The following is a 144,179-nucleotide window of genomic DNA, read 5'->3' on the forward strand; positions in this document are numbered from 1 at the left end:
TATCCCGTAAGTTTGAACTTATTTACATAGATGGTATCCAAACAACACTAAACATTGGCTACAGTTTCGCCGGCACGGTTGATTGCCGTTATGAACCAGCACAAAAAAACAAAGCAAATTATGCGCCAGTGGCGGTACCACGGTCAAAGCATTCCCTGAATCACATTCGCCGAACCAGCTGGCGGAAGCATATGCATAAAGGTTACTAGGTTACTATTTTCAACGACAACTGTTTATTTATTATACTGCTTCAAATACCTTCGACGAAATCAAATGTAACCATACCAACGTAAGTAATAACATAAACAAATCCAAACTTTTCGTCTTGCCATTCCTCATACGTCTATTCTAAATAGTGTAAATTACGAGCCCCCTGTTAACTCCATCATCTTGGTCAAATGATACTCCCTGAATGTTTTTGTATATCGGAGTGCCATCTATAAGTCAATTTGCTTTAATTCGTGAATGGACGATAAAAACCTATCGTTCTGTCATTTAGAAGGGCAAATGCTTTCAGACGGGGCAGCTGCCGTCATTCTTATGTTGATCTGTCTTCTATCGCATTGTTTCGAGACCGAAAATTGACTAGACGCTTGCTGCCAGCAAACACAGAACACAGTGTTGAGTGATGCGCAGGAAGGTGCTAAGTAGCAAGTTGCTAAAAATATAAGCAGATGAAGTCATATGCGAACTCATACGCACACAGAAGAAGAGACAGCAAGCAATTTACGAAAAAATACAAAACGCCAGTCCACAAGTTTCGTTTTCAATAATTGAGTGCTAAGTGAAACTTATTGCTAAATATTCTTAAGAAAACAATCGTATTCGGGTTTTCCCTATTCCAAAGACGCACCAAGGACTCGAGAAATCGCCATTTAACGCTTGACGAGGATTTCCACACGTTGAAAACACAAACCCAAAGAACCACAGGTAAGCTGATGAATTTTGTTTCCACTGTTATGAAATTATTGGCTTTGCGTATGAGAGAAGCCTTCAGCATCCGGTTAAGATGACAACAGCATCAGAACGGAAGGATGGAGAGAAGACAAGAGCCCACGTATACGTGTGTTTATGCGTTTTGAAATGCGAATTACGTCAAACTCGATGGTGTGTAGGTTTGGTTTTGCTATCCGCTTTCCATGAAACCTAATGATTTATGCAAAAAGCTTCCTAGCTGAAGAGGTTTAGTTTGAATTGTTGCAGATAGGCTTTCTGCTTAGTTGTTGAATGTGTTTAAATGGTTTATTTGAAAATGATGAACTTTTTAAATGAAATGTTAATATGTATATCATTAGAATAATACAATTAACCCTTTGCGGTTGTCTACTCTCAGCCACCACAGTCTAGTGAACTTTTTCACGAATTTATACAGAGTTTCTATCAATAATAAGTAACGGTATTCGGCATAAACAAATTATTATTAGCGTGGAAAGATAGGAGATTCTCTTTCAACGGAAATTTATTCGACTCTCGAATGGCGTTAACATTCCCTGTGGAACTTCTGCTGTCTAAACGTATGCATTAACTAGCGTTATCCATTATTACTTAGTTCTTAGTAATAGATTTCTCAAGCCAAATAACACGCCTTGAATGTGGGGCAAGCTCTAGAATACGCGTGACCACAGATTATACCGATATTGCAACTTTTCGATACCATTTTTATAGTACTTTTTCGGTTTTTCCAAAATAGGCCTCAGTTTCGGTACTCACTTCATCATCGGTTTTAAATTTCTTGCTAGCGAGCATTGTCTTCAGGTCTGCAAACAGAAAGTAATCGCTAGGGCCCAGATCTGGAAAAACCGGTGGATGCGGAAGCAATTCGAAGCCTAATTCATGCAATTTTACAATCAATACACGAAAATTGGATTTTTCCATTTTTTTTTTTTTCACAATAACAAAAGTTGCTTCACTCTCGTCGCTGTAACTCACGAAGCAATAGACCGATTGCTTTCAAATTTTGACACGTATCCATTGAAAGATGGGGCTTTGTGATAGTCAAGAAGATTTTTGCAAGAGGCGCCATCTAGACGTCAGGCAGTTCGCGTAGAGCATCGAGAGCAATCGGTCGCTTTACTGAGTTTCTCTAAATCCAAGTGATATATCGTTCTTGGCTTAAAAATGGAACTACGCCACCCAGAACATCCAGTATAGTGTTCTGCCACCGGTCCTACTTTTTTTCCGCACGATTGTTACGTAGTTGCGGGTGAAGTCTTTAATCCCGTTTTCAAGCACGCATTGGTGTACTAGGGTACATGAAAGAGAAAGAGCTAAACCAGTTCCTAACGTCTAGGACTACGTCTTTCATTTCTATACTGGGGTGTAATTTCAAAGTTTCGAAAACGAAAGCGTTACGCCGGAGAACGAGATTTTGAGCGTTAATAGATCCTAAACAAGTGAATGAAATGGTATTATAAATACCTCATTCAAAAGATAAAATGTCTACGCTTTCTATGCTTGTTACCTTTTGATCCAAAAACATACAATTGCTTTACAAACACCTTACAATTGCCTTACAAAACAGGCTATTGAAATAACACCAATGTCGCGAGTGTCTCGGAAATCCACTCAGTTTATGATTGCGCAACGATTGAGGTACCATCGCAGGAATGAATGGATGCTTCCCCAACACAGACTTCAAAATCATGGAGCCAGGGGAAATCGGCATTGCAAAATAGATACAAGCAGCGGGTACTTTTGTATTCGTTTGCGCTTTTGCAAATCGGAATGTTTCGCTAACACAGATTTCAAAACCACAGAGTTTGGGGAAATCGGTATTGCAAAATAGATGCAAGTTGTGGGTTTATTTGTACTCGCTTGCATTTTTGTAAACCGGAATGCGTTTTCCCAACACAGATATCGAAACCAAGAAGTTGGGAAAATCGGCATTGCAGCTCTCGGCGTACTTTTATACCCCCATGCATTTTTACACTCCGGAATTCGTTTTGCTAACACGGTCTACAAAAGTGGTTACAAATGCAACGCTTTGGCTCGGTTATTCAAGACTGCATATCCCTTCATGTCGCCAGTTCACTGAACTTCTACGCATACCGTTTGATGATTAGGTAAAATGTTGATAACTATTTAGTATATTACTACCTTCATCCTTGAATTGATCTAAATTGGGATTTGTTTGCATTTGATTTCGTAAATTGTTTAATTCATTCACTAGTTTAATCAATACATACGAAAGATAGCTCTTCGTAGCGGCGATGTCGTATCCAATGAGAAACATCCGAGGTGCGATTGGTGAATGGTGAAAAAACACAAATGACTACAAAGCCAACGGCAGTCCTACGTCAACCTTGCGGTTATAGCATAGGTATAACCCATCCATAGCTTTTTGATCGGGAAAAGTCTTGAAGATTTTGCTGGGCCAATAGAGCATGCGAAAAGTGAAGCGAAGTGTACCCGGTACGTGTTAAAAACTCGAAAAGCCTCCCAGGTGGAGAAACTATTGGAAATGACTCAGCTGCACGATGGGACAGAGATATCTATTGAATTACATCCAGCGCTCGATGCGTGATATCCTCTTTTGGTTTGTTGGAACTGAGCGAAGAGGAGATCGAAAACCATTTAGTGCAACAAGGTGTTATGAAAGCAAGACGAATTCTGAAAAGCAATAAGGAGAAAACCTCAGCTATAGTGTCAACTTTCAACAAAAGCATATATCCGGAAACCGTCAAAGTCGGCGTTCTACGTGTAAGAACACGACCTTACTATCCAAATCCGATGTTGTGTTTCAAGTGTTACGAGTACGGTCACCCAAGAATAAACTGCCCAAACCCCAAACGATATTATAATTGTTCCAAAGAACACGAAGAAAGAGACGCGTGCGAGGAAGAACCATTTTGTCGTAATTGTAAAGGGAATCAGCAGTCGACAATGCGAAATCTACAAAACAGAAGTTGCTGTAATCCGCACAAAAATAGATTTCAATCTGTCATATGTAGACGCAAGGAAACGGGTCGCAATTGGAAGCGGTAGTTACGCACAGGTAGCTGCACAACCTCGTATTGATCATGTCAGGTTGACGGCATTATCAAATCAGGTTACGGAGAAAGATAATGAAATAACGAAACTCACAAAGGAAATCCAACAAAAACAAGCAATTGAACAGAAACTGAACATAATCAATGAGCAAAACAAACAGGAAGACGACAGAATTAACGAACTTTTAAAACTGATCCATGATTAAGACACGAGACTTACAAAGCTTGAGGCGCAAAACCCGAAAATGAAGAAATATATTGAAGCCACACAGATTAGAACACGATCGAATTCAATGACCAGCGAAACAGAACCGGAAACAAGTAGGAAAAAAACGAGGAACAGGCCACCAAACGCATTCTAATCAACCGTCAGATATGTCACCACCACCAAAAAAAATTCCAACGCAAGAAGCCCGATCAAAACTAGAAGAACCACAAACCAACCTTCATATGAAGAGCTAGGCCTAACAGACTCCGAACATGACTCAGATGTTTCCAAGCCGCCTAAAATAACCCACAATGAACCTGCAAGGCAATACTAACCGCACACCACAGTCCAATTCCCACCCTACCTACTACAACATAATGCCGAACAACAACACAAATCGTCGGTTTGAGGGGTGGGAAAGGGTAGTACCCCCCTCACTTCTAGAAGAAGCGCAGCAGGATGGTGAAGCAATCCGGGACGTCATATCCCAACCCGTTGATGGTGAAACCTCCTGTGCGGCCGACCGTCGATCGAACCGCGAATTACTCAAATTACACAATTTATTATTACTGTTTTCGCATGGATACCAGGCCACTGCGGCATCCTCGGAAACGAAAAAGCGGATCATTTAGGAACTTCTGGGATAAGAGGAAATCAGTATACAGACAAAGTCCCTGGTCATGATGTCAATTCGTGGCTGAATTTTCCGCAACTCTTGGTCAACTATTTGGTATAAGCAAACGGCATTATTTTTGGGCAAAATTAATAGTTGCATCAACAGATGGGAAGATTTTCCAAACTTTAAAGAGCAAAAAGTAATAACCCGTCTTCGCACTGGCCACACCAAGATTTCACACAACATGAGTGGCGGAACTTTCCATGTAGACTGCGATTTGTGTCAAGTCGGGCACTTTTTATGCGTTTGCCCCAAGTATGAGAACCTTCGAGACAAATACCGAATATCAAGCAGCATCCGCGATGTACTCCAAGATGACAAATCTTCATCAGCAACATTAATCTGCTTCCTCAAGGACGCAGGTCTCTTCCACCACATCTGAAATAGCTGGGAAAAGGAGTTAGAAGCATGAACAGACAACGTTACAAACAATCAATAGAACCAAAACTGTAAAAATAAAGAGATGAACCAGCCCACGGCTGAAAATCTCTATAATGAAGCATATATAAAAAAAATCTAGACGTCAACCTTATGAACTTTTCAGCCAAACTGTTATACATCTCTCCAATCAACTTCGCTGTTATTTCATATATTGTTCTGATTATTAGCTACAGCCAGTGGCGTAGCGTGACCGGGTGACACCCGGGGCGGGTTACTAAGCTGTAACCCCTTCACAATACTGAGTTTTTGTTTTCGAATGAAAACTCAAACTTATCTAAGCATACAAATGTTGGCGAACTGACAGTTACAAAATAAGAAAATAAATAATAAAATATGGTTTATTTGTGAATGTCGAAATGTGACTCAACTAAATCAGGGGGACCGCCCCTTTCGCCTCCCTAATTCCTCCCACCGATCCCTTCACTACGCCACTGGCTACAGCCATGAACCTCATGAACGTTTTCAGTAGTTACAATGCTGTGCGAAATACTTCCGAGGTCACATGGGAAGAGCGTTATCAATAATCATGACTATCATTTTCCGTTATTACCGTATTATGTTTACTCGAATTTAGCATCTGTTGATTAGAATGTATGTCTCATCATCTCTTCTCAAACAAAACTTTTCAACCATTTTTGGGAGATGACAATGTTATCAGTAGTTCGTCATCCCAAACTGGTTACTAGTGGATCACTTCATTAGGAGCGGAAGCAGCACACAATGAAACGAGCAAGAATGTTAGCTCAAAATGAACACATATTTTTCAAATTAAGATCATTCCCTGTTCAACTCGCAACTAAACAAACAACGCTGAACACCAAGGCGAGTATAAACAAAGAATTTTAATTTTCCTCTTCGCTTCAGAAATTCATTTGATGGTCGTCTATTAGTGCGTATGTGTGTGGGAGTACTTAATAATTAGTGGCTTAGGTCAGTTTTCCATGGTTTTCGTTCTTTCTATCCACGCGTTCGTTCGCATTGCAGCTGCATCTGAGGCGATCATGTGCTGGAAAAATTTTTCGCATAGTGGTAACGGTCGAGATAGCAATAGTATCATCCAACCCACAGTAAACTGGTGAATCATAGATTGAAACTTGTGGTTTTGGTTTTCTTTCTCAAAATGTGGTATATCTTTTGAAAGCAAAATATATATTGATAGAGATGAGCATTATGAAACAGTGAACAGCACAAGTTTCTATTAAATTTATTCACTAATTACTAACTACCATGAACAACTTGCTAAGGGGAAGTATAAATTCTGTTTACTACATATGAAACGACGTGCAATTTATGCACTTAAATAACAGGACAAATAAATGAATGAAAAAATATGATCCCCCCATGTTTGATGATGAAAATATCATTTATTACATCTACTGACTGAATGTTTCTGATTTCTTTTACAGCATGAGTAAGCAAGCGCCACCGGCTTATGGTTTCGTGCCGCCACCGTCGGCACCTCCCAGCTACGCACAAGCCGTGGGAGGAGTTCCACCGGCCAGCCCATTTATTCCAAATGTTCAACAGCCCACCGGTCCGCCCATCATTACCACAGTCGTTCCGGTCGGGCCACAGACAACGCACATGATCTGTCCCAGCTGCCAAGCCGAAATCAACACACAAACAACAACCTCACCCGGGTTGATCGCTTATGTATCTGGCTTTCTAATTGCATTATTTGGGTAAGTGTTTCCATAAGCTAGCAATTAGTTCTCGCTGCAATGATATTTGTATTGTTTTGTTTCAGTTGCTGGCTCGGATGCTGCCTGATTCCGTGCTGCATTGATGAATGTATGGATGTCCATCACAGTTGCCCCCATTGCAAGGCCTATCTCGGACGACATCGACGATAAGAAGCTGGAACTGAGCGCCAATGCTGTTGATATCACTGAACCGAATCTGCCATAGTTCCATCTCTAGGGTATCTCGAAATATAACATAACGAAAGGGTAACCTGCTAAGAAAAAAAAACGAATCCATTGATAAAACTGTTTGGTAGCACTCGTGACATACGTAACCAACAAATATTTTTAAATTGTTCGTGTCGTTGGTAAACCATACGCAAAGCGCACCACTCGCTGTTTTGTAACGGCAGATGAACAATTGACATCAGCATAATTATTGCAATAATTTCTGTGTAATCTACTAAAGCAAAACGAAGGCCGCTGTTACCAACGAGTACAGAGGGCAGTGATTATTTGAAACCGATTTCTCTGTCGTGAATGTGTAACTTGTTATATTCATTGTTTCTTTGATTCTTCTCGCGGACTTACACATTTTTATACGTCTCGTTCGTATTGGTAGTGTTGTGTTATTGTTATAACATTTGCAGCCGATAATATTGAATAAACCAAAAATGATTTTAATGTAACTAAATGTATGTGTTTTTGCTCTGTGTGAATATCATAAAAAGTCTTTTTCGGTTCTAGAACTGACTCATGATGTTTCTTGCAAGACTTGAAATTCGAAAATAAGATATACCAAATCGATATTCCAAAGGTAAGTGACAGTCTACAATAATCCTGGTGAGTTGATCTTAGAGGCAAAAACTAATAATTCTAGCATGGAGCTATTAATTTCTGCTCATTTTAATATTTTATTTCCATCCATGTTGAATTTCAAGACAACCTTTTGAATCTCGAAATAACTCAATTTTTGTTACAGATAGAGTAACGCTTTGTAATGGTTGGCGCATCAACTATTGAGCGTTCGAATAGGTTTGCATCTTAATCTCATAGATGGCGAAACAGTACTACACAATTTTTTTTGTGTTCACTACAGCGGCCCATCCGCGTTGGCGGCATTGAGCTTCGTTTACTAGTTTAGGGCTAAGGGTGCTCATACACTGTTTGACCGGAGCCAAATATTTGACTCTTTTTGACAGATAAAATTTGGTCAACGTGTACTGATCAAATATATTCTACACAAAACACGACAAGCAAATATTCAATTATTGGATGCCTAAAATATTATTTCAGTCTGTTCTTCGAACCTGTCGGTACATGGTTAGGTTACCTTGAATATTTCAGTTGATTTTTCCATGTTCGGTGTTTGATATTGTTTACTACTGTTGAAAATTGAAGAGTGGCAAACAAAATAGTGTTTGTACAAATATCAAATCAAACCTTATCTGTCAAAAAATATCAAATAATTGTCCTCCGGGCAAACAGTGTACGGCCACCTTAAGACCAAAGTACGTAGAATAAGAAGGTAGTCTACTCCCTGCTTTGTTCAAGTAGTGATAGGCAAAGAAAAAAAGCAAAAAATAGTTATTAACCATAGATCGAATCCACATAAATTCAAACATTTTTTAATTTTTTAAATTATAACACAAGAACTGTCTCGAAATAATGGAATAGTGGTATACTTAATTATTTTAAAATTGAAAACAGTAAAATTATCGCACCTGTACTATAGAAATAATGCGAAACCGATAAACAAATGTGTGGAGAGGTTATATCGAAGCAGTGTCGTTCTCGTTCCCGATCCAAGGAGCGAATGCATGGGATAACTGAAAACATCTCCGATTAGTTTATCTCTTTCGAAATTATTCTGTTCCGGCATCGCGGAACGTGGTATTTCAACATTTTTCTGAAGTAAACAAAAACTATTCAGTATGAAATCGACAGAAATTCACATAAAACGTTACTTGCAGTGAAAAACAAGTACACTATCGTGTTTACCGTCGACTCGACCGGCGATTTTGCCACTTTTTATGATGTTTAGAACTTTTAAAATCGAGAAATATTGAAAAAACTTCAGAACTTCGAACAAATTGAGGATTTTTTATTACTAACTTCGTTGTGTGTGTAATTCATGGGCTCTCCGTGTGTATACACAGGAAATATCCCTTACCTTCTATTCTATGTACATTGCCTTAAGACAAGACGTGACAACTGGCTTCTTACTCTTCTTTCTGCATTTTCGTCGATCAAGTGCTAGATAACAGTAAAGCGGGATGTGAAGGTTGCCAAATGTTATAAAATTTCGGAAGATTATTTCCCATGAAAAACATGTGTTCTTCGTACCATGTATTTTCTGAGCTGCACCATTTTTTTTGTATTGTAATTTTTCAACCGAATGTCACATATTTTAAGCAATAAGTACTTTCCTGTTATTTTGGTATGCAAAAAATTAAAGAAAACTTGAAAACGTTGATTTGATAGTAGGAGTATGTGTTGAAATACATGAATTAAATTTATAGTTCATTTTATTTATCAAGAGATTGTGGGCCTTGCCGTTTACGCTTCACGATGAAATCGAAATGAACTACACGCCATTAAATTTCGTTTCACGAGTTAAAGAAAATGATGGGTTTTCAGGTAGAATGAACCCTTTTCAAAAAGAAATTATGAATCAAAATTACCTTTTCCGTATCAAATTAGTGTTCAATGTGAATGGAAAACTTTGCTTTCTTCAATTGGTAAAATAATCTTGTACAAAAATTGTATCTGAAGATAATGTTATGTTATAATGATAAGTTTTAGTGAGAATATCGGAAAGTGTATAGAAAATAGGTCAAGTTAGGGCAAGAAAGGCGTGCTTCAAGTAAATAAATAACGCCAAGTAAAAATTTTCATTCAGATTTTAGCAATTAAAAAGAGCCTTCTGGCCGAGTAGTAAGACTTGTTAAAAACTAATTTCGTATCCAGATGACGACACCGTATCGTTGTCATCGCGGATACACTTCATTTCGTTTTCACCGTGAAGTGTATAAAGGAATAAGGCTTTATAATTCAACTTTGATATCGTTCAAATACTAATAGTACTGAAATACATTCCCAAAATATAACATAGCGTTTATTCAAGTTTTTTTTAGGTATGTGTGCTTTATTCAGGTTCCAACATGATTTTGAATACGTTCCATGCTGTCTTGGTTATTATTTGTTATTTGATCTTAATTTTATTGCTAACTGCTTTACGGTTGGAAAATAATTGAATGTTCTTCTCTGCTAGGCCGCTGCCATTATGCTATGCTAGATGACAAGAGAATCACAAAAAATGTAGGGTGGAAATTCCGATGCAATGTTTCCCTCTCTTCAGGAACTGAACACCGGACGTAATAGAAACGAAAACTTACAAAGAATCCATAATAGAATTTTTCGCTAAAATGAAATGTGAATACAACTATTATTCAATTTTGAATATATTTGGCAACACTGTAAAAATGTTGGAGATCCCATTTTTGTATATTTATCTTTGTCAATTATTTTCCTCATTAACCAATCAGAAGCCGAGTTGCAAGTGGTCCGAGTTTGACAGAAGAGGTGGTCCGGAATCGGCCCCCTATTGTCATGTCTCGTCTCAGGTTTAGGGTGGCGTTAAAAAATAATTGATTTTCAGGCGAAGTAAACACGTTTTTAAAATTAAAATTATGAATGAAAACTAACTCAGAAACAATTTTGGAAATGTATAGACAAGTAGTTCAATAAAGATCAGAAATACGTGTTTCAAGTAATTAAATAACATGATGTAAATATTATCATCCAACTTTTAACATTTGAAAACCGGCTTGGTGTCTTCTAATCTGATAGAGATTACACGAGTTTGGGGCAAAAATTATAGTCCCTAATTGGAAGTCGCCACCAGACGTCGATATTATTCCACAATCAACGCGAATACACGCTCAATTGGCGATCTAACGTACAAATCTACATCTAGGCGGCGCTGCGGTGAAAGTGATGATGGTTTTAAATTTTGCCATGTGAGCTTATGGAAGGTTTGTAGTTCTTTCCATAAATTACAATGTTATAATCATAAAAGATTATTTGATTGCGATGAATTTGTAAGAAATTTAATTCTGCGCAATTTTATATATATAACATGTTATTTATTTACCTCTTTCAGTAGTGAAAACTATAAAAATGTTGACAATGGTTGAATTAAAGAAGGAAATTCGAGAGCACAATCAAACACAAATAGAAAAATGCACGATTCCTGCATGTGAGAACTACCTTGGAAAGCCCGGAAGTAAAATATAGGTGATTTGTTTTTGAGTTTTAGGTTACATTAGCATCATTTTCTTAGTTCAAAAACAAAATCCAGATGTCTCACCGATCGTTTACGTTTTGCGTTAGATCGCCAATTGACGAATTTACGTTGGTATGAAATTCGTTTAAATTTTCTAGAAAAATCCGAATTTATCTTCAAATTTCACGGTTTCATTTATTATTTCCACGCTGAAAAGGTTAAAAAATCATCATTTTATAATGTGCTATGTACATTACAAGAAATGGCTTGTTATAAGTATTGTAACTTCATTTTTTTTCAACGAAGTAAACGATGAATAGGGTGTTTCGCGCTAAAAATACTGCAAATCCTTCTCGTATCGGCCCCTACATAATCAAAGATATCAGCCAATTTGATATGATATCGATTTCATCGCAATTATCCATAGTATCAATAAGCGGTATGCATTATCAAACTTAAAATTTTCGAAGATTATCTATGACTTTGGTCAAATCGCGTATATATACATCGTAAATATACAAAGCCCTAACTTTCTTACCATATACTGATGACATTCAATGGCTGAAATGAATCTACATTGAAATAAAATGAATAATCACGACCGAATCTTGCTTTTCAGTGCGTAAAATAAACAAACACCATCACTTTTGAGGTTCTGAGCTCTAATGTACATGTCGCATGAGCTGATTTAACTTTGCATAAAATCGTCATTTGGCGATCTAACGCTAGTTAGTTTAACATAACATATTATTTTATTCATTGTAATGAAATGTGATGGAGTGCTCAGATCGATTAATGCAAATAGCTAGTAAATCTATCAGGAAATAACTGACCAATAATTGTAAGTACATGAGCCGCCGTATGTGTCGTCAATTTAGACCAATCAGAAGTGGGTATTTCCGTTAGGATAAGGATTGAGATATTTCAATTGTTCGATAGTTAGTTTTATGACATATATTATTTTATTCAATGTAAAAAATGTTATGGAGTGCCGAAATTGATTGACGCAACAATCTCATCAATCCATTATGGAATGACTGAGCAAGAAGCGTTTGAAATTGGACAAATTTCACGATGTGCTCGATTTTCGATTTTCAATTTGTACCCCAATATGTTCCCGAAAGACGTAATACTACGTTAAAATCCGAATTTTCCTTCAAATTTCCCGGATTCAAGTATTTTTTCCACACTGAAAAGGTTAGAAAAACATCGTTTTACAATCTGGTATGTATTTTATGGAGAATGGCTTGGTATAAGTGTTGTAACTTTTTAATTTTTTCAACTAGGTAAAAGATGAGTAGCATGTGTTGCGCTAAAAATACTACAAATCCTTCTCGTGTTGGCTCCTACATAATCAGTTAAATCAGCGAACTTAATATGATATCGATTTCATCCTCATTATTCACAGTATTCATAACCTGTATGAATTATAAAACTTAAAATTTTCGTAGATTATCTATGACTTTGGTCAAACAGCGTGTTGAAACCATCTTAAATATACAAAACACTTATTATTATTATAATTTTGTAGACTTATCTCACTTCTTAACTAGGCGAACCTAGCCAGAATTTTCACCTGCCCCCGGGCTTCTGAATGCCAAAGGGGGACTAGGCTCTGCGGAATGCACGTATCTGCATGCTCGTGCTGTTTCAGTCCTGACCGAGAAATTGTCGGACAATCGCGCAGGTGCTAAGGATGACCGACTTTTGGATGCCGGCCAATTCCTTCTCCATATTCAACACCTTTAGCGCTTCCAGAAGTGTCTTCGGGACAATTCCAGTTCCAGAGAGAACGACTGGAACAATTCTTGGGACCTCCCTTAGCCCCCACAGTTCCTTGAGCTCCACGGCCAATGGTCGGTACTTGCAGATTTTGCGACCGTGGGTCTCCTCCAGATTCTGGTTCAGTGGAATAGCGACATCGATGATGGTGACTTTGCGGTCGCTCTTGTCGTAAACCATTATATCTGGGCGGTTGTGGTGGATCGAGAGGTCGGTCAGAACAGTGCGATCCCAGTACAGCTTGAAACGGTCATTTTCCAGGACAGGTGCAGGCAGGTACCGGTAGTTTGGTACGTTGTCTTCCAGTAGAGCACATTGGAGCGCCAGTTGTCGATGAACAATACGGGCCACGTTGTTGTGGCGCTCGGTGTAGGCTGCGTTGGCCAAAACGGGACAGCCTCCCATAATGTGCTCTATGTTTTCACCTGGTTGATGGCACATCCGGCAAATGTCATCAACGTCTTGATGCCAGACGTACCGCCTACAGTTTCTCGTCGGCATTATCCTGTCCTGGATGGCTATCATGTCGGCTTCTACTACTGAAGAGAGTTCACCACGCGTTAGCCACAGATTAGATGCGGCCTTGTCGACGTGTGGCCGGTCCAGTTGATGGGGGTGGGCACCATGCACTGCCTTCTGCTTCCAAGCTGCAATCTTCTCCTCCACTGTCTGCAGATTGCAGTTGAGTTGGTACTCCGCTTGCGCCAAGTGCAGAGCGCTGTATCCTCTGTCGGCGGCGCAGACAGCCCGGTATAGCGCGTTTTGGTTGGCGCGTTCTGCGAAGTACTCGCGCAGTTGTCGTACCTGGGCAACACACAGTGCAGATATGTCGACTATTCCAAGTCCCCCTTCTTTGCGTGGCAGTGAAACTCTCTCCAGTGCCGATTGAGGATGGTGCATTCCGGCCTCTTTAAATGCTTTCCTCATCCTCCTCTCAAGGTCCTCTAGGTCAGTTTTGCTCCATTTGACTACACCAAAACTGAAGGTCAGCAGGGGAACCGCGAATGTGTTGATCGCGCGTACCTTGTTCCCCGCGTTGAGGAAAGTCCTCAGGACACAGTTCACTCGACTCAAGAACTTGTCTCGCAGCTCCGTCTTGATGTCGGAGTGGCGAATCCCGGTGAGCTGTCGGAATCCAAGATATTTATAGGATTCGCCACGAACCATGTCTCTTATGAACTCGCCGTCATAGACCTCGTAACCTCCGGATTCGGTAAGCTGCCCTTTCAGCAGATGGACACAGCGGCACTTGTCGAGGCCGAACTCCATGCAGATGTCCCTGCTTATGTCTTCGACAACCCGGATAGCTACACCTAGACGCTGACGTGAATCAGCGTAGACCTTGAGATCATCCATGTAGAAGGTATGGGTCACTTCTTCGTGGGCGCCGTCGCCATACCTTATTTTATAGCCATGACCGTTTCTATTGAGCGTCCTACTGAGGGGGTTCAGTGCCAGACAAAACCAAAGCGGGCTGAAAGAGTCGCCTTGGAATATCCCCCTCTTTATCTGCAGCGTTCTAGACTGCAACACATTTTCCCCATCACTGAGGTGCAGAGACGTACTCCACTGCCTCATCGCATGCTGCAGGAACCTAACGACGACGGGATCAATTTTATAGAGCTCCAATACCCGGACGAGAAACGAGTGAGGTATGGAGTCATAAGCCTTCCTGTAATCGATGTAGGCCATACTTAGGTTCCGCTGGTTATATACCGCCTGGCCGACTATGGCTGCGTCGATGATGGCCTGGTCTTTGCAGCCATGCGTATTTTTCCTGCATCCTTTCTGCTCTTCTGCGATGATGTGATGCTGTTCGCAGTGAGCAGAAACTTTGGCGGTAATTATGCTGCTCAGTATTTTGTACAGACTCGATAGGCACGTTATCGGTCTGTACTTTGATGGGTTCAATGTGTTGCTGTCTTTCGGGAGGAGGAAGGTGACGCCACGGGTGGCGAATTCAGGAAGGTTGTGTGGGTCACGTAGCACCTTGTTGAAGCACTCAGCTGTCTTTGGATGTGCGACGGTCAGCTTCTTGTGCCAAAAGTTCTGGACACCATCGGGGCCCGGTGCTGCCCAGTTCCTCAGGCACCGCGAGGCTTCGCGGACATCGTTCTCTCCGACGATGATAGCTGGCATCTCTCCAATTTCACCACAACTCTCCTCCTCCCGTCTTAACCACATTTGCCCGTCGCGATGTTCTACTGGGGTCTCCCAAATACCAGCCCAGAAGTTCGTCACATCGCTAATATCTGGCAAACCTTCGCGGTAGTCGGGCTTCTCGTCGCTAATGTGGTCGTAGAACGCTTTCTCGTTATCTCTGAACATCCGATTTTGTTCCTGGCGCTTTGCAGAGTCAGAGTAACGTTTCAGCCGTTTTGTAAGGACGCTCAATTGCTGTACCAGTGTGTCGAGTTTTTCCGTCAGCTGGTGAGCTCCCAGCTGGCGAAGTTCAGTAGGCCGCACGATCACAGCAACTTGGCGACATAATTTCACCGATCTGCTGCCTCTTTTGTACGCCATCAGTCTTCCAATTGCGGCGCGCTTGTTTAGGATCCGTTTCTCCAATCTCCTTCGCCATGGAGGCTCACGCCTTTCACGGAGATGTTGGAGCAGTCCGCCTCTTGGCCTAATACGGTATCCTAAACTTTTGGCGGTCGCCACAGCAGCACAGTAAACTTTCAGTTGCAGCTCCTCCATGTTCTCAGCATCAACCAAGTGCAGCGGAAGAACGTGCTCGTTCATGAGCTTTACTGCACTTGTCAGCCTGCGGGAATGCTGCAACTTCGGGATCCTGGGGCGCGACAAAGGGTCCGTGTCGCGGAACTGTGAGATCGCCTCGTCGTAATGGAAGACCAGATCGCGTAGTAGTTGTTGATCTGACTGTGGATCTTCCGGCTCAGAGGGTTGTTGTACTGTGGCCTCCACTGGTGCTGATTCGCGTGCCCCACTCGCGAATGAATTGCTCAGCCGTACTGAACTTCGTCTCGACACATCGCTTGCTCTGCTTGTTCTGGAGCTTAGTTCTCTCTGCACCTGCTGCTTGATCTCGTCGACTTGCGTTTGGGAGAGCATATTGTTGCGTACAATCGCTCTACGCCTCGCGTTCATCGCGTTTTGGTCAAGCCTCCCGACGAACTCTGGATACGCTTCCTCGAACATTGCGAGTATTCGAGGGCGACCGCTCATGTCCGTCTCCAAAGCAGTGCAGATGTAATAGGCGCGGATCACGAATTCGTTCATTTCGTGTGTCCACATGATCCGTCGCCTAGTAGTACCCACAAGTGTGGACGACTGTCGTCTGACAGTCGCAACACGCCTCGTAGGCGCAGCGTTTCGTTGGTGATGTCGATGGCTGCTGTTTCCGTGTGGCGGTAGCTCTTCGGGTTGAACCCGGCTGGTGGCCCGCTCTTGCACATCGCCCTCCAGCCGCTGGCCGCTCGCTCTTACGCCCGTTCCAGGACCAGCTCCAGTTCGGGGACCCTCCTCGGGTGATCGCATTCGTAGTATTCGTCTTGACCTTAGCTCCATTGTCTGGGTGTATCTCCTTTGCCCGGGAGACAGCGGGTTGGCAAGGCCTCCATGACCCGGGAGGCCTTCCCCGGGAGAGATATAGCGCTCTGACTCGCTCGCACCCCCTCACTTAGCCACTTTCGACACCCGTTCTCGGAGCCAAGACCAGGTGTGTGTTTCCAGTTCACGCCCGATCTAAAAATGTCGTCATATGATCTTTTATTATTATTATATAGAGTTATGGCACTTCTCAGCATTGAGCTGGAATATTCACCTACCCCCGGGCTTCTTAAATGCCAAAGGGGGATTAGGCTCTGTGGTATCTTTTTTTTTTCTTTTTTTCTCTTTATAATAGTGTCTGCACAATCATCGTGTTCTAATTATGGTGATTCAGGAACCGTCGCACTATGTTACACGTTCCAAGAATCACCGCTTTCTGCATAACCGCAAGCTGCTCTGTTACTTGCAGCTCCTCCAATGACTGCGTGAGAGAGTGTGGAACTAAACCAGTAGCAGAGATCACTACTGGTATAATACGGATGCCTTTCAAATGCCACATTTGTTTTAGTTCTTCTGCCAAGTCGTGATACTTGGTTATCTTGGCAGCAAACGTAGATTGTAGATTGTGGTCTAACGGTACTGCAATGTCTATTATCAGCACTTCTTTCTTATTTTTATCGTAGACCACAATATCAGGGCGATTAGCTGGTATTCGGACATCCGTAATAATCTCGCGATCCCAGTACAACTTGTAGCAGCTATTTTCCAAAACCGGATCCGGAATATACTTGTAGTAGGGTACCAACTGATTTACCAAGTTGCGTTTTGATGCTAGCTGTTGATGAACAATCTTGGCAACCGAGTTGTGACGATTGAGATAAGCTGATTCGGCTAGCGCTCCACAGCCGGCTATGACGTGTTCTATCGTCTCTCCTACTTTATTGCACTTTCTGCAACAGTCAACAACGTTTTCGTGCAAGATGTACTTCCGGTAGTTTTTGGTCGCTATTATCCGGTCCTGGATGGCTACCATAAACCCTTCTGTTTCAGAAAAGAGTTCACCTCGCACCAGCCACGTGTTCGATAATACTTTGTCGATATGCGCTTGCTCTAAACGATGGGGGTGTGTCCCATGAAGTTCCTTTTGCTTCCATGATGTTGTTTTTTCTTCTATGGTCTGCAAATTGCAGCTAAGTTCGTACTGCTCCTGCGCCAGATGCAGGGCACTGAATCCACGGTCCGCTTCACAGACAGCGCGATAGATATCGTGACGGGTCTGACTTTCCACGAAGTAACTCCGCAACTGCTGGATCTGGGAACTGCAAAGCGCTCTAATGTCAGTGACACCTCTTCCTCCTTCAACACGTGGCAAGGTGAATCTTTCTATGGACGACTTTGGATGGTGCATACGGTGCTTTGTGAACGTCACTCTCATTGCTCTTTCTATTGTTTCTAAATCGGTTTTCGTCCACTTCAGCACCCCGAAACTGTACGTGAGTAAAGGAACGGCAAACGTATTGACGGCTTTGATTTTTTTGCCGCCGCAGAGGTTTGTTTTCAAAACCTGGTTGATTCTGATCAAGAATTGTTCCTGGAGTTCCTTCTTGATTTTTGTGTGACAAATCCCTTTCAATTGCAGAAATCCCAGGTACTTATAGGATTCGCCTTCCACCAAATCTTGAATCACTTCACTCTCGTTAATGCGGAATCCTTCAGTCTCCACCAATCGTCCACGGTGGAGCTGTACTGCCTTACACTTTTCGATTCCGAGTTCCATCCGCACATCGGAACTAAAGTCGCTAACACACTGTAGAAGACTATGTAGCGCTTCTGTTGATTCCGCAAACAGTTTCAAGTCGTCCATATAGAAGGTATGGTTTATTGTCGTTGTTCTGTTGATATGGTAGCCATGGCTGCTTCGGTTGAGTGCTCTGCTCAAGGGGTTCATCGCAAGGCAAAACCACAAAGGACTGAATGTGTCACCTTGGAATATTCCCCTGCGAATATTGAGAGTTCTGGATCTCAACATAGTTGTTCCGTCGGTGATACTAAGCGAGGTGCTCCAGTTTACCATTGCGTGTTCCATAAACCTGATGACGCCATCATGTATCTTGTACATTTTTAGTACCTTTATCAGGTACGTATGCGGTACTGAGTCGTATGCTTTTTTATAGTCAATGTACGCCATACTCAGGTTCCTTCTGTTTCGGCTTGCTTGTCCGACGATGACTGCATCGATAACGACTTGATCTTTGCAGCCCCGCGTGTTCTGTTTACAGCCTTTCTGTTCTTCTGTTAATATTTCGTTAACTTCGCAATGGTTTTGTATCTTTTTATTAATCACCGACGTAAGTAGCTTGTACAGGCTCGTTAGACATGTTATTGGCCTGTACTTCGCCGCATTCGCTGTGTCTTGATCCTTTGGCATCAGATGAGTAATTCCCCTGGTCACGAACTCCGGTGTTGCTTGGGGATTTTCTAATACCTTATTGAAGCACTCTGCCATTCGCCCATGAGTTGAAGAAAACTTTTTGTACCAGAAATTGTGCACGAAATCTGGTCCTGGCGCAGCCCAATTCCTGGAATATCGAATGGCTTCGTTGATATCATGGGCGGTTACCATAACGGCAGGCATTGCTTCAAGTCCGTTTCCATATTCCTCTTCTTCTGCCAGCCACATCCTGTTACTTCGGTGTTGAATAGGGTTCTCCCATAAGCCTGACCAAAACTGGGTAACTTCGTCAATCTCAGGAAGACCACCATCGTAATTATTGCGTTTCTTTTTGATGCGGCTGTAGAACTCCCTTTCGTTCATACTGAACATACGATTATCCGCATGCCTTTTCGTACATTCCGTATAACGTCTTAACCTTTTTGATAGAGCACTCAACCGTTGTACGTGGGTGTCGAGGATCTCAATGATGCGGTTTTCATTAAGATCAGAGAGCTCTGCCGGCTTCACAATTTCAGCAACTCCACGAATCAGCTTTCGCGATCGACTTCCCCTCTTGTACTGCGTTAGTCGACCGATTTTTACTCGGAGCGTTTGGATACAACCTTCCAGGCGTCTCATCCAAGCAGGTTTCGGTTTTTTGGAGAGTACGCGGTTCTGTCTATCGTCTTGGTGAAAGGTGCGCATTCCTAACGTCCGTACAACAGCTACAGTTCCACAATAAACGATAAATTGCAGCTCCTCTAGATTCTCTACCACTTCCAGGTACACAGGTAGTACTTCCTGGTCGAGTACTTGGACGGCACTCGTTAGTCGGTGGGAATACTGCAACTTCGGAATCTTGTGTCGGGTTAAGGGGTCCGTTCCGTAAAACTGGGTCACTGCTGCATCCATGTGGAAAGCCAATTCGTTCTTTAATTGACCTCGTTGTTGATCCTCTGCCGGCTCTTGTCCTCTAGGCTCATCCACTGGATCCGGTGGTGGTGCAATAGATTCGCGCCTTTCACTAGCGAACGATGCACTCAGCCTAGCAGAGCTCCTTCTCGACATATCGCTCGATCTTCCACTCTCTCTACGCAGTTCTCGTTGCACTTCCAACTTGATGGCCTCTATTTCAGCCGGGGACAGCATGTTGTGTGATAAAATCGCTCGTCTCCGTGTGTAGAGCTTATTCCGATCTAGTTGGCCGGCAAATCGTGGGAACTGCTCGTTGAACATTTCCAGCATTCTTGGTCTGCCGGACATGTCCGTCTCCAATCTTGTGCAGACATAATAGCAACGAATCACGAATTCATTCATCTCTCTCGTCCACATGATTCGTTGCCGTTGGCGGCCTGTCAATGTGAGCGACTGACGTCGTCCAATCGCAGCATCATTTGCAGGTGCAGCATTGCCATTGTGATTTCTTGTGCTGCGGGTTCTGTTTAGCGTTCGGTTTACGGGCTGAGCCCGATGACTAGGGGTCCGCTCTTGCACCAATTCCTCTAGCCGCTGGCCGCTCGCATGTACGCCCGTTCCAGGACCAGCTCCAGTCCGGGGGCCCTCCTCAGGCGATCGCATTACTATAATTCTCCGATTTCTCAATTGCATTATTGGTAGTTTTCCTTTTCCCGGGAAAACACGGGTTGGCACAGGTTGCTTCTTAGAGTCCTCAACCTGCCTGAAGGACGGTATCTCAGCCGTTCCTAACCTGGAATACAGACGCTGTTGTGGGCCGCTCCTAACATGGAGAACAGACGCTACACTAGTCCCCCTTCCCTGTTTGCATACGACCCAAGGTCCCACCGGGGTTGGTTACCCGATCTTTCCAAGGGTTGCTCGCATCTCAGCTAGTACCTCGTGAAGGTAGGGATCGGAGTTCCTGGGCAGAGGCTGAAGGTCGCAATGGGAACTACGAGACACGTGCACCAGGCTTAACTAACCTAGTTAACCCTAACGCCTAGTCGCACAGATCTTAAACTTAAACTACGTTCATTATTCGGTTTTTAAAATCATTTTTAGCCATATTAAAGTCGAAACTGCTACTAACATTGTTGAACGCCCTTAGGCAGCTGCTGAATGGGCTGTTGAACCCATAACTTGTTCTATGTCTAGGAACGATAATTAAAGGCAATTGTCTAAGTTGACGTTGAGGAACGTAAAACGAAACTTTTTCAAGTAGGTCTGGACAATCGATGTTGTTTTTCAAAAGGTCGAATATGAACAGCCGTTGTGTCTGGGTTCTTCGTGCTGATAGTGACTGAAGGTCTATAAGTTGGCAGCGAGCCGCATAATCAGGGAGATTAGCCGGGTCGTTCCAGGGAAGGTTACGGAGGGCGAAGCGCACGAATTGCCTCTGTACACGTTCAATGCTGATCACTTGAGCAACGTGATAGGGTGACCAGATCGGCGAGGCATATTCCAGAGTACTGCGCACTAACGTACAGAAAAGCGCTTTCAGGGCATAGATGTCGGTAAACTGCGATGCGTTTCGGCGGATGAATCCGAGAACAGAAAACGCTTTGGCTGTTATGGTGGCGATATGTTCGTTGAACGTCAGCTTGGAGTCACTGACAACGCCCAGATCGCGGATGGACTGAACACGTTCTAGAGGAGTTGTGTTAATTGAGTAGACGTGATTGATCGGCGACATACCACGGGTGAACGTGATTACCTCGCATTTAGTGATGTTCAAATGCATACCATTATCGGAGCACCATTGCGAAGTGATGTTAATATCCGTTTGTAGCGCAGTACAATCCAGTGTTGACTTGATTACTCTGAATATTTTTAGGTCGTCTGCATATAATAGCTTCCCGGATGACAATCGGGGGCATAGATCATTTATAAAGAGAACAAAGATAAGAGGACCCAGTACGCTTCCCTGTGGAACACCGGACGCTATTTCAAATAATTCCGATCGTGCAGAGTTGAGTTGTACGAACGCCTTCCGGCCTGTCAGATAAGATAGTAACCAGTCCGTGATCCAGTTTGGAAAGCCCATGTACTTCAGCTTCTCCACTGCGAAGGCATGCGGTACAGTGTCAAAGGCCTTCGAGAAGTCGACATAAATAGAATCGACTTGATTCCGACGTTCCATTTCCTGGAACAAGCTGCTTGTGTAGAACATCAAGTTGGATGTTGTGGAGCGACGAGGAACAAATCCATGCTGGTATTCAGAAATCGACGGTGTTGCTGCAGCCAGTAAAACTTTATGAATAAGGGATTCTAGAACTTTTCCTACGCAACAGAGTATCGAGATGCCGCGGTAGTTCTCGACTCGTTGCAAGCTTCCAGCTTTATGAATGGGGATCATAGAAGCAGTTTTCCACATAGCCGGAAACGTTTTCTCTTGCACGGATCGATTAAACAGTAGTGTCAAAGGCTCCACTAGAGATGTAACACAGTTTTTGAATAAAAGTGGTGGTAAACCATCGACTCCTGCTCCTTTTGACACGTCAAGATCTTCTAATACATTCCGCACTTCTGCCCTAGAGAAATCGATGAGGGGCAGATGAACATTATAGAAAGGCACATCTTGGAAACTACTTTGATGGATTTGAAGCGAGGTAGAGCTGAACACACTTTGAAAGTAGTTTGAAAACAGATTTGCTGCTTCTTCGGCAGAGGTAGCCGTAGATGAGTTGTAGCTTACGTTGTTGGGCACACGATTATTGGTTCGTTGTAGTTTTACAAATTTCCAAAATGTCGAAGGATTTTTCTTCAGTGATGACTGTGACCTGATCACATAATCGTAGTGGGCAGAGACAAGACGTTCCTTATAGCTGACTTCAGCTTGCCGTAGAAGATTTCTATTTGAATCTGTTTTAGATTCGAAGAAATGTTTGCGGGCTTTGCGGAGTCTGTTTCGCAGGTTACGCAGCTCGGCATTTCACCAAGACTTCCTGTAGGTAGAGCTGATAGCACGGCGACGACGGGGAACATTAGCGTGCAAGATTTCGAGTAATTTATCATAGAACAGCAGTACGTTCTCATCGACAGAGTCACCTTGGAAATAATTCTGCCAGTTTACTGACGAGAGTTCAACATTCAGAGATGAGAAATCACACCTCCGAAAGTCAAAATCGAAAGCTGCGGGATGCAAATCTACCTGATCGTAAATGCAGCAATGGGTATCTACTTGCGAGACGAATGGTACGTGATGAACGTCGATATTCAGGAGAGGAAGTGGAAGTGCGAAAATCTCGAGATCGTCCGGTGAATCAACGAACGCCAAATCAAGGAGCCTACCATTGCAATTTGTGAGAGAGTTCACTTGTACCAAACCACAAGAAAGAATGGATTCCGTAATTGTAACTTCATGTTCACTAGATGCGTTTACCGGCAAAAGTCCATTGATATCTTCGTCAAAATGCCAACGCAAAAAAGGGAGGTTATAGTCGCCCAATAGTAGAACGATATCATTTTCAGATGATCGATCACAAATGCTCTGAACGGCCGAAGCGTGAGTGGAATATAATCTTGGATCAGAGTTAGGTCGTAAGTAGATACCGACGACGTATATGGATCGATGTGGAAGCACTAAGCATATAGCAACTTGCTCTATTTGCTCACAATTCACCAAGGAGACTGCACTGCAGCAAATACTGGCTCTAACTGCGATAAGCACTCCACCGCCCCTCTGAAGATCGCTAGTGGACTCATTACGATCGCAACGAAACACTGAGTAATCTGACGTCAGCTCGACGTCGCATATATCCGGGCGAAGCCATGTTTCGGTGAGCACGACCACGTCATAGTCACAACTCGATAAAGCAAGTTTGAGATCGTTCGTTTTAGTGCGTAGTCCTCTAACATTCTGGTAGTAGATGGACAGGATGGAGACTCCGTTGCAGTTGCAGTGGTGGCTGCTGGCAGAAATCCAAGAGGCTAGGCGATAAGACTCTGGCGTTCCGCTCGCAGGTTCATTGGCGAGTGTGGAACTGTCGACGGAGGTGCAGCTGAAAACGGGTCGAGTATCAGGAAGCGATGATTGGGCGAACGATATGTACTTGCCTGGCATAGCAGGCTGGAAGCCCCGTTCTGTAGCCACAGACACAGGACCGGGACGACTGCGACGGCTGGAACTGGATTTATTTGGTTGCGACAAAGTGGTCGGTTGAACGGTCGCGACTGTTCTGGGCGTAGAAGGGGCTTCCGTAGTGCTTTTTGATATGCGTCCCGGCGAATGCTGAATTCCATTGAATTGTGTGCGTCGATGCCAGCGATCTTTTCGCAGTAAGTTGCTGGATGCCGAGGATTGGTCAGAAAGCGTCGAGTTCGTATTGTAAGTGTACTTGCCCGACTGAAAAGGTTGGGCAGCCCCCTCTCCGGAATCGAACACAGGACCGGGACGACTGCAGCTGGAACTGATGAGATTTGGCTCGACTGTGCCGAAAGGATAAGGGCTACCTATAGAACCTGTTCGCATGCGTCCCGGATTGCCCTCAGTGCAAGATGTTGATGAAGCTTGTTGACAAGGTTTCTAAGGCAAGTTCGGATGTGGCAGAGCAGAGCTGTTTTTTTTTATTGTGATTGAACACACGGACAGTAACTCCCTCGGGCCAATACCAAGGATCACCGACCACGTCGGACACGGCATTGCTGACGGTTACTTTGAATGAAACGAATGATAAATCCTCGAGGCTTTTTCCACGCGGAACCAGTTTTACTACATTCACGAACGAGGAGTCCACATTTGCGATGTTGTGAACATGCTGTTTTATATTTTCTTCTTTTTGGTCTGGAGTAAAGGGTGTCACGTAAAAAGCCACTGTGTCAGTTATAGTCTGGCCAACTTTGGCGATGTCAACGTTCCCGTACTTGGCCGGATACCATTACTACCGGAGTGGTTTTCATTATTAGGTACGATGGGCTGATTAGGGACTTTGCGTTCATTAACAAGTACCCGGGCGTGGGACGGAGACTTGTGGATAGATGACTGCCTCGAGTTATCGACTGGAGCAGCAGGCGTAGAGTGGGAAGTGGATCTAGTCTGTCGGTTTGGTAGGATTTGCACTCGTCGGTTTGCAACAACAAGTTTGTTAGGTTGGGTAACTAAGCTGTTCACTTCGTCCAAAACTTCGAAGAATGATGTTTCATCGCAAGATCTAGAGTGATTGATGGGGTCAATGTTGTCCACAGTGTCGTCGAGAGTGAGCTGATCAATGTTTTGATGAAAAGTCGACTGATTTAACGATTGATTGGTGAGTTTGGGTTTCCGTTTTGTTTCAAATAGCGTTTTGTTGATCGTTCGAAGATTTTCGCCATAGTTGCCCAAGCGTGTATCCATCGAGTCCGTACGTATAAGCAGTTCTCGTAGAGCTTTAATGATGGTATTCTCTTGATTGTGCACAGCAGGGTTGAAATTCAGCCGACAGGAGTCGCAGAACCACAGCAGCCCGACTCTAGCCGACCATGCTGAATAATGCAGTTTCGTTAGTCCGACACAAGTGTGGTGGAAAATAAAACCACATGATCCACTGCAAGAAATCGCTTTTCCAGAACTCAGGGATCGTGAACAGGCTTGGCACGTGTCCATATCGCCGAGGGATGGTGAATGATGGTCTCAGTTAAATGTCGAAGTCGCACTAAACGACGGTGATGTCAGAAATCTGTATGCGCCGTTGATTATGCAACCCAAGGATGGACGATGAGGTCAAGCTTCCTACGTTTGCGTCCAGATGGCGCTTCAGACGTGTAAGAGCGAGCGTGTAGGAGCGAGAGGTGGCGGTATCGGTACGACAGATATGTGCAAATTGAAAAGCACAGAAACACTAGTGCACAGAGCTCGAACACAAAAAAAAACACCACAATGCAAGATCGATTTGCTTTATTACATGTATTCGATCACAACCAGGAGATTCTAATGTATAGCATATTAAACAAATCTTAGGGAATTCCCGATTCGTTTACTATGTAAATTACCAAAATCCGTTCGCGGCAAAAATAGTTATTAACGTTAACTTTATTTCATAAAAACGTGACCTGTTTTCTGATTTGGCACCCTTAATGAAAGACGTAGTTCTACGTCAAAATGTCTTTGCAATAGTGTACAGGGAACAACTCGATTTCAACTATCTACCTATATTTTACTGCCGCGAAGATGATAGGTGAATGTTTTCCGTCTCACATTAAGTGAGGCATAAACGGAGAATAGAAGGGTGAGTTTTATCTGTGAATGAGTGTTGTTGAACGAATTTCGATGCGATTTTGCCCATACCTGGCCGTAATCAATTTATAAGGTGTTTAGGCTAAGCTCAATAAAACAATATTAGTTGTAAGATAAAACATATTAGTTGTAAGAGTGGATATTTCTTCGTTAAAGTTTCCGTTTAATTTTTTTTTCAGATTGTCCCTCTGCGGTCGGAATTATTTCTACTTGAAAAAGTCTAAAAGTCTTGAAATTTCTACGCTAAAAAAGTGTTTTAATATGTTGTTTTCATATAAAAAATATATGCTATAATACGTATAATATTATTCGAAACAGTCCCCAAAATGCAGTTCAGGTGTTCGCATGTATCACCAAGATAATTAGTCTTCCGCCTTTTATCCTTCTGTTTGAACATACAGAACATTTTTCTTTGCCGCAATACATGGAGTTTTCCATTCAGCCTTTCCTCACGCGAGAGAAAGCTGTCGGCATAATTTTTCGAGCTGTTTGGTTTGCTTATTGCATTCCTGATATTTTGCTTTGGCAACATTTCGACACCTTTTTTGAAAGTAAGCAATTTGCCGACGTTCGAGAAAGAACTCGATTCGATAAGATTCTATTGATTTACAAATTCGAAAATTTGTTCGGTGTGATAGCTGTAGGGATCGAATCGACTAATTGATTCAGTTTACCCAATACCGGGCAAATATTTCCGATAAATAGTTCTTATAACGGGTCTTTCGTTTGGGACTTGTTAACTTTTTTTTTCAATAAAACACAGGTCTTTTGAGATACTGAGTTCAAATTTATTCTGGTTGTTGTTCAACTCTTACATCTTAGAATGAAATTCGATAAGGTTTATCTTTTATTGGGTCCGTTTTACACCACTTGATTAGTAAATGAGAAAACTTCACCGCTGATTCGATAAACTGGTAGAGGAAGTGATGGTAAAACACTCACGTAACGAAACATACCCCAAAAATAATCGATAACAATGAGAACCTTATTTTCTTCAGACGAAAATTTACATCAAGCTGCTCTTTGTAGATTACTTTTTTGTTTTTATTTACAATTTTAACCGAAGGTCATCTAGGTGCACACAGTAAGTGTCAAAGGTATCACACAATGCATGCAACACAATGTATTGCATGTTTTTGTACATAATTAAAATTTAAAACAAAAATGTAATTTATTAATCATACATACAGGTGTCCGTTTTTCTTACGCTGTCAGTCTTTCCCAACTTTCCCCTACTGATTGAGCATTCGAATTGTAAATTTATATAGCGGAAGGTCGGGAAAGACGGACTCCTTTTTATTTTAAATTTTAATGATGTACAAACAAGCAATCACCAATCACCAAATATCAATACCTTTGACACTTACTGTGTACATCTAGCTGGCCTTCTGTTAAAATTGTAAATAAAAATAAAAAAGTAATCTACAGGGAGCAGTTCGATGTGAAATTTCGTCTGTATGTTTCACAACACATCCAGTAAAAATATAAGTGTTTGCTTAAATTGATGCATAAATAATAAACTATATTAATTCTATTGGACTATTAAACGAGCTGCTCTATAGTTATGAAAACAGTGTAGTTATATTTTACCATTTCAGAAAATCCTTCCGTCATGGCTTAAAATGGCAATTTTTATAAAAATAAGTATTTTAACATTAAAAGAAGTAACCACGGACAAGAAAATCAAAATAGGCAGTTAATATCTTCATAAATAGGAACGGCATGTTTTAAAACATGTTTTAATTGCTTACTATTAATTTCACTTTTTTAATTTTTTGAACCACTATCGTTTTCAACTCTTTTGTTGTACAATTATTGTACAAAAAGAGGTTACACAGCCGGGTAGATTAGCATGTCAACGTGCGTTGTTACATTCCAGCTTAATTCTATTGAAATTATTCCTGTCATTCACTTCTGAATGTTGTTGATCAAAATAACTAACGGATCGTTTACCTGAACATGAGTATTAATAATTGAGTATTTTGAATCGTCCATAAAACCGTCTGCGGATTGTCACTTCAGTCTCCTTTCGGCGACGAACAGTTGCCGGCAGTTCTCCGATAGTGTGCGGTTCCGAGCCAACAGTCGGTTACAAAATGAATTACCAGCTGAAGTTGGTTTTATTCGCCTCACTGTTGGTACTCGCTAGTAGCGTAGATTTTTCCGGTGAGACCAATAATGATTACGGCGAAATTGTTGCAAAATTGATATTCGAATTTATCACCTCGTATAAGCGCTTAAAATTTGGTGTCGTGTTCACGTGTTCGCTGGCCAATTCAGAACGATACTTAACATTTTACGATGTTATCAAGGGTCTAATGAATGATGGTAACATAACAGTTAGAGCCATTAACGTTGATGGTAATGGAAGTGATGAGGGGGACGACGAAGGTGTTTTGTATGCTTCTCGCATGTTGGAGGTTGTCGGTCATCAACAGTTTGTATTGCTCAGTTTGGAATGTCGAAATGCAGATGAAGTACTGCGACAGGTAAGGGTTTAGATATTTCATTCCTGGTTTATAACCATTTTAAAAGAATAAATAGATGGATCTGGTATTCGAATATGAATCTGCTCTATTTAATTGGTTCGCAGTGATGCTGCTTAATCCTTCTTTGCATGTTTTTTTCATTATTGGTGAAATAAATCAAGGTTCAGACACGAGCAACTTAAAGTGAACTTGTTCTTTTATATAATTTTATATTATACTAGCTGACCCGGCAAACTTCGTCTCGCCCAAAATTTATTTTTCGTTATCACATTCACGTTTTTTTTTACTAAGCGCAAGTTCACAGGTCCAATCGCGGTCTGTTCATTGATTGATTTGCTAATCTACCCTTGAAATTTCATTTTACTATAAAATTCCTATACTATTTACTATAAAATTCCTACCATACTCGTCATTATAATATCCGATAATTTTCAGACACAATTCTCGTTCAAGATTTTTCAACCACTTGCAAATAACATGTTTCTCCGTTACATGGGATAAATGTTTGATACAGAAAATATGATAGAATAAAGACAGCCCTAAATCGAGCAATTCCTTTCTTGAGTTTTGCTCATATCAACACATTCGGTGATCCATTTTTATTTATATAGATAGAAGATGATAAAGGAGTTTTGTCACATTAAAAAAACAATTGTCATGTTTGGTTGAAATATGTGTATTAGTTTTACGGGACCCCTTCTCCATTTCAGAGGAGAAAGGGGTGTCATACCATCATAGAAACATTTCTCATATTCAAAAACCTTCACATGCTAAGTTTGGCTCCATTTGATTGATTAGTTTTCGAGTTATGCATAAATTTGTGTTTCATTTGTATGGTAGCCTCCCCTTAGAGAGGAGGGAGGAGTGTCTATCTACCATAGATACGTTTCGTGCCTCCTAGAACCTTCACATGCCGAATTCGGCTCAATTTGCTCAATTAGTTTTCGAGTTCTGTAGAAATTTGTGTTTCATTTGTATGGCAGTCCCCCTTAGAGAGGGAGGAGAAGTGTCAATTCGCCATAGAAACGTGTCGTGCCCCTTGAAACCTTCACATGCCTAATTTGGTTCCATATGTTTGATTTATTCTTGAGTAATGCAGAAATTTGTGTTTCAATTGTATGGTAGACCCCCCTCCCCCCATAGAGAGGAGGGTGGAGTTTCTAACCACCATAGAATAATTTATTGCACCCTAAAACATCTATATGCCTAATTTGGTGTCATTTGCTTGATTAATTCCCGAGTAATGCAGAAATTTGTGTTACATTTGTAGGAACATGAAAAACATCCGAGAAATTTTGTAGAAGCTGATTCAAGAAATTATTGGCAGAAAATCGTAGCTAAACATAATAAGAATGTACAGAAATAATATATATTGATTGTCCAACAGATTTTTCATGTAATGAGAATTGCTCTAAATGCTAATAACTAAGTTCCACATGAAACATTTTCGAAATACAGAGAGATTGTAACAAGACTCGACAAAAAAAACTAGAAGATCGAAGCGCGGTATCGAATTTTTAAGCGATATTTCAAATACTGTAACTTTGCTAGACATAAATGTAATAAAATAACATTTAATCACTTCAAAATTACATGCTTCTAGTTCTGGGATTTAGTAATACTTTTTTTGTTTTATATACATACGAAACTATTCCGTACTAATCAGATAGAGTGGTTCTGAGATTTTGGTGAAAAGTGGCAATTTTTTTCCTTATCGCAAAATATTAGTCCCCATTTTTTTCATTAGGGTGCTCATTTCCATTTTAGGGTTTTTTTTTATCTGTATTATAGTGACTTTCAACTCATTTGGCTGGTTCGTCACTTTTACTTCCATTTTTGGAAGAATGTCGGGAGTGAGAATTGAACTCGTAACCTTTAGCGTGAGAAGCATGGATGTTACCACTACGCCAGATCGCCTCCGGGGCCATTTTAGGGTAGTCCGAAACATAATTTACCCCTCCTCCCTCTCTTTTTTTACAAAAATTTTTACAAAAATTATGAAAAATTAGTGCACCCGTGGCCGAGTGGTTAGCGTCTCACATTACCATGCCGGGTGTTCGGGTTCGATTCCCGTTCTGGCCGGGGGATTTTTTGTTAGAGAAATTTCCTTCGACTTGCACTGTGGTCACGCGTATTCTAGAGCTTGCCCCTCGGAATACATTTATGGCGTGTTATTTGGCTTAAGAAATTTCAACTAAGTAGTAATAAATTACGCTAGTTAATGCATACGTTGAGGCGGCAAAAGTTCCACAGGGAACGTTAACACCATTCGAGAAGAAGATGAAAAATTATGATTCAGATGATTGATATATCGAATTGAAGCCAATTAGCTAGTCTTTTTTTGAAAAAAATATTGTTCTTTCAGAAGAATTGTATTTTGTCCTCGTAATTATTGATTGTATTCGTTTTTATACACTCTACAAAAAAATTGAGGAACAGAGTGCGAAGTCGAAAATTTTTATTTAGTAGTATCTCTCGGAAGAATACTAGAACACTAGAATATTAATTAGAATAACTAGTTTGACAAAATTTCAAAATATTTCACCATAATATTCATAACATACATAATCAGAATAATATATAATATACATAATCAGAGAGACATAGGACTACTCCAAGAGTAGTCAATTGCAATTAAACCACTGGCGTCTTTGTGCTTTCGATGGTGTTGGTGGATTCGATTGAGATTCTGATGAATTTTTATTTTATTTCTACACAATTTCTCAATTTCTTCTCACTTTTTGACTTCCTTCTTCTCCTTTTTGGTTTGTTTTACTGAGGCTTTATACTTAAATGTTCATTCGAGCGGATTTTTTTGTGATGATGGTGATGATGATGATGATGACGATAATTGTACGACATTAAACTGGATTGTCTCGGTATTCGATTCGGTTTTGGAAAACTTAAATTTTATTTGCGGTGAAGAAGTGTTCTCTGAGGTGATCTTTTTTGGATTGAGGGTGAGCTGGCTATTGTATACGCGCAGAATTCGATCGCTAACCCGGACTCAATGGAAAGCCTGTTGAAAGTCTGTTGAGTGAGTAATAAGAGTAACGTATGATGATGATGATGTTTTGGATTATTGATATTGGGAAACAAACCTAAACTGTCATCTACCAGCCTTGCAAAAGGTCATTTAAATAATGTTTTGGCGAGTGAGTGAATGTTCGATTGAAGAGACTTAAAATTTTTGCAGGTAATTTATCTGTAGCCTTGAAAAAGTCCAATTTAGAAAACATTCTGAACCTAAGGCTTTGACCAAAAGACATTCTGGGCGTCCTCGCCGCCATCTGATCAGTTTTTAAGCGAAGAATACAGCGAAGAACAAAAAGAAGAAGAAGAAAAAGAAAAAGATAAAGAAAAAGAAGAAGCAAAAGGAGAAGAAGAATACTGGTTATAAAAAAAATATATATATATATTTTTTTTTTATTTATTCAGTCTTCGCCAAGAAATTGTCGGACAGACTAAAATTCAATTATTGAATCCTTATAACATACACATTTCTGGACATATCGAATTCAAACAAATAATACACTTCATTCAACCGTTGGCAACAAACATCCAAGGAATTGTTCTGTCCGTATAGAGTACGATGTGCTGCTTGCAGGAAGAAAACAAATTGTCTGGTTGTTCTACCTGGAGCATTGATTCGAAGCTTGCCCAAAACTTCAGCACAGTCAAGATTGTTGTTAAGAAGGTCGAAAATCAGCAGTTTCTGGAGAAATTCTCGTCGTTTTTGCAGTGTCGGTAAGTGAATCAGTGCGCAGCGTTCTTCATATGTGGTCAGATGTTGGTCGTTGCGCCAGGGGAGATGACGAAGAGCATATCGGATGAAACTTTTCTGAACACGTTCCAGACGAGCGATGTGAACAGCGTGGTATGGGGCCCAAACAGTAACACCATATTCCAATATACTGCGTACGAGAGACACATACAACGATTTGAGGCAATAGACATCTCTAAATGCCTGAGTGTGGCGTCTAATGAACCCGAGAACGGAGAAAGCCTTAGCGGTGACCGTTGCAATATGCTGCGTAAATTTTAGCTTATTGTCGAGCACGATTCCCAGGTCTTTGACGGCTGCAACTCTTTCCACTTCGGTCGACCCCATCGCATATTCAAATGTGATTGGTGAGCAAAGTCGCGAAAATGTTATCGCATGACATTTCCTAATATTCACCTCCATGCCATTTATTGAGCACCATCCCAGCAGAGTATCTACATCCATTTGAAGAGCACAGCAGTCCATACTTGATGTTACTACACGAAACAATTTCAGATCGTCTGCATACATCAATTGTGCAACGAGCGATCATGGAATACCTTTAAAAACGAAAAATGGGTTGAAGTGAACAGAAGATTCATCATTTGTTGAAATTATTTTCCTTCACGATAACGCATAGTCACATATTGGAAAACCTGTCAAGGAAACGTTGTCGTAGCTCGAAAGGAAAACCCTTCCTCATCCACCGTACTCATCAGACAAAGCCACTTCTGATTATCACTCGTTCTTATCGATGCAGCATGTATTTAGTGGTGATTCACTTGAGTGAATCAATAGATTGCTTCGAAATCGACATATCTTTTATGAACAAAAAAAAAATACTTTCATTGAAATAATTCGTGTTATTTTAAAGAAAAAAATTTCTCAGCTTTCTTCAGACGGAAACTAAGTTTAAGTCTTCGTGAACCTCTGCAGTTGAAGAAAAATACGAATGAGGACCAATCAAACTTTTGAAAAGGTTGTCTTTAACACTAGATTGTCCAAGGAAGTCATTTGGACTGCTTCAAAATTTTAGTTAGAAAAACAACTAGGTCAAGTTTTTTAGAATGTTGTGGCGTTTTGTACAACATATAAATGCGTTTATTAATAGTTGACGAATTACATGGCAACTTGTCTCAGGAGTTGACAGCACCACACCAGATAGCAGTGAAACATTGTGAGTTTGAAGAGATGGGTTACTTTGCATACTTGGAATCTTCAAAGAAGAATTCGACTAAATTTTGAACAGGGCCAAAATTTTTTTCCTTATTTTTTTACAATAATTTATGACTTAAAAACTATGATACCTACAAAATTCTGGTGAGATGAATTGTAGAAAATTGTTGAATTTTCATGAAAAATGCAAAAAAAAAATAAAAATTTCGAAAATTTCACTGAAAAAAAACATTACAATTAAAAATATTTTTTTTCAAAAATTTATTTTTTTTATAAATTCTCCAAAAATCATATGAATAGCTCTTATGATTCTCAACAAATCGTCAATACATCAGAAGATGGACACTTTCACAGGGAAAAAGATTTTCTTACAACAACTCTTTCATGTTTCCTTGAAAAAAAAAACGCAATCCTTATTTTGTTTAAAGTCAAGAAAGCGATATAGGGTATTCGACAAAGTTTTAGATCTTATTAAAATATGAATGTTTCTGTTGTATATGTTTCCGGAATATAAGGCATTTTCGTATTAAGTTTATTGAAAAACTAATGTAAAACGTTACATTTAAGTGTATAAATTTTTGGCGTTTGGCATGTTCTTGACATGTTTCTAAATAGAAAAAAGTTCAGCACATGTTAATAGCGATAATTTATACATAAAAATGTTACGAGTTAAACATTATTAGTAATTTTTCGAAGAAAACATGAAAAAAATTCTTATCAGAAAAACTTTCTCCTTGTAAAGGTGCCCATCTTCTTGTTGGAAATTGTAAGGGCTTTTTATATTTATTTTTTCAATTTAATTTTTTCATTTTGTCAAACAAATATTTCCGAGGGAAATGAATTGTAATTTTCAATATATATATTTTTGTAAACTTAAACTTAAACTTTTTTTCAAAAATTAATTTGTTTGATATTTTTTAATGATAGATTTCGTTCTTTAACCAACATTTTGTAGATCTTATAGTTTTTAAATTGAGATTTTTCGTTGAAAAACAACTCAAAATTTCAAGAAATTTCCCACACAAAATCTATCAGGCCTACAGCATTTTAGTGAAAGAATGAAATGCAGCGTATTCTTGATGTTTTCATAAAAAAATATGAAACAATTATTTGAAAAAAAAACAAATTTTGAAAATAAAAATTTATTTCTCTCGAAAACAAATAGCACATACAACAAGTCACCCATACATCGGAAGATGGGCACTTTTACAGGGAAAAAGTTTTACGAACAGCAGTCGTTATTTTTTTTCTTTGAAAAATTACTATTAATGTTTGTTTCGTAATATTTTTATGTATAAATTATCGCGATTTACATGCTCTGCTACCTTTTTTCTACTGATAAATATGTCAAGAACATGTCGAACGCGAGAATTTGCACACATTACGGGTAAAACATTATTTTTGATTAAGTCTCCATACAAAAATGCCTTATATGCCAGAAACTATGAAAGATAGAAAGTTGACTGCAGTGGCATTCATGAGACAAAAAAATGCCCAGTCCCAAGAACAGCAACAGAAGCAAAAAAATGCAGCAACTGCGGTGGCAACCATACTGCAAACTACAGGGGGTGCCCTGTATATACAACATTAAAGAAAAAACCGCAAGAATCTCGACAAAAAGCTGCAACTAGCAGGCCTGCAAACTATCAGCCAACCCTGCAACCAACGGTAAATTCAGCCACACACCCGAAACCCCAACCTCCTGGTTTCACGCCTACACCTAGCACATCGTATAGGGATGCTCTACTCTCCCAACCTTCAACACCAATAATTCCTCCCGCGGACCAATTACAAGTATTTATGGGTTCAATTATGCAACTCATGACATCAATGCAAGCAATGATGCAAGAAATGTTGCGCAGCCAGCAACTTCTCATCCAAAAATTGCAATGTTCAAAATAATTTTTTTGAAAATCTGCTATTGGAATGCAAACGGGATACATAACCATTTGAATGAAATTAAACTATTCTTGAACCAACACGACATTGACGTTTTTCTTATCAATGAAACTCATCTGACGGATTACTACAACATCAGAGTCACGGGATATGATTTCTATGGTACAAATCACCCGCGCGGATCAGCAAGAGGTGGGGCTGCGGTCCTCATCAAACGAGATATTCCACACTATTTATGGCACCGTCACAGTACTCTAAATATCCAAGCAGCGGCTGTGTGCATCGAGAATAAATCTGAGAAAATAGTACTAACAGCACTCTACTCTTCACCGAACCACCACCCTTCGGAAGAGGAACTGAAAGACTTCTTCTCACTCCAAGGGCACCGATTTATCGTCGCTGGTGACTTTAACGCAAAACATACCTTTTGGGGATCAAGGCTGATTACCACTCGTGGTCGCGTATTATACAACGTCATCACTGACTCTGGCTATGACATTGCATCATGCGGTGAACCGACACACTGGCCAGAGGACCTCGCACGACTTCCGGACCTGCTAGATTTCGCTGTCACAAAAAATATTAATAGTAAACGAATTCGATCGAAGCTTCTTCTGGATTTATCATCTGATCACTCACCAATACTCCTGGAATACTTCATAGAAAAGGAAGTGAAGCAGACGTCATCTAATCTCACTAACCTTTCCACGAATTGGACAAAATATAAGACATATATCTCCTCTAACATTCTCGATCTACCTCTGGATAACGAACATCATATCGAGGAAGCAGTTAACCAGCTCAGTATACTCATGAAGAACGCTGCGAAAATAGCTACCCCACCTATGAAGCCTCAGAAACACAAAAAAATTATTACTGCCTCCCACATAAAAGCAGCAGTTGCAGAAAAGCGACGACTAAGACGTATCTGGCAAAACAAACGATCGCCAGAATCTAAAAACCAATTCAATGTGGCACAACGTAAATTAAGAAAGCTATTACAAGACGAGAAAGATGAAAAATTCCATAATTGCTTAACTGAATTATCGCCAAATCAAAATAATAATTACTCACTATGGAAGGCAACTAAGAATCTAAAACGACCTCAGTTACAAGTCCCGCCGTTTAGAATGCCCTCTGGTAATTGGGCCAGAAGTGACGGTGAAGAAGCAGCAACTTTTGCAAACCATCTTTAAAAAGTTTTCACTCCGAATCTATCCGGACCTAATCAAGAAACGCTCGAATTTTCTGGTGCTATAAACCAAAACAAAATGAAAATCAAACATCGGCTGGTGAGACATGTTATCAATAATCATATCAATGTGAAAAAGTCACCCGGTATCGACCACATCAACGGATATATGATCAAGGAACTACCTGACCCAGCAATTAAACATCTCACGAGAATTTTCAACGCAATGACCCATAAAGGATATTTCCCACAAGCATGGAAAATTTCGACCATCATTATGATTCCTAAGCCAGGGAAAGACGCACAGAAAGTGGAATCTTATAGACCTATCAGCATCCTTCCAATCTTCTCAAAAGTGTTCGAAAAAATTATCCTGATAAATTCAGCGCCCGAGATTGAAAGATTAATCCCGAATCATCAATTCGGATTCCGAGCAAAACATGGCACTATTGAACAAGTGCACCGATTGATAGAAGAAATTCGTAAAGTATATGAAGACCGAGGATACTGCTCAGCGCTTTTTCTTGGTGTAGCTCAAGCTTTCGATAAAGTCTGGCACGAAGGACTGCTCTATAAAATTAAAAATATGCTACCACAAGTATATGAAATTATGCGTTCTTATCTACTGGGAAGAAAGTTTCATGTTCGGTATAACCAAACTCTATCACCAGAGCAAGAAATTTATGCTGGCGTTCCTCAGGGCAGTGTTCTTGGACCAGTTCTCTATCTCATCTACACAGCTGATCTCCCGACCGCGCGTAACTTAATGACTACAACATTCGCAGATGACACAGCTATTCTCAGCAGTCACAAAAACAGAACGATTGCTTCACGGGATCTCCAGGAACACATAACGGTCGTGGAAAAGTGGCTTCAAAAATGGAGAATTAAAGTAAATGAAACAAAATGTGTCCACGTTACGTTCATGCTTAATAAGAACACATGCCCACAAATTAAGTTCAATAGATCTGCAGTACCTCAATCGAATGAAATTAAATATCTTGGTGTACATCTAGATCGTCGTCTAACCTGGAAGAAACACATAGATGCGAAGAAAACGCAATTGAAGATGCGAAGAAAACGCAATTGAAGATGCGAGCAAAACAAATACATTGGCTAATCGGGAGGAAGTCGAAATTAAAACTAGAGTTCAAACTACTTCTATACAAATCCATGCTGAAACCTATTTGGCATTACGGCTGTCAACTATGGCAAACAGCTTCAGCAAGTAATATCGAAATCATCGAAAGAGTACAAAATAAACTGCTAAGACAAATTACTGGCGCCCCTTGGTACATCCGCAATTGTGTCATACATCGAGACTTAGGGATGGCGACGGTTAAAGAAGAACTTCATAAAACGAGGAGGAAATATGCGGAAAAGGTGAAGAATCATCCAAATCCACTAGCAAGGCGACTCGGTCAACACGTCTGAAGAAAAAAACCTTAATTATTTGAACGTGGTCAAACGTTAGTGTTGTGCTCCAGCACACATGTGAAATTTTAACTGTAAGAATTGACAACAAACGTAATACTTTATTATGTTAGAACTAAATGTATAACCAATTATTGTTATTTCCACATTATGGAAGATTCAATAAATGTATGTATGAAAAAAAAAGAAACTTGACATCTCCAACGAAAGTTCATATTTTAATAAGATCTAAATATACTATATCGCTATCTTGACTTTAAACAAAATTAAGATTAGTAGTTATTGTAATTAGAAAAATATTTTTTTTCATCTACTTTTTTTAAATTGGTATTTTTTATTATTAGGTGTACCGGTAAGTTTCTTCGGTTTAACAACAGATGGCGTAAATTGATTATTATTCCTGTGAATAAAATTTCCAGACATTCGTTGGAAAGCATTGGAAAGTGCGTCTTTTTAAGTACAGGTCGGACTCGATTATCCGGAGACTCGATTATCCGGAATTTTAGACTCGATTATCCGGAGTATTTTATTTTCGATTTTTGGAAATTTTGGAAATAATTCCATATTGAATAGCCAATATGAATATCAAATGAAAGGGTTTGTCTAGTAGAACACAGTTATTTATGAAAAAATCCAAGATGGCGGAAACTACAAAATGACGTATTACATATTTTCTAAGAACCCTATCAATATGAGTATCAAATGAAAGGGCTAGACTAGTAGAACACAGTCATTTATGAAAAATGTAAAGCCAAAATGGCCTCCACCACCAGATGGCGCCATATATATTTTTTTCACAACCCCATCAATATGGGTATCAAATGAAAGGGCTTGACTAGTAGAACACAATTATTTATGAAAATGCAAATCCAAGATGGTGGCCACTACAAAATGGCGGATTACATATTTTATCAGAACCACATCAATATGGATATTAAATGAAAGGGCTTGACTAGTAGAATACAGTTATTCATGAAAAATGTAAATCCAAAATGGCCTCCACCACCAGATGGCGCCATATATATTTTTTTCACACCCCCATCAATATGGGTATCAAATGAAAGAGCTTGACTAGTAGAACCCAGTTAATTATGAAATATACAAATCCAAAATGGCCCCCACCACAAACGGGCGCCATTTTTTCAAAGCCCCATCAATACGGGTATCAAATGAAAGTGCTCGACTGGTAGAACAAAGTAGATCATGAAAAATCCAAATCCAAGATGGCCGCAGTTCCCAAATAAACAATTACTTTTTAATGGTTTTATTCAGCTTACCCTGTTTGTATGTTTGTTTGAGTGTTTGTAGGGTTGTCCCACATTAATTGAAATTTGACCCCATTCCTGATCACTGATTGATCTGAAATTTGGAACACCCCTTTTATTCTACTGTCATTATAAAAATGCGTATTCCATGATCTTCGAAGATTCAATTTGGCCGCCTCTAAAAAATGGCTGAATGGCTTGACTTGGAGAATACACTACATTATGAACAACATTAATTCGAAAAGGTCACCGCCACAAAATGGTCGACTATGTATTTTTTGCAACCCCCCTCAATATTAGGTAGCAAATGAAATGATTCGACGAATAGAATACAGTACGTCATCCAAATATTATAGATAATTTACTAAAAACTAAAAAATAAAATAAGTGAATAAAAATTTAAGTTTAACGGTTTAATGTACTAAAAGCTAGAAAATAATTGGCAAGTAGCAGTTAGTAGTTAACACATCCGTTCCATCATTAATCTAGGGCGATGATGAGGCGAAAATAAAATCGTTAAACATGTTGAAACAACTAATTGTGGTTAATGGAAATCTAACGTTTATTTCTCACCTATTTTTCTTCGGAATATATTTATGATGTACTGCATTCTGTTAGTTTAATACATTTCATTTGATACCGATATTGAGGGAATTGCAAAAAATACATAGTCGGCCATTCAGTGGCGCGACCTTTTTGAATTTATGTTGTTTATCATGTGTTGTGTTCTCCAAGTCAAGCCATTCAGCGATTTTTTAGCGGCGGCCAAATTGAATTTTTCAAGATCATGGAATACGCAGTTTTATGATGACAGTAGAACTAAAGGTGTCTTCCAAATTTCAGATTAATCAGTTGACAGGAATGGGGTCAATTTTCTATTAATGTGGGACAATTCTACAAACATTCAAACATACATACAAACAGGTCAAGCGCCATTTCGTGGTGGCGGCCATTTTGGATTTGCATTTTAATAAATAAATGTGTTTTACTAGTTAAGCCCTTTCATTTGATACCCAAATTGTAGTGGTTCTGAGAAAATATGTTATCCACCATTTTGTAGCGGCCTCTTTCTTTGAATTACATTTTCCATAGATAACTATGTTCTACTGGGCAAGCCCTTTCATTCGATACCCATATTGATGGGGTTTTTGGAAAACCCATATTGATGGGATTTTGAGGAAATATGAACATAATCCGCCATTTTGTACCGGCCGCCATATTGGATTTTCAAGCTCATGAAATACGCAGTTTTATTATGACACCAGAGATAAAGATGTGTTCCAAATTCCAGATCAAACGGTCAGCAGGAAGGGGGTTAAATTTCTATTAATGTGATACAGCGCATACAAACAGGTCCAAGCTAGATAAAAACGTTTAATGAATAAGTGCAAATCATAATTATATTACGTTTAAAGAGAGATTTTTTTTCATGATTCGATTATCCGGAGTGAAAAAAAATCAATGCTCCGAATAATCGAGTTCGACCTGTATATATCAACATAGTTTTTTGCCACTTCGAACATGTCGAATTTCGTACCAACGAGAGTGTTTTTGCGGGGAGTGTTACTTAATTACTTCAATATGAAGAAAAAAGCTGCGGAAAGTCATCGCATTTTGGTGGAAGTTTGTGGTGATCATGCTCCAACTGAGCGAACGTGTCAGACGTGGTTTGCACGATTTAAAAATGGTAATTTTGATTTTGAAGACGAAGAACTTCCGGACCGCCAAAAAAGTTTGAAGATGAAGAATTCGAGGCTTTACTCGATCGAGATCCGTCACAAACACAACAAGAACTTGCAGATACACTTGAAGTAGCTCAGCGAACCATATCCAATCGTTTAAAAGCTAAAGGAATAATCCGAAAGATAGGACATTGGGTGCCGTATAAATTGAAGCCACGAGACGTCGAACGCCGTTTTTTCACGTGCGAACATCTGCTCCAACGGCATAAAAGAAAGGTTTTTTTGCATCGAATCGTTACTGGCGATAAAAAGTGAGTCTATTACGACAATCCTAAACGTCGGGCAACGTATGGATACCCCGGCCATGCATCAACATCGACGGCCGTGCGGAGTATTCACTGCCAGAAGGTTATGCTGTCTATTTGGTGGAACCAGCTGGGTGTGGTTTAGTATAAGCTGCTAAAACCGAATGAAACCATTACGGGGGACCTTTACCGACGATAATTGATGCGTTTGAGTAGTGCGCTGAAGGAAAAACGTCCACAATATGAGCAAAGACACGATAAAGTTATTTTGCAGTACGACAATGCTCAGCCGCATGTCGCGAAACCGGTCAATACATACTTGAAAACACTGAAATGGGAGGTCCTATCCCACCCGTCGTATTCTCCAGACATTGCTCCGTCCGATTACTACCTTTTTCGATCGATGCAACATGGCCTGGTTGACCAGCACTTCCCCAATTTTGATGAAGTCAAAAATTGGATCGATTCGTGGTTAACCGACAAACCGGCCGATTATTTCCGCAAACGGATCTGTGAATTGTCAGGAAGATGGGAAAATTTCGTGACTAGCGATGGGCAATACTTTGAATATTAAATTTGTAACCATTTTTGCAGAATAAAGCATTAATTTTTGAAAAAAAAAACAAAGGAACTTACCAGTACTCCTATTATATACAAAGTTTATTCAGCATTTTAGCATTTTATTCAGCTTTTTTATGATTATCATACCGATACCGTATTTTGATCGTCGATATATTGCACCGCAGAATTCTCATCCAGCAACCATTACTTTCAGGCCTCGCGATACGAGCTCTTCAACTCATCGTTCCATTGGTTGATAATTGATAAACAATCGAACAACAACAGCAACAGCAGCAGCCTTTCAACATCAGCAGCGAGCGTTTTGTTGGCTGCATCCAATCCTGAACGATGGACCCGGATGTATCGATTACGGACAGAACGTAGCTTCCGCTGCCGTGAACCAGTCAACCAGCAAGATAATTGCCTTTTGGCGAATTCAGGGAAAGCCGATTCTGCAGTTTTAGGACAGGACAGTAACATAACTTATGCATATTACAACGCCAACGATAGCGACCGTCGTGACGATGACGACGAGGATGAATTCCAACGTTTCGCCGAACTGAACATTAGTATCAATGCGGAAATAACTTTCGCGATTCCAACGACTGCGTCGCGTCAGACATTCGGGCTTTTTGATATCTGGTAAATTGGATGTGTTGTGACGAAAGTAGTTTTCAGTGTGTTACATCATAATTTGGGATGAACGGTGACGTTTACTGATAACAACAAACCCATTGTTATCAAGAATATTATAGCACGATTATCATCAGTTAGCACCATACGAGGATTGAATGGATTCTATCCTTAGCTATTTAGTATATAACGATCCACAGCATGATTTCTATTTGTTATCCACAGGAATCCCGGGTACATCAATGGAGGCCATCTGAATGTAACTGCTATGGGTAATTACACAGTGAAAAATTACGGCGGTAAACGATTGAATGTGCGTTTTCGCGAGAGAACTGTTGTTCGTCGGAGAAACATGAATGGGCTGAAGCTGAAGATAATGACCGTTGTAACGCAGAAACCGCGCGAATCTTTCGAAACGTACCTTTCGACGCCAAAAAATACACATATGGATTCGGTGCATCGATACAATTTTGGTTTGATGAGCTATTTGAAGGAATTTTACAACTTTAGGTCAGTCGCAAAAAAAGTAAACTACTAATGGCACAAGTTTGGTCGTGGCAAATCAAGTAATATGATACAACATTAACTTTCTCCTTTCTCGAATAAACTCATCAATAGCACCCCCACAATGTCTCACCATTGCGGCTTCATTCATCTTTCACACATGATTGATGATGATTATGACGATAATGATGACTTGAATTTAGGATCATCCCGACGTTTACAGCTGTGCTGGTTTCTTCTTTCATGGGAGAGTAAGGGATGAAAAAAAACTTCTGTCCCAATTTCACCCTGTTCGCAAACCGTCCATCGCCAACCCCCATCATCATCACACAGTCAAGCAGGAAAAATTGATACTAATAAAATACACCATATAAACCGATTTCATTTTCCCATTTTGCTTCATGTTTGCTCGCCTTTCGCTGGTCGGCCCTCTGACCGCACACACAGCTTCATTATGATGCGGACAAAGAGCTGGGGTTATCTGCGGAACGGGAAGTTTGATGGGATGATTGGTGCACTATCCAGACGGGAAGTCGATCTCGGTGGGTCGCCGATGTTCTTCCGACAGGAGCGCCATCGGGTAGTGAGCTATACTACCCGATCCTTTAAGGAGAGGTACGTCAAATATTCGCACCGTCGGATGAAAGTACGCGGATAGTTGATGTTTCGGTTATTTGATTGAGTAAGATTGCCTAAAATTTGGACTTTTCAAATATATTGTCCGTTCATTGAACTCTGTTGAATTTTTATAAGATCAGTTGAATTTTGCCAGCTATTTGTTACGTGAGACGGAGACGATTTCATAACTAGAAGTGTTCGTATTGGCGATAACCATTTAAAATATGTGTAAGCTCGCGTTGTAAACGAATGGTTACGCTTTTTTGCAGTATGTCGTTGCAGTGCGCACCAAAATCGACGACTTCTTCGCAGCTGTATCAGAATCATATTATGACATTATCATTCTTACGGAGACCTGGCTAGACGACCGTATTTTCTCTCCGCAACTGTTTGGAAACACGTTCACCGTTTATCGTAACGATCGTAATTCACGTAACAGCTCCAAATCACGCGGCGGTGGTGTTTTGATAGCCGTCTCATCCATGTTAGGCGGTTTCATTGATCCTACTCCAGTGTGTGATACTCTCGAACAGCTTTGGGTCAAAATCCGGATAGAAGGTTTGGTCGTTAGTATCGGTGTTATTTATTTACCACCCGATAAGAGAGGTGATCTCAGATGTATTGAGAAGCATATTGATTCCATCGGAGCCATCATTTCTCAGTTTGAAGCACAGGATGTTGCATTTGCGTTCGGCGACTACAATCAGTCTGGTTTAGTGTGGAATATCCCGTCGAATGCTCCACCTTCTGTTGACTGCTCACGATCACGTTTTTCGACTGCTTCCTCGGCCTTACTCGATGGATTCTGTTTCCATGGTCTAACGCAGATCAATCCAGTGCCGAACAGGAATGGCCGCTTGCTCGATCTAGTGCTGGCGAATGATGCTGCTTTATCGAGGTGCTCGATCACCGAGGCTGCCGATCCAGTTACTCCGCTCGACACCGATCATCCAGCACTAGAAGTTGACGTCAATCTACCGACGCCAACTGGATTTGAAGATGTACCAGATCTGACTTCCTTCAATTTCCAGAAAGCTGATTTCGCAGCATTACATCAAGCTATAGCTCAAGTCGACTGGGAATTTCTGGAGACCATCGAGGATGTGGATGCTGCCGTTGCCAGGTTTTCTGATGTCATGACCCGTATCATCGTTGATTGCGTTCCTGTGCGGAGGACTGCACGGAGACCAATCTGGGGCAATAGACGACTGGGAGAACTCAAAAGATTGCGATCCTCTGCTCTCCGGCGTTTCTGTAGGTTGCGCTGTCCGTTTGCTAAGCAAGAGCTGAACCGAACGAGCAACGAATACCGTTTGTACAATCGCTTCCTGTATAAACAGTATACGAGGCGTATGCAGGAAAATCTCCGTAGAAACCCGAAACTTTTCTGGTCCTTTGTCAACTCCAAGAGAATGGAAAAAGGCTTGCCCGTGAACATGTTTCTGGTGAACCACTCGGTTAACACTGCACTCGAGAAATGCAATCTTTTCGCTACTCACTTCAAGCGAGCATTCAATTACCGTTCGTCCTCCGAAATGCAAGTTGCTGCTGCCGTTAGAGACACTCAAACCAACGTATTGAATCTTGACATCTTCCGAGTCACCAACGATGTTGTGGAGGCTGCGATCCGCAAATTGAAGTATTCTTTGACTCCCGGTCCGGACGGTATCCCTTCTTGTGTACTCAAAAAATGTGCGCCAAGTCTTGCCTACCCTTTATCGGTTCTATTCGACACCTCTCTACAGCAGAGTATGTTTCCTTCGCTATGGAAGCAGTCAGTGATGTTTCCAGTACACAAGAAAGGAGACAAACGTAACATAGAAAACTACCGAGGAATCACATCACTTTGCGCCTGTTCAAAAGTTTTCGAAATCATTGTCAATGATGCTGTGTTTTCCTGTTGCAAGAACTATCTGTCAATGGATCAGCACGGTTTTTTCCCAAAAAGGTCTGTCGCAACCAATTTGGTCGACTTTGTTTCCATTTGTCTGCGCAATATGGAGCAAGGTACACAGGTGGACGCAGTGTATACGGACCTCAAGGCTGCTTTCGATCGCGTCGATCACAAAATCCTTCTTGCAAGGCTGAACAAACTCGGGATTTCATCAAAACTAACGACATGGTTGAACTCGTATCTGAAAGATAGACAGATGTGTGTCAAAATCGGACCTGCACAATCTGCGACATTCTCTAATCCTTCGGGAGTGCCTCAAGGAAGCAACCTAGGTCCATTGTTGTTCTCACTATACATCAACGAAGTATCCTTGATACTTCCAACTGGGTGCCGCTTATTCTATGCTGATGATGTGAAAATTTATATGGCAATCAGGAACGCACTAGATTGCCATAGGCTTCAGGATCTGGTCAACCGCTTTGAAGAATGGTGCTTGAGGAATATGATGTCGCTCAGTATCTCGAAATGCAGCACTATTTCGTTTCACCGGAAGCTCAAGCCAATAGTGTTTAACTACTCCATTTCTGGTCAAGTTCTGTCGCGAGTGAGCCACATCCGTGACCTTGGAGTGACCCTTGATAATGCGCTCAGTTTCCGACTGCACTTCAACGAAATTATTGCTAAAGCCAACCGGCAGTTGGGATTCGTTCATAAAATTACAAGTGAATTTCGTGATCCACACTGTCTTCGATCTCTATACTGCTCGCTAGTTCGATCTACACTGGAGTTTAGTGCAGTTGTCTGGTGCCCGTTTCAAACTAACTGGATTTGTAGGATTGAGTCTATTCAGCGGAAATTTGTGCGACATGCTCTCCGGAATCTTCCGTGGCGGGATCCACTAAACTTGCCACCGTACGAGGCTCGTTGCCAACTCTTGGGACTGGAGACGCTGGAAAGGAGACGTTTCAACGCTCAGGCTATGTTTGTCGCCAAACTTTTGACCGGAGAAATCGACTGCCCTGCACTGTTGGAGCAAATTAATATGTATGCGCCTGAACGTATTCTTCGTACCAGAAACTTTTTGTATCTTGAGGGACGCAGTGTGAACTATGCGTTGCACAATCCTGTTCGTTTTATGTCAGTCCGTTTCAATGATGTGTTCGACTTATTTGACTTTAATATCTCTTCGGACAGACGACTCACTCGTAGATGAAATCTTTGTATTGTTTTATTTTGTTGGACCATTGTATTTTGATTTAGTAGTGTCGTTTAGTTTTAAGAAAATCATTAAGACCAAGTGTGAGTCAGATGGTTTAAAGAAAAGAAATAAAGAAATAAAGAAATTCTAAGTTTTTTGACGTAGGACAACGTCTTTCATTCCTATACTGGAGTGTAAGTTCAAAGTTTCGAAAACGAAAGCGTTACACCGGAGAACAAGATTTTGAGCGTTGATAGCTCCTAAACAACTGAACGGAATGGTATGATAAGCACTTCATTCGAAGGATAAAATGTCTACGCGACTTAAAATAAACGGGTACGGGATTACTTTTTAAAAAATGATGTATTCCGTTTGACGGTCAAACTAAGACTAACTTTATTCTTCTCTTAATGCTAACATGCTAAACAGCTAAACCCTAAATATGACAACTCAGCACCATGCGGGCGGGCCTCGGATGATGTTTATTTTATGATCAAGCTTCCAATTCCTTCGCTAGCGGATCCGATGTTTTGTTTATCAGCCAAGCAGCATAATATTCGCCTGGTCTGCAAATTCCATGCGATGTTCGATCGTTAACTCCTCCCTCCTTAGTGAGGATGCTCCGTATCCATCACATCTTCAATGGTCGGCTCCCTGTATCTGCTGTTCTCAGTAATTGTGGGTTGATTTGTTTGGGTTGTGATTTTAATTTCAGATCTGTGAAAACGGAAGAACAGAATAATGATACCAAAAACTACAATAGGGAATGAACCCAGAATTGAAGTTGTTTTCCAGTGTAAGCCTTTATTCTCCAACTGTATATGGTCCAATATTTGCCTTGTTTCTAAATGCAGATTATGTAAATGTTCCAAACTGATGTTGACTATTTCGTGTTGTTGTTCGACAACGATATTGTCTAATGGTAGATAAATCGGGTTTCCACCTAGGTTTATCCTGTTTGCGTTGTAGGTTACATTATTGAGTATGGCGGTGCAATTGTGGAACGTGATCAAGAATGATCCGTTCAGGGTTTTGTTAGTTATTCCACACGTGGTTTCCACATGGATGTTATCAAAATATGTTGATTATCCAGATGTAGAGCCTCTGGAACCTCTGGAATGTAGGATGTGAAATTGCATTTGGCTTGATCACCGTTTAGTAGTTTTGGTACACATTCAGATACATCTCTTTTGATTTCATTTCTGTCGAAAATTGTTTGATTCAGATTCTTCGTAATGTAATTCCCACTGGAGTGTGCTAGAAATAGCCTGTTTGTAAGGAATATTTGCTTGTTATCCTGTATGGTTGAGTAAACATGGATTTTCCTGAAGATCCGGTTGTCGGGGGTTTTGATAAGAAGTACCATCTCTTTATCGTTGGTGGCCACGGATGTTTCGATGTAGTTCAGCGCCTCGAGATTAGTGTGAATTGTCAAATTCTGGCTTCTTAGATCCTGTATTATTACGTCTAATTCATCAGTGCTTAGAATTTTTCACTGATAAGTCCTAACTTTGCTAATATCATACTGTCTAATATATTTTCTAGTTTTTCAGAAAGATATTTTAAGTTTAATGGAATATTATTGGAATGAATTTCTAAAGCCTGTTTTTTTTTTGTTTTACATATGTATTCTTTCATTTGTGTTGTAATTTTTCTATTTATTTTGACCTGCTTATTATTTTCATCAATTATATTGTTGATAGTTGAATTAATCATTCTTAAATCATTTGCATCGGGACTGCTTGCAATGATTTTCCAAATTGATCCTAAAGTATCCCATCTTTTATGTCTTCTAGTGAAAGATAGTTTTTTCAATCCATCATTAATTTTATTGAATTTATCCTGGATGAGATGGCTGAACTGATTCGTTTTTAATTTATTATATTGTGATTGCAATATGTCGATATCAACTCGCAGAGATGTGATGTTGAAGTGGTGTATATAGTAGTGAAAATCATAGCGAATTCTTCCTATTCCTTGGTCATATACAAATAGCGGTTGTTGATTTAAGCTTCTTATTGAAAATTGTTTTTCGTTTGCGTCTATTGTGCAGTTATTTAGTAGAAGGCAAAACGTCAGTCTGAAAAGAAGAATGTCAAATGTCCAGTTAAATTTTCCTGATTTTTATGTCGTCTTTATGTATTTTTCGTCCCTTGTCAGTAGTAATCGTGCTTCTGTGAACTTGTGCTATTTTGATTTTTTTATATCTGTTTTTGTGTTTAAGTCTCGTATGCGTCTTGATTTTGTTCGATGTCTACAGGTTTTTATTATGGTATTGTATGTTCTTTTTCTGTTTTTTTCGCAGGTTTTTGTATGCAGTTTCAATTATTTCAGTAGTCCGAAGAGAAGGAAGTATTATTTGATAAGGTGTAAATTGTGTTGTACTGTGGATAGTCGCATTGTACTTTTGGACAGAAAGTTGGATTAATTCAAGGATAGATCTACCTGGATTTTCGGTTTTGTTGATTCGATAAAGTTCCAATATAGTCGAATGAAGACGTTCTTCTATACCGTTCATTTCACTTCGACCAGTTGCTGTGACGTATGGAGTTATTTTATGCAAATTGTAAAAGTTGACTAATTCACCAGTCATAAAGAGTTTTTCACCATCCATTACAAGAATTTCAGGCGTTTTATATTTTAAAAGTGTGTCTTTTATAATTGGCGTCAGATCAACTGCAGATCTGGATTCTATGTGTGTCACTTGAGTGAACTTTGAAAATTTATCGATATAGGTAAGGAAGTGATTATTTTCCAGGAAAAGTATATCTATATGTACGATTTGGAAAGGGCTTTTAGGTATAGGAGTTTCTTGAATCGGGAATTTGATAGGACGCCTGTCATATTTGCATGCATGGCAAATTTGACAGTTGGTTGCAAAATCTTTGCATTTTTGACGAAGTTTAGGGAAATAAAATTTGCGAAGAATTTGTAACACGTTTTCTTCAGCACACCTGTGAGCTCTATGGTGCTCATTCCGGACGACGTTCCATTGCTGGTCTTCTTCCTCGATGTCTTCCAATAGATTCTGGGTGTACCTAATTTTAAATAATCTCTGTTGACCGAAATGTTCTCGATAGATCTCTTGTAATTGTCCCATTATGTCTTCTGTGGTGAACAGTCCGTTCAGTTTTGTATAATCGAAATTATTCTTCAGAATCTGTAATAAAGACTGATTAGTTATTTCGTTTACAAATATTGTTATTCTAGTAAAATTTCCAAATTTTTTTTTTATTTCAATTTTATCAGGTCCTTTTTTGATTATTACCTGGTGGCGATATACATTCAATGGGGCTTCCGTAGATAATATGTAAAAGTCATCGGTATTTTCAGCCGAATGCTGAGTACCGGTCATTGAAAATACAACACGACTCAAAGCGTTCGCTACCACGTTCGATTTTCCAGGTGTATAGACGATTTGGTAGTCATGTTCTTCGAGATAAGCTTTCCAACGCTTTAACTTGGCATTGGTGTTTTTCGGGGACAAAGCAAATGTAAGCGGTTGGTGATCAGTTAAAATTTTGAATTTAGCACCATATAAGTAATTCCTAAACGTTTGAAGAGCCCAAAATATTGCTAGCATCTCTTTCTCCGGAACTGAATATTTTTCTTCTGTTCTGGATAAAGATCGCGAAGCAAAATGTATTGGCAAATCTTTTCCGACGTCACCTGCTCCTATGGCATAATCTGAGGCATTAGTCGTCAAAGTGAACGGTTTATTATAATCGGGGTAGATAAGAATATCATCTGAAGATAGTATTTTTTTTCATTTTCAAAAAACATTGCTTCTCAGGTTCAGTCATCGAAATTTTTTTGGCAGAGGCGGGATTTCTCTCCTCTCGAAGAAGGTTTGTGCTATTTTAGCAAAATCTTTCACAAATCTCCGGTAGTATCCGATCATACCTAAAAATCCGCGAAGTTCCTTCATTGTCTTAGGTTCGGGATATTTATTAAGAACTTCAATTTTTTTTGCTGTTATGTTTTATTCCATTGGATGAAATTATATAACCCAAAAATTCTGTTTCAGTCCGCAAAAACTCGGATTTATCAAGTTGAACTTTCAAATTGGCTTCATTCAAAAGCGTCAAAACTGTAATAAAATTTTTCAAATGTTCATCTAAATCTTTACCGAAAATTATTACGTCATCTATGTAGACGTAACAAATTTTCCCAATTTGATCCCTGAGCACATCGTCAATGGCTCAGTGGAAAATTTCTGGAGCATTTTTTAGCCCAAACGGCATTCTAGTAAATTCGAATTTCCCATTATTTATGGAGAAAGCTGTTTTATCAATATCGCTTTCTTTCATCCTGATCTGGTGAAAGCCAGATGCCAAATCAAGAGTAGAAAAATATTTTTGCCCTTTCAACTGGTCTATAACATATTTAATTTCCGGCATTGGATACTTGTCGGCAATTGTCTTTCCTTGATTTTTTCTATAATCAATGACCATCCTGAATTTTTTCTCACCAGACGCATCCGTTTTCTTTGGAACTATCCAAAGAAATACTGATTTGTTTGTTGACCTCTTCAGTATAGGCAGCCGGATATGGATAAACTCGCTGGTGTACCGGAATATCATCGGTTGTATTTATAGAACATTCAACTTTTGTTGAACATGTTAATTTTGAGTTGATTTCGTGGAAAACTAATTTATTGGCTTCAAGCACTTTATGCAGTTTGTCTTTTTCATTTGAAGATAAATGTGAAGTTCTGAATAGGCTGTTTCTGTTGGGCAATTTTCAAGAATTTTCTGTTGGGCAATATTGAAGAAGAGGAATTGTCAATGTTTCGAATTCCTTTTGTAAATACAAAATTTTGTTTCCAAGATCAATGTGTGCATTAAGGTGTTCTAAAATATCTGTACCTATTATTTCGTAGAAAAAATCGTGAAATTTGTGTAAAAGAAATCGTGCAGAATGATCAATTTTTGGATAGAAGAAATTTATGTCAATAGCAGAAGTTGCGTTGAATTTACCATTCGCACTTGAGATCGAATTTGCTGTAAAATTGTATGGTTTCGAAATTCTGTATGAATAAGCTAGCTTAGGGTCGATGATACTAATGTTTGCACCAGTATCAACTAGAAAAGGAATGGTTCCGATTGTGGTTCTCAGATTAATATATGGCAAGGCTGGTCTTACCATTGGGGGCACCACCCTAAGAAATTACTCTCAGGAGAAGTAGTTGTATCATTGATTGTTTCATTATTTTCGGAGACAACGTTATTATTTGAAGCACTAGGAGAATCTTCGATTTCTCCTTGTTGGTCGTAATATTGATCTTCTTGATCATAGTATTCGTCATAATTTTGGTAATACTCTTCTGGCGGTCCTTCTAAAGGATGTGCCTGTCTTGAAATTTTGAAATTGCCCTGACAGTTCCCTTGGTCTTTTGAAATTGAAATTTGGTCGATTGCCGTAATTAATATTTCTTGTCCTCAAACTTTGATCTACTTCCATCGGTTCGGGATGTGGTAAGTTTTGTGAAGGTCCTGGCCTAAAAACATTCGCTGGGGGAAAGCGAGGAGAATAAAAATTGTTTCCCCTGAATGGTTGCTGCTGTGGAATAAATGATTGTGGCCGAGGAATGAATGCTTGCTGCTGTTGAACAAATGGTTGCCTCCTTGGGGGAATTTGTGGTGGCTGTTTATGTGCAATTTTTAAATAATCAAGCTCTTTTGGTTTTGGAGGAAAGTGCGAATTACTTTCATTCCTGAAATTTGAATGCACGTCTAGATTATAATATTCTAAACAAAATTGATAAGCCTTGTTCAATGAACCAGGCTCTGCAGTTTTAAGAAGCATTGAAAGTGGACGTTCCAGACCACGGATAAAGGAGTCTAATGCATTTTCTCTAAAATATTGAATATGGACTGTCGCATTCCCTCTGTATTTTTCGTCAGTTTGTATTTGTGCAATAATCGATGATAGCAGTTCGTTCACTCTGCCGTAATAAATACTCAGAGTTTCATTAGGAAGCTTTTTCATGGTTGTAATTTCGTGATCAAGAGTTTTTTATTCCCTCTTATCACTATAATACATCAGGAGGGTGCTTTTGATATCTCTCCAATTGGAAGAAATATTATTGGCATTCAAAACATCGGCAGCCTCGCCGGAAAATTTCCTACGAATTGTTTTTTCAATAATTTTGTATTGAAGCGATGTTAGAGATAAATCTCTATACATCGCGAAAATACTCTCGACGTCCATAAGCCAGTTCATCAATTCATTGGCTTTCCCGGTAAAATTATTGAGTCCTTTTACAAAATCGGGAATTCTCCCTAATTCTGTGAAATTTTCCATCATCTCCACTTGTCCTGCTACTGGCAGTTGTGGCAGGAAGGCAGGATTCATTATCTTTGAAAAATAGAAATCTAACCTGAATTTTTTAACGTTCTTCAGTTTTATAAAGAAAATAAATTAAAATTTTCGCAAAAAAAATATATATATCTCACTTCACACGTTGTTCACACGCACGTTTCTAATCACACTGGTTTTTATTTCGATTCAAAAATTATTATTAATGAGGATAATTAACTTACATGAAGGACCGTGTTCTTAGTACGGCCAGCATTTGCAAATCTGGACTTGTAGTAGGTTGACCCTCGATGTGGAGGAGGCTGCAGCAGGTAGTTCCGGATGCTCCGTTTTGCTTTTAGCTACTACGGTCCGTAGTACCGATCGGGGAGTGTCCCTCGGTGTCTGCAATCTCGCTTAGTCGGGTGTGGTGCCGGCTCCTGGGACCGGATATGATGTTCCTATAGGATATTCACTTTTTTCGGATTGAGGAAATTTTCACAACACTCACGACGTTATCCGTTTTCCACTACAAGGGTTCCTATTCGGGCGCCACTTAAAATAAACGGGAACGGGATTACTTTTTAAAAAATGATGTATTCCATTTGACGGTCAAACTAAGACTAACTTTATTCTTCTCTTAATGCTAACATGATCGTTTATCAGCTAAATCCTAAATATGACAACTCAGCACCATGCGGGGGGGCCTCGGATGATGTTTATTTTATGATCACGCTTCCAATTCCTTCGCTAGCGGATCCGATGTTTTGTTTATCAGCCAAGCAGCATAATATTCGCCTGGTCTGCAAATCCCATGCGATGCTCGATCGTTAACTCGCGTCATATGCTTGTTTCTTTTTGATCAAAAACTTTTTTATATAGCCTCAAAATTGCTTTCAAATACGGCTATTGAAATCACTTGCTCATATACCGAAGCAAGTGCCGCTCGGAAATCCACTCAGTTATGATTGCGCAACGATTGAGGTACGATCGCTGGAATGAATGGATATTTCCCTAACACAGACTTCAAATCCATGGAGCCTGGGGAAATCGGCATGGCAAAATAGATACAAGCAGCGGGTACTTTTATCCTCGTTTGCGTTTTCCGTAACTCCGAATCCAAGAAGTTGGGAAAATCGGCATTACAGATACATGCAAGCAGGTATGGGCAAAAGCATCGAAATTCGTTCAAAAACACTCATCCACAGATAAAACTCACCCTTCTATTCTCCGTTTATGCCTCACTTTATTTGAGACAGAAAACATTCACCTATCCTCTTCGCAAAGCTCATTCTCATATAAATATAAAAGTTAGAGCAAAAAAACAATTTTTTCATACCCTAATGCAACTCAGATGGAAAGCGGTAAAAACAACTTTATGGGAGATATTTATTCTTACATATTGATAGAGCGCTTATTCTTATGTTATCGAAAATTGGGTGACCAAAATTTTCGATGAAATAAAAATTCTATCATTCTTATCTTTATAGATAGAGATAATAGTTCGACAACGTTGTAGCCCCAGTTTATTTTGAATGACTTAGTAGAACAAAGTTTTTTTTTCTATCTTTTAATATAATCGATTCAGCGCTTTTTTTCTAAGACCATGAAAAAAGGCGTTTTTCTGCTTTAACTTTTATATTTCAAATTTTACATCTAAACTGTGTTCATACGAGCTTTTAGAGCTCATCAATACCAACATTTTGCGATGCAGAATTTGTCAATATCTTAATCCTACTCAAAGTTATTGATGGTTTTTTACTCGAAAACTCATGCTTTCAATTTTTATTTACTCAAACACGAAAAATAACATAGTTTTGGAAATCACACATCATGTAGAGAGAGACATGCCCTTATAATTTCCAACAAGTCGTCCATACATCGGAAGATGGGCACCTTTTCAAGGAAAAATTTTTTCTAACAACATGTTTTCTTTGAAAAAAAAATACAACTAATCCTAATTTTGTTCAAAGTTAAGATAGCGATAAAGTGTATTCGACAAAGTTTGAGATCTTATAAAAATATGAACTTTCGTCAAAGACGTCAACTTTCTAACGTTTATAATTTCTGTGCGTAAATTCTCGCGTTAGACATGTTCTTGAAATGTTTCTATATAGAGAAAAGTTAGCAGAGCATGTAAATTGCGATAATTTATACATAAAAATTTTACGAATCAAACATTGAAAGTAATTTTTCAATGAAAAACATGAAAAGTTGTTGTTCGAAAAACTTTGGCCTGTAAAAGTGTCCGTCTTCCGATGTATGAATGACTCGTTGGAAATTGTAAGGGCTATTTATATTATTTTTTTTGAAAATTTTAAAATAACATGTTCTCGAGAGAATTTTTTTTTTAATAAAAACCTAAATAATTTCCTTCATTTCATTCTTTAACCACCATTTTGTAGGTCTTATAGGTTTAAAGTTAAAATTTTTCGAAAAAAAATCATAATTAAAAAAAAATCACAAGAAAGCTATCAGATCTACAAAATTTTAGTCAAAGAATGAAATAGAGGAAATTATTTAGGTTTTCATAAAAAAATATGAAACAAATTTTTGAAAAAAAACTCATTGGAAAAAAATATTTTGATAATTAAAGATTAATTTTTCTTGAAAACAATTTTTTTTAAATTCTGAAAAAATATTAGGTGTACCGGTAAATTTCTTCGGTTTTACAACAGATGGCGTTACTTGATTATTATTCCAGTGAATAAAATTTCCAGACATTCGCTGGAAAGCTATTGTCTTTGCGTGTCTTTTTCAGTATACGCCAAAAAGTTTAAGCGTGAACAACATAGTTTTTTGCTACCTCGAATATGTCGAATTTCGTACCAACGAGAGTGTTTTTGCGGGGAGTGTTACTTCATTACTTCAATATGAAGAAAAAAGCTGCAGAAAGTCATTGCAATTAGGTGGAAGTTTATGGTGACCATGCTCCAACTGAGCGAACGTGTCAGACGTGGTTTGCACGATTTAAAAGTGGTATTTTTGACTTAGAAGATGAAGAACTTTCCGGACCGCAAAAAAATTTTGAAGATGAAGAATTGGAGGCTTTTGATCACAAACGCAACAAGAACTTACAGATACACTAGGAGTAGTTCAGCAAACCATATCCGATCGCTTAAAAGCAATGGGAATGATTCGAAAGATAGGACATTGTGTGCCGTATGAATTGAACGCCGTTTTTTCACGTGCGAACAACTGTTTCAACGGCATAAAAGAAAGAGTTTCTTGCATCGAACCGTTACTGGCGATGAAAAGCGGGTCCATTAGGACAATTTTAAACGTCGGGCAACGTATGGATACCCCGGCCATGCATCAACATCGACGGCCGCGCGGAATATTCACGGCCAGAAGGTTATGCTGTCTATTTGGTGGAACCAGCTGGGCGTGGGTGTACCGACGATAATTGATGTGTTTGAGCAGTGCGCTGAAGGAAAAACGTCCACAATATGAGCAAAGACACGATAAAATTATTTTGCAGCACGACAATGCTTGACCACATGTCGCGAAACCGGTCAAAAGATATCTGGAAACACCGAAATGGGAGGTCCCATCTCACCCACCGTATTTTCCAGACATTGCTCCGTCCGAATACTACCTTTTTCGATCGATGCAACATGGCCTGGTTGACCAGCTTTGATGAAGGTTTTGATGAAGTCAAAAATTGGATCGATTCGTGGTTAACCGACATTTTGTGACTAGCGATGGGTAATTTAGTATTGTAACCAATAATAAATTAAGTTTGTAACCGTTTTTGCAGAATAATACATTAATTTTTGAAAAAAACCCAAGAAACTTATCGGTACTCCTATTAGATATGAATAGCCCTTACAATTTCCAACAAGTCATTCATACATCAGAAGATGGGTACTTTTACAGGGAAAAAGTTTTTCGAACTTCAACTTTTTCATGTTTTTGTTTTTTGAAAATTTTTTATTAATGTTTAATTCGTAACATTTTTATGTATACATTATCGCGATGTATATGCTCTGCTAACTTTTGTATATTTAGAAACATGTCAAGAACATTTCTAACGCGAAAATTTACACACAAAAATATCACGAGTAAAACACTATTTTTTCAGGAGTCTTCATACATAAATGCTTTATTTTCCAGAAACTATAAACTATAGAAAGTTGACGTATTCGACGAAAGTTCATATTTTAATAATATCTAAAACTTTGTCGAATACACTATATTGATATCTTGACAAAATTAGGATTAGATCTAATTTTTTCAAAGAAAACATGAAAAAGTTCTAGTTAGAAATTTTTTTCCCTGTAAAAGTGCCCATCTTCCGATGTATGAGCGACTGGTTGGAAATTGTAAGGGCTTTTAATATACCTTTTTTGAGAATTTAAAAAAATACGTTTTTCAGAAAAATTAATTTTAATATTTAAAATATTTTTTGCAGCAGGTAGTTCCGGATGCTCCGTTTTGCTTTTAGCTACTACGGTCCGTAGTACCGATCGGGGAGTGTCCCTCGGTGTCTGCAATCTCGCTTAGTCGGGTGTGGTGCCGGCTCCTGGGACCGGATATGATGTTCCTATAGGATATTCACTTTTTTCGGATTGAGGAAATTTTCACAACACTCACGACGTTATCCGTTTTCCACTACAAGGGTTCCTATTCGGGCGCCACTTAAAATAAACGGGAACGGGATTACTTTTTAAAAAATGATGTATTCCATTTGACGGTCAAACTAAGACTAACTTTATTCTTCTCTTAATGCTAACATGATCGTTTATCAGCTAAATCCTAAATATGACAACTCAGCACCATGCGGGGGGGCCTCGGATGATGTTTATTTTATGATCACGCTTCCAATTCCTTCGCTAGCGGATCCGATGTTTTGTTTATCAGCCAAGCAGCATAATATTCGCCTGGTCTGCAAATCCCATGCGATGCTCGATCGTTAACTCGCGTCATATGCTTGTTTCTTTTTGATCAAAAACTTTTTTATATAGCCTCAAAATTGCTTTCAAATACGGCTATTGAAATCACTTGCTCATATACCGAAGCAAGTGCCGCTCGGAAATCCACTCAGTTATGATTGCGCAACGATTGAGGTACGATCGCTGGAATGAATGGATATTTCCCTAACACAGACTTCAAATCCATGGAGCCTGGGGAAATCGGCATGGCAAAATAGATACAAGCAGCGGGTACTTTTATCCTCGTTTGCGTTTTCCGTAACTCCGAATCCAAGAAGTTGGGAAAATCGGCATTACAGATACATGCAAGCAGGTATGGGCAAAAGCATCGAAATTCGTTCAAAAACACTCATCCACAGATAAAACTCACCCTTCTATTCTCCGTTTATGCCTCACTTTATTTGAGACAGAAAACATTCACCTATCCTCTTCGCAAAGCTCATTCTCATATAAATATAAAAGTTAGAGCAAAAAAACAATTTTTTCATACCCTAATGCAACTCAGATGGAAAGCGGTAAAAACAACTTTATGGGAGATATTTATTCTTACATATTGATAGAGCGCTTATTCTTATGTTATCGAAAATTGGGTGACCAAAATTTTCGATGAAATAAAAATTCTATCATTCTTATCTTTATAGATAGAGATAATAGTTCGACAACGTTGTAGCCCCAGTTTATTTTGAATGACTTAGTAGAACAAAGTTTTTTTTTCTATCTTTTAATATAATCGATTCAGCGCTTTTTTTCTAAGACCATGAAAAAAGGCGTTTTTCTGCTTTAACTTTTATATTTCAAATTTTACATCTAAACTGTGTTCATACGAGCTTTTAGAGCTCATCAATACCAACATTTTGCGATGCAGAATTTGTCAATATCTTAATCCTACTCAAAGTTATTGATGGTTTTTTACTCGAAAACTCATGCTTTCAATTTTTATTTACTCAAACACGAAAAATAACATAGTTTTGGAAATCACACATCATGTAGAGAGAGACATGCCCTTATAATTTCCAACAAGTCGTCCATACATCGGAAGATGGGCACCTTTTCAAGGAAAAATTTTTTCTAACAACATGTTTTCTTTGAAAAAAAAATACAACTAATCCTAATTTTGTTCAAAGTTAAGATAGCGATAAAGTGTATTCGACAAAGTTTGAGATCTTATAAAAATATGAACTTTCGTCAAAGACGTCAACTTTCTAACGTTTATAATTTCTGTGCGTAAATTCTCGCGTTAGACATGTTCTTGAAATGTTTCTATATAGAGAAAAGTTAGCAGAGCATGTAAATTGCGATAATTTATACATAAAAATTTTACGAATCAAACATTGAAAGTAATTTTTCAATGAAAAACATGAAAAGTTGTTGTTCGAAAAACTTTGGCCTGTAAAAGTGTCCGTCTTCCGATGTATGAATGACTCGTTGGAAATTGTAAGGGCTATTTATATTATTTTTTTTGAAAATTTTAAAATAACATGTTCTCGAGAGAATTTTTTTTTTAATAAAAACCTAAATAATTTCCTTCATTTCATTCTTTAACCACCATTTTGTAGGTCTTATAGGTTTAAAGTTAAAATTTTTCGAAAAAAAATCATAATTAAAAAAAAATCACAAGAAAGCTATCAGATCTACAAAATTTTAGTCAAAGAATGAAATAGAGGAAATTATTTAGGTTTTCATAAAAAAATATGAAACAAATTTTTGAAAAAAAACTCATTGGAAAAAAATATTTTGATAATTAAAGATTAATTTTTCTTGAAAACAATTTTTTTTAAATTCTGAAAAAATATTAGGTGTACCGGTAAATTTCTTCGGTTTTACAACAGATGGCGTTACTTGATTATTATTCCAGTGAATAAAATTTCCAGACATTCGCTGGAAAGCTATTGTCTTTGCGTGTCTTTTTCAGTATACGCCAAAAAGTTTAAGCGTGAACAACATAGTTTTTTGCTACCTCGAATATGTCGAATTTCGTACCAACGAGAGTGTTTTTGCGGGGAGTGTTACTTCATTACTTCAATATGAAGAAAAAAGCTGCAGAAAGTCATTGCAATTAGGTGGAAGTTTATGGTGACCATGCTCCAACTGAGCGAACGTGTCAGACGTGGTTTGCACGATTTAAAAGTGGTATTTTTGACTTAGAAGATGAAGAACTTTCCGGACCGCAAAAAAATTTTGAAGATGAAGAATTGGAGGCTTTTGATCACAAACGCAACAAGAACTTACAGATACACTAGGAGTAGTTCAGCAAACCATATCCGATCGCTTAAAAGCAATGGGAATGATTCGAAAGATAGGACATTGTGTGCCGTATGAATTGAACGCCGTTTTTTCACGTGCGAACAACTGTTTCAACGGCATAAAAGAAAGAGTTTCTTGCATCGAACCGTTACTGGCGATGAAAAGCGGGTCCATTAGGACAATTTTAAACGTCGGGCAACGTATGGATACCCCGGCCATGCATCAACATCGACGGCCGCGCGGAATATTCACGGCCAGAAGGTTATGCTGTCTATTTGGTGGAACCAGCTGGGCGTGGGTGTACCGACGATAATTGATGTGTTTGAGCAGTGCGCTGAAGGAAAAACGTCCACAATATGAGCAAAGACACGATAAAATTATTTTGCAGCACGACAATGCTTGACCACATGTCGCGAAACCGGTCAAAAGATATCTGGAAACACCGAAATGGGAGGTCCCATCTCACCCACCGTATTTTCCAGACATTGCTCCGTCCGAATACTACCTTTTTCGATCGATGCAACATGGCCTGGTTGACCAGCTTTGATGAAGGTTTTGATGAAGTCAAAAATTGGATCGATTCGTGGTTAACCGACATTTTGTGACTAGCGATGGGTAATTTAGTATTGTAACCAATAATAAATTAAGTTTGTAACCGTTTTTGCAGAATAATACATTAATTTTTGAAAAAAACCCAAGAAACTTATCGGTACTCCTATTAGATATGAATAGCCCTTACAATTTCCAACAAGTCATTCATACATCAGAAGATGGGTACTTTTACAGGGAAAAAGTTTTTCGAACTTCAACTTTTTCATGTTTTTGTTTTTTGAAAATTTTTTATTAATGTTTAATTCGTAACATTTTTATGTATACATTATCGCGATGTATATGCTCTGCTAACTTTTGTATATTTAGAAACATGTCAAGAACATTTCTAACGCGAAAATTTACACACAAAAATATCACGAGTAAAACACTATTTTTTCAGGAGTCTTCATACATAAATGCTTTATTTTCCAGAAACTATAAACTATAGAAAGTTGACGTATTCGACGAAAGTTCATATTTTAATAATATCTAAAACTTTGTCGAATACACTATATTGATATCTTGACAAAATTAGGATTAGATCTAATTTTTTCAAAGAAAACATGAAAAAGTTCTAGTTAGAAATTTTTTTCCCTGTAAAAGTGCCCATCTTCCGATGTATGAGCGACTGGTTGGAAATTGTAAGGGCTATTAATATACCTTTTTTGAGAATTTAAAAAAATACGTTTTTCAGAAAAATTAATTTTAATATTTAAAATATTTTTTTTCCGCGAATTTTATTTTTCAAACAAATTTTGGTGTTTTTCTATAAAAATTTAAACAATTTTCTACATTTCATCTTTAGACATGAATCTTGTAGGTATTATAGTTTTTAAGTTACATTTTTCTGTAAAAAATCATGAAAATTTTTTTGGCCCTTTTCAAAAAGTAGAATTAGACTACTTCTTGAAAAGGGCCAAAAAATTTTTTTTTGAATATTTCAAGTATGTAAAGTTGCTTAAGGTGAAGGTGGAAGCTAGCCATTGTAGTAGTATAGGTAAACCCTCGTGTAAAAATGGGGTAATAGTGTTTGTGAGAGAAGAGCAAAGCACACGTAAATAGATCAATTCACTTATCAGACTGTGTGGCGCTTCATTGACACGAGTCTTTGAATACATTTGAAAAAAAAAAAACAAATAACAATTCAATACTAAAGTAAAATGTATGAACGATATGTTCCGATGAACAATTGCAAATATAAATATATATAGAAGGTGCATTTGCATATGATTCTGATTATACGCGAGCGTAACATGAGCAAATTTATAACACATGCGAATTGGGGCTCTTTTGGTATTAACAAGTTCTTCCGCATAGTAACTCGATGTTGATAATTCCTTCATATTTTCCTTCGTTGATCGTATTGTTTTCACATATTCACGTTGGAAAGCCTTAACCCTTCTCTTCGTTGGCCGAGGCATTTAGATTGAATTTAATACTTTTCCGTTTACTGTTTTTGAAAGCATAGGCAGCCGTGGCAGTGTTTCGAACTCTGCAATACAATTTTCTTACCCAATGTTAAAGTTGCTAAAACTTACATTATAGACCCATTAAACGTAAAAATAATAATTGCATTGATATCAATACAATTTTATTCTATTGATTTTCATGACATGGGACGCTATGACTCCGGAATAACATTTTATTGAGTGGTTTTTATAGCTGTTTCGATGATGTTGTTTGGCATCAGTATCGAAAAAATAACGATGCTTCCACCAATACAAACAAAACCATTGCTGAAGATTGAAAAACGAAAATTTAACTTTCAGAGCACTTGCTCGAGTTTTCCGACGTTCTTCACTATACGGTGCGAAAGCAGATGAAAATTTAATATCTTGTGAGTAATCGATTAAAGTTTGGTTGATATTACTTGATGGGAAGTGTGCAAAAACGATCATTTTCTTCACACTGTTTCGCAAAATTATTCATTTTCTGGCGAGGGGTGAGGGAGGGAGATGAAAGAAATGAGCGCCATTTGTGGCTAGCTTCCACCTTCACCTTAAAAGACCCATGTGTTTAGATTTTATTATTATATTTATATTTCATCCGTTTCCTCTGTTATCCGCATATTTTCAACCGGCATTATTCTGGGCAGACAATACATAGCAACAATAACAATCCGGATCAAGACAAGTAATTTCCCGTATTCTTCTCTTTTATAAAGGCCATGTTTCATCTTTAGACACCCGAGGAGGCAGAACACGATGGAAAACCCTTTTCTGCTACCCTTCGAGACCATAATCTGGTATCTGATGATGATTTGTGGTGCAATTTTGGCGATGGTTTTGTTCACCAGTTTGCTGTTCGAAGATTCAGGTAAGATTGTGGCACTTCGTTCAATTTTCATTTGGGCTCAACACGGAACGAGTATGAATTTTCCCCCCAAATAGACAACTCAATTCTCGCAGTTTTCTTCCAATGCCGCTGTACAGAATGCACATAGATACAACAACTGTTCGTGCGAAGCTACTTTTATTGAGTTGAGGAATAGTTTCGAGAAAAAAAACTTTTACATCGCCTGACATTTATTTCCGCCTGCAAAGATTGATGGAGAAAATCTTTGCAAACTCAAAACGAGTAACCGTGCGGGTTTCGGGCGGAAACAGACAATCCTTTAGGATGTGCAGAATGCGAACAAAAACGAACTTTTTTTTTCGAACACACTACTTGTCTTTTGTCTGCACTTTCCATGTAAATTTTTTATTTGATCAGAAAATGTTTTTCTTTCGTTCTCCTCCTTTATTCGGGCTCTCTATGATTCACGGCAGGATACAATGGCAGAATAGGCAGACTTTCACATTTCTAGAATGTGAATGATTTTGCTTTGTGTCAATATATTTTATTTCCATTTATTTCCATTTTTTTCCAAATCTTAGCTGTGGGAAATTACATCCTGCATAGATAAGGCGTCTCAAGCGATCGCTGTGCCTCCAACTAGATTGTGAAACCATAACAAAAGTTTATTGAGATCCAACTTAAACAATGATATGGTTGTTTTAAAATCAGACTAAATATTAAAAGAGTTTATCTCCATTCTAGCGAAAGAAGCGTTCTCTGAATTGTTTCGAATACAATTGTAATGAGCTCTGTTCGTGTATGACAAACTCGGTGACTGACGATAAGTAAAAATTGTCAAAATTTGGTGGCTGCCTCTTACGCGATGATACAAAAAAAGAATATATCTTACAAATGACACGAACGTGTGCAGAAACGTTTTTGTCTAGTGGTAATGTTTCTCCGAAGTCGGTGAGGCACTGGACCCCCTCTAGTTAATATTTTAGAGCCAGCTACAATTATGGAGCAGCATAGTGGATTATGCACTTAATGTGAAGTGAGTCACCACAGGTCTCCGCTTATGTTGAGTTATTAGAGACGCAGCATTTGTGACAGATTAGTGAACAGAATACAAAATTTTATGTTAACCTTTAATTCATGCATTCATTTAATTCAGTAATGATACAACAACAACTCTTCTGCTGAAGATACACAGCATCCTCATTTATGGAAAATATATAAAACTAGCTGACCCGGCAAACTTCGTCCAGCCCAACATTTGTTTTATGTTATTAATACCTTCAAACATTCATGTTTTCTTACTATGAGCAAATTCATGGGTCCAATCGCAGAACTGTTCATTGATTGATCTTTTTATCAACCCCGTTGAATTTGCATTTTACTTTAAAATTCCTAGTATGTCTAACAAAACTCATCATTACAATATCAGATTATTTTAAGACACAATTCTCGTTCAAGACTTTTCAACCACTTGCAAATAATATGTTTCTCCGTTACATGGAATAAATATTTTATACAGATAATATGATAGAATAAAGACGCCCCCTGTAATTTGTGTTTCATTTGTATGGCAGCTCCTCCTTAGAGAGGAGGGGGGGGGGGTGTTTAACCACCATAGAAACATTTATTGTACCCTAAAACCTCCATATGCTTAATTTGGTTCCATTTGCTTGATTGGTTCTCGAGTCATGCAGAAATTTCTGTTTCATTTCTATGTCTTGTGCTTGATTAATTCTCGAGTAACGTAGAAATTTGTGTTTCAAGAGCGTTTTGCATGGACCGGAAGAGATGATAATCACTTGGCGCCAGGTCCGGACTATACGCTGGGTGCAATAGGACATCCCATCCGAGCTCCCGTAGATTCACGAGGGTCATCAAAGGTGTGTGAGGCCGAGCGTTGTCTTGGTGGAAAACAACACCATTCCTATTGATCATTTCTGGCCGCTTCTGGTCAATCGCCTGCTTCAAACGGTCAAGCTGTTCACAGTAGAGAACCGAGTTGAGGGTCTGGCCATAGTTGAGCAGCTCATAGTGGATGATTCCCTTCCAATCCCACCAAACACACAGCAAAACCTTCCTGGCTGTCAATCCGGGCTTGGCGATGGTTTGGGCCGGCTCACCGCGCTTCGACCACGATTTTTTTCGCTTTAGGTTGTCGTACGTGATCCACTTTTCATCACCAGTCACCATCTTCGTCAAAAATGGGTCGAGTTCGTTCCGTTTCAGCAGTGCATCGCAGGCGTTGATTCGGTCTTAAAGATTTTTTTGTGTCAACTCCTGTGGCACCCATACATCCAGCTTTTTTCAGAATCCAATTTTCTGCAAATGGTTCCAAACGGTTTTATGGTCTATACCCAAATCCTGGCCAATCGAGCGAGTGCTCACATGCCGATCTACTTGGATGATTTCAACGATTTTATCGGTTTTCACGACGATTGGCCTACCAGTACGGGGTGTATCTTCGACAGCCACTACACCAGAACGAAATCGATCAAATCAACGCTGTGCTGTGCGAATCGTTATAGTATCGGGTCCATAAACTACACGAATTTTTTCGGCCACCTTCGTTGCAGTTTTACCTCGCAGGTAGTAAAAACGTAAAATATGGCGAATTTCTTGCTTGGTGGACTCCATCTTTGACGCGCTATATCTTGAGACTGAAAAGGACAATCACAACACTGTCAAAACGTCACTTGTAGCACAGATTGTCGTCTTTAAATAGCCGTATAATATGACCCGATGCGATAAATACAACACAAGATATGTTTAAGTGTTGCCATATATTGACAATATCCGACATTTCGTTTTCCCCAACCCAATATATAGATGGCTTCATCGATAGCGCATCGCATAGCTTTTCGTCACTTCATCTATCTGAATAAAAGTGTTAATATCGAAAAGTAATATAGCCGGCTCAATACTAAAGGCGAAAGAGTGTAAACATTTTCGTACCTCGCACTTTTCGTGGCACTCATGAATGAGGAGGAAATAAATCAAAAGTTTTGACGTTAATGACACACCATGTTCCATGTACCGGAGGCGAGATAGTACAAGTTTGGTTGTGCATGCGGGGGTGTCGACTGGCTTGATAGAGGAAAAAATATCAATCCGGATTGATGCACTGTCGTCGAGTGCTTCGTTACATCAGGGTACAAAGCAGGGATGGAATAATGGCACAAAATCAGCAGCAGCATTGCAGCTCTGTGCTGTAGTTGATACTTTAGGCATTGATAAGAAGGTTATCGATACTGTTCGAGACATAGCATAGTGCACTACGTTTCAGAATCGGGATTTAGTGCGATAAAATACTGTTCGATTGAGTTCTGTGCCTTCCCCTTGTTTGGATCCCGTCGGACTATTTTCGGGATGTATTTATTCATAGTACAGAAATTTCCATTTTGAAAGTTATAGTTATTTAGTTTTTAGCCTTTAGTGTTTAAACACTCAACGATCCACTACGTACCAAAAAACTGATATTTGTGAGAAATGAGTCTGAAAAAATCAATCGTTGAATTAATTCGTTCGGTTTTTTGCATGCAAAATAATTTCTTTAAGGCAATATTCTAGTCTAGAAATTTGAAAAAAGTCAAATTTTTATTTTCATATTTCTGTAGTTAAGACATTCAAGAATATACTCTAGTAAAGACTTATCGAAAATCCTATTATCAACCGAGTTAAGGCCATTTTAGTGACGCAGTATCTAAACTGGTACGGCCATAACAATAAACTTCAAACGCGTTTTTCTCGAAACTAGTTTTTTTCAAATTGGTGTACACGATATCTCAAGTTTTACTGAACCGATTTATGTCGAATATATATTTGAATACAATCTACATGCATCTCTCTGTCGCACGAGCCACTGAAAAATTGTGATTTTAAAAAATCGGGAAACGTAAGAAAAAACGTTTTGAATCGCATTTTGTTTTTCAAACGGTCGCCATTTCGTTAAAAAAGAGGTTTTGGCAGGCGTACTCCCACTAAAAGATCGTTTCAATTTGTTATCTCTTCGGTTCCTTATCCGGTGTAAGGTTATGAACCCATTGGTGATCGCAAATTTTGATCAGCTGATCGAACTAAATTTTCACATAGGATTCATGAATTCATATCATGAATTCATCTCCAAGCAGGCTATTCCTTCTTCGTATATTCCCAACCGTTTTTGTTTTCCTGACTACATCCATTCCTCTGTGCATTTCGATCTGTCCATGAAGCAGCATTTCCATGGAATTCCAAATTATCATCGATCGGAGTTCGTTCCAACGATCCAACGACAAATCGCCTTCAATTAATTTTATTCTTTCGTCTGTAAAAATATCATCGCTAACTAGCAACGCAAGTGATTCGAAGATGAATTGGGACGGTGTCTTCATTCGATTATCCCTAAGGTCAATCTCAAACCGTGGTTCAAAAGTCTGGAATTGAGTCGGAAATTTATTTTCATCTTCTCCCGACTCATGTTCAATCACTGTTCATTAGATGCAGTACTTTTCCATTTCAATCTTGCCAGCAACAATCTCTGCGTTTGTGGTCAAGGTTATCACGACATCGAGCACGTTGTTTGGTCGTGCGAGGTGTATCTGATCGCCAGATCGAGTTTATAACTCCCGTCGGGTCCGTGGAAGACAACTCAATGTGCCGGTGATAGATGTATTGGCTCGGTTAGGCCTTGATTACATGTCCCAAATATATGATTTCCTTAAAGCTGTCGATCTTCGTGTGTGATTGTCCCTATATCCTTATACCCCCTTTTTGACATAGACGTAGTTCTAGCCTTTCATTAAGGCTGCCAAATCAGAAAACAGGTCACGTTTTTATGAAATAAAGTTAACGTTAATAAGTATTTTTGCGAACGTGATTTTGGCGACTTACATACCAAACGAATCGGAAATTTCCTAAGATTTGTTTGATATGCTATACATTACGATCCCACAGTCTGTATATGGTTTAAATCAGAGGTTCTCAACAGTTTTGGACAAGAGACCGCTTTTCCAGAATAAAGTCATATCTTAGACCCCCATAGCCAAATTTCTTTGAAAATCATATCTTTAGTTTTTTTTATCAGTTTGAAAACATTGCAGATGGTTAAATAAATAAACCTTACATTATTTTCTCACGCAGAAATCACGAGTTCAATTCACACTCTCGACATTCTTCCAAAAAATGGAAGTAGTTTGACAAACCAGCCAAAAGTGTTGAAAGACACTAATACAGTAAAAAAAATATTTTCTCATCATATTCAACAAAGTAAATAGAGATAAAATTTAGTAAATATCAAGTGTAATAAATAACTATCAATACAAATTACTCACAACCTCTTCTTCTTCTTCTTCAATGGCACTAACGTTCCTAGAGGAACTTCGCCGTCTCAACGTAGTATTACTTGCGTCATTTTTATTAGTACTTAGTTGAGATTTCTATGCCAAATAACACGCCTTGAATGCATTCTGAGTGGCAAGCTCTAGAATACGCGTGATCACAGTGCAAGTCGGAGGAAATTTATTTGACGAAAAATTCCCCCGACCAGAACGGGAATCGAACCCGAACACCCGGCATGTAAGTTATGACGCTAACCACTCGGCCACGGACTCACAACCTATAAAAACATTCTAATCGCAAACCAATCCACCAACTACCAAAATACTCGCTTTACGGCCTAGATACGTTCCATGAAACTTGGCCGCAAAGCGAAAAGCCATATAAGGAATTATTCTAATATTATTCTAATACAAATTTGTTAAATATGTAACATGGTTTATAATTCAAAATGCATTTTATCTTTCTATTTCATTTACATCAAAAATACATACATAACAAGTACATACATTTGTCCATAAAATAATAACAGAGTCTGTTATAAAATATAAAGTTACGTAAAATATGTGTATGTATATTAGAGTGTCAATGGAATAGCCATCTTGAATTTTTAAACGGGATTTTCTTAAAAATGTTGATGTTTTGCACAGAGTAGTTTTTCGAGGGAATCAACCTTTTTAAAAATGTTCCGTTTGAAAATTCGTGATGGTCATTTTTATTAGTAGTCTAATATAAACCTACTTAGATATATCGACATAGAATGAAAATTTGTTTGGCCGTTATAGTGAAACATTTTAGGCCGTAAATCGGAAACGTGCCTTAATTGAAGAGGGCTGTTGTAGCGAAATGCCATATAAAGAGCGGCCGTATAGCGAGGTATGGGTGTAAAGGGTGTGTCACATCAAATTGCATCACGGAAAAAACGCTGTAGAAATTCGCCCAGTAGACCGATCCTTTTGAAAATTTTAGACAGTAACGTACAACGTCAGGTTGTAGTTTTTTTTGAACAGAAATCCATTTTCTCTTGAAGTCCGCCTCCGATTTGACAACTTTTGGGTTCTTCCGGAGGGCCTGCTTCATAATCGCCCAATATTTCTCTATTGGGCGAAGCTCCGGCGCGTTGGGCGGGTTCATTTCCTTTGGCACGAAGGTGACCCCGTTGGCTTCGTACCACTCCAACACGTCCTTTGAATAGTGGCACGAAGCGAGATCCGGCCAGAAGATGGTCGGGCCTTCGTGCTGCTTAAATAGTGGTAGTAAGCGCTTCTGTAGGCATTCCTTAAGGTAAACCTGCCCGTTTACCGTGCCGGTGGCAAACGATCTGCTCTTGCGGAAATCGGAGCGCCCCCTTCGGAATTTCCGCAAGAGCAGATCGCTTGCCACACCATGTACTTTTTGGCAAACTTGGATAGTTTCTGCTTGCGAATCTCCTCCGGAACGCTGAATTTGTCCTCTGCGGAGAAGAACAACAGGCCCGGCAGCTGACGAAAGTCCGCTTTGACGTAGGTTTCGTCGTCCATTACCAGGCAATGCGGCTTCGTCAGCATTTCGGTGTACAGCTTCCGGGCTTGCGTCTTCCCCACCATGTTTTGCCTTTCGTCGCGGTTAGGAGCCTTCTGAACCTTGTATGTACGCAGGCCCTCCCGCTGCTTGGTCCGCTGGACGAATGAACTTGACAAATTCAGCTTATTGGCGACATCCCGGACCGAACTTCTCGGATCACGTCTAAACTGCTAACTACGCGCCTGTGATCTTTTTCACTGACGGAGCATCCATTTTTGCCGTTCTTCACCTTCCGGTCGATGGTTAGGTTCTCGAAGTATCGTTTTAGTACTCTGCTGACCGTGGATTGGACGATTCCCAGCATCTTACCGATGTCCCTATGTGACACATCCGGATTCTCGAAATGAGTGCACAGGATTAATTCACGACGCTCTTTTTCGTTCGACGACATTTTTCCAAATTTACGAAAAATTGACAGTGAAGCATGGCCAACGTGATCTATACACCCTTATCTGATTATAAGCGAAAGCTGAAGATATAATTCCTAAAAATTAAATTTCTACAGCGTTTTTTTCGTGACGCAATTTGATGTGACACACCCTTTATCAAAATACGGTTCAATATTAGTTAGTTGAAGCCTTAAATCTTCGCGTTCGTTGATTTTCAAAATTCTGTTTCGCGTTGTTTGTGACCATGATGAAGCCTTTTGCGACAATGTATGATGATGGAAAAACGAGAAGATATTTTTCAGCAATGTCTCACATCGTGGGATACTGTTTTTCAATGTTTCATTATAACTAGAACATATGACAACCTTGATTGTACTCCTGCTTGTGCTCCTCATCTGTGTTAATGATAATCAACTTTTCTTGCATGATCACCTTGGCTCTTTCCATGGATGTTATATTAGGCTGTCAAAAAAGTCCTGCGGTATTTTTATTTGAATTTTCATTTGTTCATACGATTAGTTACAATCATCTGTTTTAAGTCAAATATGCGCCGTTTTGTTCGATGACTTGTTCCCAACGAGATGCCAACTTCATAATAACCCTGTTATAGAAGCTCGCTTCCTTATTGACAAAAAACTCGGATAGCCAATTTTCACAGGCCTCTTTTGTGGCTAACTTCTGACTACGTAGCTCGTTCGCCATGGACAAAAACAGGTGGTAGTCACTTGGTGCAAGGTCCGGACAATACGGCGGATGCAAAAGAACCTCCGAGCTCCCGGAGCTTCTGGCGCGTCACCAAAGAAGTGTGTGGCCTGGCGTTGTCCTGATGGAAGACAATGCGGCCTCTGTTTATCAAAGATGGCCTTCCGGAGCGTGGCGCATCTTCGACGACCTCTACACCAGAACGAAAACGTTGAAACCATCGTTGTGCGGTGGAAATGGAAACTGTATCGGGTCCATAAACTGCACAAATTTTATTGGCAGCTTGAGATGCATTTTTGCCTTTGTCATAGTAGTACTGTAAAATATGTCTGATTTTCTCTTTATTTTGCTCCATATTTGCGACACTATAACTCACGAACGACTTAATCAAACAAAACACTGTCATCGACTATATTATAGTGCGCAAAAATACCTTTCCAACAAGCTATAGTATGACTCGATACAATGAATACAACTAGAACTACGCGCTTACAACGACACCTCGCGGAAATACCGCAGGACTTTTTTGACAGCCTAATATAATAATGATTTATTATCCATTGAAGAGTTTGAAAATTTTGAAGGTCTAAAAATATTTTAGTAAAATCCTCGTGTAATGCTTCCAAGTGAGTGACATATGATAATATAACATGGTCCTGAAGCTTTTGTGATAATTTTGACAAATGCGGAAACTGTGAATGTTCTCTTCTGCTTAAATTTTGTTTTGAATATTCTGTCAGAAGGGCCGATATTATTGATATTGTTTCAATCAAGTTGAAATCGTCACCTTACAGCTGAAACACAAATTCAAAAAAGCTGAAAATCTTGCTAGGCGGGGGCTCTTGGTGGCTTGGCGAACTCCAGCGTTTAGAAGTAACCGAGTGAAAATTTCGTCGTTCTTCTCATATAGCTGAACAAATAATCGAGTGTTCAAAGAATTGCTTCGAAGGTTTTTGATAGCACTCATAACATATAATAAAGATTGATGCGATCTAGGGCTCAGATTTTTTGCTACTAAATGCAGTCTGTGAAGCACGAAGTGAATGGCCAATACCTTACGCAGTTGTAACTTTGAGTGAGCGGTAAAACCACGATGACGACCAACCATTGATTGTGCACCATCAGTCTCAATGTTCTTCCATGGAATGGCTTTTTCGGTAAAAAAAAACCTATAGATTCATTTGAGAACGCTTATGAACTTGCAACCTAAGGATAAACTTGTTATACAGTAAAATATCAGAAGCATTTTTGGACATGAATTTGATGAGGACTTCCTTCGTGTTAAATCACGTACAGTAGAACCCCGATTATTCGCGAAATAGTCGGGCTAGGCCATCGCGTATAACGAAAATCGCGGATAATGCAATATAAGACTAAAAATGAAGTACAAACACGAAAAAAATATATATTTTAGCATGAAAACAATGTTTGATCAATACAGAAATTATTGAACTATCAATCTGTAAGGTCGTGTACATCAGTGATCAGATAATGTGAAAGCCATAACCAAAACAAAAAAGCAAGACTCTACCACTCACTGACAAATTTCGAGAAGGTTTATAGATTTACTAGGGAACTCACTTTCGATAATCGAGGTTCTACTGTATATGTTCAAAATACAGAGAAATGTCGAACATGCCTGAATAATTCGTACGCTCAAACACATTATCTTGCACGAACCTGTTCACGTTTTCATCTTGTACTTTTTGTACTTTTTTATTTTCATCTTGTGCACACTCATCGTCTTGTTCAGTTTTTAAAATGTACAGTAATAATATTTTCTACTAAAATATTAGTCATTCTAAGGGTTGCCACCATCTACAGAATATTCTGTATTTTAACACTAAACCTACCACAATGGCCCATTTTGAGCTCTTAGTCAAAATTTTCTTGCAAGTTACATTATCACAACATAATTTGCCTACACTACTTTTCTAAAAACATACATCGAATGTAGTTTTCAGTGCTTACTCCTTTCATGTTATTTTTTTGTACTGAGAAATATATGTAATCTGCCCTAACTACAACAACGGGTCATTTGACCCTTCCAAACATTTATTTTATATCAGAAAGATTTGTATGTGTGGTTGTGATACAAAATCATTGCATTACATATTTTTTGCTATTGCTTTATATTAGGCTGTCAAAAAAGTCCTGCGGTATTTTTTTTGAATTTTCATTTGTTCATAAAATTAGTTACAATCATCTGTTTTAAGTCAAATATGCGCTGTTTTGTTCGATGACTTGTTCCGAACGAGATGCCAACTTCATAATACCCCTGTTATAGAAGCTCGCTTCCTTATTGACAAAAAACTCGGATAGCCAATTTTCACAGGCCTCTTTTGTGGCTAACTTCTGACTACGTAGCTCGTTCGCCATGAACAAAAACAGGTGGTAGTCACATGGTGCAAGGTCCGGACTATACGGCGGATGCAAAAGAACCTCCCATCCGAGCTCCCGGAGCTTCTGGCGCGTCACCAAAGAAGTGTGTGGCCTGGCGTTGTCCTGATGGAAGACAATGCGGCCTCTGTTTATCAAAGATGGTCTCTTCTTCATGAGTGCTACCTTCAAGCGGTCCAGTTGTTGGCAGTACAGGTCCGAATTGAGCGTTTGGCCATAGGGAAGCAGCTCTTAATAGATTATTCCTTGACAATCCCACCAAACACACAGCAGAACCTTCCTGGCCGTTAATGAGGGCTTGGCCACCGTCTGAGCCGCTTCAGCAATTTTCGACGACAGGCCTTCCGGAGCGTGGCGTATCTTCGACGACCTCTACACCAGAACGAAAACGTTGAAACCATCGTTGTGCGGTGGAAATGGAAACTGTATCGGGTCCATAAACTGCACAAATTTTATTGGCAGCTTGAGATGCATTTTTTCCTTTGTCATAGTAGTACTGTAAAATATGTCGGATTTTCTCTTTATTTTGCTCCATATTTGCGTGTCGCACGCAAATAACTCACGAACGACTTAACCAAACAAAACACTGTCAAGGACTATATTATAGCGCGCAAAAATACCTTTCCGTCAAGCTATAGTATGACTCGATACAATGAATGCAACTAGAACTACGCGCTTACAACGACACCTCGCGGAAATACCGCAGGACTTTTTTGACAGCCTAATATATTTTGTTGTATTTGTGAATGAATAGTGAATGATCAAAATTTATTGTATTGCTGACTATCCAAGCGAAGCAAAGTTCATCAAAACCATGTATAAACATCATACAATTTATAATGAGAAAACTTTTTTATGGATTATTATGTTGTATTGATACGACTTAAACAAACCATAACTAAGAACAATAAATTCAAAATGAAAATAAACCTTTCTTTCCATTTTTTTCCGTTAGTGTTTTGATGCAGATTTTTTTTTGCTAAAAATACAAATATACAGATTTTTTCAGAAAATTTTACAGGATCAAATGTGCCAACTTTGGTCATTTTTATTTTTATAACAGAGTGGTTCACGTAACACAATTTATAGAGTATCTTCTTCTTCTTCTTCAATGGCACTAACGTTCCTAGAGGAACTTCGCCGTCTCAACGTAGTATTACTTGCGTCATTTTTATTAGTACTTAGTTGAGATTTCTATGCCAAATAACACGCCTTGAATGCATTCTGAGTGGCAAGCTCTAGAATACGCGTGATTACAGTGCAAGTCGGAGGAAATTTCTTTGACGAAAAATTCCCCCGACCATAACGGGAATCGAACCCGAACACCCGGCATGTTAGTTATGACGCTAACCACTCGGCCAAAGGAGCACCATGGAGTATCTTCAATATATCAAATAAGAACTGTGTTATTTTATATGGGTCGATATTCAGACCCCGTCGACCCCCAAGATCAATTTTCGTTTCTGTCGACTCCTAGAAAACCGAAATCGACCCCAAGGGGACATGAAACACATTGCGACACACGATCAGCTTGTTATGCGAGGGCAAGAACGAATCTTTAATCACTTATCGTTAACTGATTCTACAAAAAAAAAAACATTTCAGGGCGATCATACCATTCTACTAAACAGTTATTTCTAAAATTTCACAGCATTATAAAATAATATCCGATGTTATAAACAAGCGTATTATATAAAATAACAGCGTAGTTCGACGTCAACAATGCGGTCGTATCTTGGACACAACCTCCTATATTTTTTCCTTGCGAGTAATTGGTCCCCAGTAGAATAAGTTGAAATTTAAATACACTATAGATATACGAATAGATTTAAGAATTGAGTGTGATCATCAACATTGTCGACATCTTACTGGCGGATAATTTTTCTTGGGACCTGTATGGCCCATTTAGTTGAAATTTTGTTACCAGGCGTTATTATTTTCCGTATCGCGCAGATTTTTCGTATTTGATGGAGACGCCAGATAGTTGTAGCGCCTGATGGAGCATGACAGGGGAAATGCAGTTAAAATGAACACCCTAAGGAATATGCTCATTCAGTGCGTCCACTAACTCAACTATTTGTTGTTTAAGATATCAAACGGTTTGTATTATAAAAAAAATAGTACATATTCTTAAAAAGAAAAATAGTTGTAAAATCAAAAATTTTGTAATGTGTGGTTAAAATGATCACCTGGTGGTGGTAAAACGAACACCTGTACATATCATGTTAAACGGGTTAGATTTATACGTTTTTTCATGTTAAATTTTGTTTGAATCATTGAGAAAGTAGGTATATCCATGAAATAACCTAGTAGGTATCCATGAAATATCCATGGGCCTATTCACCTAGAGTATCTACCGTAATGAGTTTGGCTTGCACGTTACAGATTTCGAAGTAGAGTTTTGTATGAATTTATCAAGAATAAACTGCATAGACCGCCTTCGCACTAATTCCCTAAGAACGCGTAACGAACGGAAGTGTATCAAAAGTATTCTTTATCAATAAATTGAGCAAACCGCCTTCGCACTGATTCCCTACGGAACGGAGGTAACGGAGGTCGATCAATCTATCGAAATTATTCCCTCAACGCTACGGAACGCGTGACGAACGGGACTTTGAAAAATTTGTCGAAATCTACTAAGCGGGAGGATCAACGAGAACAAGATCTCCACGAACTCCGAGCGCAAATTATACAACTATTGCTTCGAACGTTGGAAGTCTGGATGCTGCTGATCTCTCGTTAACGGACTCAAGACTGTGATATATTCAAGGAACAAAACGGGTCTCAATTCTACTTAAGAGAACTTCAGAATTTTTGCTTACACGATATATTCTAATCCTCAGGTAAACACTGGGAGTAAAGGATAAAGTGAGTAATGCTTCTTCATATAGTCAAAAATTCTATGTGTCACTCGGTCAAGAATCACAGCGAATATCGATATGAATGATCCTTTTGTTTCTGTTCCAGCCACAACCGGCCTTTGGTATTACGATCGCTCGCGCGCTGGCCTATTTTATGGTTTGTTTTGGTTCTGTGTGCGTACTAAATTCTAAACTATATTCCCAGCTTAGTCAAACATACGCTCGCTTCAAGCGATAAAAATCTACGCACCAGCTGATCTAGAAGCTATGAATGAAATAGGGGAAAACACGTGATTCTGATCTTGACCTTCGTATGCCTACCATTCCTGTTGGAATAACAAATTCTTTCGATTTTTTAATTTTTTTTAAATTTATTTATCACCGTCTCGAATTGTTTATCAATTCTACAGGCTGTATCACTATAATAAGTTCTTAATCCTATTTTTAAAAACGGGTTTGGACATATTAAAGTCAAACAACGCGCATACACTGTTGAATTCACGAAAACATCTCTCCAAAGGATTGTGAAATCCATAATCCATAAGAAGTTCTGTGGCGACTAACAAACAATGAATCACGCTCACGTAGTTGTCGAGATTGCACATAAAACGATACATTATAGAATAACGATGGACAGTCGAGATTACCATTTAATAGGTCGAACACAAGAAGTTTTTGAAGGTTGGCACGCCTAGCGATTCCAAGGCGATCAGTCTGCAACGGCTTGTGTAGTTCGGAAGATGGTCTGGGTCAGTCCAGTGCAATTGTCGGAGAGCATATCGGATAAAGCTACGTTGCACTCTCTCCATCCGAATGATTTGCGTAGTGTGGAACGGGGACCACACATAGACAGCATACTACAAAATGCTGCGGACTAACGAACAGTATAGTGTTTTGATAGCGTAGACATCGTTGAAGTTAATTGTGCTGCGACGGACAAATCCGAGGGCAGCAAACGCTTTGGCGGTTGTGACGCAGATATGCTCGTTGAACCTCAGTTTACTGTCTATGACGACTCCAAGGTCCCGTATGGAATCGACGCGTTCCAGAATTCCAGGCCCAACGGAATAACGGAATTCAATTCGAGACTACCGGCGAGTGAACGACACTGTTTTGTATTTTGTTATGTTCAATTCCATTCAGTTATCCCGACACCACAACCGTAGCTCTTCTATGTCAGCTTGTAGCGCACAACAGTCAAGGTGAGATTTAATTACTTTATAAATTTTCAGATCGTTGGCGTAGAGCAGTTTCCCAGCATTCAGTCAGAAGCACAGATCGTTAATAAATAAAACGAAGATAAGCGGTCCGAGAACGCTTCCTTGCGGTACTCCAGATGTGATGGGAAAATTCGGGAATGCGAGCCATTGATGTTAGAGTATCCCTTCCGCCCAGATAAATAACAACGCAGCCACTCAGTTATCCAATACGGTAGACCCAGGTGACTAAACTTTGCTACTGCGAGTTCGTGGGGAACCTTGTCGAACGCTTTCGAGAAATCAAAGTAAATTGCATCTACCTGGTGTCTGAGATCGATTTGCGTTGACAAAAAATTAGTGAACGTCATGAGATTGGTCGTTGTCGATCGTTTACTGACGAAACCATGTTGATACTCCGATATCATCGGTTGACATGCAGCAAACAGCACATTGTGAACTAGTCCCTCAAATACTATCGCCACGCAACATAGGATGGAAATGCCTCGATAATTTTCAACAGCATGGTTAGAACCTGATTTGAAGATCGGACATCGGACGGTTTTCCACTGCTGCGGAAAAGTGCTGTGACGTAGCGATTTATTGAAAATTATCGTTAGTGGTGTCTGCAGAGATGAGACGCATTCTTTTAGAAACAGTGGCGGAAGTTTGTCAGTTCCAGAGCTTTTGGTCACGTCAAGTCTATTCAAGGCAGATAAGACATCGTGCTGAGTTATTTCGAACGGTGGCAAATCCAAATCGAAAGCGGGGCAATTCCTGAGACTGTCAGGCGAGAAAGCTGGTAAATTAGTGTTATGTACCTTCTCAAAATGATCTGCGAAAAGGTTGGCTAGGCCTTCGGGGGAATCAGCTATGTTACCGTTATAAGTCATCTCGGCTGGGAATCGGTTTGACTGCTTCCGATTGCGGATAAACGTCCGAAAATAGGAGGGATTTTGCTTCGCAGTCGTCTCCAGACGGGCGATGTAATTTCGAAATGTTGCGGTTTGCAGTTCATGATAATAAGTCTCAATTGTACGAAGGTTGTTATGATTTGCATCCGTTCGTGCTAGAAAATAACGCTTACGGGATTTGCGAACTGCGTTACGAAGGTGCTGCAGCTCAGATGTCCACCAAGTCTGCTTGTAGGAGTGCCTTGTGGATTGTCTACGTGGGAGATGCTCATCCAGGATTGCATACAGAGTGTCATAGAATATGCTCACCGTCTCGTCTGTATCCATTCCGAGAAACAACTTAACCCAGTCGGTGGCAGAGATAGCTCTGTTGAGTTGTGCAAAATTGCAGCGTCGAAAATCAAAGTCGTTGGTTCGAGTTGTGTTCCCAGGAGGTTGCAGAAAGTTTTCGTTCACGACGATGCGAAGAACCAACGGCATGTGGTGATTATCAATTCTAAGTAGGGCAGATGGAGGCACGATTAGCACGGATCGCTCACGAATACCAGGTCTAGAAGGCGGCCATTCGCATTTGTTGCAGTATTGATTTGAAGGAGACCTGTGGCAACCATTAATTCAACTCAGGTGTATGGCACGATTACCGCTATCTCACTCTACCTACCGTCATCGCATATCTCACTATCTCTCTGCTTTAAAAGTTCATCATCGACATCACGATATGTCAGATAGTGGTAAATTGGTAATTCGTGATGGTGTCGACGTCTGGTGGCGATTTCAAATTAGGGCCATAATTTGTGTCGCAAACTCGTTAGTGTAATCTCTATCAGATTAGAAGACCTGAAGCCGGTTTCTAAATTTTAAAATTTGAATGAAAATTTTCACATCATGTTATTTAATTACTTGAAACACATATTTCTGACTTTCATTCAACCATATGGCTATACAATTTCAAAATTGTTGCTGAATTTTTTTATTATAATATAAAATTGTCTTCATAAACAATTTTCGTATGAGACCACCAACTGCAAAAAAAATATTTTTAATTCAAATAGAATACTAATTTGATATGGAAAAGCTAATTTTCATTCATAATTTTAATTTTGAAAACGTTCATTCCGACTGAAAAACAGCTATTCGTTGACGCTCCCCTAAATTAGTAAACGAAGCACAATTCCGCCAACGCGGATCGCTGTTTTGAAGAAAATAAATACTTTTGACGTTTGAGATGATGGCACCAAAAACATGGATGAAGCGTTCGTTGACAACAAGCTGTTAACGTCATCATCTTTCTCCCATATTAAGCGGGGATGATTGTAGTTTCCCGCAACGACAATTGTGTCGGAATCCAAAGCTCGATTACGAAGCTGTTGGACTGATAAGGAGTGCAGTGAATATATAGCTGGTTACGAGTTGGGCTGCGTGTAAATGCCACAAACATACACTAATAAAACAGCGAATTAATCGTTGAAATCAAACAAAATATCTGTTTAGCCCTAATCGTATATGTGAACAGTCGTCCAAACTGATAATTTGTCAAAGATATCAGGTCGAATAACATAAATTTCACGGGAAATTCCTTGAATACGATGCGCGAAAAAATTACATCCGAATGGCTACCGCGAGGGAAATTTATGTTTTATTTATTTTTGACGTAGAACTACGTCTTTCATTAAGGGTGCCAAATCAGAAAACAGGTCACGTTTTTATGAAATAAAGTTAACGTTAATAACTATTTTTATCAAACGAATCGGAAATTCCCTAAGATTTGTTTGATATGCTATACATTACAATCCCCTGGCGTGTAAATGGTTAAAATTCATGAAAAGTATAAGCGTTTCCATTTTCCCATACATTTGTTCTGTCCATTTGGGTGCTTTCCCGAGCAGGGCTGTCAATAACGAACAACTTATCGACGAGCAACGAAAGGGAAATCGCAAGATATAAAGTCTCCGTGAACAAAGGAAAAGAAGAAAAACGAAGGGGAGTATTTTTTCAGAGTATAAACAGTGGATCTCGCTGAGGCAAGCTTTCAGTATCGTTCTCGATACGAAGCAATGAACATCGCTTCCTTCTTTTGCGCCATCACATATCTTCGTTTCGGATTGAGTTGTGAACGCGACCAATTTACTCACTCGCCGATGTCTCTGGCATTGCATCAAACTGACGCAATTGCATTCATGTTTTGAGCTACACAATTGTGTGGGGAATCATCAAGCTAGGCTATCGTCGGCTCACCAAGAAAATAAATGTTCTGAAGTTTTGCCTGTGATTTGACTAAGCTAATCTAGACCGGCAGTATTCACAGAAAGGGCTTTCGATGAGAAGAGCGCAAAACGGAGATGTTTGTATATTTAGTTGCTTCAAGCCATCGATATATGGGTATTTGTGTGAGTATGTGCGTGCTTCATAACCCGTACGTAAAAATAGTGACTCTTCGCTACGCTGAAACAGAGATTACTGATTGTTGAGATTAACAGAAAAAAGTTTATTTCTTTTATTTATTCAACAAGAAAGTAAATGTCGTTCTGGAATTTTGTATGTGATTTGGTTTCGCTTGCCAGTAGTACAACTCTCCACTAAGGATAATAGATGCGCTTATCTCGAGCATGAGAAAGTAGTGCATTTTTTTCGAGGCCAGTAATATCAACAGAAGCGTTTCTTTTGAGAAATGCGCAAAATGATGAGAAGAGTTTATATTTCTGGTAGCTTCAAGTCACCAATGTATGGCTCAGTATGCATGCTATGACGAACGCTTGGTTTACGTTGTACGAACGATACCCAAAGGTGCGATTCCACTGAGAAAATACTAAATGAAATGTAGCATGGTATTTGACACTTTCAAGTATTGCCATTGTTGTTTTTTTTTTTTTTTTTCCAAACTATATATTTTATAAAGGCTCATATGGCGTTAGCCTCACGGGGCCGGGAGTTCAATACAATTTTTCTTATTATCTATGTTAGTAATATGTAACCGATTACTCGCGGTTGGCTCGAGGTTAGTATTACAATTGTTTTCGTAATTGGGATGTTGCTGTCTCCAATGCTCTGTACGTGTGCCCGACACGGGATACTTCCTATTGGGATGCAGCTGACCATTAATCAGCAATGCCCCCCTAGTCTGTACCTCATATCTAGCGTGGTGCGTCTTTCTCGACTCGAGGAATCCAGGATAGAATGGTCAATGGCGCAATCATCAGTTCGTGTAGAGTTGTCATGAGCGGTACAACCTTTGGCTCTTGTTGAATGATCAGTGGACTTCACAACCTTTGGCCCGTGTGTCTGTAACGAGTGTGTGTATGTATTGCCGCGACTAAGTAAAAGTTTATCGATCGGATAGGAGGGATATGAAACGGGGACACAACGAAGGAAACATCATTAAACGTTGACATCGGCGTTTCTGAGGAACAGGTATAGATGAAGCAGAAGATCAGGATCACGGCTACCTAAGATATCCCGGACGGGGATATCCGATTGTCTGCCTTGTGCTTTTAGTGCTCTAGAGAGCTGAGAGCGAGCAGCATGGAACCGGATACACGACCAGACAACATGCTCGATGTCGTTAGCCATCGCCACAATCACAAAGATTGTTTGCTGCGAGCCCAATGCGATAGAGATGCGCGTTTAGGTTGTAGTGATTGGACATAAGCCGAGATATCACGCGAATGAAATCACGACCGACATTCAATCCCTTGAACCATGCACTCGTCGAGATCTTAGGGATAATCGTGTGTAACCAACGACCGAACTCATCTCCACTCCACATGCGCTGCCAACTTACGAGCGTGTACTGACGAGGAATGTGGAAAAATTCATTATAAGCAATTTGTCTTTCAAAAAGAGTGCCTTCTAAAGCGCCCACCTTAGCTAGCGAGTCCGCTTTCTCATTCCCCGGAATCGAGCAATGAGAGGGAACCCATGCTAAGGTAATCTTGAATAATTTTTCGACCAAAACACTTAATAGTTGTCTTATTCTTGTTAGGAAATAAGATGAGCGTTTATCAACCTTCATTGAACGGATTGCCTCTAATGAGCTGAGACTGTCTGAAAAAATAAAATAGTGGTCGATGGGCAATGTTTCAATGATCCCCAGTGCGTAGTATATCGCACCCAGTTCAGCAACATACACGGAACAAAGATCTTTGAGTTTGAAAGAGGCACTGGAATTTTCATTGAAGATGCCAAAGCCAGTGGACCCGTTTATGAATGAACCGTCAGTAAAGAACATTTTATCAGATCTAACTATGCCCCCATATTCTGCCGAAAATATCGGCGGAATAGAATCTGAGCGTAGATGATCTGGGATTCCATGGATTTTTTGACGCATGGACAGATAAAAAATGACAGAGGAGTTGCAAAAGTATGGGAAGCAAACTTGGTTGGAGATGCCTGGTGAAGGGTGCACGTCGTGGGTAAGGTACTCATGGTATAAAGACATAAAACTTGACTGAGGAATCAGTTGGAGTAGATTTTCGAAGTTATCAATCACCAATGGATTCATGATCTTGCAACGGATGAGAAATCTGTAGGATGATTCTGTGAACCGAAGAGTAAGCGGGGGTACTCCTGCCAAAACTTCGAGACTCATCGTATGTGTCGAATGCAAACACCCCATGGCTATACGCAAGCAACGATATTGTATTCTCTCCAGCTTGAGAATATGAATCCTGGCAGCTGATCGGAAGCAAAACCTGCCATATTCTAACACTGATAATATCGTTGTTTTGTATAACTGAATGAGGTCTCCTGGATGGGCACCCCACCATGTTCCGGTTATTGTTTGGAGAAAATTGATTCTTTGCTGGCATTTCTGTTTCAAATACGCAATGTGTATTCCCCAGGTACATTGAGAGTCAAAATATACTCCAAGGTATTTGAAAAACATCGAGTGCTTGATCGTTTTGCCGGATAGGTGAAGCTGGAATTGGGCGGGTTCGTGCTTCCTAGAAAAAACGACCATTTCGGTTTTCTCCGTAGAGAATTCGATACCGAATACGATTGAGAGCCCACGTGAACAGATTGTTCAGGGTATCTTGCAAGGATTTTTGCAGAACGGCGGGATTAGTACCCGTGATGGAAATAACTCCATCGTCTGCAAGTTGTCTCAGCGTGCAGTCTCTAGTTAGACAATCATCTATATCATTGACGTAAAAACTGTACAAGAGGGGGCTTAGGCAGGAGCCTTGTGGTAGACCCATAAAACTGTATCGAGAAGATTTCAAGCTGCCATGATTGAAAAACATGTGCTTTTCTGACAGTAAATTGTACAGGAAATTATTCAGAATTGGTGAAAGTCCACGATTATGAAGTTTCTCTGAGAGAATTTCCATGGAAACTGAATCAAATGCCCCTTTGATATCGAGAAAAACGGAAGCCATTTGTTCTTTGCGAGCAAATGCGATTTGGATTTCAGAAGATAGCAGCCCGAGACATGGCTATCACTCTCACTTGTCTCCAGTCATGCGGGACAATATTCAGCTCCAGAAACTTGTTGAACAAGTTCAGCAAACGCTGTTTTGCCAAGTCGGGAAGATTCTTCAACAAGTTGAATTTAATCTTGTCCGACCCCGGAGCTGAATTGTTACATGAGAGGAGGGCAATTGAGAATTCCACCATCGAAAAATTCTCATAGTTTCCGCTCCAACGCGGAATGTCGTGTACGACGCTTTGTGCAGGAACGGAATCGGGACAATCCTTTCTTGCAAATTTGAAAATCCAACGGTCAGAGTATTCCTCACTTTCATTTGTATGGTTCCAGCCACGCATTCTCCTAGCCGTATACCAAAGAGTGCTCATAGCGGTCTCCCTTGACAAACATGGTGCTTTCGAAACCATTCCACTAATCCAGTTTTCCGGAATTTTTTGAAAGCGGATGATTTTTCAAGGTAGACCTTTGAACACTCCTTGTCCCACCAAAGTGATGGAGGACGACGTCGTAAAGTGGTAGCAGGAACACGTTTCTTTTGAGCTTGAAGTGCGCTTTCGTAAATCAAACTCGATATAAAATTATACTCTTCGAGTGGAGGAAGTTCATGCATTGAAACAAGTGCTTCAGATATTATTTCTGCAAATTTTCTCCAGTCAATATTTTTCGTAAGGTCATACGCAATATCGACTGACTCACGAGAACCTGATTCTTTGGCGATCGATAAAATTATTGGCAGGTGGTCACTACCGTGGGGATCTTGGATTACCTTCCACGTGCAATCCAGGGATAACGAAGAAGAGCAAAGTGATATGTCTAGCATGCTTGCCCGTGCAGGAGGGTTGGCTATTCTACTTGCTTCCCCAGTATTCAAAACTGTCAATTTGAAGTTATCACACAGATCATAAATCAAAGTGGCACGGTTGTCATCGTAGAGTGAACCCCATGCTGTTCCATGGGAGTTGAGGTCACCTAAGATTAGCCGCGGCTCCGGCAGTGCCTCGATGATATCAAAAAACTGATGGCGGCCAACCATAGTTCATATATATCGAGGCAATGCAGAGGTCTTCGCCATTGATTTGTGTCTGGCAAGCGACAACTTCATTGTTGTTGTTTCCATGCGGTGTCAAAGATATATTGAAGTAGTTATGAGATGTGGAATAATGGTGCTGGTGCAACAAGTATATAATCGCTTGTAGCCTAGTGTATGTCAATTGCGAGAAAGGCCACCGGAATAGCGTTCGAGGTAAATTTTCAATGCATTGACATGAAACAAATTGCGACATATGATCAGCTAGTGAATTATTCTGCGAGTGCAAGAATGAATCATAAATCAGAGAGATCAAACCATTCTACTAAAAAGTTATTTCTAAAATTTCACAACATAATATCCGAAGTTATAAACAAGTGACTTATACAAAATAACAGCGTAGTTCTACGTCAACAATGCGGTTGTGTCTTGGACACAACCCTCTATAGTTTTTTTTCTACATTTTTCTACATAACAGAGTGTCTTAAATAGCTTCATATGTTCTAAGAATAGGATAATCAAGAAGTATCGATTGGTTTTTAGTTGAATTATTGTTATTTGAGCACCGGTTCATTTTACCAACCTTGTTCATTTTAAGCTCATTTCTCCTATTAGATATTGTGAGTGGCGTAGTGCCACTTTCAAGCCAAAAACAAAACAATATTTTGGAATTCCAGAAACTCATCAAAGCGGCCGATTATTTAAAATGTTCTATTTTTAGATATTTCATTCTGGTTCAATCAAAATTTGTCCCATGTAACACAAATATTCACACTGTGCAAAGAATCCACCCAAAGCCAAATTCTCTGCCTCTCCATATATTCCCTTATGTAGTGCTTGTTCGTGGCGGACGGAGTGCAAGACACGCTGCCAAATTCGATGGATCTCCACCAACCGGGGGTCCTTTGAACATCGAAGGAGACGACGACGGCGAAACTTATTATGGAGACAGTTTTCATTTCAATCGCGTTATCGGAAGGGGATGGTGGCACCGTCGGCATCGGGAAGGCACCGAGAAGAATGTTGTACTTTATAATGACGCACATAGAAATAACGACGATGATTCATACTGTCATCTACTTCGCGAGCGTCGCAAATGGCGAAAAACATCGAGCCGCCGGAGGCAGCTTCCGCATCCAACACAGCTTCAGCAGAAACAGCAGCGGGGTGCCCTGCCCGGGAATGATGATGCAACTGCAAACGACGGCACTAAAAACATCCACAAAACTGGAAAGGCTGGAAATGCTACTGTGAATGCGCAAACAGTGCAGCACCACTCCGTTCGTGTCGGTGATGCTCCGAAACAGGAAAGTCGCGAAAGCATTTCCACGTGCAGCAATTATAGGCCGGAAAAATTATCGAAAAGTATTTTGCTTTTCCTCGGAGGTGTTTGTCAACAAGGTAAGCGAGAATGTTGTTTTTCCATCTTTTTCTTTCGGTTGTGCATCAAACGCATATCTTTTCATGAAAAGAGTTTCTAAGTATCGATCGATTTGAATGATTGGTGTGTTATGGAGCCAGATTTCACTCGGAACCGAGAGAGGAGTTCTATGGTAGAACGTTTTAGATAGAGAATCAGCTAGAAACATTGAAAAAGACAAACTAATATGCTTGATTCGAATCAAATATACGACAGCATAACTGTGTCTCTACTCATCAAACAATGATTAAGTACATAATTCTATTGCTACGGCACTGCTCTCCACTCGAACCGAATGCCGAACGATTCGCTACTCTATTAACTCTTCAAATTCCTTGCACTGAACTCTGAAGTGATGCCAATTCCACAAAACTATTTAAACTTTCGCACAACTCAATTGTCGAAAATTGTTTAAAAGAAGTTTCTCGTGCAACCAGCAATCAGTTGCACTGTTTCTTCTATTTTAGTTTTTTTTTTCCTCTACTGAAAAGGGTTCAGCAAGAAGGCGCACAGAGAATAGAACGGTAGAATATGAGCGAGGGAGGAGGAGGAAATCTTCAAAAGTAGATTTCCTTTTCCGCTCCTGGAGCGATCGCTTCTTCCGTCCGTTCTGCAACGGCAACTGGTGAATTTGTCGGTGCAGAAGAAACAAAATATGGAGGAGCGTTAGCAAACAAATGGAAATTGAATTGGGAGAAAAAGAATTTATTGAACGATGTGGTAAGAATTTAAGCTTCACGAGGAGGAAACGGAACTTTCTCGGTTTGCAGTTTCTTTTATTCGTTTGTGCTAGATTACATTGCTCCGATAGGGTTTCTATTTGAGTTGCACTTTTTTTCGCTGCACGGATTCAAGTTGTTTCATTGTTACGGCCGGCAGATAGAATCATATAAAATCGATTGAACGAAACTAGTTAATATTATTGTCGATGAAGAAGATTCGTTTAGAAGGACGAAACAGTTGCAGCTTTTGTTCAAGCTATTCATGTAAGTTTGATTTTTTTCATTGTTGTTACGAACTTACAGGACTATCAGAGATCCCGCATCTCCTGTCCAGCAGGTGCATTTCGTTGTCGATTCTGATTTTCGGCTATTTGATGTTCCAGTACTATTCGGCCAGCATCGTAGGTTCGCTGGTGATGGCACCACCGAGAACGATAAAAACACTGCGAAATTTGATCGATAGCCACCTAACGCTTGGCATTGAGGACATTCCGTACAGCAGGGATTATTTTGTGGTAAGCACTTGTTATCGATTGTTGAAACGTAAAGATCGAATCTCGCTCCGTTCCATACTAGCGAACGATGGACGAAGAATCGCTGGAACTGTTCCGGACGCGAATAAGCTTCTACAACGCGAAAAGCGGCCAAAACGAGTCCCATTTTTCAAACGCAGCTGATGGTCTCCGGCTGGTGAGGGGAGGAGGGTATGCGTTTCACGTAGCTATCACGGCCGGCTACAAAATCATACGGGAGACTTTTAGCGAGCGGGAGGTTTGTGACCTGGCCGAAATCGACATGTTTCCCGTATCCGCCCAGTGGATGGTGGCGATCGTGCAGAAAAATTCACCCTACAGAGATGTCATAACGTACGGGTGAGTGCGGATGTTGTCCTTTTTTTGCTACTTTCACGGATTTTCTATTTCACCTATTCTCGTTGCATTGCCAGGGTAGAGTGTTTCGATAGTTTAGGCTGAGAAAAGTTAGAGATTTTTTGCATTTATTGACGAATTTACGTTAGAATTCAACCAGATGGCGCTACGAGTAAAATGATGATGTTTTGTTTTTTTTTGGTATGGAATTGAAATTTTCTGCAAATTTCCCGGATTCAAGTATTCTTTCTACGCTGAAGAGGTTTGAAATCGCCATCTTACATAGTTTCATTCATAGCATATGACGAATGATTCGGTACAAGTATTAGAATTTACAATTTTTCACTAGGTAAATGATGGGTGGCATTTGTTGCGCTTCAAATATTGTGAATCCTTCTCGTATCGGAAAGGAAGCCCCTGCATAATCAATGGTATCAACCAACTTGATATGAATTCGATTGTATCGTCATTATTCACAGTTTGAGCTTCTGAAGAATATCCGGAAGTTAGTACTCATAACCTATATTCATCATCAAATATAAATGAACATTTCGACATTTCGAAGATTATCTATGACTTTGGTCCAATCGCGTGTTGAGACCATTGTAAATAGACAAAAATATAATTTTCTTACCATTTACTGATGACACTTAAGGGCTAAAATGATTTTGAATAGAAATTAATGAAAATAATCACGACCGAATCGCGCTGTTCAGTGCGTAAATTAAACAATCACCCTCACTTTTGTGGCTCTAATGTAGATGTCACATAAGCTGATTCAGCTTTGCGTAAATTCGTCAATACGCGCTCGGGAATTTTTGGTTAGCATCGCAGAATGCGCTATCTTAATCTATAAAAGTTGATGGGTCTGAGCCTAGGGGCACGGACGGGATCTTGACATAGGACTGTGATTGTGTGTAGTAATTGCATTTAAATTGAGTTTTTCATTGTTCAAAATCTGTGTTTTTTTTTTTGATACATTAAATGGATGCCCTGGAAAAACTGTTTCCTGTATGTACTTATATCCTTTAAACGGGTTAGATGACATAACGTGGTAGAATTCGGTGACGCATTATGTTCAAAAATGTACACAAAATACCATTGAAGCCATTACTACCCTTTTCATCTGTTTATTCAATCATGCAGAAGTAGACAAAGAGTCATCTTGTATCATTTTTAAACTCAAGTCTAAATAGTTAAGACCTACATAAATATAAGCCTGAGTCAAATCAATCTATGACTACAAAAATATATTATAGATAAAAATAGCATTATCTCCTTCGTTACCACGTTTGTAATAACTTTATAGCCCTGTTAGATCGCGACTACTCAAGCTATCATAATCTGATTTACGTGGATATACCCTTTCGATATTCTAGCTTCAGCAGCCATTTAAATTCATTCATTGCATTATTGCAAATTGCTTTTCACATAACCAAACAACATACTCGATATTATGACATCTTGGACCACAATTACACAAATTTACAATTACAATTACACAAACCTACACGATAAAAACATGAATTGAACACAAATTAATTGGAAAACATACAATATGATATAACATTAATGCCTATTAGGGGAGCCGCGGGTGAGACGTTTTATTTATTTATAATGATACTACATTCCATTGAGAGATGAGATCTTCTTCACAATATTTCGCCAATAATCCCGATCCATGGAATCCCCATGAAGAACAAAAACCGAAAATCAAACATGATTCCGCGTGTGGATGTAACTTTTTCGGCTCCAATATTAAGCATTTTGAGTGGTTTAATTGCAAAATTGAATTCGCTGATGGTTATATTTCGGTTTGTGAGTTGACAGAGAAGCGATATTAGGTATGTACGGAAAAGTAAATTCATTCGTAAGTGGTAAATTTAAATTATTGAAATAACTGCACTGGAGGGGTTGAATGGACAGCCACATCCATAATCACATCCAATGCATGATGGAAAGTGAAGTGAAGAATATTGAACTCTTTTTTTATATTGCAATTTCCCTAAAACGTACTTTTAAACTGAGAAGCCTGGGAAAATCGTCCTTTCAGATACTAGAGGTGAATGAACTTTCGCCGTTCGAGAACTACTTAAACATGAGATGTGCAATAATTTCAAAGGGAAATGTAAAATACAATGATCGTTTGACAATTCTTCCGTTCACATATTTTGGTAGCCCTAGGCTCTTTTCATTCTAGTATTTCAGCACTATTTTGCGTTTTCATTGCTTCAGAGAAAGACATATTTTTGGCCTGTATGTAAAAAAGGATCAATGTTCTTTTAGATTGTGAAACATTACAACATGGCAATTTGAATTGTTTATGACATGTTCATCAAAATAAGGTATTTAAATCGAATCTATCTGTTCAAATAACGAATTTGAAAAAAGTCGGGGTGGTCCTAAACCGACTCTCAATTTTTAATTCGTAATTATTTAGCACGTTCATTCTGGCGCTTGTCATCAATGGCTTGCACAAGCCCGGCTCATCGGGTGGCGCTCACTACGCATTTGATTCTGTTATCAGAAACTTTTGATTGACTCTATGATGCATCTTTGCAGTGGCGTAGTGTAGGGGGAGGGTGGGGGTGGAGGGGGACTTTTTTGGGGAACATCTGCCATTAGGTTCCGTACAGTATCCTCAGTTATGCTGGCGGCGGCGCTTTTCCATCTCCTCTTGAAATCATTAATGTACTTTTTGGGGAATTTAGACTGATTCTTGGTCCGGAAACACTCGGCTACGGCATTTCTTCGCAAGCCCGGAAGCTGTTTGAAGTCTTCGAGAACGAGATTATTGTGCATGAACATTTTTGCAAAAACAGGGTGTAGAGTACCTTAGCACGGGTTTTTGCAGTGAAATTTAGCTTATCATCATGATTGGGCACCTTTTTCACTTTGTATGCCTTCAGTCCATGCCTCTGCTTCACTTTTTGTACATATGATTTTGATTTTCTAACCTTTCGAGCCACATTTCTGACTGAAAGGTTGGGATGTTTCTCGATAATGGCAACCACCTTTCGGTCCATGTGTCGGGAGCATGCTTTTCGATTTGTTCCGCTTCCAACCTTCCGATCTACAGTTAAGTGGTAGTCAAACGATTTGCCAAATAATAAATTTGTAATTAAAATTTCGTTGGGATGGCGTTAATATGTAAGTGCTAAAATGAATATTTATATAAGTCTTTTTTCTTTTTTAAATATGAGCTGTTCGTTCGCATTTATTTTTATTTTGTTTTAACTATTTGGATTAGATTTAACAAACATGAATATTATATTTTTTTTATTATCTGTATTATAGTGATTTTCAACTCATTAGGCTGGTTCGTCACTTTTACTTCCATTTTTGGAAGAATGTCGAGAGTGAGAATTGAACTCGTGACCATTAGCGTGAGAGGCATGGATGTTACCACTACGCCAGATCGCCTCCAAACATGAATATTTCAATTCAATATTTACAGAAAATTATTCATTCCCTGACAAATCAGCTAATCTGTAGGGATATATTCAACTGAAACGGAGACGCAAATCTCAATCATTGTTTACGTTGAGTTATTTGTTGCATGATTTTTACGTGTTTTACGTGTGTTGTACCGCATCTAATTTAACGTACGGTGTTCAATGTGAAAGCTATTGCCTCTGAGAACATTAATTTAGTGAAATTCTTGTGATAAAGCTTAGTGACTTTTGTTGTGATAATAGTGTTATGCTTTGCTGTTTTGTTTTGTTCCTCTCGATCAACTATCGCACACGTCCCATCGTTCACTTTTGTGGCAACAGCGCCATCTGTTAACTAGTAGCAGAAACAACTTGCACTCAAGCTTGCATCCACTGTATATTGGTCAAACCACAGACAAGAGAACATTACACATCACAATGGCTTGTGCACAGTGCCAGAAAGTTGTTTCTAACTCTGACCGGATTTTTTGTCAAGGATACTGCGGTAAACCATTCCACATGATTTGTGCCAAAGTCGACATCCCGCTTTTGGATCAGCTGGGGCTTTATGCAAACAATGTGTTTTGGATGTGCAATTGTTGCGCCGAACTATTCAAAAACAGCAGCTTCAGAAACATGATCGACAATGGAACAAGCGGTTGTTCTGAACCGAAGGAAATTGTCTCGCTGAAGGACGATATTGCCAAGCTTAGCCAAGTTGTAGAGGGTTTGGCCGCAAAAGTCGATGCGAAAACACTGGCTCCTAACAAGTCGACAGCGTGGGTAAACGCGAAACGGTCTGCTATGGAATCAAACACCCCTAAACGCAGGCGCGGTGACACCGGCAGTCCTATTTCCAGCCCTACGATGCCAACCAGGACCTGTGGAACCAAGCCAATGAGCGGTAAAATCAAAACAGTGCCGCTTGAAGACGATATTCTCTGGATCTATCACTCAGCTTTCGACCCCCAAACGACTGAAGCTGAAATAGCATCTCTGGTTCGTGAATGTTTGGATTTGGGCTCTTGCCTAAAGCCTAAAGTTATAAAACTGGTTCCTAAGGGCAAGGAGCTCAGCGCAATGAACTTCGTGTCTTTCAAGATTGGGATCAGTTCAAAATTAAGATGCTCTGCGTTGTCACGAGACTCATGGCTGGAAAATGTCATATTTCGTGAATTCGAGGATCGTTCAAAAAACCAGCTCAGAATTACCGGGATCAATCGAATTCTACCAGTGGAACCACAACCATCAGAAGGAGATCCAGTTGTACAGATGGACGCTTAATACCCGGCATATCACCGCTACCTCCATCGCTTCATTCTTCAGGAATACTGTGCACCGCATCTTCAGGTCAGATACCGGGATGCAAACTTGCCGCACGCACAGTGGAAGCCCCTAATCTGCCCATCACAGTCGAGCCTCTCCATCCAGTGACCTGCAGCCGTCCCGGTCCTGTGTTTGGGATCGGAGAAGGGGTCTTCCAAAAAGAAATGGCAGGCAAGTATCCAGTTTCCTCAAGATCTCCGTACCGTGATACTTCTCCTAGTTGCAGCAGTCAATGTCCACAACAACCCGAACTTACCCCTACGTACCGAACACTGGGATGCAGCCAGATACTGGGACGCAATTCTGCCACAAGCACCATGGGAGCTCCTAATCCGCCCATCACAGTCGAGTCCTTTCAACCAGTAACCAGCAGTCGTCCCGGTCCTGTGTATGGGATCGGAGAAGGGGTCTTCCACCGTGCCTCTCCAGGCAAGTACCATCGTATTAGCAACTATTCACTCCCTGAAATATCCCATAATCCCAGTTACGACACGCTGCCACCGGAGAATAATCACGACCGCGCAGTAAGACTTCACGTCATCGAAGGGCATCAGCAACGCAACGTCCCCCGACATGTAACACGTGACTCTAACCGGCTACTGATTTACTATCAGAACGTTCGGGGGCTGCGCACCAAAATCGACGACTTCTTCGCAGCTGTATCAGAATCATATTATGACATTATCATTCTTACGGAGACCTGGCTAGACGACCGTATTTTCTCTCCGCAACTGTTTGGAAACACGTTCACCGTTTATCGTAACGATCGTAATTCACGTAACAGCTCCAAATCACGCGGCGGTGGTGTTTTGATAGCCGTCTCATCCATGTTAGGCGGTTTCATTGATCCTACTCCAGTGTGTGATACTCTCGAACAGCTTTGGGTCAAAATCCGGATAGAAGGTTTGGTCGTTAGTATCGGTGTTATTTATTTACCACCCGATAAGAGAGGTGATCTCAGATGTATTGAGAAGCATATTGATTCCATCGGAGCCATCATTTCTCAGCTTGAAGCACAGGATGTTGCATTTGCGTTCGGCGACTACAATCAGTCTGGTTTAGTGTGGAATATCCCGTCGAATGCTCCACCTTCTGTTGACTGCTCACGATCACGTTTTTCGACTGCTTCCTCGGCCTTACTCGATGGATTCTGTTTCCATGGTCTAACGCAGATCAATCCAGTGCCGAACAGGAATGGCCGCTTGCTCGATCTAGTGCTGGCGAATGATGCTGCTTTATCGAGGTGCTCGATCACCGAGGCTGCCGATCCAGTTACTCCGCTCGACACCGATCATCCAGCACTAGAAGTTGACGTCAATCTACCGACGCCAACTGGATTTGAAGATGTACCAGATCTGACTTCCTTCAATTTCCAGAAAGCTGATTTCGCAGCATTACATCAAGCTATAGCTCAAGTCGACTGGGAATTTCTGGAGACCATCGAGGATGTGGATGCTGCCGTTGCCAGGTTTTCTGATGTCATGACCCGTATCATCGTTGATTGCGTTCCTGTGCGGAGGATTGCACGGAGACCAATCTGGGGCAATAGACGACTGGGAGAACTCAAAAGATTGCGATCCTCTGCTCTCCGGCATTTCTGTAGGTTGCGCTGTCCGTTTGCTAAGCAAGAGCTGAACCGAACGAGCAACGAATACCGTTTGTACAATCGCTTCCTGTATAAACAGTATACGAGGCGTATGCAGAAAAATCTCCGTAGAAACCCGAAACTTTTCTGGTCCTTTGTCAACTCCAAGAGAATGGAAAAAGGCTTGCCCGTGAACATGTTTCTGGTGAATCACTCGGTTAACACTGCACTCGAGAAATGCAATCTTTTCGCTACTCACTTCAAGCGAGCATTCAATTACCGTTCGTCCTCCGAAATGCAAGTTGCTGCCGCCGTTAGAGACACTCAAACCAACGTATTGAATCTTGACATCTTCCGAGTCACCAGCGATGTTGTGGAGGCTGCGATCCGCAAATTGAAGTATTCTTTGACTCCCGGTCCGGACGGTATCCCTTCTTGTGTACTCAAAAAATGTGCGCCAAGTCTTGCCTACCCTTTATCGGTTCTATTCGACACCTCTCTACAGCAGAGTATGTTTCCTTCGCTATGGAAGCAGTCAGTGATGTTTCCAGTACACAAGAAAGGAGACAAACGTAACATAGAAAACTACCGAGGAATCCCATCACTTTGCGCCTGTTTAAAAAGTTTTCGAAATCATTGTCAATGATGCTGTGTTTTCCTGTTGCAAGAACTATCTGTCAATGGATCAGCACGGTTTTTTCCCAAAAAGGTCTGTCGCAACCAATTTGGTCGACTTTGTTTCCATTTGTCTGCGCAATATGGAGCAAGGTACACAGGTGGACGCAGTGTATACGGACCTCAAGGCTGCTTTCGATCGCGTCGATCACAAAATCCTTCTAGCAAGGCTGAACAAACTCGGGATTTCATCAAGACTAACGACATGGTTGAACTCGTATCTGAAAGATAGACAGATGTGTGTCAAAATCGGACCTGCACAATCTGCGACATTCTCTAATCCTTCGGGAGTGCCTCAAGGAAGCAACCTAGGTCCATTGTTGTTCTCACTATACATCAACGAAGTATCCTTGATACTTCCAACTGGGTGCCGCTTATTCTATGCTGATGATGTGAAAATTTATATGGCAATCAGGAACGCACTAGATTGCCATAGGCTTCAGGATCTGGTCAACCGCTTTGAAGAATGGTGCTTGAGGAATATGATGTCGCTCTGTATCTCGAAATGCAGCACTATTTCGTTTCACCGGAAGCTCAAGCCAATAGTGTTTAACTACTCCATTTCTGGTCAAGTTCTGTCGCGAGTGAGCCACATCCGTGACCTTGGAGTGACCCTTGATAATGCGCTCAGTTTCCGACTGCACTTCAACGAAATTATTGCTAAAGCCAACCGGCAGTTGGGATTCGTTCATAAAATTACAAGTGAATTTCGTGATCCACACTGTCTTCGATCTCTATACTGCTCGCTAGTTCGATCTACACTGGAGTTTAGTGCAGTTGTCTGGTGCCCGTTTCAAACTAACTGGATTTGTAGGATTGAGTCTATTCAGCGGAAATTTGTGCGACATGCTCTCCGGAATCTTCCGTGGCGGGATCCACTAAACTTGCCACCGTACGAGGCTCGTTGCCAACTCTTGGGACTGGAGACGCTGGAAAGGAGACGTTTCAACGCTCAGGCTATGTTTGTCGCCAAACTTTTGACCGGAGAAATCGACTGCCCTGCACTGTTGGAGCAAATTAATATGTATGCGCCTGAACGTATTCTTCGTACCAGAAACTTTTTGTATCTTGAGGGACGCAGTGTGAACTATGCGTTGCACAATCCTGTTCGTTTTATGTCAGTCCGTTTCAATGATGTGTTCGACTTATTTGACTTTAATATCTCTTCGGACACCTTTTACAGACGACTCACTCGTAGATGAAATCTTTGTATTGTTTTATTTTGTTGGACCATTGTATTTTGATTTAGTAGTGTCGTTTAGTTTTAAGAAAATCATTAGGACCAAGTGTGAGTCAGATGGTTTAAAGAAAAGAAATAAAGAAATAAAGAAACTGATTTCAGTTTATTTTCTGGATCATTACCCAAATTTTAATCTTTTTCATCAATATTCATCTTTCTTTCTCATTCGGGTAAACGTTCTATCCAGATAAATGGTATTCGTGTGATCTTGTTTCTCGTAAGTCCTTCAAAACTTCGCTGTGTTATAATACTGTTCTTTTATCTCCTTCCAAATCATTTAATGTCTTTTTTTTGTTTAGTTTTTTCAATAGATTTAAATATCTCTTCTATCCAGATAAATGGTATTCGTGTGATCTTGTTTCTCGTAAGTCCTTCAAAACTTCGCTGTGTTATAATACTGTTCTTTTATCTCCTTCCAAATCATTTAATGTCTTTTTTTTGTTTAGTTTTTTCAATAGATTTAAATATCTCTATCTATGAATTTTATGGCGATTGGTTGAAATTGACCGCTTGCTTCTACGTGTGATCCAAATGACTGGATAATGTTTATAATCGGAAGGTGGTGAAAAGAACAGTACTTAAACTGAAATCATAATAATTCACTAAACATGTGGCTATGTAACCTTACGTCTTCTTACAAAGGTGGTCGCTATAGTTGGACTTAAATGTTTCAAAACGACAATCAATTTTCTGTGATCTGCATCGAACGAAAGTACAGTACCACAATAAAACCCAAATATTTCCTCCCAACGACAGGTTTCGATCATTGTAATCCACTAAGCTCTTGTTCAACTGGTTTTCATGCCATGATATCTGCAACCAAGCAAAAGATTTGGCTATCCTATACCAACGGTTCGACAGACGATGCGAAACAGTTTTCATTCATTTTTTGTACCCGATTTCAATCACTGTTTTCCACATTTTACCAAACACTAACTTGCGCGTGCGACACATCCACACGCACACACATTCTCCCCTCAGGGAGTCCGAACTGGTCAGGAGTCGGCGGTTTTTCAATTTTGAGTTTCGGTTCCTCTGTTGAGTTTTTTTTTCAGTTCTATGTCTCGGCATAGACAGTGTATTCAGCTCTTCTGCCGATTTGCCAACGTCCACCCACGTATCTCCGCACACTGCACACTGAACACTGCACACACTCACTGTTGTTCTGTTTAACCACGGAATGATCTAAAATTCCAGATTACGACGCTTGAATGAAGCCGGAATAATGGACCACCAGAGACGCGTTTGGCAGGAACCGAAGCCGAAATGTGTGCGGAAAATAGCGCCAACGGATTTGATTGTTGGCATGAATAGTGTTTATTCGGCGTTTATCTTGCTGCTCGGCGGACTGCTTCTCTCCGTTGGCTTACTGCTGATTGAGATACTGCATCATAAGCTGGGATTGGGCCGGAACCGGCAGTGGCAGCTGCGCCCGCGAGTTGGACCGCGACAGGACCCGGAGTTGCGATTCGGGAATTTACCGCAGCAGCAATGGGATCATGGCCCGGTTTATCCCTATGTAGATTGAATTGATTTCGGTTCGATGGTTCCTCGAAAAGTCTCGTTCCTTTTTTTGTGTTTGTTGCAATTTTTTTTGAGGGGTTCTAATCCGATGCGGCTTGAGATGATACCGTTTAGAAATTCACAGTAGGATAATTAAGCGAGTGGAGGCAAGAAAATAAATGTGTCCAATGTGATGGCGTAAATATTTAGCTCAATACACAATAGAAAAAGATGATCTCGAAGAATCGAATATACAAATATACAAATTGTGTAAATATTTAACTGCACTACAGTATAAAATAGTGATTTAAACATGGTTAAAGTTAATTTAAGATGACGTTTCCCTAAATTTGTTTCTTATAATCATTTCACATGATTTCACATGAAGTTTATACAACAAATCAAAGGTATTTGAGCGATCCGTCATAGGAACATTTGACCAACTGTCCAATTTTTGGTGAAAAAATTGAATAATTTAAAAGTCATACGAATTATTGGGCTGCTAAAAAAGTAATTGCCAATTTATTCAATACAAATAACATACTTTTTTGTGTACATAGAATGAACGCATAAATAAGAGATGTAATAGGAGTACCGGTAAATTTCTTTGTTTTTTTTTAAATTAATGCTTTATTCTGCAAAACTGGTTACAAATTTCATATTTAAAGTACTGCCCATCGCTAGTCACAACTTTTTCCCATCTTTCTGGCAATTCACGGATCCCTTTGCGACCGAGCATTGTCGTGCTGCAAAATAACTTTATCGTGACAGCTCATTGTACACCACATCAAGCTGATCCTACCCAATAGACAGTATAACCTTCTGGCCGTGAATATTCCGCGCGGCCGTCGATGTTAATGCATGGCCGGTGGATCCATACGTTTCCCGACGTTTAGGATTGTCGTAGCGAACCCACTTTTCATTGCCAGTAACGATTCGATGCAATAAAAACCCTTTCTTTTATACCGTTGGAGCAGTTGATCGCATGTGAAAAAACGGCGTTCGACGTCTCGTGGCTTCAATTCATACGGCACCCAATGTCCTATCTTTCGGATCATTCCCATTGCTTTTAAGCGATCAGATATGGTTTGCTGAGCTACTCCAAGTGTATCTGCAAGTTCTTGTTGCGTTTGTGACGTATCTTGATCGAGTAAAGTCTCCAATTCTTCATCTACAAACTGTTTTAGTGGCCCGGAACGTTCTTCATTTTTCAAGTCAAAATTACCACTTTCAAACTGTGCAAACCACGTCTGACACGATCGCTCAATTGGAGCATAGTCACCATAAACTTTCACCAAAATATGATGACTTTCCGCAGCTTTTTTCTTCATATTAAAGTAATGAAGTAACACTCCCTGCAAAAACACTCTCGTTGGTACGAAATTCGACATATTTGAGGTGGCAAAAAACTATGTTCTTTACGCTTCAGCTTTTTGACATATACTGAAAAAGACGCGTAATGTTAGTAGCTTTCCAACGAATGTCTGGAAATTACGCCATCTGTTGTAAAACCGAAGAAAATTACCGGTACACCTATTATATTATTTTAAAGCTTAAACTTTCAAGTTTGGGAATATATTACGAACAAATTATCATGGTGTGTGTTGATGAAGTGAAAAAAAATATCGGGAAGAAATAAAAAATGGATTTCTTTGTATTTTTTCAAAGATTTTGTGGGCTAAAATTATTTGTAGCCAACTAATTCAATAGCAAATCCATTTATCCTTATCAACCAGCTTTTATTTGATTCCTATAACGTTCCTATAGGATCTCTCAATACAGAAATATTTTAGTTTGAATAAAAAAATTCTCGTTCGTATTTGATTTTAATTTTAATGAACAATAAGTTCATTAAAATTAAAATGAACATTTATCCAAATGTAACAAATACCGAATACAACATTTTGTTAAAATGTTACTTTTACAAAAAATATGGATTTTCGTTTGTGTAATTATTGATTGAGTTAGTTTTCATAGTTTTCTCGGTTATAGAAAGAGGGCGCTATATTTTTGTATATTTTTTCTGGAAACCTGAGTTTTTTTTTACATAATACAGGTCGGACTCGATTATCCGGAGTATTTTATTTTTGATTTTCGTAAATTTTGAATAATTTGTATAATAATTCTAATTGAATAGCTAATATGGGTATCAAAAGAAAGGACTTGACTAGTAGAATGCAGTTATTTATGAAAAATGCAAATCCAAGATGGCGGCCACTACAAAATGGCGGGTTACATATTTTCTCAGAACCCCATCAATATGGGTATCAAATGAAAGGGCTTGACTAGTAGAACACAGTTATTTATGAAAAACGCAAATCCAAAATGTCCGCCACCGCAAGATGGCGCCATATATATTTTTTTCACAACCCCATCAATTTGATACTCAAATGAAAGGACTTGACTATTAGAATACAGTTATTTATGAAAAATGCAAATCTAAAATGGCAGACACTACAAAATGGCGGATTACCTATTTTCTCAGAACCCCATCAATATGGGTATCAAATGAAAAGGCTTGACTAGTAGAACACAGTTATTTATGAAAAATGCCCAAAAATGTATCAAAAAAGATCTCGACTAGTAGAACATAGCAGATAATGAAAAATCCAATTTCAAGATGACCGCAGTCCCCAAACAACTAATTACTTTTTGAATGGTTTCATTTAGCTTGACTAATAGAATACAGTACAGGTCGGTCTCGATCATATACAGACTCGATTATATGTGATTCGATTACATACAATTTTGGACTCGATTATATTCAGTTTGGATTTTTTTTGTTTATATTTCAAATATGGCTTATTTCATGAAGAAATGTAACCTTTCAACGTTAAGGTGAAGTTTTAGTGGCTATTACAGTGGGGTAAAAATCATGATTTTTGAAGATTTTGCTTGAATTTTCACCAGGAATTGTTTATATCGATATTGCAGCCAAATTAAGATATATGGAAGTTGTGCGACAAAGAACAAATTGTGGAGCGGTTAAAGAACTTCATTTTAATTGATAGAAACAGTTTAGTTATATATAACTTTTTAGGATAAAATTAATAATAACACATTCATAATTATTACCTTTTAAGTGTTTCACTTCCAAAATGTTATTGAAATTCACTAATTTTGTTGTTCCACTACTATATCCTGTACTAAATTTTCATCTTTCAAATGAAAGCTTCAGAATCGTCTTCCGTAGCGTACTTTTTAATGTTGAGCCAGTTTGAAGCAACAGAATCCGAAACAAAAAAAAAGTTCTGTAACTCTGTCATTGTTGAAATTCGAACATATGCGTAGGAGGATTGTTTTCATCAAATATGATCGTCTATCACCTCCTGAGAGAATCTGGATAAATAATTTTTTTTCATGTGAGAAAGGTGTTTTCTGACTCTCAAGGGATGAACCAAAAATCAAATTCTTCTTTTATTTTCAAAAAACGAAAAATACATGCAAAAAAACACAAATAAAGAAAAAAAAATGTTTTGACTCGATTATCCGGAGGATTCGATTATCCGGAGTGAAAAAAATATCAATACTCCGGATAATCGAGTCCGACCTGTATACCTGAAAATTTGCTGAGCAGTCCAGAATCCGAATTCATTAAATCATGCCATGAATTTCCGGATTTTATTAATAGATGCAAAATTACCCAATTATCACGGTGTTTTTGATGCAAAACAGCAGTAAATAGCAGCAGCAGTAAAAATCAGATACAATCAATGATCACGAATCAATGATCATTTTTGTTGCAAATGTAACATTTTGGGCTAGGGCATTGACTTCAATTTGTTATATCGATCATCTGAATAGGTAGAGTAGTTCGAAAGTTATGAATTTTTGAGGATAGGAAAAAGGGATAACGCTGTTTACATAAATGTGATTTTTTCCATATGTAATATCATATCCACTTCGATAATATCCACCATCTCATGTCATATCGTGCCATGACGAAAGCAAAGGAAGCGTCATGTTTTATACTCAGACAGTGTGGAATGAACCTCTTTCGATCACATTTTTTTCATTATATTCGTATCTCAGCCTGAGAGCGCAACCATCTCACATTCCAATAACGGTTAATGGGTTTCAAAGTGTGCGCGCTACATACGGATACGGATGATTTCAATAACATGTTTTCAAAGCTTAAAAATTGGAACAATTTTTCGAGTCAATAAAAAGCAATCATATAACTCTTGGATATTTCTTGGATATTATCGATATGCCGGTTCTCGCTAAATGCTCCGTTCAGTTCAACTGCAGAAGAGAAATGGGTTTGGAAAAGAAGAGCATAATGCATAGGCGCCTGAGTGCGACCGTCCTCATTTCACATCGCCGCATCAACTGAATGGATTTCTAGAGAGAGAGAGAGTGTGCGACTTTATATACGGTTTCAATAACCTGTTTTCAAAGCAATTTTAAAGCTATTGAAACAAGCTTTCGGGTCAATAATTAAAAATCATATAACACGTGGACATTTTGTGTTTCGAATGAAATGTATATCATGCCACTCCGTTCAGCCAGAAAAGAGGTATTACCGTTCAAAACCTTGCAGTCCAGCGTCACTCCCTCGTTTTCGAAACTTTGAACTTACACCCCGGTACAGAGATGAAGACGTAGTCCTACGTCAAAATATCGTGACAAAATTTCTTCTCTGAACATGATCTTTCATGGAAACTAGCAGAAAAAAACGAATGATTGCGCGAGTCAAATCATTACACATAATATTGTTGGATGGGAAACATATTTTCACATACAATTTGCGAATTTTGACGAAGGACTACGTCTTACATTAAGGGTGCCAAATCAGAAAACAGGTCACGTTTTTATGAAATAAAGTTAACGTTAATAACTATTTTTGCTGCGTACGGATTTTAACGATTTGCATGTCAATCGAATCGGAATTTTTGTGTGATATGCTATACATTACAATCCCATAGTCTGTATATGGTTTAAATTGATGAAAATTGGAAGCATTCCCATTTCCCCATATATATTTGTTTTGTCCATTTGTGTGTTTTCCCGAACAGAGCTGTCAATAACAACGAAGAGTAAGAAACTTGCATAGTAAGCGAGATGTCGCTAGCATATAAGTATTGCATCTCCTCTGAGGAAAATTCTCAGAATCTTTCTGTGCTCGAAACAACAAAGGTCGCTTAATCTGCTCGTTTTGTGTTTTATGTGCTGTGAACGCTAGCGAATATTTCACTTCAAGTACATCTGACATTGCAATTAATACAACCATCCGAGCCATGGCAAAGCAGGAGAGACAAGAGGAGAGTGCAAGCTAGCTTTATTGACGGTTTTGACCGAGAATGGAGAAACGAATTTTCATAAACGGTCATTCTCGCGATGTTTCATTTTTATCGCTGCAACTGTGCAACACACTGTGCAACGCGTGTTTGATGCTTGTTAAATGATGATGCACGGAAGATGCCTCTCGTTAAATACTCAGTGCAATGCGTGTATTGATATAAAGAAACAAAATGTGACATATGACCAATTAGTGTATTGTTCTCGCAACGGCAAGAAAGAATCGTTTCTTCTCGAAATGATTCTACAAAACCACGCAAGCCATTAAACCTTTTCAGGGTCCCCGGAACTTTTTACTCAAGACTTATTTATGAAATTTCGACGTATTAGTAAATAATATCCGAAATGATAAACCAACAAATTAAAAAAAAAGAATGCGTAGTCCTACGTTCTAAGCGATCGTGTCTCGGATACAACCCCTCGAATTTTTTAAGAAGATGCACCTTTTCTTTGTTCAGTAATTGAAAAAAATCCACACGAATTAGAAAATGTCCTATCTCATCTGAAGAAATCAATGCCAGAACATGGACATCTGTAAAGCTACCTATGTTTGTTGGGCTTCAGTTAACATTATGTGTTGTTCTTGATGCCTGTATGGATACTGCTGAACGGAAGATTAAAGGAATGGAACTGGTTCATTTAGGTGAACAGTTAGTGACTGTGCCGTTTATCAAAGTGAATTGCATTGCTGTATGAGGTATGGCTATTAAATAACGAGACTGCGCGCCTGGTGGCGCCCTAGAGGGGTGGGGGGGAAAACGAATAGTGCGTTCGGTAGCATGAAGTGTCTGTTATAAACGTACGAAAATACGTTTTTGTCACTATAGTAGTTTGCGAGCAGCAGTGGTTTGAATGGAACGTGGTTTGTAGTGCGCGTCGGAAATCATGTGTGAAGAAAAACACGAACAACAACGCACCTGCCCATAACGCGCTGTCGGTGAAACAATTTTTAGCCGATAAAGACATTCTAGTGCTCGGACATGCCCCGTACTCGCCAGATCTAGCCCCATGCGATTTTTTTCTATTCCCCAAGATCAAATCCGTGTTGAAAAGTACCCGATTTCAGTCCGTAGAAGAGGCGAAAGAAAAAGCGACGCGGCTTTTGAACGCCACCACAAAAGAAGAGTTTAGCACTGCTTCGAACGATGGAAAAAACGTATGGAAAGGTGGGCGAGGTGCCAAGGGGACTATATTGAAGGTGAGCATATCGTTGTACCGTAATTTTTAAAATATAACCCTTTTTCGTAATCAGTCTCGTTATTTAATAGTTATACCTCGTACTCCATGGTATGGTTTTCTTATTCGTTCTTATTCGTTGATAGAGATTTTATTAGCAAGGTTGTTTTCTAATCATATCATGCTCAATGTACGACTCTATCATATTGTATCATAACATTGAGTACTACGATGACGTCGAAAATGAAAGAACTTAATTCAAAAGCAATTGTTCTCAAAGTCCTACGTCAAGTTTCCGTCTGTGCCTCTGGGCACAGATCCTTTTACTTTTTGAAAACATTCTCCTCAAACCATCAATCTTCCGCCTCCAAAGTTACGAGTTGAAATATTACATGACATGTTCCGTAAGTTCAACTAGTATGAAGAAATTCAGAAATTCTATTCAAGTTGAATTTTTTTTCTCGGAGAAGTTCACCTGAAAAAGTGAAACCCTTGGGATTAGGCTCCACATTTGGTTTTGGACCCGCGACTTTGGGGATGGGATTTTTATGGTTTGGGGACAATTTTCACAAAAATACCTTCGTCAAATAGCTTACCATCGGCACGAATAAACAGTCAGAAGTACAACGAAGAACTGCTGTTTTTGCACCAAATACCCTGTGATAATTGGATAATTTGGCACTAATTAATAAAATATGGAAAGTCTTGACATGGTTTAATGAATAGGGACTCCAGATTCTGGACTGGTAAGCTTGTTTACCAGATCAGATATCGAAAACTTTTGAGGAGTGATCGTACGAATAGTAGATCCCACTTTCAAGCAGTATGATAGATTTTAAGAGTACAAACGAGCAGTATCCTTTGCGTAGAACGAGATACACACTACAACATGTCGCAACTTGATCGAAACCACCCGGAAGAGAATTATTTGTACTGATTGAGACCTAAAGATGACCTACGAATTATAAACTTATATTAGGTTTTCAAGATTCATGTGAAATTGATCTTAATTCTGCAAAGGAGTGAGAGTTGTTCCATCTGGTTCTATAGCTATAAAACGCTGTTTCGCGCCTGAAAACAACAATAAAGTTTGGCTTTTTAAATGAAGATAGTTATAGTATTCTTCACTCTATACTTCAACTCAACCAACTTCTTTCATATCTCTGGAAACTCAGGAAAATTGAGTGGGTGCATAGTTAAGACACGCAGTGTATTATCAATAACAAGAAGTTCCTACGCTTTCATAATTCTGGGCTTGTCTTTAGTAATATGCATTGACCCATTCCATGTGGTTATGCACCACAAAAGCAAATTATAGAGAGTGATAAATTATTGGTTGGATTCTTGGTGATGGAAATGAGTTCTCAGAGAAAAGTGGGAAGGATTCATGAAAAGAGCTAACATAAAAATGATTATATTGCTTTCTACAATACTGTAAAATTCATATTTAATGCACTTTTTTTAAATTGCGACGTGAGAACGCTCATGAATCCTGTTTTTCGCGCAGAGCATGTCGTGCATGCCGACATTTGAAATGTGTGAAAGGTAAAATGTCTTGCAAGTTTTCAGAAGAACTGAACATTCTGGGATTTACCTTCATCTATCGTTGATAAATCATAGAGCAAAGTTAATTTGTATGTTTTCAAACCGAGCGAAAATACGACATTAATGTGTAAGAGTTGTAAGCCGCAAAAAGTTACATCTTGTCACTTCACAAAAATATTTGACTGTCAACAAGCGAATTCAATCATAAACTATTCTTTAACTGACGTATCTTATCGGAAAATTTCTCAATCTTGCTTCGACATCGTTCATGAAATCGCGCTTACACATGGAAACGCGAGAAAACATGTTTCAGTGAATCAAAACGTTGTCACGCCACGCCGGAATGGATCATTGATATTTTGGCAGATAAAGTAGTGTGCATTCTGGCACGGACCGTCATTCGCGTGCCATTGCCACCCAGACGCAGGGATATTCATTAGCGCCATACAATCCTCATCACCTCCGTAATTATCGGGTTGACCAGGTCTCCAGTTGGCATAGCGAACCCGCTCTCCGGTTGCGTGCCAAATAAATATACCCTCCTCGGCCAAATCATTGCCACCGAACCACGCGATAAAGCTGTCGTTGCTGAACGCGTGGGAGTCTTTGCTCACTTCGACCATTTGTCTATGCTCCTCTGGCGTTTTCACGATGGCCAATTGCATTCCCCGATAGAAGCAGTACTCCGAAGCTCGGAACCAGTTTGCCTAGTTTAGAAGTTGCGAAAAGTTGAAAAAATCATTCAGGGTAATTAATTGAAAGCTCACATAAAATTACTCACCTTAAATTCTGAGACAACGTAACGCACCGGAGAAGTGCAATGGATTTGCTGGGCAACTGCGAACACGCAGAATATACCCAATATGGCGAGAATGGTTTGCTGCATCTTTGCTGGTTGGGAAATCGGAACGAAATGAATAAAATGAGGTGTTTAACTTACGCTGTCTCTTATTTCCAACAAAGACGGAACTAGCAATCTTATCTACTTTGCTATCTGTGAACTTCAAATATAATTATCTTTGGAATATAACTTGTATAAAATTCTAAGAAATCAACACATGCTGTGCGATTTATACTCATTATTCCTGTATTTAACTTGAAGTTCATAACACATTCCATATTTCACGTGTATCGGTAAAGATGAAACAAGTTGATGATGCTGTTGATGTTCTGAGTGCGTATACCATAGAAAACCTCAAAATATTCAGCTCTGATATTCAGTGTTTTCACAGTGCTTACGTGGCCTAGTGGCTTCACGTTTCGGGTTCGAATCGTCAGAGAATTTTTTTTCGGCTTACTCTTTGGTCATGCGTATTCCAGAGCTCCGGCTCATTGAAAACGGTACTAAGAGACCGGAAATAAAGATAGGGAAGTTGAGTTACTAAAAGGCAGTGTTAAATCGAGACGAAGAAAGTGTTAGAACCATTTCGTTTCGGTAGTAGAAGAACACATGTACAATCGGAAACGGAAATAAAAGCAACGCTAAACGGTCAACACGCAAACACAAACACACAGAGCAAAACCCAATCGAAATTGTTTTGTTTTGTATTTTTTCGACATCTACAGGAACATTTGACTCATTTTTCATACATGCTAAAAATCTATCTGTTCTTTTTTTTAAAGATTGAAAACACATAACGGCACCAAAACGCTAGAATAAATTGTCAGCGTAGTGACACTTTTCATTTGACACTACTAAAAATACGGGCCACCACCACCGGCCGGATTAGGGCAACCTTTCCTTAGGAAGGGGAAATTGACGATCAAGGAACAGTTGGAGCATACTTCGTTGGAACCAAAGACAGTAATATCTCAAGCGTATTTTGGTCTCCGGTTGTTCTGGTCATACGGGATTAATACGGAAGAAAACAAATGGCACGAGTATTGCTTGAAGGCGGTTCGCAAACGATTTAACACATTAAGGACCGCACGTTTCAGGGCAAACTTGAACGCTTCATTTGTTCGGATTCCACGAATGAGATTGTTTCCATCGATGTGGATGAGACGAAAGAGAGCCATCGGTTGGCCATGTTAGATTCTTGGCAAACCAAGGTTTTAACCTTCAAGTGTAGAAAACACGGGTTATTTCGTGATCCATCCGTAACAGACGGAACGTGAAACACGAGAAAACTCGTGAGCGGTCCGCAATGTGTTAAGGTAAATGATTTTAGTTTGTCCAGTGTCGAAAATATGATAATGGGTGGACAAACCATTTTTGAATGGTCTAGTTCAGCGCACCTGTGTCAAATCAGGTATTCGAATGATTCAAAACATATAAATAAAATTGTCTTTTTCATGATTTACAGTAGTTTTATAGTTGGGTAAATGATCTTTTTTTTTTTCCAAAATATATATTTTTATCAAGGTTCATATGGCGTTAGCCTCACGGGGCCGGGAGTTCAATACTTTGACAATTTTTCTTATTATCTATGTTAGTAATATGTAACCGATTACTCGCGGTTGGCTCGAGGTTAGTATTACAAGTGTTTTCGTAATTCGGATTGCTGCGTACGGATTTTAACGATTTGCATGTCAATCGAATCGGAATTTTTGTGTGATATGCTATACATTACAATCCCATAGTCTGTATATGGTTTAAATTGATGAAAATTGGAAGCATTCCCATTTCCCCATATATATTTGTTTTGTCCATTTGTGTGTTTTCCCGAACAGAGCTGTCAATAACAACGAAGAGTAAGAAACTTGCATAGTAAGCGAGATGTCGCTAGCATATAAGTATTGCATCTCCTCTGAGGAAAATTCTCAGAATCTTTCTGTGCTCGAAACAACAAAGGTCGCTTAATCTGCTCGTTTTGTGTTTTATGTGCTGTGAACGCTAGCGAATATTTCACTTCAAGTACATCTGACATTGCAATTAATACAACCATCCGAGCCATGGCAAAGCAGGAGAGACAAGAGGAGAGTGCAAGCTAGCTTTATTGACGGTTTTGACCGAGAATGGAGAAACGAATTTTCATAAACGGTCATTCTCGCGATGTTTCATTTTTATCGCTGCAACTGTGCAACACACTGTGCAACGCGTGTTTGATGCTTGTTAAATGATGATGCACGGAAGATGCCTCTCGTTAAATACTCAGTGCAATGCGTGTATTGATATAAAGAAACAAAATGTGACATATGACCAATTAGTGTATTGTTCTCGCAACGGCAAGAAAGAATCGTTTCTTCTCGAAATGATTCTTCAAAACCACGCAAGCCATTAAACCTTTTCAGGGTCCCCGGAACTTTTTACTCAAGACTTATTTATGAAATTTCGACGTATTAGTAAATAATATCCGAAATGATAAACCAACAAATTAAAAAAAAAGAATGCGTAGTCCTACGTTCTAAGCGATCGTGTCTCGGATACAACCCCTCGAATTTTTTAAGAAGATGCACCTTTTCTTTGTTCAGTAATTGAAAAAAATCCACACGAATTAGAAAATGTCCTATCTCATCTGAAGAAATCAATGCCAGAACATGGACATCTGTAAAGCTACCTATGTTTGTTGGGCTTCAGTTAACATTATGTGTTGTTCTTGATGCCTGTATGGATACTGCTGAACGGAAGATTAAAGGAATGGAACTGGTTCATTTAGGTGAACAGTTAGTGACTGTGCCGTTTATCAAAGTGAATTGCATTGCTGTATGAGGTATGGCTATTAAATAACGAGACTGCGCGCCTGGTGGCGCCCTAGAGGGGTGGGGGGGAAAACGAATAGTGCGTTCGGTAGCATGAAGTGTCTGTTATAAACGTACGAAAATACGTTTTTGTCACTATAGTAGTTTGCGAGCAGCAGTGGTTTGAATGGAACGTGGTTTGTAGTGCGCGTCGGAAACCATGTGTGACGAAAAACACGAACAACAACGCACCTGCCCATAACGCGCTGTCGGTGAAACAATTTTTAGCCGATAAAGACATTCTAGTGCTCGGACATGCCCCGTACTCGCCAGATCTAGCCCCATGCGATTTTTTTCTATTCCCCAAGATCAAATCCGTGTTGAAAAGTACCCGATTTCAGTCCGTAGAAGAGGCGAAAGAAAAAGCGACGCGGCTTTTGAACGCCACCACAAAAGAAGAGTTTAGCACTGCTTCGAACGATGGAAAAAACGTATGGAAAGGTGGGCGAGGTGCCAAGGGGACTATATTGAAGGTGAGCATATCGTTGTACCGTAATTTTTAAAATATAACCCTTTTTCGTAATCAGTCTCGTTATTTAATAGTTATACCTCGTACTCCATGGTATGGTTTTCTTATTCGTTCTTATTCGTTGATAGAGATTTTATTAGCAAGGTTGTTTTCTAATCATATCATGCTCAATGTACGACTCTATCATATTGTATCATAACATTGAGTACTACGATGACGTCGAAAATGAAAGAACTTAATTCAAAAGCAATTGTTCTCAAAGTCCTACGTCAAGTTTCCGTCTGTGCCTCTGGGCACAGATCCTTTTACTTTTTGAAAACATTCTCCTCAAACCATCAATCTTCCGCCTCCAAAGTTACGAGTTGAAATATTACATGACATGTTCCGTAAGTTCAACTAGTATGAAGAAATTCAGAAATTCTATTCAAGTTGAATTTTTTTTCTCGGAGAAGTTCACCTGAAAAAGTGAAACCCTTGGGATTAGGCTCCACATTTGGTTTTGGACCCGCGACTTTGGGGATGGGATTTTTATGGTTTGGGGACAATTTTCACAAAAATACCTTCGTCAAATAGCTTACCATCGGCACGAATAAACAGTCAGAAGTACAACGAAGAACTGCTGTTTTTGCACCAAATACCCTGTGATAATTGGATAATTTGGCACTAATTAATAAAATATGGAAAGTCTTGACATGGTTTAATGAATAGGGACTCCAGATTCTGGACTGGTAAGCTTGTTTACCAGATCAGATATCGAAAACTTTTGAGGAGTGATCGTACGAATAGTAGATCCCACTTTCAAGCAGTATGATAGATTTTAAGAGTACAAACGAGCAGTATCCTTTGCGTAGAACGAGATACACACTACAACATGTCGCAACTTGATCGAAACCACCCGGAAGAGAATTATTTGTACTGATTGAGACCTAAAGATGACCTACGAATTATAAACTTATATTAGGTTTTCAAGATTCATGTGAAATTGATCTTAATTCTGCAAAGGAGTGAGAGTTGTTCCATCTGGTTCTATAGCTATAAAACGCTGTTTCGCGCCTGAAAACAACAATAAAGTTTGGCTTTTTAAATGAAGATAGTTATAGTATTCTTCACTCTATACTTCAACTCAACCAACTTCTTTCATATCTCTGGAAACTCAGGAAAATTGAGTGGGTGCATAGTTAAGACACGCAGTGTATTATCAATAACAAGAAGTTCCTACGCTTTCATAATTCTGGGCTTGTCTTTAGTAATATGCATTGACCCATTCCATGTGGTTATGCACCACAAAAGCAAATTATAGAGAGTGATAAATTATTGGTTGGATTCTTGGTGATGGAAATGAGTTCTCAGAGAAAAGTGGGAAGGATTCATGAAAAGAGCTAACATAAAAATGATTATATTGCTTTCTACAATACTGTAAAATTCATATTTAATGCACTTTTTTTTAAATTGCGACGTGAGAACGCTCATGAATCCTGTTTTTCGCGCAGAGCATGTCGTGCATGCCGACATTTGAAATGTGTGAAAGGTAAAATGTCTTGCAAGTTTTCAGAAGAACTGAACATTCTGGGATTTACCTTCATCTATCGTTGATAAATCATAGAGCAAAGTTAATTTGTATGTTTTCAAACCGAGCGAAAATACGACATTAATGTGTAAGAGTTGTAAGCCGCAAAAAGTTACATCTTGTCACTTCACAAAAATATTTGACTGTCAACAAGCGAATTCAATCATAAACTATTCTTTAACTGACGTATCTTATCGGAAAATTTCTCAATCTTGCTTCGACATCGTTCATGAAATCGCGCTTACACATGGAAACGCGAGAAAACATGTTTCAGTGAATCAAAACGTTGTCACGCCACGCCGGAATGGATCATTGATATTTTGGCAGATAAAGTAGTGTGCATTCTGGCACGGACCGTCATTCGCGTGCCATTGCCACCCAGACGCAGGGATATTCATTAGCGCCATACAATCCTCATCACCTCCGTAATTATCGGGTTGACCAGGTCTCCAGTTGGCATAGCGAACCCGCTCTCCGGTTGCGTGCCAAATAAATATACCCTCCTCGGCCAAATCATTGCCACCGAACCACGCGATAAAGCTGTCGTTGCTGAACGCGTGGGAGTCTTTGCTCACTTCGACCATTTGTCTATGCTCCTCTGGCGTTTTCACGATGGCCAATTGCATTCCCCGATAGAAGCAGTACTCCGAAGCTCGGAACCAGTTTGCCTAGTTTAGAAGTTGCGAAAAGTTGAAAAAATCATTCAGGGTAATTAATTGAAAGCTCACATAAAATTACTCACCTTAAATTCTGAGACAACGTAACGCACCGGAGAAGTGCAATGGATTTGCTGGGCAACTGCGAACACGCAGAATATACCCAATATGGCGAGAATGGTTTGCTGCATCTTTGCTGGTTGGGAAATCGGAACGAAATGAATAAAATGAGGTGTTTAACTTACGCTGTCTCTTATTTCCAACAAAGACGGAACTAGCAATCTTATCTACTTTGCTATCTGTGAACTTCAAATATAATTATCTTTGGAATATAACTTGTATAAAATTCTAAGAAATCAACACATGCTGTGCGATTTATACTCATTATTCCTGTATTTAACTTGAAGTTCATAACACATTCCATATTTCACGTGTATCGGTAAAGATGAAACAAGTTGATGATGCTGTTGATGTTCTGAGTGCGTATACCATAGAAAACCTCAAAATATTCAGCTCTGATATTCAGTGTTTTCACAGTGCTTCCGTGGCCTAGTGGCTTCACGTTTCGGGTTCGAATCGTCAGAGAATTTTTTTTCGGCTTACTCTTTGGTCATGCGTATTCCAGAGCTCCGGCTCATTGAAAACGGTACTAAGAGACCGGAAATAAAGATAGGGAAGTTGAGTTACTAAAAGGCAGTGTTAAATCGAGACGAAGAAAGTGTTAGAACCATTTCGTTTCGGTAGTAGAAGAACACATGTACAATCGGAAACGGAAATAAAAGCAACGCTAAACGGTCAACACGCAAACACAAACACACAGAGCAAAACCCAATCGAAATTGTTTTGTTTTGTATTTTTTCGACAACTACAGGAACATTTGACTCATTTTTCATACATGCTAAAAATCTATCTGTTCTTTTTTTTAAAGATTGAAAACACATAACGGCACCAAAACGCTAGAATAAATTGTCAGCGTAGTGACACTTTTCATTTGACACTACTAAAAATACGGGCCACCACCACCGGCCGGATTAGGGCAACCTTTCCTTAGGAAGGGGAAATTGACGATCAAGGAACAGTTGGAGCATACTTCGTTGGAACCAAAGACAGTAATATCTCAAGCGTATTTTGGTCTCCGGTTGTTCTGGTCATACGGGATTAATACGGAAGAAAACAAATGGCACGAGTATTGCTTGAAGGCGGTTCGCAAACGATTTAACACATTAAGGACCGCACGTTTCAGGGCAAACTTGAACGCTTCATTTGTTCGGATTCCACGAATGAGATTGTTTCCATCGATGTGGATGAGACGAAAGAGAGCCATCGGTTGGCCATGTTAGATTCTTGGCAAACCAAGGTTTTAACCTTCAAGTGTAGAAAACACGGGTTATTTCGTGATCCATCCGTAACAGACGGAACGTGAAACACGAGAAAACTCGTGAGCGGTCCGCAATGTGTTAAGGTAAATGATTTTAGTTTGTCCAGTGTCGAAAATATGATAATGGGTGGACAAACCATTTTTGAATGGTCTAGTTCAGCGCACCTGTGTCAAATCAGGTATTCGAATGATTCAAAACATATAAATAAAATTGTCTTTTTCATGATTTACAGTAGTTTTATAGTTGGGTAAATGATCTTTTTTTTTTTCCAAAATATATATTTTTATCAAGGTTCATATGGCGTTAGCCTCACGGGGCCGGGAGTTCAATACTTTGACAATTTTTCTTATTATCTATGTTAGTAATATGTAACCGATTACTCGCGGTTGGCTCGAGGTTAGTATTACAAGTGTTTTCGTAATTCGGATGTTGCTGTCTCCAATGCTCTGTACGTGTGCCCGACACGGGATACTTCCTATTGGGATGCAGCTGACCCTTAATCAGCAACGCCCCCTTAGTCTGTACATCATACCTCGACTCGAGGAATCCAGGATAGAATGGTCACTAACCGGCGCAATCATCAGTTCATGTAGAGTTGTCATGAGCGGTACAACCTTTGGCTCTTGTTGAATGATCAGTGGACTGCACAACCTTTGGCCCGTGTATCTGTAAAGAGTGTGTGTATGTATTGCCGCGACTAAGTAAAAGTTTATCGATCGGATAGGAGGGATATAAAACGGGGACACAACGAAGGAAACATCATTAAACGTTGACATCGGCGTTTCTGAGGAACAGGTATAGATGAAGCAGAAGATCAGGATCACGGCTACCTAAGATATCCCGGACGGGATATATGATTGTCTGCCTTTTGCTCTCAGTGCTCTAGAGAGCTGAGAGCGAGCAGCATGGAACCGGATACACGACCAGACAATATGCTCGATGTCGTGGTAGCCATCGCCACAATCACAAAGATTGTTTGCTGCGAGCCCAATGCGATAGAGATGCGCGTTTAGGTTGTAGTGATTGGACATAAGCCGAGATATCACGCGAATGAAATCACGACCGACATTCAATCCCTTGAACCATGCACTCGTCGAGACCTTAGGGATAATCGTGTGTAACCAACGACCGAACTCATCACCACTCCACATGCGCTGCCAACTTACGAGCGTGTACTGACGAGGAATGTGGAAAAATTCATTATAAGTAATTTGCCTTTCAAAAAGTGTGCCTTCTAAAGCGCCCACCTTAGCTAGCGAGTCCGCTTTCTCATTCCCCGGAATCGAACAATGAGAGGGAACCCATGCTAAGGTAATCTTGAATAATTTTTCGACCAAAACACTCAATAGTTGTCTTATTCTAGTTAGGAAGTAAGATGAGCGTTTATCAACCTTCATTGAGCGGATTGCCTCTATTGAGCTGAGACTGTCTGAAAAAATAAAATAGTGGTCGATGGGCAATGTTTCAATGATCCCCAGTGCGTAGTATATCGCACCCAGTTCAGCGACATACACGGAACAAGGATCTTTGAGTTTGAAAGAGGCACTGGGATTTTCATTGAAGATGCCGAAGCCAGTGGACCCGTTTATGTATGAACCGTCAGTAAAGAACATTTTATCAGATCTAACTTTCCCATATTCTGCCGAAAATATCGGCGGAATATAATCGGAGCGTAGATGATCTGGGATTCCATGGATTTTTTATCGCATGGACAGATCAAAAATGACAGAGGAATTGCAAAAGTATGGGAAGCAAACTTGGTTGGAGATGCCTGGTAAAGGGTGCACGTCGTGGGTAAGGTACTCATGGTATAAAGACATAAAACTTGACTGAGGAATCAGTTGGAGTAGATTTTCGAAGTTATCAATTACCAATGGATTCATGATCTTGCAACGGATGAGAAATCTGTAGGATAATTCTGTGAACCGAAGAGTAAGCGGGGGTACTCCTGCCAAAACTTCGAGACTCATCGTATGTGTCGAATGCAAACACCCCATGGCTATACGCAGGCAACGATATTGTATTCTCTCCAGCTTGAGAATATGAATCCTGGCAGCTGATCGGAAGCAAAAACTGCCATATTCTAACACTGATATAATCGTTGTTTTGTACAACTGAATGAGGTCTCCTGGATGGGCACCCCACCATGTTCCGGTTATTGTTTGGAGAAAATTGATTCTTTGCTGGCATTTCTGTTTCAAATACGCAATGTGTATTCCCCAGGTACATTTAGAGTCAAAATATACTCCAAGGTATTTGAAAAACATCTAGTGCTTGATCGTTTTGCCGGATAGGTGAAGCTGGAATTGGGCGGGTTCGTGCTTCCTAGAAAAAACGACCATTTCAGTTTTCTCCGTAGAGAATTCGATACCCAGCTTGAGGGCCCACGTGAACAGATTGTTCAGGGTATCTTGCAACGACTTTTGCAGAACGACGGGATTAGTACCCGTGATGGAAATAACTCCATCGTCTGCAAGTTGTCTCAGCGTGCAGTTTCTAGTTAGACAATCATCTATATCATTGACGTAAAAACTGTACAAGAGGGGGCTTAGCCAGGAGCCTTGTGGTAGGCCCATAAAACTGTATCGAGAAGATTTCAAGCTGCCATGATTGAAAAACATGTGCTTTTCTGACAGTAAATTGTACAGGAAATTATTCAGAATTGGTGAAAGTCCACGATTATGAAGTTTCTCTGAGAGAATTTCCATGGAAACTGAATCAAATGCCCCTTTGATATCGAGGAAAACGGAAGCCATTTGTTCTTTGCGAGCAAATGCGATTTGGATTTCAGAAGATAGCAGCGCGAGACAATCATTTGTCCCTTTACCTCGGCGGAAGCCAAACTGCGTATTTGATAGCAAATTGTTCATTTCGACCCACTTGTCCAAACGAAGTAGAATCATTTTCTCTAACAATTTACGAATACAGGATAACATTGCAATCGGCCTATACGAGTTATGATCGCAAGCCGGCTTGTTGGGTTTTCGTATGGCTATCACTCTCACTTGTCTCCAGTCATGCGGGACAATATTCAGCTCCAGAAACTTGTTGAACAAGTTCAGCAAACGCTGTTTCGCCAAGTCGGGAAGATTCTTCAACAAGTTGAATTTAATCTTGTCCGACCCAGGAGCTGAATTGTTACATGAGAGGAGGGCAATTGAGAATTCTACCATCGAAAAATTCTCATAGTCGCATTGGAGCGGAATGTCGCGTACGACGCTTTGTGCAGGAACGGAATCGGGACAAACCTTTCTTGCAAATTTGAAAATCCAACGGTCAGAGTATTCCTCACTTTCATTTGTATGGTTCCAGCCACGCATTCTCCTAGCCGTATTCCAAAGAGTGCTCATAGCGGTCTCCCTTGACAAACCATTGACGAACTTTCGCCAATATCCACGCTTTTTTGCTTTAATCAGACCTTTTAGTTTGGCTTCTAGAGCTTGGTACTTTCGAAACCATTCCACTAGTCCAGTTTTCCGAAATTTTTTGAAAGCGGATGATTTTTCAAGGTAGACCTTTGAACATTCCTTGTCCCACCAAAGTGATGGAGGACGACGTCGGAAAGTGGTAGCAGGAACACGTTTCTTGAAGTGCGCTTTCGTAAATCAAACTCGATATAAAGTTATACTCTTCGAGTGGAGGAAGTTCATGCATTGAAACAAGTGCTTCAGATATTATTTCTGCAAATTTTCTCCAGTCAATATTTTTCGTGAGGTCATACGCAATATCGACTGATTCACGAGAACCTGATTCATTGGCGATCGATAAAATTATTGGCAGGTGATCACTACCGTGGGGATCTTGGATTACCTTCCACGTGCAATCCAGGGATAATGAAGAAGAGCAAAGTGATAGGCAATGCAGAAGTCTTTGCCATTGATTTGTGTCTGGCAAGCGACAACTTCAATGCCTGTCATCGATGGGAGAGTGACTCTATAAAAGGAGTGACATTTTTTGATCCCCAATAGTACGCCACCAAACGAGTCATTTCGATCGAGGCGAATAATGTTGAAATCGTGGAAATTCAGTTCGTCGGCTGAAGAAAGCCATGTTTCACAAGGGAAAATACATCACAGTTAGAACTATGAATTAAAAATTTAAATTGATCTAGTTTAGGAATGATGCTTCTGCAATTCCACTGTATTACAGTGGTCAAATCCTTGACCTCTTGCACTGAATCAGGCATCGAGGGAAATGAACGCTGCTAAAAAACCACATTTTTCTTTCAAAAATGTTCTCACAATCGGGAGCAAACATAATACTATGCTTTTAAGAGGGTCATTTATATTTAAAGCATTTAAAATATTGTCCACCAGGTCAGAAAGCGCAAGCAAGCCAGATTGTGGCTGTTGCCTCGACCGCGAAAAAGGAACAGACGTGTTGGGCTCTGCTCCGGGAAGTGCTGAGGACCCCTGGTGCGTAGAAGAACCGCTTAAACCAGGAGGTACTTGCTTCGGTCTATTCTCAGCACGATCGATACGAGGTTTCATTCCAATTTGGGAAGTTTCGGTCTTCTTTCTGGGGAGTGATGGAAAAGAAGTAATTTTTCTTTTCCTAATGGCACCCTGCGATGTACCGGAACTTCCTGCATTGGGAGCGTCAGCAACAGGTTCGTCGTTCTGCAGAATGGAGTAGGGATTGTCCTGAGTCGTTGAAGCGGAACTCTTAAGCATTTCTGCATAAGTCCGCTTGGAACGTTCCTTTAAGGAACGCTTGAGTTTTTCCCCTCGTTGTATGTACACCGGGCATTGAGAAAGATCATGTGGAGCCTCGTCGCAATGAAGACACTTGCGCTCTTTTGCGCAAGAAGTCCCATCATGACTCTCTCCACAATCTGCGCAACGTTGTTTATTGCAACAATAGGCGGCCGTGTGACCGAGTTGCATACATTTGTTGCATTTCATTACCCGGGGTACAAACAACCGAACAGGTAAACGAAGTGCACCTATTGCAACGTAGTTTGGAAGAGCGGAACCCTCAAATGTCACACGAAAAGAGTTTGTCCGATTGAGAACTCGTTTGTCATTTTTAAGTGACACAGACTTCAGTCGATCGCATTCAAGAATCTTCACACTTTTAAGTGAGGAGTTCTTGAAGCGACCGACACCATCGAGTATCTCTTTTCGAGTCAAACCCTTTTCGTTTATTACACCGTCTATTTCAATGTTGCAACAGGGTACGTATACGCGATACACAATCGCAAAGAGATCACAGCGCGTTATTGCATTCGCTTGGGTCCTGCAAGAGACGACAACTCGTAATTTGTCTGGCCCCATCCGAGTAATTTCAGTAACTTTGGAAAATTTCTGCGTTAGTTCTTTTGAGATGCGAATGACATTAAGAGGTTTTGATTTTCGTCTAAAGTATACAATGAATGGACCTTTGAATCCCTCCGGGTATTCCTTTAGACGAAAATCATGTTTTTCATCAATTTCCTCATCTTCAGAACTTTCTACTTCATACACAGAATTTTCCTCCTCAACGTCTGCTGGTTACACACGATTATTCCTAAGGTTTCGACGAAAGCTTGGTTTAAGGGATTGAATGTCGGTCGTGATTTCATTCGCGTGATATCTCGGCTTATGTCCAATCACTACAACCTAAACGCGCATCTCTATCGCATTGGGCTCGCAGCAAACAATCTTTGTGATTGTGGCGATGGCTACCACGACATCGAGCATGTTGTCTGGTCGTGTATCCGGTTCCATGCTGCTCGCTCTCAGCTCTCTAGAGCACTGAGAGCAAAAGGCAGACAATCGGATATCCCCGTCCGGGATATCTTAGGTAGCCGTGATCCTGATCTTCTGCTTCATCTATACCTGTTCCTCAGAAACGCCGATGTCAACGTTTAATGATGTTTCCTTCGTTGTGTTCCTGTTTCATATCCCTCCTATCCGATCTATAAACTTTTACTTAGTCGCGGCAATACATACACACACTCTTTACAGATACACGGGCCAAAGGTTGTGCAGTCCACTGATCATTCAACAAGAGCCAAAGGTTGTATCGCTCATGACAACTCTACACGAGCTGATGTTTGCGCCGGCTAGTGACCATTCTATCCTGGATTCCTCGAGTCGAGAAGACGCACCACGCTAGATATGGGGTACAGACTAGGGGGCGTTGCTGATTAATGGTCAGCTGCATCCCAAAAGGAAGTATCCCGTGTCGGGCACAGGTACAGAGCATTGGAGACAGCAACATCACAATTACGAAAACACTTGTTATACTAACCTCGAGCCAACCGCGAGTAATCGGTTACATATTACTAACATAGTTATAAGGCAAACATTGTCGAAATATTGAACTCCCGGCTCCGTCAGGTTGACGCCATATGAGCCTTAATAAAAATATATATTTTGGATAAAAAAAAAAAAAAGTCTGCTTCTTGGTTTGATCTTGGTTTGTCCGATTCAGGGTGTTTGCACGCAACTAGTAATTGCAAATCGATTTTTCTTCATGAAAATCACATATAATCAATACGAGTTTGAGTTTGTTGAAAAGCTCAAAGTCTCTAGTAATTAATACTACCACAGGGCGTTGAAATTATTCGAATTTCTATGTTTTTTAACGATTTTCATCAAAGAGAAATTATGATCATGGTTTCTCCAGAAAAATGATCATGGTTTGTCCGGTTTTAGAAATCATGAATGAGAAAATTAGTAGATGTTGCATTTCTCGTTGCTTGAGTTTACTGTCATCATATTGATCCATTCATAATTTAGGCTTTATTCGGAATATTGCCTTTTCTTGGGCATTTTAACCCTTCGTTACGAGCGTCGTCTATAGACGACATCCGCGCGACGTCCTGTGTGTACGAGCGTCGTCTTTAGACAACAAGAAATTCATACTGCTCTTCGATCACACTAGCGCGATGTGCATACTTTTCGGCGCAGTGCTCCGTATAGGGGTAGCACTTCGGCGGAGCACACTGCCGTAATGAAAGGGTTAAAAGTGTTCACCTCAACAAACTTAACACAGAGAAATTTTATTTATGCTATGCGCGAAGGACACAATAAACAAATTGCAGCGCGCCAAGCGGTTGCCATAGAGATCATGTGGACAAAACAACATTAGTGAATCGGACTCATGATCAGAATTGAGGTCACCGAAATTACATGGTTTAGCTATGTAAATTTGATACAAATGGTGCGCAAGCATGATGTTTACAATATTTGTAAGTGTTATTATCCAGAAAAGGTCTGAATACGAGCCAAATAATCATCTGGTAATTGATTGAAAGTTAGCTCAAATGAGGGACTCATTGATACTAATAGAAGGTATTGTATTGTATTGTATTTATTTATCAATTCAACTGACAATTGTTGTCTCAATGAATAAAAAACTTATGCTAATCTTAGTTGGCCAGCAGTACGAAATAGGTCGAGAAGCCGTTGTCGGAAATTGTTGGCAGAAATATTAAAATCGAAGAGATTGAAATTGTCGTTGAAATGCTGACAGATCGAACGGATGGGCTCATGCAATCCATAATTTCTGCTTCGTGGATCCAACAGCAGAAAATCACGTTGGCGTAATGGTCTTTCAGGCACGTACATGTTCAGTTGAGCCAGCATTGGTGGGCAGTCAATGTCTCCTGAGAATATTTTCCCAGCAAATGTAGCTTGAGCGACTATGCGTCTAACTTCAAGTGGTTGAATATTCAACAGACGACAACGATCCTCGTAGGGTGGCAGGTTCCGAGGATCGCGCCAACGTTGTTAACGGAGAGCAAAGAACATCTGCACAAAGCTTCAAGACTGCTGAGGGTATTCCGTCGGGCCCAGCGGCATACGAGAGCGTTAATTTACGTATTGCGGTTTTCATCATCTCTTCTGTAAAGTGAGGAATGTCGAAGTTGAATTCATCACAAGGCAGTCCGCTGGTAGCTTCTGCAACTTGCATAGCAGAGGTTGAGGAATTGTTGAACACTCGTTTGAAATGACGTGCAAACAAATTGCATTTCTCAGGATCATTATTAGCCGTGCTATTTCCAAAAAAAATAGAACAAGGCAGGCCAGCATCTTTTCGTTTGGTATTCACAAATGACCAGAACCCACGAGGGTTGGTGCGTAGATTCGCTTCCGTTCGTTTTATGTACCGATTATAGAGAAAACGGTTGTATTGACGGTAACAACGACTGGCCAAATTGAACTGTCGTTTGAAGTAAGATGACCGGCAGTTACTGTAACTTCGCAGAGCGGTTGATCGTTTTCGCTTCAGCTCGCGTAAGCGGCGATTGGACCAAGGAGGATTATGAGGTGATCGTCGAGCAGGAACAACACGAAAGATTGCATCCACTACTGCTGTACAGAAGTACTCCACTGCGACATTGACACTATCGGTAGATTCGATGAAATTCCAGTCAATATTGGCGAGTTCATCACTCAATAAAGCGTAGTTGGTTCGACGGAAGTTCAGAGATGTTTGTTCAGATGGTGCAACATAAACGATCGGAGTGTGCAAGCTTATTAACGTGACGAGAGCAGGGTGATCAGCATCGAGATCAATTAGGGGATCAGCCGCCAAAGCAATCGAAGAAATGGGTAATGCAGCATCATTGGCCAGGACAAGGTCCAGTAATCTACCATTTCTATTCAGATGTGTGTTGGCTTGAGAAAAACCGTGAAGGTTGAATCCGTCCAGGAGAGCACAGCAGGCCTCGGATATATGCGATGTCAATGGATCGATGACTGGTGTACTACTTTCGGGGAAACACCACTGCAAACCTGCTTGATTATAGTCCCGAACAGAAGAGCAGGAGAGTGAACTTTCAAACGAGCTGAAACTGAACCAATGGATTCCACGTGTTCGAATAACGCCGATACTTATAGTGTTGTGATTAACTTCCACCAAAACCCACAGTTGCTCAAGTAGGAGAGAAATAGGGGCAGGATCAAGATAACTGGTTAATCGCCTCGTGATAGCAATCAGTACTCCTCCACCACGAGATTTATGACTATTCAGATGACTTCTATCGGTTCGGTATACGGCGTACGAAGGTCCAAAAAGCTGCGTTGAGAAAATGCGATCATCCAGCCATGTTTCAGTCAGGACAATCAAATCAAACTCTTCTTCGGAAACAGACAAGAAGAAAGCATCTATTTTGGTACTCAATCCACGCACATTTTGATAATAAATCCGGAGGTTCGAGGAACAGCGATCGCAGGAACTGGAAATCGACGGGATTTCAGGTGCCGAAAGTTCAGAATTATCAGTATACTCGCCTGAACTTACAGGCCGGAAGCTCCCTGGACCAACACCGACCGCAGGACCGGGACAACGGTGATGGCAGATGTTGATAAAGGGCACGACTGGGTCGGGTGGCGAGGGAACTTCCTCAATACCTGTAGAGTAGATTGTAGATTGTATAATCTTTTAAAACATGTGAAACCATAAAAATATGGTATAAAACTACTGTAAATCATAAAAAAGACTATTTTATTTATATGTTTTGAAACATTCGAACAGGGTTAAAGCGGTTAAAATGAACAGGGTTGGTAAAATGAACCGGTGCTCAAATTTCGATAATTTAACTGAAAACCAATTGAATCTTCTTAATCATTCTATCCTTAGAACAAATGAAGCTATTCGAGACACCCTGTTATGCATGAAACTGTCAAATGTTGAAAATAATAAACAAAAACTAATCGTCCGTGCACATTCTTGTTGTTGATGTAAAATTTGATCTACAGTTTTCAACGTTTCACGAAGTGTAAAATAAGACCTCGTACAAATCATTGTGAATATATTATTGTGGAACACTTTTGAAAGAAGTTGTTGACAATAGTAAGTATTTTAAGAAGTTTTTTCGTTCAATTTACTTGTTAAAAATTATGCATACTGTGCGGGTAAAAAAAATCACCTATGGTGTTGGTAAAATGAACAGCGAGAATTTTCATTATCTCTTTCAAGATAGCTCTGGTTTACATCAGAAAAACGTAAAGGCAAACCTGGACCGATGAACAGCCGCCGCAAAGCGTTCTGTCGATTGTGGGATGTCGATTAGGTGCGCATCCGTAAAAATTAACATTCCGAGGGGCACTCTCGCCAGGTGGATTGCATCCCCGCAGAAGAAGAAGAGGCTCGGTTCGAGAAGATCTATGTTTTAGCCAGAACAAGAACAGGAGTTGGCGGATCATCTTTTCGATTTGGAAGCAAGGTTTTATGGTGTAACTAAAGGGTGTGTCACATCAAATTGCATCACGGAAAAAACGCTGTAGAAATTTAATTTTTAGGAATTATATCTTCAGCTTTCGCTTATAATCAGATAAGAGTGTATAGCTCACGTTGGCCATGCTTCACTGTAAATTTTTCGTAAATTTGGAAAAATGTCGTCGAACGAAAAAGAGCGTAGTGAATTAATCCTGCGCACTCATTTCGAGAATCCGGAGTTGTCACATCGGGACATCGGTAAGATGCTGGGAATCGTCCAATCCACGGTCAGCAGAGTACTAAAACGATACTTCGAGAACCTAACCATCGACCGGAAGGTGAAGAACGGCAAAAATGGATGCTCCGTCAGTGAAAAAGATCACAAGCGCGTAGTTAAGCAGTTTAGACGTGATCCGAGAAGTTCGGTCCGGGATGTCGCCAATAAGCTGAATTTGTCAAGTTCATTCGTCCAGCGGTCCAAGCAGCGGGAGGGCCTGCATACATACAAGGTTCAGAAGGCTCCTGTGGTATTCTGATGAAATACAAGGGAGGTTTTACTTCAGTGTGTAGGATGGCCGGAAAAATACAGTGTTGTTTACAAGACGTGTAGTTTTCTATTTATAATTATAGATAAGAAATCCCCCAATAATCCCAGGACATTACATTGGCGATCCTGCCATGATATGAACTTTTCGTAATCGGAGTGGATTATTTGGTAAAGGTGCGTATAAGTAATTTAATTTCGGTGTTATTGTGAATAACACAACGCAGTTCAGAAAGGGGCAGGAGCACGGTTGCCAGTCAACCAATTCCATACTTGCGCTGAGTATAGCTCCAAGCCAAGTAAAATAAATGTTAAATCTTGCGCTGAGTTTAGCTCCAAGCCAAGTGAAATGAGTATTAAATCTTGCGCTGAGTTTGGCTCCAAGCCAAGTAATAGTAATAATAGGTAAATAAAACTTGCGCTGAGTTTAGCTCCAAGCCAAGTAAAATAAATGATAAATCTTGCGCTGAGTTCAGCTCCAAGCCAAGTGAAATAGGTGTTGAATCTTGCGCTGAGTCAAGCTCCAAGCCAAGTAAATTTGAAAAGAAAATCTTGCGCTGAGTTTAGCTCCATGCCAAGTTGAAAAAAGGGAAATCTTGAGCTGAATTCAGCTCCAAGCCAAGATAAATGAATGAAAAAAAAAAAAAAAAAAAAACCTTCGAACAATTGACTGGAACACGTCAAAACGGAACACGCATCGACGGATATCGATTAATCGATCAAAATCGTTTTGACGTTTCGACAGTCATTTTCTCTTTCTAACTCACATCATCAACGAAATTCTTTATTGCGTTCCTGCTTACTCACACTTCATCATTTAAAAGTGCGAAGGAGAGGTTTGAGAAAATTTCGGTCGGAAGAAAATCAGTAGTTTTCGTTGCAGTTCTTAATTGTCGTTATAGATTTTCGATTTGTGGAGTGATGTCAAAAATGAGCGGAGGTTGGCGTGAGTCCGATGTTTCGTCAGCAGATGACAGCGAAGGTGAAATGAGCTTCGTGGAAACCCGTAAGATTGCTTCCCAGCGTAATACTGCGAACGAAAAATCGGAGTGGCTTTCGGGATCATGGCCTTTGAAGTCGTCCGATATCGCGATCAATTCGAGCGCATAGTTTCGTGTAAGGCCCGGGTTGATGCGAATACAAAGCTCACAGGATTGAAGATTTTCGCTGGAGATTATCTGCTCAGTGTAATTGAAATGCAGCAGAAAACGGCTCTCGCTTCGGAAGGAGATATTTATCAGGCTACGGTGGCGTCTATAGATCGATATTTCAGCCAAACTTGTGACACGACGATGGAACGGATTCGGTTTCGTGAGATGCGTATGGGCAACGAGGAATGTTTTGTTGACTGGGTTCTTCGTTTGGAGAACCAAGCAAAGTTCTGTGATTTTGGACAGGAACAACGAACGGAAGAGTTTATCCAAGCGCTTTTGCGTCGCTCGGTGCCAAGTATCGCAGGAAAGCTGTATGAGATGTCGAATTTCCTTGGGAATGATTTGCAGAACATCATTAACCACGGTAAGCATTTGGATTACATAAAGGCGGACGTAGACGAGAGCAAGACGTCGGCAGTTGCGGCTCCTGTTACGGCACGAGAGGAATCAGCATATGCTCTGGAAGCGGAAGTAATCAACCGTAAGCAGGTAATGCGTCGTGGTCAGCAAGATGGAGAACGATCACGGGATCGATCCGCAGGAGGATTCAAGCCAAATGAGTTTAATCGCAAGCGCACCTGGAGCTCACGGAAAAGTACGGTTCGTTGCTGTTCGAAGTGTGGACAAGTTCATGGACCGAGAGATTGTCGAGCGTTCAAGGCCCGGTGCTACAGCTGTCAAAAGATAGGGCACTTCGCGGACTACTGTCGTTCATCGCGGAATGGTTCAGCCAACGCCAACGCTGGCAATCTTGTGAAATCGGAACGTAAGGAGTTGAAGCGAGAGGCAGAAAACATTAATCAGGTAGATAAGGAAGAATCTTCCGATGAAGCACAGCATTAATAAAAAAATGCTCGTGTAGCATGATGAAGTGAAGTAGTCACAGTTTTGGATGTTGAAAATCCAAACAATACATATTGTTTTTGCTAAATAAAATCTGAACTTATACCTGTTTTTGTTTTGTTTTGTTTTTTTTTTCTCTTATCGTCATAACAGTTAATCACTGGGAGTATGGTGACCAGTAAGGGCCCAACTGATCAGAGATTTGTTAACTGTACAATTGGATCGGAAGATATCAAGTTTTTAGTGGATTCGGGTGCCACTGTAAATACGGTTACGTTTCATGAATGGGAAACGATCAAACGGAAATGTCGAACTGTAATCCAGGATGTTGTACTACAACCAGAAGAGGTTCTCAAGAGCTACGCGAATAGCAACCCGCTTGAAGTAGAATGTTCTTTCAGGGCGTTCATTGGAGTTACAAAAGGTAGTCAAACCGCAGTATTGGCTAAGTTTTTCGTTATCAGAGGAACGCAGCTTTCTCTTCTTGGCTACGAAACAGCATACAATTTAAATTTGATCCGCTTTGGACAACCACGAGTTAATGACAGGTAAAATTTAGCGATTGGTAATTATTTTATTTAAACAAAATCAAAGTGAATTAATAGAGGGTTTCTAAATGATAGGCAAATCAATTGTGTCGAAAACGTGAAAATTGCAGACATCATCGAGTTTCCAAAAATTCCAATCGCTGGTGTTCGTTTTCGAATCGACCCATCCGTGCCTCCGAAACAAATTATAAGATATAATATTCCGAAAGCTTTTGAAAATGCTATGAATGACAGACTCTACAACATGCAGGTCAGAGGGATAATCGAACGAGCTGATAAAGAGCAGGATGTCATATCTTACGTGTCGCCGCTGGTGTTGGTTCCAAAGGGCACCAATGATTTCCGCATTGTTGTGGACTATCGGGTGGTTAATAAGGCTATAATTCGGGAACCATATCCAATGCCATCACTGGAAAAGATTTGGGCAGAAATTCCGAACGGTGGGGGCAAGTTGTTCTTTACCAAGTTGGATCTAAAGGACGCCTATTTTCATGTCGAGCTTCATGAAGAAGTAAGACATTTTACCACATTCATGACGGCAAATGGGCTCATGCGGTTTAAACGATTACCATTCGGTCTGTCATGTGCGCCGGAGTTATTCCAAAGGGTGATGGAAATTATTTTACTGGACTGTAAAAACAAGGTCATTTATCTGGATGATATTTTGATTTTTGGGTGCACTCTTGAAGAGCTAGAAAAGTATGTCGCTGACGTTAAACGTGTTCTTTTGAAGAACAATTTGATAATTAATCAACAAAAATCCGCATTTAACCAGACTTCGGTAGATTTCCTTGGGTTTACGATTGATGGGTCGGGAATTTTACTGGCGAGCAATAAGATTTCTGACATCAAGCTCTTCAAAAACCCAAAGGATGTTTCGGAAGTACGCAGTTTTTTGGGAATGCTGACGTTCATTAGCCCATTTTTGAAGAATTTCTCTCATAAAACCAAACCGCTTCGGGACCTCCTATCGTCGACTTCTAAATTTGCGTGGAATGAAGAGCATCAAACAGCGTTCGACAATCTCAAGAACGAAGCGGAGATGCATTTGGTGAAACGAGGATACTTTGATGAAAGAGATACTACCATACTGTATTCAGATGCTTCGCCGTGGGGGCTTGGAGCAGTCCTGGTCCAGGTGGATCGGAACTCAGGACGACAACGCATCATTGCTTGTGCGTCTAAAAGCTTGACGGGTGCCGAGAGCCGATATCCTCAACTACATCGTGAGGCACTCGCCATTGTCTGGTCGATGGAACGTTTTGCATACTACTTACTGGGTCGTCGTTTTATATTGCGCTCAGACAGTGAAGCTTTGATGTTCATGAGGAACAAAGGCTGTAAAGATGTAGGAAAAAGAATTATGTCCAGAGCGGAAGGCTGGCTTCTTCGGACCGATCACTATTGTTACGACTTCGAGCATGTGGCTGGTTGTGACAACATAGCGGATGCCGCTTCAAGAATTAGTGGCGGAAGAGATGATCCCCAATATGGAGCAGATGCAGAAGCTCACGAGCTGTGTTCGGTTACTGCGAACTCTGGCACGATCAGTAATCAACTCTTGGCTTTGACCAGCCGGCAGGTGAAGGAAGAATTAGTGAAAGATGTTGAGATTCAGGCAGTTATTGCTAATATTAATAAGGCCGAAAAGTGGCCATCGGAGATCGTAAAATATCAGCCGTTCCAGAAGAAGATGTACCTGCAGGGAGATATCCTCATGAAGGAGGAGAAAATGGTGCTGCCTTTAGCACTGCGGCAACGGGCTTTGAATCTGGCGCACCAAAGTCATCCGGGCATGTCCACAATGAAAAACATATTGAGACAGGGTTTGTGGTGGCCGGGCATGGACCGTGAGGTCGAAGATTTTGTAAAAAGCTGTCCTGAATGTCAGCTGGTTACAGCATACATCCGTCCACCACCCATAGCAATGACAGAGTTACCGACGAATCCTTGGGACTATGTATCGATGGATTTTTCATCGGCATCTGACCTGCACAACTGGAAAGCATTGGTTTTAACGGATAACTACTCACGTTTTCTTGTTGCTATCCCTATGGAGAAGATGGACACGGAAGCAGTTAAGCGAGTCCTTAAACGAGTCTTCAACACGTATTACATCCCCAAGACGCTGAAGGCGGATAATGGCCCACCGTTCAACAGTGGGGAGTTCAAGGTGTGGCTCAAGAAAACTTGGGGAATAAAGTTAATACACAGCACTCCTCTAAACCCCACGGAAAATGGTTTGGTTGAGCGAAGTATGCAAGGCATAAACAAGATTACGGCTATAGCAAAGTTGGGGAAACTCAATTGGAAGGAAGCTCTTGCTGACTACGTTGCTGCATATAACACATGGCCGCATCATGTGACGAAGGTTCCGCCAGCAGAGTTAATGTTTGGGCGAGTAGTAAGGAGTTTCCTACCGGATGTGCGTACAGAGATTAGACATAAGGATGATGGAGAACTTCGTGACCGCGATCAAACTGCAAAGTTTGATCGCAACGCTCGAGAAGATAATCGCCGTCGTGCACAGAAATCCGAGATTGCCGTAGGAGATACCGTTCTGGTTGCCCAGCAGAAAAGAGATAAAGCGGATACGGTGTATAAAAACGCTTTGTATAAGGTGGTGGCTTTGGTCGGGGCTGGACGTGCGACAATTATGGATCCATTATCGAATAAAACTTTTGATCGTAGCGTCAAGTTCCTGAAAAAGTTTGTTCAGCGGACAGAGGAGGAGATTGAAGACAGTTCCAGCTTGACAGAGGAGAAAGAGGCGGTAACGAGTTTAAAATCATATAGATGACGTTATTTACGATTAGATTTATAGTAATTTAATAACCATTTCTTATTCTATTTTATCCAGGAAACGACAGAAGCAAAGTCATCAAGCCAGAGTCGCCCAGAGCAAAAAGTAGAGTCACCAAATCAGAACCACAAGGAAGGACCCAAGGAAGACCAACTGCGACGTCGGGTTCAGCGGCAGACTAAACCACCAAAACGATATATCGATTAGAGAACTAGCAGAGTTGACGGAAAAGAGTCAACAAATGACGGGGTTTACATAATAAAGGTTGTTCATTCTAATTTTGATGTAATGGGAGGATGTGGTATTCTGATGAAATACAAGGGAGGTTTTACTTCAGTGTGTAGGATGGCCGGAAAAATACAGTGTTGTTTACAAGACGTGTAGTTTTCTATTTATAATTATAGATAAGAAATCCCCCAATAATCCCAGGACATTACAGCTCCTAACCGCGACGAAAGGCAAAACATGGTGGGGAAGACGCGAGCCCGGAATCTGTACACCGAAATGCTGACGAAGCCGCATTGCCTGGTAATGGACGACGAAACCTACGTCAAAGCGGACTTTCGTCAGCTGCCGGGCCTGTTGTTCTTCTCCGCAGAGGACAAATTCAGCGTTCCGGAGGAGATTCGCAAGCAGGAACTATCCAAGTTTGCCAAAAAGTACATGGTGTGGCAAGCGATCTGCTCTTGCGGAAAGCGGAGCGCCCCCTTCGTGATGACCGGTACGGTAAACGGGCAGGTTTACCTTAACGAGTGCCTACAGAAGCGCTTACTACCACTATTGAAGCAGCACGAGGGCCCGACCATCTTCTGGCCGGATCTCGCTTCGTGCCACTATTCAAAGGACGTGTTGGCGTGGTACGAAGCCAACGGGGTCACCTTCGTGCCAAAGGAAATGAACCCGCCCAACGCGCTGGAGCCTCGCCCAATAGAGAAATATTGGGCGATTATGAAGCAGGCCCTCCGGAAGAACCCAAAAGTTGTCAAATCGGAGGCGGACTTCAAGAGAAAATGGATTTCTGTTCAAAAAAAACTACAACCTGACGTTGTACAGAACCTTATGGACGGGGTAAAGAGGAAGGTGCGAGCATACGGGCTTGGGCTCGAAGTATGAATAAAAAGAAAATGCCAAAAGTCGTTTAATAGTTTTTATTTTACTGTCTAAAATTTTCAAAAGGATCGGTCTACTGGGCGAATTTCTACAGCGTTTTTTCCGTGATGCAATTTGATGTGACACACCCTTTATGAATGATGTTCGCAAGTTTGCTTATGAAATGGCGGAGAGAAACGGGTTGGAGCACAACTTTAATCACGAACTTAAAATGGCTGGAAAATACTAGTTGGAGGGCTTTCTCAAGCGAAATCCGAAAGTGTCGTTCAGGAGATAATTTGAAAGCGAAGAGATTTCCCCCTTCTCGCATATAGAATGCCGGCGAATAAGGAATAAGTACGGTAAATATTCCACTTTTGTTGGATTTATTCTTAAACTAACTGTTCGACTTCATGCTCAGGTTCCTCCAAAGTTGCTGCCAGGAGGGGAAAAAAACAGGTTAGATCCATCACCTCGGGTGAGAGAGGTGTATTAACCACAGTGGTCATGTGTATGTCCGCAACGGGACAACATTTGCCACCCAACGTGATCTTTCCCAGGGTCCGAATGCACGATTCATTGAAAAAAGGTGCTCCGAGTGGCACAAAATTCAGCTGTAACCCATCCGGATATATGAACAGCAATACATTCTTGGACTGGTTTGATGACTTTATCGATAATGTCAAGCCGACAGAAAGCAATCCTGCGTTATTGATTATCGATGGACATAGTTCACACAACAAAAACTTGGCATTTGCAGAAACGGCTCGTGCTGGTTTTGTGACTGTACAAGTGTTGCCTCCATACTGCAGTAACGAAATGCAACCATTGGATGTGGCTTTTATGGGGCCATTTAAAGACTATTTTGCGAATGCTTGCGATGCTTTCATGCATCAATTCTCCGGGCAAGTAATCAGATTATACGATGTTTCTGAACTGTTGGGTGTGGCATTCTCGAAAGCAACTTCGGTAGTTGTGGCTGTTATCGGTTTTCGTAAGACGGGAATTTGGCCATTTGACCGAGATGTTTTCACCGATGAAAGCTTCGCTCCTTCTGAGGTAACGGATCAACCAAAGCAGACTACTATCACGTCAATGACGGTAACTAATCCGATGGTGATCGATGCAGCAAAAGTACAACGAACTTCCCTGCCGAGTGCTATCGTTTCTTCTGGTCCAGAAGTCCATGAATTTACTCAAAACAATTATGAACCTAACATCAATGCAATCGTTCCAAATTCTAAAGCCCCTCCGTACACTTCATTCAACATTTCTCCATTGGAAATATTACCGCTCCCAAAATTGGCAGCCTCGAGTGCTACGAAGCGAAAGATAAAGCCAGAGCAAGCGGTTGAGATAACTGGTGTATGCTATCGTCAAGAATTGGCTATGTCGGAAGCAACAAATGTCATCAAGGCGATCAAAAAAGAACTAAAACCTACACCAAGAAACAGAAGCAAGGTAGAAGTTGTGGAGATGTGTTGTGCGATCTATGTGGCGCACTCTTCTCGGGTTCTTATTGTGGTCAAAGATGGAAAAAAATGCCTCTCTTGTTTGATCTGGTTCCATGCTGAGTGTGCCAACAAAGATGTTTCAGAATGCCGATTCTGTAACTATGCAATGATTTCATGTCGACAGAATACATAGATGAAACTATTACTTACTAACAGAATTTTGTTCCATAACTTTCAATGAATTAATTGATCATTTGTTTGATTTGTTTGAATAAATATAATTGCAACAATATTTAATGTTTTTGAGCATATTTATCTTTAAAATGTATAAATTTGTTTAAGATTAGTTAACAGTTTTGATTGCTGCCCTATAGCAATCTTTGGAATGAATTAAAATTTTGTTCGTTTGACCCTCACATGTGGTTCATATTACCACCACCTCATTATCATTTTACCATCATGCTGCTGAATGAGCTGATATTATGATGATCCGAAAAGTGAAGATAAAATTGCTAATAAAAAATAAATTCTGATATAAACCATTCTTCGCAACAATGGTTTATTCTTCGAATAGATGTAGTTACTTTTGATTTTTGTCATTTAATTTGGGAAAAAAAATTGAAGAAAATGCTTAGCATGTTCATTTTAACCGCAGTTCCCCTACATGATTTGACACAGGTGCGCTGAATTAGAGCGTTCAAAAAAGTGGACAAACAATGGTCATATTTTCGACTGGACAAACCAAAATCATTTACCTTATATTTTAACGGATTCACATGTTTTAAAGAATTATAAAATTCACCTTCTATTGGTGTCAATGCGCCCCTCACTTGAACTCAATTTAATCAATCACCAGATGATTGTTTGGCATGTATTCAGACATTTTCTGGATTATAACACTTACAAATATTGTAAACATCATGCATGTAGCACACCATTTCAATCAGATTTACATAGCTAAACCATGTAATTCACGCATTTCGATGAAATCAATTCTTATCATGAGTTGTCCAATTCACTAATGTTGTTTTGTCCACATTATTTCTATGCCAACCGCTTGGCGCGCTGCAGTTTGTTTATCGTGTCCTTCGCGCATAGCATAAATAAAGTTTCACTGTGTTGAGTGTGTTGACTTTCAAAATGCCCAAAAAAAGCAATTTTCTGAATAAATCCTAAATTATGAATGGATCAATATGATGACAGTAAACTCAAACAATGATATATGCAACATCTACTTCAAAATTCGATTTTTGTTCATTCAAAAATGGTGATTTCTAAAACCGGACAAACGATGATCATTTTTTGGACAAACCATGATCAGGGGTGAACAAACCATGATCATTATTTCTCTTTGAGGAAAATCGTTAAATAACATGAAAATTTGAATAATTTCAACGCCTTATAATAGTATTAGCAACTAGAGACTTGGGGCTTTTTAACAAACCCAAACTCTTATTGATTATATATGATTTTCATGAAGAAAAATCGATTTGCATTTACTAGTTTCGTGAAAACACCCTTAATCGGAAAAAAACAATATCATTTACCCTACAATATCCTTTCATAAAACGAGGATTGAAACGGTATGTGGGCACTGGAAAAGGGTAACCACTCTGCCCCCACTTCCCCTTCTTGTTAAATCTTGATCTACGTTGAAAGTATCAGATAAATAAGGTATTCAAAAATTTCAATCATTTTCATATCAATACAGCTATTCACACGATTAGTGATAGAATGTCAATTTTCAGGCACGCGTTCCTTTGACTCAATAGAATTAGTGTTACCAGATATTTGACCATAAATTTCATCTGATGACAAATTACCGCAAAAACATTTTAAATGACCATGCGCTGCTGCTTCTTACATAAGAGCATGCATTCTGACCCAGGATTCCGATGATAATAGAATGGATGTGAATGTAAACTATCAATGCAATTTATGGTTAAAAGACTATTTTGTTCCTCCGAAGAACTGGGTAATTGACATGTTGCTGATCTAGAATCGAATAGTTCTCATACAGCTTCAGCACCACCAAATGTTGCACATATGGAAGCGAACAACATCATTCAAACTGTACCTTAAACCGGGTGGTTGGCGTGACGCCTGTCTGGATCGTACCAACATGGTTTAGCACGTGAGAGTTATATCTCGCCTCCGGTTGTCACATGATGGATCTGACAGGTGATACGACAGCTAGCTTTCCCTAAATATCGGTGGCAACATCGTACCCATCATCCTGCCCTCCGGTGGGTATACCTATATCTATGTTAAACCGCATACACTGCCACCGATCCTGTGAAGCAATTCTCCTCCGCCACATCCAAAGACGGAAAGCGGCACACGGCGACTTGACTTGGCTCACGGCGCAGGACGAACGGTGTGTCATTTGATAGCATATACACCGCAACGGGAGAGAAGCGATGCCAATTCAGGGATGGATGGATGGATGGATAGGGAATGAACGTCACACTCAGATGAATTGGATTAGATTACGGATGTGAGGCATTATGTGATAATCGTTTCGAGGGACGGATAATGCGAAATGGTTGAATAGAGCAATAATGGTGGGAATCTTGTGGCTCGACTACAATTGTTGTTTTAAACACTTGTGGCATTGTGGGTGAGATGAGTGAGGAGCTTCATCGCATCAATCTAAATAAATGTACATGGGTAACAAATTGACTCCAGTTTCGAGGGGATTTTCTTGGATGTTTTCCAAAGTAACAATTGATGATAGAATCATTTATCAAATTGCTTCGAGCATACGGTTCTACGAGACAAGGATAGTTTGATAAATTCCGTATACGAAAAACATCGTTCACTTTCACCAGCATATGAAAATGGTGTTTGCGGCACAAGTGTTACTAACAACGATACCAACTGCTGCAAGTATATGCTGCGCACCATTTTACGATACAACGTTCGCGTTCGTTGTCCGCAATTATTTCCTGGCACACTCTCTCTCTGGCAAACGACGAAAGGCTTTAGCCACAGGAACTATTCTGCCACTGGTTGGTGTGTACTACAAGCATTAATTTGCATATCTATTCATAAATTTAACGTCTGGAGGCGCGTCTTGTGCCAGAGTGTCGCGGTGTGGTCGCAATGGCGCTTCGCAATTTACGATTTTTCTTGCTCGCTAACTCCAGAGCGATTAACTTTGAATTACGATATAACGGCGTAATATTCATTTGATATCGGCAACGAGTGGATACTCGAAAATGCATTTGTAATGCGTATTTTGGTACTTTACTTGGCACTTGTTCTTTGATGTATGAGTTTTTATTCATATATTTCTTGTTAGTTTGCGGGTTATATGTCAAATCAGAAAACCTATGATTTGGAAGCCTATGCAGCTGAGAATGAAGAATAGGAACAACGAAAGAGGATAACGAAAAGAGAATATTTGTGACATAAACCCCACCCTGGCATAGTATGTAGGGGAACCACGGGTAAGACGAACAGTAGGGGTATAATGGACAGGTGGTAGATTTGTATAGTTACATTATGAATTTCAAATTTCTGTTGATGGGAACCCCTCCTACATGCTATTCTATAATATTTAAACCATCCTGTGACAATGAATAATGATAAAAAATGGAATAGGGAAACAAAAACCGTAAATCAAACATGATTCCGCGTATGGATGTAATTTTTGCAGCTTCGATATATTATTCGCTGATGGTTATATTTCGATTTGTGAGTTCACAGAGAAGCAATGTTAGGTATGTACGGAAAAGTAAATTCATTCGTAAGTGATAAATTTAAATTATTGAAATAATTGCACTGGTGGGGTTCAAATGGACAGTCACATCCACAATCACATCCAATCATGCATGCAATCATGGAAAGAGAAGGGAATAATATTGAACTCTTTTTTATATTGCTTTCTCTTTTTGTTCTGAAATAGAACAAAGAGAGAAAGCAATCGCACAAACACTGAGAGAGAGCGAAATTATTCCTCTCGCGAGCAATAAACTTCTACGCTTCGTATATTATTGACCTGTTTATATTTCCCCCACTACATGTCCATTACACCCGCATCGGTAAAAATGTTCTACTTTTCGGCTTGTTTTAATTTCAGTAAAAACATGAAAAAACACATTTTTATAAAACAATTTTTTCAATTATTTCGAAAACCACTATATTGAACTGTAAGAAACTGTTTTTAAGCTTTGGAAAACATGAGTTTCCAAAGACACAATAGAAGTTTTCTATGTCCGTCTTACCCCCATCTCCCCCACGCTGACGCTTCCCGCCGAGCTGTGGACGCGGGCGAATATTTCACTCGCGTTGCATCTGTCATTGCAATCAACACATCGAGCCGAGCCATGGCAAATCAGGCGTAATCATAATGTTTTCGCCAAATTATGTAGGGAATAATCAAGGCCATCATCACCATGTCACAAGGAAAATGATTCTTCTGCTTAAATTTTATGTGTGGCTAGCTGACCCAGCAAACTTCGCTCCGCCCAAAATGAATTACCTGTCATCATTATAATATCAGATTATCTTCAGACATAATGCTCGTTCAAGATTTTTCAACCACTTGCAAGTAACATGTTTCTCCGATACATGGAATAAATGTTTGATACAGAAAATATGATAGAATAAAAACAGAGAGAGGGGAGGAGTGTCTATTCACCATAGAAACGTTTCGTGCCTCCTAAAATCTTCATATGCCAAATTTGGCCCCATTTGCTTCATTAGTTCTCGACTTATGCAGAAATTTGTTTTTCATTTGTTGGGGTGGAGTACCTAACCACCGTGAAAACATTGATTGTGCCTGGAATGATTCATTCTCGAGTAATGCAGAAATTTGTGTTTCATTCGTATGGCAGAGCCCCCCCCCTAAGAGAAGGGGAAGGAGTATCTAACCACCACAAAAAAAAAAACAAATCAGTGCACCCTAAAACCTCCACATGCCAAACTTGGTTCCGTTTGCTTGATTAATTCTCGAGTAATGCAGCAATTTGTGTTTCATTCGTATGAATAAGAGATGGGGGAAGAATATCTAACCACCATAGAATCATTCATTACACCCTAAAACCTTCACATGCCAAATTTGGTTTCATATGCTTGATTACTACTCGAGTAACGCAGAAATTTGTGGTTCAGTTGTGTGACAGCTCCCCCTTAGAGAGGGGGGAGGAGTATTTAACCACCGTAAAAAACAATTTATAGCACCCTAAAACCTCAATATGCCTAATTTGATTTCGTTTGCTTCATTAATTCTCGAGTAATTTAGAAATTTGTGTTTCATTTGTATGGCAGGCCCCCTAAGAGAAGGGGGAGGAATATCTAACCACCATAGAATCATTTATTACATCCTAAATCCTCCACATGCCAAATTTGGTTTCATATGCTTGATTAATACTCGAGTTATGCAGAAATTTATGTTTCATTTATATGATAGCCCCCCTTTAGAGAGGGGGGAGGAGTATCTAACCACCGTAAAAAAATTATTGAATCCTGAAACCTTCACATGCCAAATTTGGTTCCGTTTGCTTGATTAATTCTCGAGTAATGCAGAAATTTGTGTTTCATTCGTATGGCAGCCACCCTTAGAGAGGGGGAGGAGTATTTAACCACCGTAAAAAAAATTATTGCACCCTAAAACCATCACATGCCAAATTTAGTTTCGTTTGCTTGATTAATTCTCGAGTAATGCGGAAATTTGTGTTTCATTTGTATGGCAGCCCCCTCTTAGATAGGGGGGATGAGTATCTAACCACCGTAAAAAAAAAATTATTGCACCCTAAAACCGTCATATGCCAAATTTGGTTTCGTTTGCTTGATTAATTCTCGAGTAATGATGCGGCAGAACCAGAAATGTTGAAACAATTTCTCTCAATTCGAAAAGCAGAATCAATGTCATACCTTTTTGGGATAAAAGTTCACCCCGGAAAAAAGAAGCATACTAGCATTTGATTACACTGAAGGTGGTGAAATTCAGCATTCGGATCTCCCTAAATTCGATATCGATATTCTGAATATCATTCCAGTCGCAAATATTTGGAAGACTTCGTAGAAGATGATGACTATAGTTGGATCAATTATCGCCATGTTGATGATTAAAGGTGGAAACAGAATGCCGCGTTTTGCGTTGCTTCTCGTCAGCTGTCATTGCTTGCGTTTTGTACTAAAACGTTCGCCCGACGCAGTCTGTTGAGTTGCAGTCACAATCTAGCATTCGCGTCTCAACTTTTCATGTAAACAAAAACAAAATGAAATTCGTATGAAAATCTTGTTCATGTTGTGTCCACGGATCAGTTGAATGTTTTTAAAAACAACACATTGACATATCCGCGCTGGCGGCATTGAGCTTCGTTTACTGGTTTGGGGGAAGGCGTGAAAAATAGCTGATTTTCAGTCGGAATGAACACGTTTTCAAAATTAAAATTATGAATGAAAATTAGCTTTCCCATATCAAACTAGTATTCTATTGAATGAAAATTGTTCATGAAGACTACTCAATATTATGATGAAAAAATTCAGCAACAATGTTGGAATTGTATGGATGAAAGTCAGAAGACATGATGTGAAAATTTTCATTCAAATTTTAGAATTTAAAAACCGGCTTCGTGTCTTCTAATCTGATAGAGATTACACTAACGAGTTTGTGACCCAAATTATGGCCCTAATTTGAAGTTGCCATCAGACGTCGACACCATGCCACTGTCATCGCGAATTCGGCGGCACATGCAGTTTAGAACAAACGTTAGCGTTTAGTACAACGATGCTAATGACGCAACGCATTATTGTGTTCGACTGAATGGAAACGCACATATGAGGTGTCAAAGCACAATTGTCGCAACGCGACGCATAGCGCGGTATTCTGGTTCCACCTTAAAGGCATTGAAATTAGAGAGGCAAATTTGATAGAAAATATCAGACCATACTTTTGTGAGCTTATACTAGATAGATAGATATAGAAAAAAAGATAAACGTCACACATATCGTCAATGTGAGTGGAGCAGAGTAGGATTCCCATAAATAGAAGAAAAGATTTTTTTTTTAATACATTAGGTCCGCTTTCTATTTTTTGTTTGTACATTTTGTGCTTAATTGTAAATAGTAGTTCTAAGTAGTTCAAAAACTTAATGAATCTAGCTATAGACGTACAAAATGTAATTTAAAAAAAAGATAGAACAAATCCAAGCACAAGACGAAAAACTGACAGTAAATTTGACAACGTTACCTACCTAGTGCTAAGTTGCAATGGAAACGAATAATACTTGAAATTATGGTGACATCTTATGTTGCTACGATATTTTTGAATACGAACAGTATCAGATCGGTTTTGTGTGCTGTAATTGTTTTCATATACCACTATCATATACTATTGCTTATAATGATTTTTTCCACATTCCTCGTCAGCACACACTCGTAAGTTGTACACACGATTATCCCTAAGGTCTCAACGAGTGCATGGTTCAAGGGATTGAATGTAGGTCGTGATGTCTTTCGCGTGATATCTCGCCTTATGTCCAATCACTACAACCTAAACGCGCATCTCTATCGCATTGGGCTCGCAGCAAACAATCTTTGTGATTGTGGCGATGGTTACCACGACATCGAGCATGTTGTCTGGTCGTGTATTCGGTTTAATGCTGCCCGCTCTCAGCTCACCAGAGGCAGACAATCGGATATCCCCGTCAGGGATATCTTAAGTAGCTGATCTTATGCTCCATCTATACCTGTTCCTCAGAAACGCCGATGTCAACGTTTAATGATGTTTCCTTCGTTGTGTCCCTGTTTCATATCCCTCCTATCTGATCTATAAACTTTTACTTAGTCGCGGCAATACATACACACACTCTTTACAGATACACGGGCCAAAGGTTGTGCAGTCCACTGATCATTCAACAAGAGCCAAAGGTTGTACCGCTCATGACAACTCTATACGAGCTGATGATTGCGCCGGCTAGTGATCATTCTATCCTGGATTCCTCGAGTCGAGAAAGACGCACCACGCTAGATATGGGGTACAGACTAGGGGGCGTTGCAGATTAACGGTCAGCTGCATCCCTATAGGAAGTATCCCGTGTTGGGCACACGTACAGAGCATTGAAGACTGCAACATCCGAATTAAGAGAACACTTGTAATACTAACCTCGAGCCAACCGCGAGTAATCGGTTACATATTACTAACATAGTTGTAAGCAAACATTGTCAAAATATTGAACTTCCGGCCCCGTTAGGATGACGCCATATGAGCCATAATAAAAATATATATTTTAGATAAAAAAAATTGCGGCACATGCTGTGTAAATCAGTCACCCGTAAATCGCTCGCTCAAAATGCAAATGCAGTGCAAGAGAACGAAAACATTGCAACGTAAGCTTCGTTTTTGACAGTCTACAGCCTGGCAGCATAGAAGTTTTGGCCGACGCGAAGTCTGACAGTAAAATCGCTTCGGATGATTCCGATTTATTTTATGAGGATAACTAAAATAAAGGAGTTTTCGTATTCATAGTCTAGATGTATTGAAATTGTATTGAATTTCGTGGACCTTGGTGGACCATACGGCGTCAATAAAATTTCTTTTTCAAGTGCATTTTGCTTGAAAACAATTTTCTTGCATCTTTTTCTTAATTCGATTATTTTCAGCTTTAGTAACCATACTTCCTCTCAACCCTTGTATATGACTGAAGTGTCGAAAAGTTCCGTCTCCTATTCGTATTTTCTTAATAGTGTCAATTTTATTTTTATTATTCTATAATAATTATTCATTATAAATTATTTATCATCAATTAGTATTTAACTTTTCGCGAATTCTAGAAATTGAAATGTGAAACATAACATTAAAAAAAAACCTTTAAGTTATTACATCAATATTTCAGATATACAGGGTTTTCCATTTCGGGCTTCCGAAAGTATACAGCCCTGCATTGACAACCGTTTGACATAGCTGTCAACCAAAGCGTCATATCGTTAGTTGAATGTCTGCCATTTTACAATATGGATAGTTTTAGCATCGCACAACGTGTTAATACTATAAAACTATAAAAATGATGAAAAACCGGCAAATGTTTCTTGAGCATTACGGACGGATGTTGGTCGTCATGGACGGCCTACAGAGCACACAATCGCTAATGTAGTGCGTAAATTCGAACAAACTGGATCCGTAGCGGATATTGTGAAACCTGTGCATCATCGTAATATGCGTTCGGCCGAAAATATTGCTGCTGTTGCTGCCAGTGTGGAGGATGACCCAAATGTTTCGATTCCACGGCGTGCTCAGCAATTGGGCTTGTCAAACACATCATTGTGGGGAATTTTGCATTTGGACTTGCACCAACATCCATATAAAGTCCTACTGGTACAAAAATTAGAGCGTGGTGACCATGGAATGCGTCGGGCATACGTCGATTTGGCGAACGAACAACAGCAGCAAAATGCTGAATTTTCGCATCAAATTTTCTTCAGAGATGAGGCAAATTTCAAGCTCGGTGGCTATGTGAACACCCAAAATTTCCGTATATGGGGCTCAGAAAATCCATACGTGATTGTTGAGAGGCCATTGCATCCGCCAAAAGTCACTGTTTGGTGCGCATTATGGTCTGGTGGAGTCATCGGGCCGTATTTATTTGAAAATGAGGACGGCGAGACGGTAACTGTGAATGGTGAGCGCTATGGCCGCATGTTAACTGATTTTTTTTTGCCACAAATTGAAGATATGGATACGGATGACATGTGGTTTCAGCAGGACGGCGCCACGTGCCGAGATACAGAACATTTTTTCATATTTTTTTTTATGCCACAAATTGCAAATATATGATGTTAGGGTAAGTGTCCCAATATTAGGGCTTAAAAATATGACCCAATTAGGAATAAACCAATTATGGTACATGGGGTTTACTATAATTGGTACCATTGCGTATACAGGATATTACTATAATTGATTTGTTTTTGTGCATTAGTACATTTACCCTATATGTACTAATGCGCATGTACTATTATACATTCTTTTCTCAAATTTTAATATAAATTTAAAATACATAGGATGTTTGTTTGGTAGGCCAATTTTATTGTAAAATGGAATTGGAAATGGAAAAGGAACTAGGTTAACAAAGAAAATATTAATTATGTATGTAATTCAAACTAAATTGTAATGATCACGCAGGAACTGTTAAATCGCAAATAAATGTTCAAATAGTTTCACGGGAACATTTTCAGTTGATTGCAATATTTCGGACATATTCTTTAGGTTCGATTTAACGTTCGAAGGTGTAATTTCAAAACAATCAGCTGAAACTTCCTGAACCTCCTCTAACTCCATAGGACTACTATTTTCAACGTTTTTTTCAGCTTCTTCAACACTTTCCAGTATATCGGTATCAGTCATTAGATCACAGCAAATCACGTTTTGATCCATTTCGCAATATTCATCAAATGACGATGAACAATCGAATGGTACTGCACTGTCGACAGCAGCAAACTCACGACGCATTAATTCTGCCAGCGGAATATCATCATCATCATTTATGGAAAATCCGGCTTTCCTGAAGCAATTTTGAACAGTCTCAGATTTAACCTTGTTTATCCAAGAGCGTGAAAGTAATTCAATTGCATCCAATACCGATATATCTGAAGGGTCCTAGAGTATATTTGAATACAGTATGAGTGCTGAATAACATGAATGTAAAAAGGAAAAAAATACCGTTGTATCCTCCATTTCTAGCAGTCTTCGTTTTACTAATTCATGGCGATAGTACTGTTTCAGGTTCTTGATTATGCCCAAGTTCAGCGGCTGAACTACTGAAGTAGAGTTTGGTGGAAAAAACTGCAAATTTATCGATTTAAGCTTTGGTTGGAGAGATTTTGGGTGCGCTGTACAATTATCAACGAACATGACCACCTTTGAGGAGAAAGAGATATAAGTATGATACATTCCCATTATTTTCTTTGGAAAATCTTTCGTCAAGTTGCATAATCCATTTCTCAAAAAGAATAGAGGTCATCCAGGCCTTGGTGTTACTCTCGTATGTCACTGGTAATGATTTCTTCTTTTTGAAACACCGTGGGTTTTTACTCTTTCCAATGACCAGCAATGGTAGTTTATCGCTTCCGTCCATGTTGGTTGCACACATGACTGTCAGACGTTGTTTCGAATATTTCCCTCCGTGGCAAGTTTCTGATCGAAATGCAAATGTTTTGTCTGGCAAACATTTGTAGAAAAGTCCTGTTTCGTCTGCATTGTAGATATCACGTGCATCATACTCGGCGATTATACTGGGTAGGGTTTGCGAAATCCAGTTGTCCGTTACACTGAGATCTACACTAGCACTCTCGCCACATAGCTTCCGAAATGTCATCTCTTGCCGTTTTAAAAATTTACTTAGCCATCCAGAACTTCCTTTAAAATTGGGAATTCCCAGTTTCTGGGCAAATTCGCAAGCCTTCTCCCGAAGAATAGAACCTGAGAGAGGTAAATTATTCTCTCTGGCTTGATTGACAAAAATTTCCATTGACCGTTCCAGCTTCTCGTTCCCAACCATCCTTATACGCTTTTTGTCCACATTCAATTTTCCCATCCGATGCCATTTTTCCTTTTGCTTGAATAGTGTTGACAAAAATATCAGACCATACTTTTGTGAGCTTATACTAGATAGATAGATATAGAAAAAAAGATAAACGTCACACATATCGTCAATGTGAGTGGAGCAGAGTAGGATTCCCATAAATAGAAGAAAAGATTTTTTTTTTAATACATTAGGTCCGCTTTCTATTTTTTGTTTGTACATTTTGTGCTTAATTGTAAATAGTAGTTCTAAGTAGTTCAAAAACTTAATGAATCTAGCTATAGACGTACAAAATGTAATTTAAAAAAAAGATAGAACAAATCCAAGCACAAGACGAAAAACTGACAGTAAATTTGACAACGTTACCTACCTAGTGCTAAGTTGCAATGGAAACGAATAATACTTGAAATTATGGTGACATCTTATGTTGCTACGATATTTTTGAATACGAACAGTATCAGATCGGTTTTGTGTGCTGTAATTGTTTTCATATACCACTATCATATACTATTGCTTATAATGATTTTTTCCACATTCCTCGTCAGCACACACTCGTAAGTTGTACACA

General features: G+C 39.8%; 5 protein-coding genes across 5 annotated transcripts; 2 read left to right on the top strand and 3 right to left on the bottom strand.

Moving 5' to 3' along the window:
- Positions 1 to 532: 532 nt before the first annotated feature.
- Positions 533 to 7,690, top strand: LOC129770891 (LITAF domain-containing protein). Its single transcript, XM_055774062.1, has 3 exons — positions 533 to 930; positions 6,721 to 6,996; positions 7,062 to 7,690. The coding sequence occupies exons 2-3, from the start codon at positions 6,722 to 6,724 to the stop codon at positions 7,165 to 7,167; spliced, it is 381 nt and encodes a 126-aa protein (XP_055630037.1). The 5' UTR covers positions 533 to 930; position 6,721; the 3' UTR covers positions 7,168 to 7,690.
- Positions 7,691 to 28,277: 20,587 nt separating this feature from the next.
- On the top strand, positions 28,278 to 97,747 carry LOC129766660 (uncharacterized). Its single transcript, XM_055767247.1, has 9 exons — positions 28,278 to 28,670; positions 42,162 to 42,589; positions 42,806 to 43,090; positions 43,532 to 43,699; positions 63,028 to 63,179; positions 85,783 to 86,349; positions 87,394 to 87,605; positions 87,667 to 87,962; positions 97,417 to 97,747. Exons 1-9 carry the CDS (start codon positions 28,278 to 28,280, stop codon positions 97,745 to 97,747), a joined length of 2,832 nt encoding a protein of 943 aa, XP_055623222.1.
- Positions 97,748 to 105,417: 7,670 nt separating this feature from the next.
- LOC129769597 (C-type lectin 37Db-like) lies at positions 105,418 to 106,672 on the bottom strand. The gene is made up of 2 exons (XM_055771968.1): positions 106,526 to 106,672; positions 105,418 to 106,451 (listed from the first exon to the last, which is right to left on the bottom strand). The coding sequence occupies exons 1-2, from the start codon at positions 106,628 to 106,630 to the stop codon at positions 106,062 to 106,064; spliced, it is 495 nt and encodes a 164-aa protein (XP_055627943.1). The 5' UTR covers positions 106,631 to 106,672; the 3' UTR covers positions 105,418 to 106,061.
- A 4,594-nt stretch (positions 106,673 to 111,266) lies between these two features.
- LOC129770048 (C-type lectin 37Db-like) lies at positions 111,267 to 112,350 on the bottom strand. Its single transcript, XM_055772642.1, has 2 exons — positions 112,204 to 112,350; positions 111,267 to 112,129 (listed from the first exon to the last, which is right to left on the bottom strand). Exons 1-2 carry the CDS (start codon positions 112,306 to 112,308, stop codon positions 111,740 to 111,742), a joined length of 495 nt encoding a protein of 164 aa, XP_055628617.1. The 5' UTR covers positions 112,309 to 112,350; the 3' UTR covers positions 111,267 to 111,739.
- Positions 112,351 to 121,140: 8,790 nt separating this feature from the next.
- Positions 121,141 to 125,006, bottom strand: LOC129766661 (uncharacterized). Its single transcript, XM_055767248.1, has 2 exons — positions 125,000 to 125,006; positions 121,141 to 122,840 (listed from the first exon to the last, which is right to left on the bottom strand). Exons 1-2 carry the CDS (start codon positions 125,004 to 125,006, stop codon positions 121,141 to 121,143), a joined length of 1,707 nt encoding a protein of 568 aa, XP_055623223.1.
- Between the last annotated feature and the right edge of the window lie 19,173 nt (positions 125,007 to 144,179).

Source organism: Toxorhynchites rutilus, chromosome 2 (assembly GCF_029784135.1).
Source record: "Toxorhynchites rutilus septentrionalis strain SRP chromosome 2, ASM2978413v1, whole genome shotgun sequence".
Classification (NCBI taxonomy): domain Eukaryota; kingdom Metazoa; phylum Arthropoda; class Insecta; order Diptera; family Culicidae; genus Toxorhynchites; species Toxorhynchites rutilus.

Bases quoted from the DNA above. Each gene is read 5' to 3' on its own strand.
- LOC129770891 (XM_055774062.1), top strand. From the start codon at position 6,722: ATGAGTAAGCAAGCGCCACCGGCTTATGGTTTCGTGCCGCCACCGTCG. The intron at 6,997-7,061 runs GTAAGTGTTTCC...GTTTTGTTTCAG, and splicing joins TTTCTAATTGCATTATTTGG to TTGCTGGCTCGGATGCTGCC.
- LOC129766660 (XM_055767247.1), top strand. From the start codon at position 28,278: ATGAATTACCAGCTGAAGTTGGTTTTATTCGCCTCACTGTTGGTACTC. The intron at 43,700-63,027 runs GTACGTCAAATA...TCTTTTATAAAG, and splicing joins ACCCGATCCTTTAAGGAGAG to GCCATGTTTCATCTTTAGAC. The intron at 86,350-87,393 runs GTAAGCGAGAAT...ACGAACTTACAG, and splicing joins CGGAGGTGTTTGTCAACAAG to GACTATCAGAGATCCCGCAT.
- LOC129769597 (XM_055771968.1), bottom strand. From the start codon at position 106,630: ATGCAGCAAACCATTCTCGCCATATTGGGTATATTCTGCGTGTTCGCA. The intron at 106,452-106,525 runs GTGAGTAATTTT...CTTCTAAACTAG, and splicing joins ACGTTGTCTCAGAATTTAAG to GCAAACTGGTTCCGAGCTTC.
- LOC129770048 (XM_055772642.1), bottom strand. From the start codon at position 112,308: ATGCAGCAAACCATTCTCGCCATATTGGGTATATTCTGCGTGTTCGCA. The intron at 112,130-112,203 runs GTGAGTAATTTT...CTTCTAAACTAG, and splicing joins ACGTTGTCTCAGAATTTAAG to GCAAACTGGTTCCGAGCTTC.